General features: G+C 55.5%; 6 protein-coding genes across 20 annotated transcripts; 2 read left to right on the top strand and 4 right to left on the bottom strand.

Moving 5' to 3' along the window:
* Nucleotides 1-36: 36 nt before the first annotated feature.
* SRP68 (signal recognition particle 68) lies at nt 37-15,489 on the bottom strand. Of its 3 annotated transcripts, XM_050908502.1 has the most exons (17): nt 15,471-15,489; nt 15,336-15,425; nt 13,110-13,176; nt 12,437-12,550; nt 11,245-11,440; nt 10,362-10,444; nt 10,019-10,128; nt 9,562-9,644; nt 9,173-9,313; nt 5,752-5,850; nt 5,368-5,432; nt 4,897-5,056; nt 4,100-4,194; nt 3,728-3,857; nt 3,203-3,278; nt 1,706-1,758; nt 37-1,238 (listed from the first exon to the last, which is right to left on the bottom strand). In XM_050908502.1, exons 1-17 carry the CDS (start codon nt 15,487-15,489, stop codon nt 1,011-1,013), a joined length of 1,809 nt encoding a protein of 602 aa, XP_050764459.1. In that variant the 3' UTR covers nt 37-1,010. The 3 variants fall into 3 exon arrangements, with proteins under 3 accessions (XP_050764459.1, XP_050764458.1, XP_050764460.1); XM_050908501.1 differs by having other exon boundaries at nt 15,336-15,489; XM_050908503.1 differs by lacking the exon at nt 12,437-12,550 and having other exon boundaries at nt 15,336-15,489.
* Nucleotides 15,490-19,948: 4,459 nt separating this feature from the next.
* GALR2 (galanin receptor 2) lies at nt 19,949-22,499 on the top strand. Its single transcript, XM_050908603.1, has 2 exons — nt 19,949-20,304; nt 21,666-22,499. Exons 1-2 carry the CDS (start codon nt 19,964-19,966, stop codon nt 22,444-22,446), a joined length of 1,122 nt encoding a protein of 373 aa, XP_050764560.1. The 5' UTR covers nt 19,949-19,963; the 3' UTR covers nt 22,447-22,499.
* A 9,324-nt stretch (nt 22,500-31,823) lies between these two features.
* Nucleotides 31,824-55,624, bottom strand: EXOC7 (exocyst complex component 7). Of its 13 annotated transcripts, XM_050908291.1 has the most exons (22): nt 55,534-55,624; nt 54,666-54,731; nt 53,400-53,584; nt 52,610-52,715; nt 51,852-52,074; nt 50,392-50,559; nt 49,343-49,354; nt 44,239-44,331; nt 43,178-43,246; nt 41,674-41,819; nt 41,199-41,351; nt 40,396-40,494; nt 39,709-39,771; nt 39,320-39,386; nt 36,844-36,882; nt 35,728-35,793; nt 34,272-34,392; nt 33,750-33,845; nt 33,395-33,458; nt 32,807-32,848; nt 32,492-32,625; nt 31,824-32,078 (listed from the first exon to the last, which is right to left on the bottom strand). In XM_050908291.1, the coding sequence occupies exons 1-22, from the start codon at nt 55,591-55,593 to the stop codon at nt 31,976-31,978; spliced, it is 2,175 nt and encodes a 724-aa protein (XP_050764248.1). In that variant the 5' UTR covers nt 55,594-55,624; the 3' UTR covers nt 31,824-31,975. The 13 variants fall into 13 exon arrangements, 12 of the variants coding, with proteins under 12 accessions (XP_050764248.1, XP_050764250.1, XP_050764247.1 ...); XM_050908293.1 differs by lacking the exon at nt 49,343-49,354; XM_050908290.1 differs by lacking the exon at nt 36,844-36,882.
* A 10,769-nt stretch (nt 55,625-66,393) lies between these two features.
* FOXJ1 (forkhead box J1) lies at nt 66,394-74,115 on the bottom strand. The gene is made up of 4 exons (XM_050908434.1): nt 73,931-74,115; nt 72,379-72,432; nt 70,654-71,227; nt 66,394-67,897 (listed from the first exon to the last, which is right to left on the bottom strand). Exons 3-4 carry the CDS (start codon nt 71,182-71,184, stop codon nt 67,097-67,099), a joined length of 1,332 nt encoding a protein of 443 aa, XP_050764391.1. The 5' UTR covers nt 71,185-71,227; nt 72,379-72,432; nt 73,931-74,115; the 3' UTR covers nt 66,394-67,096.
* Nucleotides 74,116-76,581: 2,466 nt separating this feature from the next.
* On the bottom strand, nt 76,582-99,443 carry RNF157 (ring finger protein 157). The gene is made up of 19 exons (XM_050908395.1): nt 99,356-99,443; nt 93,566-93,684; nt 88,930-89,018; nt 88,227-88,373; nt 87,534-87,651; nt 87,353-87,419; nt 87,154-87,197; nt 86,705-86,752; nt 86,339-86,410; nt 85,635-85,794; nt 85,338-85,450; nt 84,744-84,982; nt 84,538-84,646; nt 84,229-84,340; nt 83,605-83,798; nt 83,385-83,450; nt 82,984-83,032; nt 81,329-81,439; nt 76,582-77,093 (listed from the first exon to the last, which is right to left on the bottom strand). The coding sequence occupies exons 1-19, from the start codon at nt 99,441-99,443 to the stop codon at nt 76,987-76,989; spliced, it is 2,052 nt and encodes a 683-aa protein (XP_050764352.1). The 3' UTR covers nt 76,582-76,986.
* A 4,352-nt stretch (nt 99,444-103,795) lies between these two features.
* On the top strand, nt 103,796-108,563 carry UBALD2 (UBA like domain containing 2). The gene is made up of 3 exons (XM_050908396.1): nt 103,796-103,949; nt 104,574-104,636; nt 108,214-108,563. The coding sequence occupies exons 1-3, from the start codon at nt 103,830-103,832 to the stop codon at nt 108,532-108,534; spliced, it is 504 nt and encodes a 167-aa protein (XP_050764353.1). The 5' UTR covers nt 103,796-103,829; the 3' UTR covers nt 108,535-108,563.
* Nucleotides 108,564-120,931: the final 12,368 nt, after the last annotated feature.

The following is a 120,931-nucleotide window of genomic DNA, read 5'->3' on the forward strand; positions in this document are numbered from 1 at the left end:
TGGGCGCTTTATTAAAAAAAAAAAAAAAAAGCTGTCTGGCATGACAGAGAAGATGTATCACTCAAGAACCGACTGGTCTCCTGTTGCTTATTCCTCATTTCAGGTGTATCTACTGACCGAGGATGAGGAAAAAAGCAACAAATGAGCTCCAGAAAAAGATCATCTTGTTTTCAGGCAAGGTTTAGAACAGAGACAAAACAAACATTGAGAGACCCAACTTCCCATGAAAAGCAAGTAGCTATTTCTAAAGCCACCCATGAAGCTAGTTTCCCAGGAAAAGCCTTGTAGGAATAGGTTCTATACTGTATTTAGGTATTTAACAAAACGTGTATCAATAAAGAAGGATCCTATTGGCCCAGAATACAAATTCAGGTTATACTCCACCGCAGCTGGGGGAACCATTAACATTTGGTAAGGTATTTGCCATCCTTATCGATAAGAGGCTCTGTTTTGTCATTTCTGAGTGTTACATTTTTAAAAAATAGAGACTTCTGGGAGTCAAAAGGGAAGGAGAAGTTAGCCCCCTTGGCTACTGTTTCATAGCCTTCGTGTAGGCAGCCTCACCTTGCTGGTTTAGTTCTGCATCTACTTTTGCCTCTGTTTCCCCATCACACCCAGATTTCTAGACCAAAATACCAAATTACAGTGTCAAATAATGGGGCGGAGGGAGGAATCGAATTGTACCTCTGCCCTGGTCCATGGCAAGTAGATGTGTACCGGCCCTGAACAGGCCACTGGTCACAAAGCAAGCTCCAACTTCTCCAAGCAGAATGGAATTTCTCTGTGCTCCAGATTATTTTCAGCTATTTATAGTGTACATATGTTTCTGAATAGATGTTTGTCTTTAATACACTGGGAGAGAATGTAAGTGCACAGACATATACACAGAACACAGGGAAGAAGATGGTAAAACTTCCCTCTTTTCCCAGGTGCAGATATTTGTGTCCTAGAACCTCTTGGAGCTTCTCCTTCAATACAGAATAAAACCTCTGTTCCTCAGGGGGTCCTGGTTAACTTTTGAATCCAAAGATGCCCTTTATATATCCTGTGAGACCACTCTTGGCCTTCTGCTCCACCTTGTCCTCCAGAGGTGGGAAAGCAACATGATTAAGGGCCAGGTCAAAGAACAAGGGTTTGCATGGAATGGGCTGGAAGCCCGGAGGGAAGTGCACGAGGCTGACTTGCTTGCTGACAAGAGAAGGATCCAGACAGAAAGTCTCAAACCGTTCCGAGAGTGGCTGAAAGAGACCAGTGCAGAAACACAAATTAAACACATGTCAAATCAAAGCTGACAAGGGTCAAACAAGCAAAGAGGATTAAGCAGCAACTGAGACAACAGAAGCTGAAGTTCCCTTGTGTGACATCTTGGGCCCTTGAAAATGATTCAGACCCCTGCCAAAGCATAGCTGCACTATCTCTGGAAAACCTTCCCATGTGCAGACAGAAAGCTAAATAAAAAAAAGAAGATGCCACACTAGAAGCTGCAAGCACCTGCCTGGCTCCTACCCAAGGAACCCCACTCTGTCAGCCACCTTCAGGACTTCCAGAAGGAAAACAAGCCCAATAAAATCACTTAATACACTACTCATGGCCAAACTCCAATCAGCATGACATTTCTTGAGTTGTAAGAGACACTCAGGTAACAGGTTAAAAGTCAAGTTCATTAAGAACACTACTGGAATTTGCCTGAGCTCTCAGCTCTTACCTTGCCATCCTTGACCTGAGATGGAGACTCAGTCTCATGAGTATCATTCGCATCTGCAAAATTGAAGAAAGAGTGGTAAGAATAACAGGCTAGATCTTGGCGTAAACTAAGACTGTCTCAGGAGTCAGCTGTCCTCTAAGCTTAGCTATGAACCCTGCTTTCTGGGATACGCAAGACAGTATTTTCAGGAGAATCAACTTGCTTTCTAGACTAAGAGGATCACACATACTCATCTACAGCCAACACAGCTCTCCAGTGATGGAGAGCTTCTCCTTCACACTGTCGTGAGAAGCTCCTGAAAGAAGCACAGATTTTGAGTTAAGCACAAAGCAGCAGATGATGAGAAGACCCCAGTGGGGTCTGTTAAAACGACATTAAGGCAATAAAAGACAAGGCAATCCATTACTTATCTTCCATTTCCAGCAGCAGGCACAGCAAAAACAGCAGCCCAAGAAACCAAAGTTCATCCATTCCCCCAAAGTTCCCCTAACCTGGTCGACACTGACAGAGAGCAGAACATCGCTGCTCTCCCCTTTCTCAGTCGTTCTCCAAGATAGGCAAAACTGGGATGAGTAAAGCCAACTTGTTTGCAGCAAAAAAATTAAATGCTAAACAGTGTTCTGTGCAGGTCACCAAAACAGGTACACATCCTCATGAAGTGTTTTCGCATCTCTGGGCAGGGAGCAAGATGCCAAATGTCTAGCTGTTCGTTGCCTAGCTGCACTACACACAGCTAGAAGCAGCCAGAACTGGGGGGAAAAAAAACGTTTTCTAGAGCCTACACAGACGTCCTGGTTTCGTCTGGGACAGAGTTAACTCTCTTCTTAGTAGCTGGTACAGGGCTGTGTTTTGGATTTAGTGTGAGAATAATGTTGATAACGCACTGATGTTTGAGTTGTTGCTAAGTAGCGCTTATCTTAAGCCAAGGACTTTCCAGTTTCCCATGCTCTGCCAGCAAGCAGGTGTGCAAGGAGCTGGGAGGGAGCACGGCCGGGGCAGCTGACCCGAACTAGCCAAAGGGGTATTCCATACCATGGAACGTCATGCCCAGTGTGGAAACGGGAGGGAGTTGGCCGGGAGGGGTGGATCGCAGCTCTGGCATCGGTCAGCAGGTGGTGAGCAATTGCATTGTGCATCACTTGACTTTTCTTGGGTGTTATTTCCTTTTTTGTTGTATTCCTTTTCATTACAATTATTATTATTATATTATTAGTATTATTCTTACTTAGTAAGGTATTTTATTTTACTTTAGTTATTAAACTGTTCTTATCTCAACCCACGAGTTTTACTTTTTTTTCCTCCTCCCCACCCCACTGGGAGGCAGGAGGGGGAGGCGGCTGCGTGGTGCTTCGTTGCTGGCTGGGGTCAAACCACGACAATAGATCACAGTAAAGCCGAAAAACATTTGGAACTTCAGAAATTAAATAAAAGGAACAAAATAGCTGCAAGGGCATTATTCAAGAAACATTAGAGCTCTAGCATAATTGTGCAACTCACCTAATATAGCTGCTGCTTGCAAGGAGTATTTCTCTGCATTGACTTGAGTGATCAGATCCTGAACATCAGGCAGCTCCTAGGTCATTAAAGAAAATCATTTGAGAGCCTGAAATGTGCCAGTTTAAGAGTCAGGGCAAAGGTAAAACCTGACAAAGTAAGAGCTAAGAAATTAAGTCCTAGCGTTGATAAGCCTTCCCAGAAAAGGAAAAGCTACAGTACAGTCCTTCAGGCACTACAGAAGTTGTGTAACAGAAAACACACATGTGAGGAAAAAGTGGTAAATTGTTATGGAGTTGTTACAGCAAGTCTGCCTCTCCTCTAAAGCAAGTGGCCAGTTGAAGTGTTTCCACGTCACTAGAAAGTCTCTACTATAATGTGTCAAGAAGTCACACTTGTATTACTCTTCTCCCTACTTGAGGATCAGTCTTGAATCGTAATGGCCTGGCACCTAATGGACAATAAATACCGGGACAGAGCTTTTTCATAAACTTCAGCTCCCTTCTACACACAGGATTGGGTTCCTACCTTCAAGCTGTTCGTATAAGCTCCAGCTCCTGACTGAACTTCACGGGCATATTTCAGCACCCTTTCGTATAAAACAAGAGCTTCACTCCATTTCTTTACCAGGACATAGGACTGTGCTATGAAGAAACACCTGCAACAGTAAAGAGTGGATCCTTGACATGTTTGTTATCCATAGCTTTTGCCAACTCAAATGACTGATAACAGGAGATATTATTAAGTAGCACTGGCCAGCTTCCCCTTAGCATCCAGTTGTCATTTCACAAAAGGGCAGAGGAAACTGTGTCAAAGTCCTGTACGTCACACAGAGCTTTGGAATAACAACCTTTGAAGATGTAACGCCTGCTAAAGAAAACCTGGCTGTTTCTCAGTCACCTGTAAGCTTTGTACACAAGTGTCTTCAATCCAATCTCTTTTTGGAAGTTCTTGTCCTCTTCTAGGCCAGGAAGCTGTGTCAGTTCCACGAGGTTCTGTGCAAAAGAGAGTCAGAGTAACAAATGCAGGCGTTGTTTTCCTCTGGAATCTGCTGGAGTAAGAGAAAGCTGCCCCTTTTAACAAGTCAACAGTACACTCCCATGGAAATAGTTTCCAGTTTTCTAATTATCAGTATGCTAACCTCGTGAAGGACACTCATTGAAACTTGTGCAAGTTTGCCCTCAGGACAGATTTCCTGACACAAACAGGAATTAGGACAAAGACTCCTCAGATTTCACATGAAGTAATTCTTTCATAAGGCATTTCCCTTTCCCATTCACAACTGCTTCAGCTACAGGCTCCCACAGTTAATAGAAAATTTATGCGAGAAATTGAGAAACTGCTTAAGAAGAACAAGTACATTTTAAGTATTTTTAGCTGCTACTTTCTCTGGGCAGCAGAAACTAAGGCAGCTATCAGGGTGCTGCATAAAACAGTCAGAAAAACTATTTTAAAACTGCATTAGTGTACAACCAAGGGCACCCATTCTAGCAGCACTTTCTGTTCACAACTAGAAGGGGATTTTTTTTGTAGTTTCATGTAGATCCTGAGCATCTTCAACAAGGTAACTGTAGGTACTCAGTTGCTCTTCAGACTTCACGAGCAGTTCAACTGCACTGCTATATTTTCTACAATAACCTTTTGTACCAAAGTTCTCCAGTTAGTATGAAGAACTAGATCTGTTTTCCCAGCATTACCTGCAAAATGATATCGTAAAGACGGATCAGGTCCTGAGGCCGTGGTGTGCGCTTGCCATCCTCCTCTGACCGCTGCTGCTGCAGCAGTGCCTTCTGCAGAGACTTTGCCATGCTCTCATTGCGCTTGATGGCTGTTGACAGCTTGATGTAAGTCAAATAACTAAAAAGATAAAATACCATTAGTAGACTGTCAGAGCTATTCAGACATTACTCTTTGTTCTGAACAAACTCCTCCCCCCAGTCTAAGCTGATATTAGTAGGGAAAAAAAACCATCTGAAAGGTCAATGTGAGAGTCTTAAGTAAAATGTTTTCAAAGCTGCATGAGTCAGATCCTTATCTATACAGTCATCCTTTGAGACCTGAGAGGCCCAGAACAAAAACCCCATAAACCAAAAACAAACAAGAATAAAATCTTGACATAAGAGCATGACTTCTTCACACTAGTACAGGCAGCAATGTTCGCCTATTACCTGTGTAAGTACTGGATGTTGGACACCTTCCCAGAATCATTTTCCAGAGAGTGTTCCCGCTGCTTCTGCGGAAATGAGGGACAAAACACTGTATGATTTACTTAAAACTGGCAGCCGAGGGAAGAAAACATCAGAAACAACTCAAGGTTTGGGTAAACCAGGGAAGTTATAACAGAATTCCAGGCAAAAGAATGAGGGCTTCTACACTGCTATTCACCCTCTCCAGTTCTGAAGAGAATAAAATCAAAGGTGATAGACTCTTTTGCAGCTTTTTATTAAAGAAATCCCAGCCACTTTTACTGTTAAGCAAGTTTAACAATAACAAATCAGTCCCAAAGAAACGCTATGTTGTTGAAAGTAGAAACACCTATGTTTGCTGCTTACCTGGTCTGGTTTCAGATCTTCCCGAACAGCCTGAATGGCATCTCTACACTCACTGAGTAAAGATTCAAACAAACGTTCCTTTGTCTCCTCATTTTCTGCCTAAGAGCAAAGGAAAGTTAAGACAGATATCTATTAGAAATTTTTGTATTTTGCATCCCATGATGCAAGAATTAACTGAGTTTCTCCCAAATTATGGCTTCACGATCCATGGGTAGCTAGAACTCCAATCTGTACCTGTCTGCAATATGTTCTAGGGGGCAAACTGCTAGAAATTGCGGGGAACATGGTCAGTGCTGAGAATTTAGCAGCACCGAAGGCCTAGCACACACGGCTCCGATCGCCTCATCTCTGCAACAGCTACCTTCCCAGCAACTCCCTTCCCTTCCAGGATGGCAGCCACATTGCTCCGAGAACAGCTGAGGTTGGACTGCACTGTGGGAAAGGCCCAGCAACAGAAGAAGAGCTGAGCGTTACTGAACTGGCAAACTACCAACGTAGACTGCTCTTGTTATGCTGATTTAACTTTTCTCATGTGGTAAGAACATGTAGATGATTATCTTTTCTACACTCCCACTCTAGTAATGCTCCCAGTGGCAATAATTTGCTTGTTTGAATCATTTTTTAAAGTAAGCCTGTATTTTAGTAGCAGGAGTGACTGAGTGCTTTTCTGCTGTCACCACAAGTTTTGTCAAAAAATGAAGCAGCTTTTGGCCTTCTGCCCCAAAGCCCAAATTTGAAAACAAGTTTTAAAAAACAAGTTGAAGCCTGATCTCTGCCTAATGGACTGGTAAATCATGTACCCAATTAAACAATGCACCCAAAACCAAACTCAACTTCCATTCAGGTGACTGAGAAGGTAACCAGATGGGGATCGCAAGACTCTTACTGATTGAGTAAGAAAAAACTGCCCAGAAACAAACCTCAACCTTAGCAATCAAAGGAGAGATTAAAGTGTGTCAGCACTGTGTTATACCACTTCCATGTCATGTAATAGCATAAGATGAACTTTGCTGCAACAAATTTGCAATTGTCCAAATGAATAAAAAAACTGTCTAAAAACATGCTCACTTGCTTATCTTCTGTAGAGCTCTACAGTCTCTGCTTCTCCTCTTCTCAGGTTTGCAAACCCATTAAGGAATGTTATTTTTACTCCCTCACAAAGCCTCAGGTGTCTTGACCTGAGATGAAGGCGGTTTTTTGGGTTTGGGTGTTTGGTTTTGTTTTTTTTTTTTAAGATTTGCTGCAAGAATTTTTAAGGTGGGACTAACTACTGAGAATAACCAGAGACGAGTCTGACAGCATTCTCAACCTCACCCAGAGGAGCACAGCAATTTCACTGTATGCACAAAAATGAAAACAGACATGGCCAGATCATCAGTCAAGCACAAACAGGGAAAGGGCTGGGCCGTGCAATGAAACAAAGGCTTTCCTTTCTAAGGTTAAGCTATGCATAAATACACATATGTTCTGATGTGGGAGATACCAGATCATAAAACTGAGATACAAGTGCTACGGCTGGTGATTCAAGCATCCTGATAGAACAGCACAGGGTCATCTTAAAGGGATCAAGGGAACCGATCCCACTGAACCCACTTCGGAAAGTCTAGGAGTGCTCACTTCTATTTTTTTCTTTGTTCTAAAACATTGTGTATCATCTCAGGAAAGTTATTACCACCCATTTTTGTTACAGTCCTAGTTACCAGAGATGACCACAGAATCCTTGAGGCAATACCAGATAGGAGCACACTTCCGTCGCTCTGCCCTTGAGCCTTCTCACTTCTACGTGGTTAGAGTCAACGGGCCCTTGAAGTCATGCACTCAAGTCTACAAAAGGGCTGACATAAGTAATTTTAAACTTGGATTCATATTTCAGTTTGGCTTATTTGTTCTGTTTCTCCCCTTACCAATAAGACTCTGAAGGCAATAGTATAATTGCGCTGAGAATCTCCATTTTTACACAACACACACATTTGTGTTTGCTTCTAATCAAACCCTGAAGAGCACTACTGTTATGTTAGGGTTTCAACTTAGTGAAGACTAGCAGAAAGGTGCCAAAGATCCCAGGAACCACAATGCATTTAGCTGAAGCTGGATGCCCATCACAGCTGACACAGCAACTGCAGAACTGCTTTCAAAAGGCCAAGTTTTAGCCCTCTGGGAATGTAAATACTGCTGCTGAGCTCTCACCATTACTAGTTGTGATCTGGTACCACAAAAATCCTCTGTTTATTCAGAGCTTCCAAGGAACACAAAGCAAGACGAAAACAAATTCAGATCGCTGTTCTACCGCAACTTTATGGAACAAAGAGGGCAACTAAACTGAAAAGGTCCAACTGCTAGGCCGGCAGCATGGAAATTAAATGAGGGAACATTGAACTCTAAGCTGCACTTCCACCTGCTGGCCATATTAATGTACTACCTACAAAAAAAAAATTCAGCAACATACAATTCATAACAAGACTGGTTAACACTGATGTTTCCTACTCAGCCATATCCTGTTTATTCTACTCACACTATCTTAACACTATCTCCTGCTCTTGCCTGCTTGCCTTATACCTCTGTAGGGTTTTCATTTTATCGTTTAAATTTCTATTTATCACCTTTACTCTCCTGGTGATAAATGGTTTCTGATGCTGCAAAAAGCCCATCTTTAGTGGCAACAATTGTTACTAAAGATCCTTTCACTGCCTTTTCAAACAGCAAAGGTGCTGTATGCAGCCACTGGGAAGCAGAATACACCATCTGGGCACCATTTCCAAGGAAAAAGCCCCATGTGGAAGACTTGGCTGCAATACTAAAGACATGCGTAGTATGTGCCACTGCAAGTGTTTCAGAACTGTGACATCCGAAATTGATTTACATCCTGACATTTAGCAATCCTCTTCCTGCTTTTGAGGATTTGCCTAAGTCAAGAAGAGAATACTATAAATCTCACAGCACCAGCTTCACTGGCAAATTGCTTTTTGTTGCTGAAAAAACATGATCGATACATATCTTTTTTCTTTTGGTTGCTCTGAAGTTGGAGCATTTGAGCAAGATACTTAAAGAAATTAGAACAGTAATTCAAAACCAGTTACTCTTAAAATTGTAACCTTCATTTCCAAGTGATTTACAAATAATAATGGTTATCACCCTGCCACTGAAAGGTAGTGCTTCTGGGCAGCACAGAGTGTTCCAAAAAGCAGTAACACTCAGAACAGATCTCTCAGACTACCACTTAGTAGATTGTGGGAGCTATCCCCAACTGACACTTCAGCTTTGGGTTACAGTCAATATTCCCACTGTTAGTTTTAGCCTTCCAACCTGAAATTTAACAAAAAGATTATTCAAAAGCTTTTAGTCCAGGTATCATGTATTATCTTGCACATTGAAGGAAAGAGGACAGTTAGAACACCGGCACCAGAGACGGCTTCTGGGTTACCTGAACAATTGCTGCTTCGTTGTCGGCCAGCCCCAGCAAGAAGATCCTCACTTTGTCTATCTTCACTGGAACAGTTCTTCCTCTCCACTCCACCTCGCTCATCGTGGCTGCCTGCTTTGCTCGAGTTTGGGTAATCAGCGCCTGTAGAGAACAGACTGAACTTATGAGCTTGAACTTTAAGGTATCCAAAATTGAACCTTTCAAACTCACATTAGACTTGACTATTTTGAAATCAAAGGGCTTTTTAGGAACGTGTGGTTTCCCATAGAGCCCAGGCTTCCTTGCTCTCCTCTGCTATATTTTGGCTCTTGAATGGTGTGCTGCAGCAATATTTAATGCTCAATAGTGTGATAATGAGTGTTTCAACCCGAAGCATGCAAATAAGTTACCTCCAGTTTTTCTGCAAGAAGACCTTCAGTGCCACCAGACCTCAGTCTCATCTGCATCAATTCATTCATAGCAGACTGGTCGCCTGAGAGAATTAACAAATCAAGATCACATTTCCATCTGAGTTCACAAATTATTTTAATATAGAAAAGCTAATCAATAGATTTTCTACTGGCAATTTTGGGACAAAGGGAATAAATTTGCAATTTCATTCTGACTTCATAAGCAAACCGCTGCAAACTGGTATTTTGTCTTTTTACACAAAACCACATGCATTGTTGCAAAATGAGTATATTTCTCCACTGCTAAACTGACCCAGAATGGGTGCAGAATTTGCCCAAAATATTATGGACTCACTGCAATGTCACTTACACCAGTATTTAACTATCAAGTCAATATTCCTTTCTTGTGAACAAGCCTTGCTCTTTGTTGGAGACTAGGTACCCCCCCTTTCCTTACCAATATTATAGGCACAGTAGCGAATGTTGGGTGAGATCTCTTCCACACGCTGGTTATACAGTACAGCTTGTTCTTCTGTGAAAGCATTGGCCAGTTTTTCATATATGGTCCTACAGCAAAGAATAAATGTTAACACTGCAGGATGTGTTGTTTTGTGAGGTGCTATCTTAAGGGAAGAGTTTGTATCTCTACTCTGGAGGATGCTATTTCTTCAGTAGTACCTCCCAGTTAAGTGCACAATTAACTAAAAAAATCACAGAGTTGCTGTATATACAGTATATAAACTTACTAGACTAATCCAGTACTATTTACTAAATGAAGCTGGTGAAGTGGGGGAACTCACTTGCATTTGTTGAAAGCCTCCATTGCTGCCTTCCACTCCTGGTGTTCAAAACGAAGCATTCCTGTGAGGTAAGCCATGTACGCCTGCAGACAGCGCAAGAGCAAGTTAATTTCCCCAAGATCAACAGCCTAGTTTGTACAACCTTTAGTATGAAGGCTGCTGCGACGCCTACAGTAAATGATTAAGCCTTGCCCTTTTCATCTGGTCTTCCCACAGAAGACAATTGATTTGGATTACGGCTTACTAGCTACCTACCTTTTTTTCTTTTAACTGACATTGCTACATTTCTAAGGAGATTAAAGCAAAGATGTTTCTTGCTTGTTATGCAATCAACATGGCCTGCTGATGCCACAAAACTCTTTTTTTGTTTTCCAGCAATAAGCTACAAAATAGCAGTTTTAATTAACTGAGTACTGCAGCCCCTTGTTCAAAGAGGCTGGTGTCACAACACAGCTGCTTTCTGTGTCCCAGGAACCGAAGCCGCAAGTCTTGTGTTCTAGGTGGCTACTTTAGGGCATTTAACAAATAGGTAACTCAACAGATAAGCATAGTTTCTTAGGCTGTGTTGCACCATCTTAGCCTCTCTCAATTCTTTTTACTTTTATTAAACGTACTGCTCTTCAAAGCAAGGACAATCATTTGATACACTTAATCAACTTCTAAACACCAGGTCCTCATCTTGGCTAGTGCCACTGGTTATTTCTGCAGTTCCAGCAGCTGCATTAACAGTAAGCCCAAGCTATTCAAAGGGCGACATTATGCAGTTTGAGAATCAGTCAATTTTCATTATCCGTTGCTAGATGAGAATAATGTCTTCACCCCAAATCCAAAGGTTTCTTGTTCAGCTTTTGCTGTAAAACAAGATCAAAGTATCAGTGGTTACCTGAGCTTCCAGCTTTGTTTTGGCATCCACTCGGTTACTTTCACACAGTCGCTCCAGCTCCTCAGCATGTTTCACAGCTTTGCGCAGGCGAGAAAGCAAGTGAAATCGTTTGCGAGGCTCTGTGTTTGCTTCCTGTTTCAGCTGCATGGCATAACTCCAGGCTCTCTCTGCATCCATCAGAATCAATAACAAATACCTACAGGGCAGAGGAAGATTAATGAAAAAAAATAATGACATTCAAACAAGTATTACCACATCACCACTAGTTCTTTGCCATGTGATCTGCAAAGTTTGGTGACAAAAATTCAGCTTGGTTAATAAGAGATAGATGCTTTTATTTCTTAACATTCTAAGCACACAAAGTCGTATTAATCCTAACTGTTTTCTACTGCATTTCTCACTACAGAAATGTAATTACCCAGCTGAGGAAGAGAATCTGGTATCATTCTGTAGCACCACAGACATTGCAAAGACAAGGGATTTATGATTTTAGGTCGCTCTTCAAACTGGTTCAATATAGGTAAACATGTCTGTTTTCCCATCAGCTAATGCTATAATGCTTCTGGCTTTTTAACAATACAGGTGAAGACAGCATCATGTTTTCTTTTCCCCACAAGAAAAGACAAGACAGCAGACATTTCAAGTGTTTCTAAAAGATGGGAAACGAGCCCAAGATCGTGGCTATTCTCCACATATTCTATCAGACAAGCATTCTGCCAAATTTTGAAAATCTAAGTAAAACTTGCAATCCAGTATTTCTGTTCAAAGGGAAGGGATTATGTCTCCAACCACAACCTTGCTGGCTACACCATTTACGTTATCAGCATTCACATGGCTACCTCGCAACAGATCTGAATGAGCATTTCCTCTTTAATATCAGAGTAAGTTACTGATTATGAAAAGAACCCATTTTAGCAACTATGAGGGAAGAGAACGAACTGGCTGTTGCTGCTCCCTCTTCTCCCACTTGTTCACATGATGAAGCAGGATCTGAGCAGTGCCTCTTCCCCCTGCACTGCAGCCTGAACTTTCATCTTTTATTAATATCAACAACACACATCTCTGAAAAGAAACCTTTCTGAGTATATTGTACAGAACAGTCTTCCACCACACCCACATGAAAATAAATTACTGGAATGAAAGAAACTATTCACTAGTATACTGAATGCTCAATTCCATCCGGCGACTGTACCTGTTGTCTGAGAGAATCTCTTCAGTTACTTTCTTCCCAGTGAACTTGTGCCTGTTCCCCATCTTGAAGTTGAGAGTTTTTCGGAGCCGCCTTAGCCTACGGGAGCAATAACCCCTAAAGAAAAGACGACCACAGTCAGTGGGAAGAACAACTTTGTTTCTGTTTACTGCTCTTTCCAACCACAAAAAGAGGACTAAAGGCTGTGACAGGCAACATTTTAACAACTAAGAACTCCTTATATGACATACCGTAAGAGGTAGTTCAGAAACTACCTGTAAACCACTGGTTAATAGAATACAAGAAAGGTAAGAAGACATGTAATAATTCCTGATCTTGAAAAATCAGAATGATGTTCTCCTTACTGACTACTTGCTTTATGTGTGTTTATTGAACACTCAGTTCTGGAAGAGTATAGTGATTATCAGTGAGGTGTTAACGAACAAGCTCTCAAAGGGCAACGGAGAAACAAGAGCCAGTCTGTATCCTCCTAAATGCAACAGTCACAGCACATTCCATCTAATGAAAAAAGCGTACATCACTTCACATGAAGCAATCTGTCAAGGGTTATTTACTTGGCAGATCGTTTTTGTTGCCTGCTACAGTGGGTTTACATTTTAAATGAAGTAAGCCAAGTCACACTAGTAACTCCAAGACATGCACAGTGTTTACTAACCTGTACCTCTGGAAGTCTCCGTGTCGTAAACCGTGCTGCTGCTGTGACTCCTTCACAATCTGAAGGACTGCGATTTGCGTTAAGGCAGATTGACAGTACAGTCTGTTACCAGTTCTTTGTTCTACCCCAAAATAACGGAAGGGAACTCTACAGGTTCCATTAAGCAAATGCACCTTGAACAGAGGGGAACCCAGAAACCTCCTAAAAATGTACAGCTGAGAGAACTGATGGTCCTAAAAGACCTCATGACTCCGCTGCTTACTTCAGAACTTTATGACTGTCATCAAGGCCAGCACTAAGACGTACCACAAGCACGTCCTCTTACAGACAACCACGAGAATCTTGCTGTTACTAGAGCTCATTTCAGGATAATAAGCTATGCCAACAGACATATCTAGGCTAATATAACTGACTGCCCTAGCTACGCTACACCGCCTCCCCAATCATACTTGTGACACAGTTTTGTTGGCAAAACTGAATTAGAGAGAAGCTTTCCTGCCCTTAAACGTCCCATCTCTCAGGAAAAGGACAGAAGTACACTGAGCAGAATCACTGCTGCCTTCCTGACACAGCTGCCACAAACAAACTGCCTTCTGAATACAGAGAACCTCATAAAAAGAGCTTTTGGGAAGTATTTGAGGGGCTTATTTTCTACTCAATTTTTCAACACATTTCTAGTCTTACTGCTTATTACTGTGACAAGTACTCCGTGACAGAACGCACTGGCCTGTGACTTGCGATAGCATCACTCCATGATTTCCATCCAGTCTCTCCATTCCTTAGCATATTTGCTGATTTCTGTGCATCCTGTACTTACTTTATTCACTTAGTTATGCTACCAAATAAAATCATGCTGTATTCTAGTAAATTTACTGATGTTATTCATTCAGTTTACAAGGCAGATTATTTTGTGAAATAAAATCTCCATCATAAACAAGAAATCTCTCTATGTATTTATATCCCAAAATTTCCCTTTTAAGTTTTACCAAGAAGCCTTAAAAAAAACCCCCACAAACCCAAAACCAGACTGTACAATGACCCCATCAAAAGAAACACTATTACTATAGCTAGAGAAAAAGAAACTACCAGACTTTTAAAATTTAAACCAGCAGATGTCTATTAAAGTGTTTTCTTGGAATTACACCTAAAAGAAAGTCTGTTTAGTTTAAGTATTAAAAACCTGCATCAACAGTTATTGCACTGAATTTGTTTGCATTTGTAGAACAAACAAGTCAAACTGCAATGTCTCAACATAGCACTCCTCGTCCTTGCTGTCTACCTAAGATTTTTTTTCAGACTGTCTTTTATCCCGTGCAGTTACTCACTGAATTCATATCCCCTATATGATCTACTTTATCATTGACTTAGGTATTCCTAACATTACCAGGGCAATTACTATGTCTCCATCTTACTCAACAGTTGCTAACTTTACAACACCTACCCTATGCTAAATGGAAAACTGCAACCTTACTTCACTTAGGTTTTCCTCTTACCCAGAAGATAAAACTCAGCTCTATCACAGCTGTGCAGCTGGACTAGTTTCACATGAAAGTTCCACATACAAAAATGCCACGAGCTTTACATGCCACATCAGATTTTAGAAGTGCTAAATCTGGAGGAGCCGGTTTGCCATCACAGCATACCTGTTAAGATTTATTTTATCCACTATTGCCCGCTTCAAGCATTAATATTACCGCCAAAAGATTACTGACAGCCCGCTCTTATCTAAAGCATGCAGCCTAGCGCAGAGTTCTGCTTTGAAGGCTGATGACAGCTGTCACGCGGTTCAGAAGGAGAAGCTGCAAAGGTAAAGAATAAATCCACAATTCAGAGATGCAAAGCCGACTCCCTCGTTTCATCCGAATCAAACCCTCACCGCCAAGGACGGCGCGGGTTAGCCCAGGCCGCCGCACCGACACGCTCACGCCAGCATCGCCCGGCACCTCCGGGGCCCCGACCCCAGGGCTCGCAGCCCGGCTCCCGCCTGAGGCACGGGTCAGCGCGGCCTGGGCGGACCCGCCGCCCTCAGCGCCGCCTCTGCACAGGGGCAGGGGAGTCTCCGCCACCCCGCCCGGCCCTCTCCCACGGGGAAACAGAGTCGGCCGTGCCCGTCCGCCCGGGGCCCGCGAGCCCCCGCGCTCCCCACAGCGGCCGCCACGTCCCCCCGCCGCCCACGGGGCCGGGCCTGCCACGTCCCCCCGCCGCCACCACCGCGGCGCAGGATGCTCTCCAGGCCCAGGCTGTCGCCGAGGCTACCGGCCTGCGGCCCCGCCGGCCTCTCATTCTCCTTGTTCTCCTCCGCGCCGCCACCGCCGCCTCCGCCGCCGCCACCTCCCGCTCCGCCGCGGCTGCCACCGGCGCCCTGCCGCTCCGCCGCCATCTTGTGCCCGGGCCGCCACCGCCGCGGTGCATCATGGGCTAGGGGAGGAGAGGGGCGCGCCGAGGCCATGGCGAGCGCGGCCAGCGCGGCCGCCGCGGGGGCAGACGGGATAGAGGAGGACCCGGGGCGGGGGGGGCTGGCTCCCAGGAGTGGGGATCCGGGGGAGCCCACCCGGGACTGGGGCTCACGCAGGATTTGGATACATCCTCCCCGGCTGGATCGGGCCCCCCTGCTCTTGCCCCCCTCATTCACCCCGGGGCTGACACCCCTCCAGCCCCCCCCGGATTGGGGCCCCCAGCCCCGTCCCCCTCCTCTGCCCCAGGGCTGAACCCCCCCAGCCCCCAAATCAGCCCCCAGGGTCAGCCCTCCCAGCCCTGTCCCCCTCCCCGTATCCCTGCTCAACCCCTGGCTAAAGGGCTGGCTCTGCCTGCTCAGCACCAGCCAGGCAGCTGAAACTCAGTGAAACCATGTCTTTCCCAGTAAAATAAGTGTGGTTTTGGGGCGTAGGTTTGGAGACCCTAATGAAAAGCTGCTCTGCAGGGCTGGCTTTTCACCTCCGTGAGCTGGCTGAACCGACCAGAGGAGGCTCGAGAGCAAATGGTGGCACCTTCATTAACCAAAGCATCCCAGGAAAGGACTGAGGACGTGTCCGTGGCTGCAGCCCCGGGAAGCTGGGAGTCCTTGCAAACCCAGACAGTGCCTGAGCGGAGATGGCTCATGCCAGGCTGCTGAGGGGCAAAGGTGGACATACCCACCCTGGTCCTCAAACACCCCCCAGGTGCCTGTTTCTGGGAGCAGGGACTTGTCGGGCACTGCGGGACCGGTCCCCGTGGGGCAATGCTGTACCTGGCTGGCGCAGGGCTGTCTGTGCTGCTGCGGCAGTCCCACGGGAGCCTCTCCTTCCCTTAGCACCTTCCGGGACACCCCCGAGCGTGCTGGTCTGGACAGCCCTTTAGGAGAGCGGGTTTGAACTCCCCCAGGCCAAGCACTAGCCAAAATCTCCCACCTCCAGACCCAGGACGTGTAGAGCAGCAGGGAGCACCTTTACCCCAGTCTGATTGTATACCTCGTAAAAGAAGAGACCCTCTGTTGTTATTGAAAAGCTGCAAACACACCTAAATCCAGGAGCACTTCCCTGCAGCCATTTAAAAGTATAAACCTGAGGGAAGCAGTTAAGACCAGGTCCTCTTGCACAAGGGGTTTAAATATTTGAACCAAGCTTAGAGATACCTCTTTAGGGACAAACACCAAACTGTTTCCTGAATACCTACTGTCCTAAATACTTATGCAAACATAGCCATTATAACCCTGAGCATTACAAGCTGCTCCATAGCTGTTCCCACTGGGCTCACCCCCACAGTCCTGTCTCCGCCAGCCCAGGGCTCTGCTTGCCTTTGGGGCCAGCGAGGCTGGCCGCGGTTTGCTCCTGCCATGCTACAGCAAGCAGCCATTTTTGCTCCTCTCCCCTTCAGAGGGTTCAGCTATGACCTCTTATTTCTGATTTCAAAGCTCTCCTTCCCTGTTGTGGACACAAAAGCTCAAAGGGGAAAAAGAAAACCCAAGTCCTCAAGCTGCAGCTTTCCATTGCAAATCTTTTAAGCTGTTTCTGTCTGTTCTGGGTTTCCACAGCATCTCTCTGGGATCCATTCCCTATCTAAACCAAACTGTGTTTCAGGATGATGCTTGAACCAAACAGAGACGTGTCAAATGAAGCATGTTTTACCAACAACAGCTCCTCTCTCATGGCTGTGGCGGTTCAGACGGACTTGGATGAGGTTGGCACTGCAGCACCCGCATTCAGATGCCCCAACGCAAACACGTGCATGTCGCGCACCAAGGGACCCGCTCCAATGGCAGAACAGCTGTCAGGTTTATCACAGGCACGTTTCTGCCATGCCGCCTTCCTCATATACTGGCACAAAGCTTTGCTGCTCCTCTGGAGTCTGTAAGCGGGAGGATAAAACTGTCAACTGCTGGCTCGGTGCGTGGGTTCCTGCTGCAGAGCTGCCTCTGCTCTTCCCCCAGGGCAGAGTGAGAGGAGGACAACACAAACCTGCAGCCCCGCATCAAGCAGAGCCTTCGTTGAGAGCCTTGCAGCGAGGTGGTGGGTCTGAGCTGCCTTTGGTGTCGCAGGGAGAGATGCGGAAAATAAATCCACTGAGGGTTACCGGCTCCAGAGACTCACACCATGCACGGACCATCCCTGTGCCACCAGCCCCTGCAGCCTGGGAGGGTTGGTAGCCTTACAATGTGCCTTTTGCTTTTACTTTTGGCCACCCTTGGAGGCCAGATCCCCAGCCTGCCAAACCTCTGCCCGAATAACCCATCTACATCTCAGGCCAGGAATTTATTTTGCAGTTTCTGGATGGGGAACCCTGCTACTGATCTTTGCATACAATGCTGCAGGTTGCGAGTTGCACTGGTGTTTGGGAAGAAACTGGGTGTTTTCCCGCGTCTTTTTTTGATAGTCTCGCTCTGCAGTGTGAGGGTAGACCTGGCCTCTCTGTGAGTTGACTGCAGCTCAAGGGAAGCCAAAGACAGCACCAGCGTCAATAAACCCAAATGCCAGTGCCCTACTGTGGGTGTTTGAGGGCACAGGGAGCTCGGGCAGCTCCCAAAGAGTGAAAGTTCCCTGGGGCTGGACTTTCCCCACGAGCTGGCCCTGCAACCTCCATGGCCGTGGCTGGGGATGCGGCGCAGCCCTCGCCGAGGGCAGGAGTGACTCCCCGAGAGCGTGCGGCCAGTCTGGGACCAGGAGGGAAGGCAGAGCTGCGCTGCTGTGTCTCGGCACCCGCTGCGCCCTGCGGGATGCCTGGCTTTCTGCGACGCTGCTCCCAATTGCCTGCTTTTCCCTGTGAGATAACGTCAGGACCAGAGCATCCTCACACCAAAGTGGTGTATTCGCTTCCCCACATACCTTGTCTGCGTTGCTGACCAGGAGACGGTTTGGTGGGGCTGCTTGTGGCTTGCCAAGGGTGAAAAGGGCTCTGTGTCCTGTGGCGGAGATATCACAGGGCTGTGACTGTCCCCAGACCTCCCAGCACTGCCGGCAGGCTTAGATCTGAATGTCCATTAAGACAACTGAGAAGCTGTGGAGCGGGTTAGTTATAGGAGTAATTGATAATCAAATATTTCTCCACAGGAACAAAGCAAGGCAGCCTGGGGGCCAGATGAAGCATCCTTGGAGAACTGATTGCACCGGCCAGTCCTGAGACTTCCATCTGTGAAGGCTCTAAAGGAACAAAACAGGCAATTTTGCAGGCAGGAAAAGAAGACAGATGGGAAAAAGATTTGTTCTTGTTCTCACTGCAGTGAATTACCCTGATCCCGCACTCCTGGGAAGAAATACAGATTCTCCTGCAAATCTGAGCTCACCTCTGGGGTTCTTTTGGTGCAAGGATTTAGCTGCGTGCTGGACAATTTGGACACATTTGCAGTCTGAGAGGACCCCATTCCTAAAAAAATACACCCCGCAGCACTGGGGGTTAGATGAGCCCTCTCCCAGTGACCGCTACAGGAGGGAGCGATGAGAAAAACCACCCGGACACCCCACTTTGGGTGTCCAGCTCCCTTTGGGATGCCCAGCCCGGCTACCCCAGCCCCTTTCCGGGGGGTCGCAGCACCGAAGGACGTTTTACCCCGCCGGACTTACTGCCCCCCCCCCCCGAGCAAACCGGCCCCGGCCCCGGCCCCGGCCCCTCTGCCCGGGGTGGGGGGGAGGCTTCCTGCGGCCGTCGCTCGGAGGGCCGGTATTTATCCCCGGGGGGAGCGGGAGCGGGGGCGGGCCGGGCTCCCCTGCCCGGGGCCGCGGCGGAGCGGGCTCGGGGCGCGATGCGCGGGGCCGGGCCGGGCAGGAGCCGCCGCCCCGGAGCCCCCCCGCTCCGCCGGCGGGAGGGAGAGCACCGAGCCGCGCCGCACCGCCGGAGCCGCACCGAGCGGCCGCGGGCTCCCAGCCCACCCGGAGGAGGTGAAGGGCGCCCGGCTCCCGGGTATCCCTCCCGCACCCCCTGCGCGCCCCGGCAGGTCCCCCCGCACACTCTTCGTGCACCCCTTTTCCCGGGCATCCCTCCCGCACCCCCTGCGCGCCCCGGCAGGTCCCCCCGCACACTCTCCGTGCACCCCTTTTCCCGGGCATCCCTCCCGCACCCCCTGCGCGCCCCGGCAGGTCCCGCTGCACACTCTCCGTGCACCCCTTTTCCCGTGCCTCCCCAGTACGCTCCCCTCTGCATTCTCCGTGCACCCTCTTTTCCTTTGCATCCCCGCTGCGCTCCCCAGTGTGCTCTCCGTGCACCCCCTTTCCCATGCATCCCTGGTGCGCTCCCCGCTGACCTCTCCGCGCACCCCTTTTCCCATGCAATCCCTGGTATACCCCCTCCTGCGCTCTCCGTGCACCCTCTCTGCGCGCCTCCCCAGTGCATTCTCCACGCACACTCCCCCCGTCCATCCCCGCTGCACGCTCCGTGCGCTCCCGGCCATGAACGGCTCGGCGGCGGGCTCCGAGGCGGGCTGGCAGCCCGAGTCGGTGATCATCCCGCTGGCATACCTCGTCATCTTCCTCGTGGGCACGGTGGGCAACTGCCTGGTCCTGGCCGTGCTGCTGCGCAATGGGCAGGCAAAGAACACCACCAACCTCTTCATCCTCAACCTGGGGGTGGCCGACCTCTGCTTCATCCTCTTCTGCGTCCCCTTCCAAGCCACCATCTACACCCTGGAGGGCTGGGTGTTTGGGCCCTTCATGTGCAAGGCCGTCCACTTCTTCATCTACCTCACCATGCATGCCAGCAGCTTCACCCTGGCCACCGTCTCCCTCGACAGGTAGGAAAGTGGATGGGGGGGCTCCCTGTACCCTAAAGCTCCCCCTTCTTTGGATCCCCCCTGGGCAGGAGAGGGGACAGAATCCCCTGGAGCCAAGCTGTGATTGCTGTGACCCCCAATTGCGTTCATGTGTGCAAGGAAATGCAACCACCGAGGATGGGGTCCAGCAGAGAGGGTTGGAATGGGACCCCTGTCCCCAGTGCCCAGCTGGAGAAAGCTTTCAGACCCCAAAGCTGTAGGACTGGGGTTTATCCGCAGGCTCTGGCAGCTGAAGGGGGGATAGAAAACCAGAAGAAACAAAGCTCAGTCCCTGCGCAGCCCCGGCTCTTCCTGGGATGCGTGGAGAGAGCTCCTACCCTCCCAACAGCGCACAGCAAAGCAGGCAAAGCTTGAGGAGGAGAAAGACACTGGGATGTTTGAGCTGGGACACTGCTTTTCCCACCCTCCCCTTTTATTAACAAAAAGCTCCTTTCTGTCCCATGCTGTCCCTTGTCCCAGTGACTGTCCTAGCCTGGCCCAGGGTGGGTTTTAGCTGGGAAGCTCTGTAAAAGGCAGCCTGTTGCTCCTGCCTGCGCTTTACCCCATGCTAGCTCAGTCCCTGCCTCTGCAAGGGCCGGTGAGTTACTAACCCTCAGCAAGCGAGAGGCCGGAGCTCCTGGTGCTGCTCTGCTCAGCGCCCGAAACCTGTGAGATGGGATGTGGCAAGTCCCCATGAAAGTCTTCTGGGAAAAGCTGCAGCAGTCCCAGAGCAGGGCTGGGGATGTGTCCTGCCATGCCGGCACGGCACCGCGCTGGCTGCCGGGACAGCCCTCCACAGCCCCCCAGGAGCTAAAACACAGCTAGGATCTGCCTCTTCTCCTGCATCCCACAGAGCTGGGAGGAACGGAGGTGTTGAGCAAGCAGGGCCTCGCACAAGCCCCCAGAGATCTGGGTGTAATTAAGGAACCAGCTAGTCGCAGAACTGAAAATGGGTGACGTGCTTTTGCATGTGCCAGCGTGAGCAACACCGTGTCTGGGGATCCTGGGGACTTGCTCCTGCCTTCATATCCTCACTGCTGCTATCGCTTGTGCCAGACAGAGTGATGCTCAAGTGAGGATCTGCTGGATTAGGGAGAGGGACGGAAGGGGACATCCCCATCTTCTCCACAAGCAGAGAGAGGGTGACAGGACAGGGGAGATGATCTTCCTCACCCCACTGTGCTGCACAGGGACCCTGAGAAGCCCCAGGGATTCAGTTGTGTGACTAATTGCCCTGGAAAGCTCAAATCCATCACTTTTGCCCTTTCTCCAATCTGCTCCTGGGCCGGCTCTCTGTGCCCTCCCCAGGACTGCAGTCGCGTCCCTCTCCCTTTCCCATGCAGGTATTTGGCCATACGATACCCCCTGCACTCGAGGGAGCTGAGGACGCCCAGGAACGCCCTCATGGCTATCTGCTTCATCTGGGGGCTTTCCTTCATCTTCTCGGGCCCTTACCTCAGCTACTACCAGGAGTTCCAGTTGGCCAACCTGACCGTCTGCCACCCCATCTGGGAGATCTCCCAGCGCAAGGTCATGGACATCTGCACCTTCATCTTCAGCTACATCATCCCAGTGCTGATCCTGAGCTTCACTTATGTGCGGACTATTCGCTACCTGTGGAGGTCCGTGGACCCTCTCCAAGACATGTCGGAGTGCAAGAAGGCCAAACGGAAGGTCACCAGAATGATCATCATTGTAGCCGTCCTGTTCTGCCTCTGTTGGCTGCCCCATCACCTGGTCATCCTCTGTGTCTGGTTCGGGTACTTCCCCCTCAATCATGCTACATACGTGCTCCGCATCCTCTCGCATCTCATCTCCTATGCCAACTCCTGCGTGAACCCCATCGTCTACGCCCTGGTCTCCAAACACTTCCGCAAGGGCTTCAAGAAGATCTTCATCTGCCTCTTGCACAAGAAAGCAGCCAACAAGGTGCACGTGGCCCAGGTGACGAACACCGTCAGCACACTGGAGGCAGAGCTCAGCGAGGTGACCCATATCAGCGAAGCCCTGCCTGGACACTCCTCCGTGCGCTGCAAGGTCCCAGCCCAGCCCTGGGGGGAGGCAGAGCTGGTGGGACATCAGCAGAAAGCAGATGGCTCCTTCATGACCTTCAATGTCACCTAGCAGAGCTTCTTCCCACCCCATGGCTTTGCAGTCTCCCACAGCATCACAGGCCTGGGGATGGGCTACGTTTTGGGTTGAAATGCATCAAATCGTACCCTTTTTCATTCAAATGCACCCAGATATCATAACTGTTAAAGCGATGCTGCTGACTACAGACTCAGCCAAGCAACCGACCGAGGATCCAAGGGCAGGATTTGCTTCCACCAAGCACTTGCTGAGGGCAGAGACATCAAACCCCCAAATCAACTCCCATGTGTAATCACCTGTTCTTCTGTCACGGACAGACTTACACCCTGTTGCATCTATGCCTGGAGCCTATTGAAAGCTCTGGTCCCTCCAACCAACATAGCATCTGGCTGGAGTTAGCAGGGTGCACTTTTAGGGACATTTGGGAAGTCTTGGTTCGTTTGTGTCCCGGTTCAGGAGCTGTGTCCCAGGGCAGCACTGGCCACAGCCACATGGGCACAAACCCGGCTCAGGTAGGAAAATCCAGGAGAGAAGCATAGAAATCAGGAGAGAAACCTTCCTGGCGCAGCCGGTGCTGGCTGGGCTTTCACATCTCCCTGGGGCTCGTGGCTCGGGGAGGTTTCCCCAAGATGGAGCACGGCTGGAAGCAGCATCTGTAGCTGAGACGAGCGCCGTAGCCCAAGTATGGGACTGCCGAGGGCACGGAGCACCACCCGCGCTGCTGACCATGGCTCATCCCTGCCATTTCGGTGCGTGCGAGGCTCTGCAGAGCATCCAGAGGTCACCAAGGACCGGTGGGGAGGGAGGCTGTTTGCCGGGGGAGCACAGCCGTGGCCCCACGGAGAGGTTGTGCTGCCAGGGGAAGCGGAGCAGGACATCAGCGGGTCAGCGCTGGGGGAGGATTTTAATGCTTTCAGGCAGCTTGGGCACAGCTCAGCATCTCAGCCCGGGCAAGATGCTTGTGGAGAAGAGCAAAGCAGAGCACTGGCACTGCTTTCCTGCAGCCACGGTGTGGGGCTGGACAGCCGGGGCTGTGCGAGTGCTGGGGGACCCCAGCCAGCCAGGGGAGCCTCAATAAAGCCCTCCATTCCGCATCCCATGTCCAGCTCCCTTGAGACACCCCACAGCCTGCAGCAGAGGAGAAGCAGGTGCTGGAGGGGTGGTGGGACCCACTGGCCCGAGGGAAACTGAGGGGAATGGAGGGTGGAGAACGTGGGTTACATCCGAGCACGTCCATTGAGGGGGAGGCCAGCGTGGCGCGAGGAATGGCACTGCGCTCCCCTTAATGCAGCCGTACCCGTGCACGAGAGGCTAACGTGACTCACGCACCCCTGCTCTTAACGCTGCAAAGGCTCCACGAGCAGCTGAGCCCTGTGACCGCCGGCAGCTGAGGGCTTTATTTAAAGACGCATCGTTTTCTGTACCAGAAGAGCATCACTGGAATAGGATCAATTAACTCTTTTGGAAACCCTGCGGCAGAGCACAGCCAGAGGAGGTGATGAAAGCGTATGGGAGCTGGGACGAGCTGTGCTGAGCATCTCTGCAATTCCCAGGTCTGTACCCCGACAGCACCAAGCACCCATGAAGATCAGGTCTCTATAAATTGCCATTACAGAGGGTGTAAGTCTGTCTGCACAGATTTCCCCTCCTTGTGAATCGCCATGGCAGAGCTCCGCAGGACCGGGACGTGTTGCAGGAGGCTATTTCTATTGGGGACCCTGGCTTTCCCTGGGGATCTGCTCCAGGGTCCGGGTCCTGATGCAGCCCTCCTCCACGCTGCACTGCCCTCCATCCATCCCCAGCACTTGGCCTCTCTTCCCGGGAAGCTTTTGGCTGTAAAACATTTGTCTTCCCCTGCTGAGTGTTATTATAACCAGATCTTCCTGTCCCCACGCAGAGGGCCATAAATCGGCCACTGCCTCATATCAATAACCGTTATATTTAGTCTAGCCCTGCTCACAGCGTAAGTCACAGAGAGCGAGTGTATAAACAGCTCCGTTACTTATATCTGCATTTATCTCCCCTGCTCAACCCTTTCCAGCCACACAAACACGTCTAAAAGCCTTATCTTCCTCCTGCCCTCATCCACCTCTGCTCAGAGACCTGCGGGATCTGGCTCCAATGGATCCACCCCCACACCGAGGAGTTCAGTCCCCTCTCCTGGACACAGGTATCACCTCGCCTTGGGGATGGAGATGATGTCCCACCATCTCTGCACTGCCCAAGGACAGGGGTCCCTGTGCCGGCATGGCTGGGGGTACAATGTCCCCTGTCCCTTCGTGCCATCACAGAGGAGACACCGACCCTGCTCCCCTCCTTCTCGCCCCCCCCCTGCCCCGACCTGTTTTCCCATCACACCAGGCTGCACCCGCATATCTCAACCCGAGATGCTGCAGGGCATCACAGAGCCAGTGCTGGGGCCACACCACAGAAAGCCCCACGGAGTCAGCTGCTCGCTTTCAAGCCCAGGTTGTTCCCCTTCACGCAGGGCTGAGTTCCCAGAAAGGACAGGACTTGCTCCTGAGTTCATCTTTTTATAGCATTCACAAGAAAATAAAAATAACTGGCTCACAGATGTACAAGCCAGCCAGCAAACTTCAATCCATGCATCGTGCCCCCGCGAGGGGCTCGAAATCCACCCAGAAAGAGCAAGCCTTTGTTCTGAGCCCTGCAGGGTGGGAAGGAACTGGGCTGGTACCCGGGTATCTCGTCTCACCGTGGGGTGAGAGCTGGGGTGTCAGGGGGAAGGACCTGAGAGGAGCAGCAACTCCCCGGGCTGTATTGGGGCTGCTGCTGCTCTTGCTACTGATGACCCAGCACACAGCACTCGGCCCCAGGGGACCCACGGGGAGCAGGGCCAGGCAGAGGGGGGCCGGCTGTGCCCCAGACTCCTCGCCCAGACCCAGGGAGGCTCCTGGTGCCACCCCTGAGCCGGTCGTGGGAAAACTGGGGCCAGAACATGGCCACCGACCTCTCAAACCCCCAGCGCCAAGCTGTCCCCAGGCTGGGGGACAACTCTGAGCAGCAAAACTGAGTCTCTGGGGACCCACTTCTCGCAGCCATGCTGGATCCTTCAGCAGCAGCGCGGCCACCACGAAACAGCCGAAGAAGAGGGAGACGGCTCTGACGGGCGGCTCTGACCCTGGGTGACAGCACTCAGGCTGAATCCCGCAGTCCCACCTTGGCGAAAGCAGGCTCACAACAACCAGGAGGAGAAAAGTGCCAAATTACTGTGGATTTTGTAAACTCAGTTTGTTTCCCAAGTATTTTGGCATTGCATGGGAAAGGAGGCTCAAAATAGCATTAGCAGCTTAGAGCCGTGACTATCAGCCGGAGGAGAAAAGGGGACGGGTCACCTCTTCAAAACAGCTCATCAAAACCATACACACTGCAGCAACATCGCCGCTCGCTGCTCCCCTCAGCTCGCACTTTGCCACAGGCGGCTGCTCGGTTTGCAGTTTTGGGTGTTTTTGAGTAGCCCCAACATTGCCATAACACCAGAACAGCAAGCACCCTGGGACACAGGCGCTCTCACCCCATTGCAAGGCTCACATCCAGCCCTGGCAGAAATGAGTTTAGAAATTAATAATAATAATAAAGAATCAATGGGGAAAAGGGGTAGGTTTTGCAAATCCCAGGGGTGGGGGTGCAGGCTGTGGGGCACTGGGCCAGCTTCGTGAACAAGCTGCCGACTGCTGCAGGTACAACACGGCTGGAGCATCCCATGGCCCATCTGTCATCCACATCTGACTGCGGCAGCCTGGAGGCCAGGAGAAGGTGCAAAGGACAAATAACTGTGTGCAAGAAAAAAAATAGCACCTATGCAACAGCCTGCCCATGGTGCCTCCCGCCCTAAATTACACAGGAGCCATCTCCTGCACAGCCCCAGGGGACACCCAGCCCTGGGCACCCTCCTAAGCACACCAGCCGTGCATCCACCACTGTAGCCCACGGTCTGCTGGCATCTTCCCAAGCAAGGGCAAGGTGAGAGGGCAAAATGAGAAGGAAGCAACGCGATAAGGAAGTAAAGCCTTCACCAAAGCTTGGCAGAGCCGGTCCCCCAAAGGAGAGACTTGGGAACTGTCTTTAGCTAGAGAGACACAAAAGCAGCGCTGTGATGCTGCAGTCGAACACACAGAATCAATGGGAGCGTGTATGTGGACATGCAAAAAAGCCCAGCAAAGAAACAACGAGCAATTTTTTTTAAGCATCACAAGGAATAATTTCCTGTGAACAAGGAGAGTGGTTTGCAGAGACTTCCAGCACATCCACTAATTACATTTAACACAACCCCCCAGAAAATTGACTTCACTGACTCATTGCCACCCGGCTCCCTCTCACGGGCGAGTGCCAGGCGGGCACTAACAGAGTTGGGAACTGCACTCTGGAGCCACAACAGGTCCCTGGGGGCTGAGACCCTGAGAGGGTCTGTAAGGCAGAGCTGGGGAGGACATCGCTGCCCTCCACCCGCAGACAGACATTTCCCCATGTGCCGCTCATGCCACGGCTCAGTGGGGTCCGGGCACCGAATGGGGATGGCTTAAGAGAACAGTAGAAAACCAACGTGTGGAGGAAGGAGTTTGGAAGCACAGCTCCAGTCTGTGCAAAGCTGTCCCCAGCCTTTCCAACAGCCTCCCAAGCCCGTGGCTGAGCCCTGCCCTACCCTATTAACTGCTCTAGAGCTGCCCAGCCACCCCCATGACTGCTCTGAAGATACATCCCAGGACACCCCTAATTTGGCTCCCAGCCCAAAGCATTGCTGTCCCCCCTCTCCCCAGGCTGTGAGCACCACCGACACGGGCTCATTTCTGGTCACTGTTCAGCAGCAAGACCCCAGAGGGTGACAGCAGGCTCGGGGCAGGCTCTGCACAGCACCTAGCCCGGGGGGCTGCACCTCACTCCTGCCTCCAGCACCCCCAAATCCCCTCCGACATGCCCCACGGCTCGCATGGCTGCTCTCACCCTCACGCAGGAGCAGCAAGGTGCTTTGCGATGATTAGGCAGCAAGGTCCGGGCTTTCACAGGTCTCTGCGGTGTGACACATCCAACCTGCCCTCCTCGTTTTATGGATCCTCACCCATCGCCTGGTACTTACTCATTTGCAGGCAGCGAGAGTGAAGGCTGGGCCAGCTGCCGGATCATTACTCCATTTACAGGATACTACAGAAATAGAGAAAAAAGCACCCTGCAACTTATCTGCCATTGCTCCCGCTCGTCTGAGGATGAAACCATCGCCCTCCCACCTGGCCCATGCCTTGATGAGCTCTTCGAGGGCAAGCACGAGGTTTTGCTGCCAACACAAAACCACAGTGGGAAGGGACTTTCCCCCTGAATAACGGGGCAGATCAAGCCCAGATGGAAAAGACAAGAACATCATGACCTGCTGCCACTCAGCACCCTCCCAGCTGAGCAGGGACGAGCTCCCGGTCTGTCCCCGTGGGAGGTTTTATTTTAAATGAACACCACTGCAAGTCCCCATGTTCCAGTTAGAGTTTAATAAAAGCAGATCGGTGGGCAGGGAGATGAGGAGCACTTGGCTGAAACCTCACGTTAGTGCGAGCTTTCCAGCACACGGATTTATGACTGGGGTTGAAGGAGTTGTTTGGTTTGTGGTTTTGTTTTGTTTTCAAACACTACTCTGTCAAATTTGCTCTCCAGTGTGATGAGGCAGCCAAGGTGGGGGGGGCAGCTGAGGCTTTTGAGCCTCCCACCCTCGTCTCTGCTGTACGCAGCTCCCAGCTGCAAACCGCACCAGTAGCAGCCCTGGGTGGCTGCAGGGACCCTGGAGCTGGTTCCCATCCCAGCAGGGTTTGACAAACTGCTTTTTCTACCCCAAAATAACAGTCAGTGCCAAGGAAGCCACGAGAGCAGGTAGCACACCCAGACTCTCGCACATCCCCCCAGCCTGGCCCACTGCAGCAAAAAAAACAGAGAAATGGGGCTCCAGCCCCAAAGCCCTGGGAATCAACATGTCCCCCAGCCTGTCCCTGTCTGTGTCGCGGGATTCACCAGCAGCCAGAGCAGGATGGGAGGCAAGGGGAGGGTGTTAAATCCTGTAGGAGCCTTGGAGAAAGCAAAGGGGAGGCAGAAGGGTCTCAGCCCCGGTGCTGTGGGGCAGCCCCGGGTCAGGTCCACGATCCCTTCCCATGGTCTGAGCATCACTCACAGCTCCGCGCTAAGCTCTTATCAGGGCGTGTGAAGTGCTCAACTGTGAGAGAGTCAGGGACAGCGCTGGCTGCTGTGATCGCTCTTAATTAACATGTTGCAAAGACATTCCTTACCATAAAAAGCCAAGGAGCACGCGGAGCCATTCCCCAGCGCTGCGCAGTGTCGGACATGACTCGGACACTTGAGGTCAGCCCGGAGGGGGCGAGCAGCTCCCCCAACTCCCACCCCAAGGAAGGGGTGGCACTGGCCGAAGCGTGCTGCTGCTCCCAAAGCAGGTCTGGCTGCCGCAGCGTCTGCTTGGCAAGGCTGAGAGCCCATCCACCTGCCCACGTTCATTCCCTCTGCAGCGGAGAGGCAGGCGGTGCGGGAGTCGGTTAGAGCCAGGGCGAGTGGGAGGCTGGATTTAGGAAACAGGGACTGGGTGGCTCTGCTTTCCCTTTAGCTCAGGGAAAACGAGGGTGTTGTTGGATGCCCACCTAAAAGCCATACACCTGGGAGCAGCAGAACCTACCTCTTCCCCTGGGTACTCACCACCTCCAGCTCCTCCTCGCTGCACGGCTGCCACCAAGCTAGGCTCTCAGCCCCCAGCAGCCTCTTACCCCCCCTCCTTCCTCCAGATGTGGCCAGGGCATCCCTGGGGTAGAAAACAACTCAGCCAACTTGTGGTGCTGGTAACGGAGAGACCAGGAGGGAACAGGACGTTTTGCATCTCATCTCTGACTGCATCTCCCCACCTGCGAGCTGAGCTGGACCAGCTCCTCACCAGCCCCAGACTGGTACAGCTTTCCTGGGGGAACGGGCTGACAGCAAAGCCCAGAAATGCCTCTTTCAGTGTAGGCCATGCAGAGGCATTCCCAGAGCCTCTGGAGAACGCGCTGTGGCCCCATCCGAGACCCCAAAGGATCTCATGTATTTTCTTTGGGCTCTAGTTAGCACAAGAGCATCAGCACAGGGAGGATACCAGCTCCCGCACACTAAAGCTCAGATGCTCCAGAAATGCTGCAAGCAAAGCTCCCCCCTTCCCTCCCCTGGCTTTGCCTGCAACCGTTGCAGGTGAATCGCCTCGCCCTGGGATCAGCTGCAATAAAACATGTTTTACAGACTCAGCCTGAGCACATCAACAAATTCCACCCACTCTCCTGGAGAAAGAAATTCAGATCAGACCGCTGCGGCGGCAGAAACAGATCCAGAAAGATGGAATCCAGCTCCTTCTGGTGAATGTCAGCACGCGTATCCAGCAGGCTCAACGCTGCACGTAATGCAAACCAGCAGCGCTTTGCTTTTGCTTAAAAACACTCTGTCCAGTGCCTGCCAGCCTTCAGAGGCTCTTGGAGCTGGCAGAAGAAAAAACAGCTAGCACTGAAGTCTCAGGTTTCCTCAAGCATTTGAGATCTGAAAGCAGGAGGGAAGGTCCCTGCAGGGAGGGCTCTCAGGTCGGTCCTGTGAGCCTGCATGGCCAGACACATGAAAAACAGCCAGGCAGGTGTGATGAGGATTTCAATCCACGCAGTGGTCCAGCTCTCGGCTGGACAAGCCCGTCAAACCTGCTGTTTTTCAGGCATTTGCTACACCACTGAGAGCAGGTAGTGTTTCAGACCATGCTCAGGTCCAGGCTAAGGAGGAGAAGGAGGAGATCAGGGGTTCAGAAAGCCCAGGAGCTACCCAAAAACCAGCTGTCTGTGGAGGCAGCAAGCAGCCCAGGCAAGCGGCTGGGTCTGCCACAGCAGGACCTGCACTCTCATCCAGGCTCTAACATCCAACTCCTGCGTGACATGGGGTGAGACGGGCCACCCCTCTGCCCTTCGCCTCTCTTATCCACTGGCACCGTAACTGCATCGGGCAGACCCTTCCCAGGATGGGCGACCCCGACTTCCCCAGGGGAACAGCCCACCTCGCGGATGTGACTCTCACCGCGCAGAGCGGCCTCCCCTGCTAGGAAAAGAAAAGGCAGGGTTGGTGGACGCACAACAGCCGAAGGGTTAAAATGCAGCTCTCCACCTTTCTGCCATCTGTTCTCGCTCCCTGTTTCACGCTGAGCTCTGCCTTGCCCTCTCCACCTCCTCGTGCTCTGTTTGCAGTGCCCCGGACAGCGACACAACAGCTCTGCCACTGCTCGTCTAATTAGACGCCAGCATACATTCACTCCTGTAAACACGGGCTCAGGTGAATAATGGATTTGCTCCAAATTGCAAAGTAGCAGCTATTGTGAGCGCTCCTAGCTCTATGGAAACCCTGTATTTCAAGTGTTACCATGGGCAAATAATGGAGAAGATCCCACAATAGAGCAAGCAGCAGGAGCGAGCGAGGTGGGAGCAGAGAGGTGCCTGGCCAGAGACCACAAAAACAACATACGTGCTCCAAAGCTCTGAAAGGCCTTGGTGCGAAGATGGCAGAGTCCAGCTCCTGTATCAAAGCCTGCCAGTACCACTCCAAGGCACACAGGAGAGTAGCACTTGTTCCTCACGTGATGCCCATGGGTTAAATGCAGGGAACAGACTTGGCTGCTTGCAGGAAAGAGACACATCAGATTTAACAAGACAGGAGACAAATTAAAACGGGGATGGGAAGAAGGTGCTCTGCAGAAATAAGTATGGGAACACTTCTACACATGCTCTGCCTCCGGTCAATGAGCAGCAGCAACCAGTCAGGACGCCATGGAGCTCCCTCTGGTTCTCACTGCTCTGTCACGACTCCAGCCTGCCATCACCCTGTCCACCATTGCCTCACGCAGGACAGAGAACCGCTACTGGGAAAGCTCCTGAAACCTCAGGCTAAAACATCCCCTGTACGTAACTAGACCGCAGGCCTGCCAGGCACCACCACGGCCAGACACCACCATACCACAGAATCGGCACCTCGCCCCATCACTGAACTAAATAACGGTTAAGAGTAACAACGTGAAAATCCTTTGGGATCCTACAGAACTGAGATTCCCAAAACCCATCAGGGAAGCAGGCAGCACCTTTCGGAGCTTATAGCCTCCTGCCCTTAACAGAAGGACTGTACCCACAAGGGGTTGGGGTTTTTGGGGGTTTTTTTGTTTCTTTTTTTGTTGGGTTTTGTTGTTTTTTTTTTTTTTTTTTTTTTTTTTTTACGCACTCCCCATGTCTGCTGCGCATCAAAGCATGAACATTTATACCCAGGCCTGAAGATGCGCAAACATAAGATCCCACACAGCAGTGCAGTGGGCATCTAGAGCCTTTGCTCAGGATCCACAGAAGGCGGCAAAGACAGCCAGGAGGTAGTGTTTCCACAGGTTTATAAATCTGATAAATACAAGTGTAACACTCTGCCCACCACAATGGGGCAGAGGAGAAGGGAAAGGAGTCCCAAAGGTTGCTGAGGGAGTGCTGACTTGTACTCGGCAGCTGGAGAGTACACGACAGCTGGAGATTTATGCTGATGTGTCAAACAGCTTCTCGATCATCTCCCCCACCTGGTCAACCTGGTATTTGATGTACTTCTCAGGGTTCTTGGTGAAGGGCACGTTGCCGTATCTGCAAAGGAAGACAACCCCTGAGTGACAAACGACTGGAACACAGCAAAGAGACCCACTGGCTCCTCTTCTGCCACAAATCAGCTCCACTCCAGCACGTCCCACTTGAATCTGACAGGGTATCTTGTAGGGAACAAGTGACCTGGTTACAACTGGTCTCCTGAGTTTTACATGAACAGCCCAGGGTGGCTCAGAGCTTTGTGCTAGCTAGAACACCTGCACTCCCCCTGACGAAGGAATCAGGGTGACAGCAGATGTTTGCCACTAGTAGAGTTCAGCTTGGGGATGTTTTAGTGTGCAAGGGAGAGAAGCTAAGACAGGACAGTAGAAAAGTGCCTCAGCTCAGGCTACTCTAGGCCCCAAAGACCTGAGTAAATCCAAAGAAGAGAGGACAGTGTTGCAAGAGGTCGTCACCTGTTCAAGAAGGCACCATAAGTCTCTTTCACAATGGTTTTCTGTGCCTGGCGGATTTTGTCCCGTTGCTCCATGTCTGGGATTGCCCAGGCCTTCTGGATCTTACATAGCTCCTCCAGCCCATCATTAAAACCCTGTCCAAAGTAAAACTCAGTGAGTGTCCTGTCTGCAATCGCGTCTCTATACCGAGTCTGATGTTCTTGCCCTCCTCTGCTGATCACCAACAGACAGGTCTCCTCCTTAGGCAGATCTTTGGTCTGACTGTCTGTCCCAATCAACTAGGGGATGTTCTTACGCCATCTAACACCGCCTTACCTTAAAGCGCTCCTTTATCATCTGCCTCTCCTTATCCTTGAGCTGCAACAAGGAGGGAAAGGATTTTATTTCATCTCCAGAAATAAATTTCCATCATCAGTGTTTGCCCACAACTCCCTATCCAACCTAAGTAATATCCTACCTACTTGGCTTGAATTCCCTCTCCTAAAGCAGGCAGAAGAGAAAGCTGCAGTGAGCAGCACACCCGACATTCAGCAACTGGCTTTCATTTGAAGTAGGTTTAACGAGGGTATTTTTCAGCCAGAACAGACATAAAAATAGACTTCTTTATGCTTCCAGCCCTTTCTAAGGGAAGGTCTCAGGGTTTTGCAAATCCAACATAGAAGCATCTGCTCAGGTGAAAATACAAGAATGGAGGCAGAGATTAAAAGACTTGTATGAATCTGGGGCAGGGGAGATTAGAAGGCAGCGCTGCTCACCATCTTGTCCCAGCCACAGTATTCACTCTGCAGAGCAATACTGGCATGAGATACAAAGAAGGTTTCTGGGAATTTTTTAATATGACAAAGGAAAAGACGTTTCCGGCAATTTCTATCATCTCAAAACCATCCTTGCCCATTCTCTCACCTTCACTCCTGGTTGAAAGACGGGCAGGTTTCTCTCCAAGATGTAATCTATCACCTTCAACCAGCTGCATGGAAAATGAGATAGGAAAGAGGCAAAGAGGAGTTACTCATGCCTCACCAGAACATCTTTGTCTTCCCTCATGACCCAAAGGCCACCCCAGATACTACACACCCCAAAACTTTCCACAGTGACCCCTTCCCAAGTTAGATTAATCACTTGGAAACCAAAATACTTGGCTTTGGTTTCAGAAAAGTTTCTGTTTTAGGCTGATCTCTCCCACTGCTCCAGCAGCACTGGCTCCCAAGGAGCTCCCAAACTGACAAAACTAAGGGAAGAGCAGAGGATGTCATCTGACCTGCGCTGGTAGGTCTGGATCTGCTGTTCAATGAGCTCCCGGTAAGACCTCTCAGCTGTCTTCTGTGTCACGGCTACCAACTGGATCAGCTCAGACCTGAAAGAACAGAAAACCTGAGGAAGCACCTGAGCCAGCTGCTCTCAGGGCTGCTAGCAGGATGGCAACATTTCAAGCCCCCATCAACAAGTTCTTTTCTGCCCTTTACAATAAAAGGGACCTTGAAATGCACAAACTGGGAGACAGAAGCTGCTCCAAGATACTTTCCAAAGCCATGTCCTCAGTCCTCCCAAGATCAAAGGATTCTCTACAACCTAAGGCATCTCTGATGCTTTTAGCTTCCACTCTCATGTAATGTGATGTTTATAATAGTGCAAAGCTTTCAAAAGGGCAGTTTCAAGAATGGAAGAAAGAGCAGAGATGAGACAGGCTGGCAAGTAAATGCACTCAATGCAGAGCTCTGCTCCAAAACCATGCTTAGAATCAGCCTGGACTTCAGGGAGATTTACCCAGATACACACTTACTTTTCCAGAGATTTCAGAATGTAGTTGTAGTTGTTGTGCAGAAATATGGCACTCAAAGCCGGGTCTTCATAAACCTTGGATTTACTAAGAAGGTTAAGCTGCAAGTTGCCCAGCACTTTGCCTTGAAGCGGGAAAAACAGAGAACAAAAAGTTTTGCACTGAAACTTCTCATTACTGACAATCCAAACCGAGCACTCTGTACTGTCGCTGTGGGCCCACAGCAAAGCGAACAGCACAGCCCCAACTGCATGTGCAGACAAGGCTACAATCATGTGTACTTAACAATCCTACAAGCCTGTCCTGGTTTTGGCTGGGATAGAGTTAATTTTCTTTTTAGTAGCTGGTACAGTGTTATGTTTTAGATTTAGTGTGAGAATGATGCTGATAACACGCTGATGTTTTAGTTGTTGCTAAGTAGCGCTTATCTTAAGCCAAGGACTTTCCAGTTTCCCATGCTCTGCCAGCAAGCAGGTGTGCAAGGAGCTGGGAGGGAGCACGGCCAGGGCAGCTGACCTGAACTAGCCAAAGGGGTATTCCATACCATGGAACGTCATGCCCAGTATAGAAACAGGGGGGAGTTGGCCAGGAGGGGCGGATCGCGGCTCTGGCATCAGTCAGCGGGTGGTGAGCAATTGCATTGTGCACCACTGTTTTTTTCTCCCCCCCCCCCCCCCTTTTTTTGTTATATTCATTTTCATTACTATTATTATTATATTTCATTATTACTATTGTTAGTATTATATTTTACTTTAATTATTAAACTGATCTTATCTCAACCCACGAGTTTTACTTTTTTTCCTTTCCTCCTCCTCACCCCACTGGGAGAGGGGAGGGGGAAGCGGCTGTGTGGTGCTTCGTTGCTGACTGGGGTTAAACCACAACAAAGCCTTACACACATCTTTCCTCAGCAAGTCACCAAAACCTCTCTGCGAACTAGTACCTTTGTTACAACTGGCAATACAGTTGCATTCCATGTTCAGACTAAGTCCCAGGACCAGCATGGGTGATCAGACACAGCCTGATCGTGACCCAGGCTCAGATCTCAAAGAAGCCAAGGGACCTGATCCCCATTGTAATAGATCATCATGAGATAGTACCGTGAACTCATCTCAGTATCTCACTGTTAAACACAGGATCGAGATTTTACAGACCCCCTTTGGCAGCTGGGAGCCTCTGTGGGGTTGAAGGTGCAAAGCACTCAGTGAGAATGGTTCGAGGCAACTGACAACAAAAGCTGTGCAGCACAGCGAGCTGCTGCACTGTGCTTTGTCCTGTCTAACTGTAACAGTCTGAAACTCCCAGTTTGACCCTTTTTTCCATCCCTTCCATCAGACTGCAGCTCAAACATGGAAAGATCACATGGAGTAAGAGACACAGCCTGTGCTCTTCACCCAAGAATGAGCTAAGTGAAGGACAGTCGATGGGGCAGAAATGGGAAGGTGTGCAGAGTACTCACAGATGTAGGTGCTCAGCAGCCGCCTGCTGAACTCTGAACTGTAACTGCTAGCTGAAGAGCTGGTCTCTGGAAAGGAAAGAGTCTTAGGCCAGTTAACATGCCACGGGGAAGGGAGGTATGTGTGGTCAGCCTGCCTCTATTCAAACAAGCCTCGTCCCTGTTGCTATGGAATTAGTGGTCGACAGTGAAATTAGCTCCCTGCTCCAGTGCCGACTGTCAGCAGCTTATCCAAGGTGAGGGTGGAAGAGCTCTGCACCCCTCGATCCTTGTATCTGCATCAAGTGCTGAGCACCCTGCCACAAATCTCTCCTTTCCTTCCCAGTGCTCAGAGGACATCCTCTCGATCAGAAATAGAGTCATTAAACACATCCTCCCCATCCTTCCCCCACCACCTGAAAAGGGTTTGTAAGCACTAGAAATTGGCAATCAGAGAACAAATGAGCTGGAGCTGTTAACAGCAGGCACACAACAGTAACCGAAACAAGCAGAAGGGCTCTGGAAAGTTTCAGCCATCCCCATGGTTGCTGATAGGGCCTGCCTGGCTCTGTATGAGGGACTGCGCCAGCATGGGAGCCTGCCCTTACAAGCAACGACTCCGGGCTGGCACATGTTCCTCTGTCTAAGCATAAGAGATGGCTTTCTGCCCTCAAGGGCTTGTGGGCATGGGTCCCACGGGACACGTGGGGTAGCTATCTCCTCCTCCCCGCCCCCCACCAGAGAGTTTGGCAGCTGGGCCTAGCTCGGGTGGTCCGAGTTCATAAGCACCCCATGGGAAAGGCCTCGAGGCTCCTGTTGCTGGGATTTGGACAATAAGGAGCCGAGCGCACATGGGATAAAGCATGATACCAGCTGGGCCAATTTGCTACCCGTGCCAAAGAGATTCAGTGCCATGAGAGTGTCTTTAGCCTGTTTCAGCTCATGTGGCATCCCTCATTGTCTGCTGGTGACAAGCCCTCCCTATTCTCTCCAGCCCACTGGCAAGAGTTACTTACCCTCCCCTTTTTCCCTTTTCAATTATGTGTTAATTTATTTACCACTCCTGGAGGATAAAGAATTAACATACATCACCAGAGTCCGAGGCAATATGAACAGGTACATGTGGGTAAGTCTGCTTACCTCTGGGATCTAAAGGAATATTGTATGTGTCCCCAAGAACTACAAAGATTAGGCAGAACAGAGAGAAAAGGGGAGGGAGGAGAGAGAAAAAGAAACGCAAAGTGCAAAAAGACAGGTTAGAGAACACCATCCCTTTGAGAACAAAGCAGATATTAACACAGAGCAGCCACAGACAGCTACACGGGAGAGCAGGCAGGAGTCCCTCCAAGGCCACAAACGGAGTGGAGATCACAGAGGAAAGGCAGAATCTAACCTCCTTCCCCTGCTAGAGACATTGTTTGTACTGTCATTGTTTGTATTTAGCAAGACACCTCATTCCAAATCAGTTCAAACCCTCTTTCAAGGCAAACGAAAGCTTTCCCTCATGCCAGCGGCAGTTTACTGGTCCTTGAAATGAACTGCACAGCCCATATAACCTTCCCAAGAACCTGAGCAAAGCCATCCCACTCTCATTCTCCACTTTAGCATCCCTGCATGGCTATACAAGGCCCTACAGAGCCATTCAGTGGGCAAGAGCAAGGGATTGGCATCACTGCATTTAACTGATCAACCTTGCTTTTGCTGCCACTTGAGGCAAACATCACAGAAAAAACTGCATGTATTTCCCACCTCTTGGGATCACTGTGGGCATTATCTAACCCAACTCCAGACACCCACACCTGAGCTAGCAACTGGAAGCTGTCATTAGAGAGGTACCCTTGGGGGCAAGTCACCATCCCAAAGCAGATGCCTCTGTTCGCAGAAGCAACTCCCCCCTTAAACTCCACTGACATAATCACCTCTGATCTGAGGACGTTTGGTCTAGGGTGATGTCAGGTCCACAGCCAGACGGGGACCACGTCGTCACTCAAAATGAGAGCATCCTGTGTGGGTGCCCCATGTTGGGCCAGGCCTAGCTTTTGGAGCAAGCGACAGAGCTGTTCTGCATGAGAACAACACTGGCAGAAAGCAGGGAGCATCTGGCCGCAGATGGTCCCTAAGGCCTGACTGCAGATGGAGAGAACAGGATTTACAATACTTGGATTGTGGGTCATCTCATGCATGGCTCTGAGGTACTACACGTCAGCCCAAGTTACCAGATCTGTTACAATTACATTGACTTCAAGCTTTAATAATTGAACAGACTGCAAAGAGGCATTTTTCTCAAGCTGTCTTTACACAGCAGGATCCCTCTATACCTCATGAGACAACCAGCCACAATTAAAAAGCAAATGGCTTGTGTGTCATGGACATGGTCACATTTTGTTATATGACCAATATAAAAAAATAAAAAAGCCTATGCTACCTTTTGAATCAGCTCCTATGACAGATCTCTAGTGCATGACAACATGTCAAGACTTTGAAACAACAGTGCTGACATCACCATTCAGGGAAGGACATGGGAAACAGTTGGTTTCTCCAAGGAAAAACTCAAACTACCTCTCTGGCCAAGGAGAGAGAGTCAAGGCCTGGGAGGCTCTGAGCACACTGAGCTTGCAAGTGAAGAAGGCACAAGGCAGTGGCTAGAGGAGATGTGGCAAGAAGCAGACACATCCTAGCTTGAGTTAATTTAGAACTGGCAGAATCTTCCAAGCAGGAATTGCAGATAAAAGTCTGGAGGCAGCTGTAAGCTTCCCTCTTCCTCTGCTCCTAATGGGCTCCCTAACCCTCTCCACACACCAGCTAGTGGCCTGTGCCTCCTCAGGTCCCTGCGCCCCCTGAATCTCCAGTTCTCCACCTCTCCAGCCTGCTCTATTCCAACCTACTTGAAAGCATGAGCTCTGCCAAGGCCGAGGGCTCACTAGAGAGCTGGAAGCTGCTGCTCGGCACAGAACCAAGAATCACGCTCTAGCTGATACGCAGCAGTGTCCCATTACATAAGGCAGCAGCTCTCAGCTTCAGATCTACGTATTTCTTTCTGGAATTAGTCTCTTCAGCATCCTGGAGAGCAGAGCTAAAACTTGTCTCTCTGTTAGGGCACGTGACACACAAATAGCTCAGGAGTCCCAGCTTGATCATGGCTAGATGCTGAGCAGAATATTCTTGCTGCTGCTGCTGTTATACTCTGACCAGAAGATGTGGCAGAGAAAGGCAGCAATTCATCAACACACAGCCTAACTAAAGCTAACTCAGCTGGACCAACCACCCTCACTCCAGTACAGTCACAGGGGACCAGCCCAGTGTCAGATTTGAAGCTAAATGACTAAGGCATCCTCTCTTGATACCACAGAGCACGTCAGCAATAAAGACCATCCCAAGAGTACCTGATAGGAGCAAGTGTGGAAGGCCAGCAGGGAAACTCTCTGCATCCCTTGGAGTTCTCCAGATAACCAACTACGTGGTCATGGCAGATCAGAGGACAAGACAAACCACAGGGTGAAGGACAGGAGGAGAACAAGCTCACAGTGCATGTTGAAGTTTGATCTTTTTAGGGAAGACGTCCAGACAATTTGGGGAAGGAACTGCATGCCCAACCAAGCCCCATGCATGTATGTACCTTGCGATGCCAGCATGGCACCCGCCGTCTCCTGGAAATCCAACAATTGCTGTAGGAAAAGGATGGCCTGGAAGCAAGGGAGGGAAGTTATGAGCAACTGACATTGCATCTCCTATGCTCTGCTATTAAGGATCATGAAGGACCACTTGTCCCCTCACACTTAAAAGCCTTCAAGAAACAAATCACTACACTCCTTTGAGTTGCTGGGTTTTACCCACACAGTCACATCATGGCTGAGCAAGGGTAACTAGCTAATCTCTCCACGGAAGCCAGTTAATTGCCCTTCCAATACCAAGACAGCTTAACTTAAGAAATTTCCCTACTGCTCATTTTAAAACCTCTTCAGAAGCTGTTTTTCACAAAGGATGGTTCAAATCATCATCACATACGTTGCTGGTGAGTTCATGAACTGTCCCATCTTTTGGCATGTTATATTCCTTGTCTGGATCATTCTAAGAAGGGAAGAGAGAGACATAAGGTAAGCATGTAAGGAAATTGAAGGCATCTACAATACAACTGCTGCTGCAAGTGAGCTGTAGGCTTGTTTATCCAGCCTCTCTCAACATCCTCAGACCCGGCTCTTGCAGTGCCATCTCCTGGTGCTCAGAAACCACAGCTCCTATGCACCGGCAGCTCAGAACCACAGGGGTTTGTTCAGCATGTGACCATCAAATGTTCAGCTCACCTACCGGGCAGTGCATTCACCAAGCCCACCTTACACAGGGACAGTTTAACATGAGTCCTCCAAAACTTTTCAAGTCAGCAATTTTCCTTTCTTTTTAAATAGGATTAAATTCTGAGATTGACTCGATATCAGCAGAGGCCTGGAAGCTCATGTCAAATTATTTGTAGTATGCTGTTAAGGGTCTTAGACAGAGGCCTCCTGTATTTGAAATCAGCACCAACCATTTGGTATTTGCAGCTGACCATCCAAAGTGATCCAGCAAGCTCCTACTTCAGAGTCAGAAACTACATGGTCTCACGGACAGCTGAAAGCTGAACTAGGAGTTCTGCTCAGAAAACCCCTCTTCCAAGCCTGCTGGTCTTGCCAGAGAGAACATTGAGGGGAATCCTACCTTAATGTTGTCTGCAAACTCTTCCAGTGCCTTCGCACCAGTGGTCTCCATGGAAGTGATCAACCCTGGCAGTTTGTTCTTAGTGCCTGCTGCAGTTCCCTGGAATAGTTCCATAACACATCAGAGACGGAAAACAAACAGTATCTGAACTTTCATCCAGCACCTACCCTTCTTGATCCCCCACCCCAGCATCTCATTCTCAATTCCCCATGTGCCAGGAGAATATTTACAGCACCATCAACAACACGTGAAATCCTGCATTCTTCTGCCAGCCAGAAAGGGAAGATCTTGTGACTCTAACAGTGACCAGGACTTGCTACCGCTCATGTTTCCTCTTACACAGTACCTGATACAGGAGGTTGGTGCATCACAGTCACCAGCTGGAAGCAGATGGAAAGGAGCCCTGCTAAACCTTGATGCCATAACTGATACCTGGAGAACCCTGTGGCACGGTCCAGGCAGGCTCTCCTCAGTGCAGCCCATCTTCCAGACGTCAGTGAGCACAGTCTAAACTAAGCTCAACAGTATCAGAGATGAAACACCTCAGAGGCCATGTATACAGCAGAATAATGTAGATGGTCCATCACCAGGTCATGACTTGAACTGAAAAGAACTGCTGCTGAGAGATGCTGAGTTGCTGGTTCACCATCACAGAAATGAGCACGCTGCATTTGTGTCACTTCCAGTCCACGCTGGAGGACAGAAGCAGCATGGCTTTGTTCAAAGCCACTGTGATAATCCCTTTCAAAAAGTTCTCCAGACAACCCACGCCACAGGACCCTCTCCAATCCCATCACACTTACCTGCAAGACCTGGTCAAATTCTGGCTTCATCTGCTTAAGATGCTTAAGGATGGGGAAGATGGTGAGCACAGCTGAATAGTCGTGTCGGATGATGGCTTTCCGGGCAGCTGAGACAATATTATCCCCCTCCATGATCAAGTTATCTAATGACTCCTGCAACAAAGCCAGAGTCAGAAGGAAGCAGCATGACTTTTGGCCAGGCAGCACAAGGGGCTCAAAGCGGGATACCCGTTAAGGATGCCAATTTAGCTGACGGGTCATTTGCGGTACCCCGTGAGTGACTCTGAGCACATGTTCTCCAGCATCTGTGCAGGCCCCGGTTCCCTAAACAGGTCCTGGAGGACAACCCTAGCAGTGGTGGTGCTCTTGGGCACCCACAGCAGGTGGTGGAATCCATATCCTCACAATGAAGAGGAAGGGAAAAAGACTTTGTGTGTATCCTTTACAAGAGAAGTCAAACAGAGGCTCAACTGACCTGGATGAGAGAATCAAAGGTCTTCTTCTGGTGGTGCTCCGGGACGATTTCTGTCAGGAGCTGGTATTCGCTCTGGGCTAGTTTGACAAAGGCACTAACGCAGTGAATGTACGCATCAATCTCGATATCGAAGACGTCATCCCTCCCTGTAAGGGCAAGATGGCTTTAAGAGAGAACGAAATTTGTACTGAGCTTCCAGCAGCTCTGCTCACTCCAAGGCCTTGGTGTACACAAGGAGCACAAGGTTCTTCTGGAAAAGGCGGTTCTGGCTTTGCACCCATCCTTGCATGAGAACAAGAGTCATCTTCTCACCAAACCTGCCCCCTGGGTTTGTGCATGGGAAGCTATGCATACCCTGCAGGAGGCATGCAAAGTCATCTGCAGTTCAGGAAACAAGCACATCAGGACACCAGCTCTTTCCGGCCTCATGACAGAAGGCAAGTTTGGAGCTCTTCTGGGATACAGACTAAATTTAATCAAGGGCTTGAACATAGAGTACTAAACTCAGGAAGGTCTGAGGTGAATTATTCAACATCTCTGCTTGTATTTTTAGAATTCTTTATCTCCATCCGTCATGCAGATGAAGAACTGCCATTTTGCATCAACATTTCTGGGAAATCAAGGCTGTCCTGGAAGGCAGCCTCTTCCCGCAGGCAGAAACAGAAGATAAAAAACAGGCAGATGAACATTTAAATCCTATGAAGCAGGAATATCAGCACAGCTAGGTGAGCTATCTGCCACACAATGCTGCATACAAATGCAAATATTTGAATTCTAGCATACAAATGTCTCAGACAAAGATCCATCAAAGAACCTACGTGGCAGGCATGAGAAGTGCCGGTATGATACAAGGGCCCACACCAACTCATGCCAACCACTAGCTGGATCTGTCAGCAGGACAGACACAAACAGACTCACACAATCCTGCATTACTCGGACCCCTGTAGTAACCACTACAAGACAGTAAGATTACACAGAGAGGCCTTCTCTAAGCTATGGCCTGCTGCTGCTCCTTCTCTCCTCCCAGCAACATTTGCAACTTTTGATAGGGAAAGAACCAATTCTTCCCTACACTGACAGGTCCCTCAGGCTGATCTTCTAAAAGTTATGGTCAGCAGGGGACACACAAACGTGAGGTGGTCTTACAGACTGCCTACAGTGGAGAGTGGCCCACTGTATTGCATGCCGCATGTGATCCCTTTCCTGTTTGCTTCACTTCAGCACCGAACAAGCCAGTAGCTACCTACAGGAAAGTGCCCCTCAGCATGGTGGCCACCAGTCTTTGGTTGGACAAAGTTGGGGTTCCCTGTTTGAGGGCTTGGGGTGTGTGTGATTAGTAGGAGTGAATTCTACTGAGAAGAGCCAGAGCTTCTTAGCCAGAGAAGGCCCATGCTCCAGGACTGCCCACGTAGATGAACAGCCACTGACTACAAAACTACTGTGAAACATGCTGAAAAGAAGGGATGTTAGCCAGCTTGTTATGAAGTGACAACATGGTACTTACCAGCAGCCGGCCCATGCTTGTCGCTCAGGGTATCGGAAAGGTGTTTAACTCGTAAATCATGCTCATGACCTAGTGAGATGTCAGCCGGCACAAACAGAAGGCGCAATTTATCCAGGGTGGTTACAGCATGGATGCTCACACTGGCTGGAAGCCACTTCAAGCTTGGCTTATTTGATCTGATGGACACTTTTTTCCCTACACAGTCCCAGGAACGCTACCTGACCAAATCCCTTTGTTGGGCTATGTAGTGGTAGCAACCCTTTGAAACCTGATGAGAAGTGTGAGTTAAGTCATTTGTTGGGCCACAGGAGTCCCTTGAACCTCCTGCCATAAGTTCTGAATGGGATAGCAGGCACTAGAAGTCCAATTTGTACTCACAACCATTACAAATCCAAACTCAAAGCCCATCTCCTGCTCAGCACAAGAATTTTTTCCCCCAAATGAGTGATATTCGTCACCATCTGGGATTTAGCAGACTACAATGTAGGTGCTGAAGAGATCTACTTTGGATGCATACATAGCAAGAGGCAGAAAGGTCTTACAGATGCTTTGAAGCAAGTGACCCCTTCTCCCTTACTTGGTACAACCTCTATGAGCAGAGGAGATCAGAATACAGAAGACGACCATTTAGGTAGGTCTCCATAGAGAAGATGTACAGGCACGATGCACTGAGCTAGCTGTGGTCTGACACTTCAGCATCAGGTTTGGAAAGGTCACTAGGAAACTGAATGTCTCAAAGTCCAGGCAAAAAGAAGAGAGAACAGAAACACCACAAGCAGATGTCATCAGAGAAGAGCTTCCATTAGCCAGGTGGCTATGGTGGGTCAACTGCTTTAAGGTAACATTCCTCTCCACCTGTACTCATGTTTACAGAGACTTTGAAATCCAGACACTAAATTCAGAAAAATAATTTGGCCCTCCAGCATCTCCTTGGTTCCCCAAGGATAGCTGTACCTATCCAATGCTGTCCACAAAGCACTAGGCTAATGGAAGTCCCACCTGGAAAAGCAAGGCTGATACACAGAGAAAGTCAAGGGTGAAGTAGCTAGAGCTGTGATTACCTTCCATAGGAATGAGGTTAGAGGCCCCCTTTTTCCCATCTAGACCATGCTGAGAGTACTGTTTCAGAAGGTTCTGAGCCTTACGGATCGTGCCTGTCACCAGAGCCAGAGAGAAGAGACAAGAAGACCTAGAAAATGAGTGAAAGAAAACAAACCCAGAACACCAGCCCTCCACCAGCAAGTCACCTGAGCCCAGCAAGAGGATGCTGGGCACCAATGAGCATGCTCAGTACAGGAACGTGAACCCCAAACTCACGTCCAAGTGTGCAGACACAACGGCATTTCCAGACCGTTTCCCTGCTTTGAGGGTGGGGGCATGAATTCCAGCCAGGGTTACAGAATCAGGGGGTGCTCAAATCAGTTTGGTGAGGTGGTACGGCTGGGTGAGAAAACATTATCAGAGAAGGGAAGCAACGAAGCACCCTTCCCTGTAATGAGTTTATTTAAGCCAGTACTCTGCATCCAAGCGTACAAGGTTTGTTGCTTTTCCTCAGCTGTGGAAGCAGGGCTTTGCAGTATGGACAATTCCTGTCCGGCAACATGTTGCCTGCTCCCCAGAGCCACAATCGCAGCTGCTTGGTTAGAGCTGCAGAAAGAGGTGCCTCTCCGAGGGGTATTTTCTGAGCATGCTCAACACAGACACATCAGGAGCCCCACAGCCAAGAGAAGGAATGATCTCTGGCGTTACAGGAAGCGATAAAAGGGTGACAACCTCTGGGCTCGAGAGAGCAATTGCAGCAGCAATTCCCATCACAGGAATCGCAGAATAATGGATGCTGCCCACCCATGTCTAACTCGCATTAAGTCACCCTAATCCCCAAGACACTTCTCTTCTAAGGAACTGCAAATCAATTAAAACCATGGAAAAAAAAATAACACTGGGTTAAAAGATTTATACTTAACACACACAAAAAAACAGACAGAACTGAACAAAAGCCAATGCTGGATATACAGCTAGAAAGCACAAAACAAAGCATTAATGTGACAACTGAAGACTAAGCACTGTTTCCACATTAAAAGGTTAGTCGTCATGCAACAAGCTACAATTATCACAAGCACATGGACACCCTCTCACAGCAGAGCTTTGCTGTTGCCTGCACAACAGCGAACAGAAAGTTTTGGGAAGGTAGAAGGAGTTTCTATAGGAGACCCAGATGAAACAGAACTGGGCTGAGTAAATGAAGAAGGATCCAAGAAATAAAAATGCTGCTGCCAAAATTAAGAATTGTTCTTCCACTTTAAAGTAATAAATACTTCAAACATGTAGAAAATCTCTACTTCCACCGGTAACTGTGAGACACAATGCAGCCTGGAAATGAGTGTCGGCTGCCCAAATGCTGAGGACCGCTATCCTGAGGGGAAGCCCAAGTATACGCCACTGCAGAACAGCATCCTGGCGTGCAGGACAGCTTCATCCCATAAAGGGGTATGCAGCAGGGGGAAGGAAACTTTGAGTCCCCCAGACAGCACATCTCTAATGGGGGAGAACAGGAGAGAGAAGTTCCCACTGAATTACCAAGCTGCCTTAACGTGGTGCACTTACTAAATAACAGAACATCGTTCCTAAAGCATAATGTTTCACTGGCAACATTTTTCTTCTACCAGTTCAGAGTGTTCTCAACCACTTAGTAAAGAAAAAAAATCATATCCATAAACCACATTCTTCTAGCAGGAAACTTCTCCCCTCTACACCCACACCGGGGAGGTGAGAAGACTTACACTCTTCCTGTGCTGGATGTATTTGCTCCTAGCTTCTGCCATATGATCAAATGAGAGGGCTATGCCTCTTCTTCCAAGCTTCCCAATGCTCTTCACACCCAACCCTTCCACTTTACTCTTAGCTACTTTCAGAAACCTTAAGCGCTTGGGCACAACAGCAAGCTCCTCTGAGCTGTAGCAAGCTCTGGAGATAGGCACTAAGCTCTTTCTTACTGCTGTTACCATTGCCCAGCTGATGTAGAGCAGCTCAACCCAGGTACTGTTCTTCTACCAGTTCTTTCATCTTTCCCACTTTCAAGCATCCAAGGGGAGCAGGGGCGGGGGAGAATAAAAAAAGAGGGTAAATTGGTGTGAAAACCAAGCAGACAGTACTACTGCTGCTGTCAATTCTCCATAGCCCACCTCTGACAGTTTCTTCTCAGATGAGAGCTGAAACGCCTCTGCTGCATTTTATTTGCATAAGCACAATTACCTGTGTTTACGCTGACACACATTGAGTGTTCAGTGTTCATGGGCATCACTTCAGTGCTGCTGTATCCCTCTTACTTAGCATTGTAATTAGGCTTTAATGGATTCTAGTGGAAGCCAAATGCTTTTGTTCTATGATTGTTTTCCCCTATTAGGCAGCTCGCAAACCAAATGGGACTGTGTTTCAGCTACTAATGAAAACATCACATTCAAGCTAGGCAGTGATCAATATGGGAAGCGGGAAGCAGAAACAGGCTCTTTATTCTGCCACACAAAGACTCCACAGTCTGCCTTCAGGTAGCACCTCACCCCTAGGTAAACTGGAGCATTAAGTAAACTGCAAAAGGGCTCCCCTATAGCTTGAAAAGAGCCCCCAAACCCCTCAAAAGTCAAAAAACACCTGAAACTTCTGCTCCTGTGGCCCAACTGTTAAATAAAGCGGCTTTTGGGCACACACAAGGCACAGTTTTCCAACTGCACATTGTTCTCCTGTTTCTCTCTTCCATTAGGTGGTTTTCTAACCAAGCAGAAGGGCAACACGTCCTCTTTTCTTAAGCACCAGCTGCAGGAGTCTGTATAAAACTGGCTAGAGCTCCCTGGCTTTTGCTTGTAGGCAGCCAGGCCGGATGCCCCTGCCGGCATCTTCTGGCCCTATCCTTCCCTGGCAGTGCACAGCTTCTGAGCTACCTGCTGCTCTCAAGCCAACAAAAGAGCACTGGGTCTACAGGCATCACAAAAGAAGTGATATTTTATGTGCATATGTTTGCAGCAGGATGATTTGGGAATCTGAATACACTTGCCCTCTGAGACAGACTGCTGACATTTCAAACAGCAAACTACTAAAAAAAAAAAAAAGCCCACAGATTGCTTCGTCAGTTCAACTTGACTTGGCAAGTTTCATTTAAGAGGAGACTTTAGAAGCATCTTTAGAAGGATTCTGCTTTAGAAGCACCTCCAGCAGTCAGATTTTCAACTGCATGCTGTAACAACAGGAGACGGTACAGGGTACATCAACAAATAAAACAATAACAGAGAGATGAAGACTCTCTGAAACAACACAGGGATATGGAGCATGTTCTCCAGAATCCAACATAGTACCTGGGAGAGGGGGAGAGGTCTCTGCCTTGTTACCCTGTCCCTAATACCTCACCTTCCCTTTAGCTGTAGCCTCTCTTGTGCTTTGCTTTGTGGGTAAACAAGTTATAGCACATCAGATTTAGTTTGTTATTTATCCCTTGCAACAGGTTAAAGTGTGCGTTGGGGTGTGCACTGGGATATTCTTCCTTAAGGACTAAGGAAATCAACTCACTTGTTGGAACTGTGAGAAAATCCCCTTGTCTGAAACCCAAATTGGCAGAACTTGACTTTACTTACTGAAGCAATAGCACAGAAAAAAAGTCCATAATTGATCCATAATTTGTCCATAATTTTTATGAAGTCCATAATTTGTCCACAATTGAACAAAGGCTAAAACCAGGGGAATCAAACAGCACCAGATTAATATCGCTGAGGGCTACTGTACCAGTGCAAAGAGGGCGTAAGACCTCCACCTCAAGAGCTGTCCTTGAAAGCTGATGGAACTGCAGAAAAACTGGTGAATCTCTGCACAAAGACTATTATTTTCCTGCATTTTTAATTTCACTTAAGTACAATTTAGCAGCCATAAGAGATGGCTGGTGTATGAGGTTTAACCACCCCTGTCCTTCAAGAGCTACAGTCTGGTTCTCTGTCCTTGTTCACAGAAGATTGGAGACAAATTAGCCACTATTTCTTCTTGAGATTAACAATACTCCAACAGATCATTTAAAATGCTCTTTCCTTCATATACCGTCAGCTCTGTACGTGCATTCAGACTGTGCTCTGTGCCTTCTACCTGGCCTATCTCAAACTCCAATTAAACTGAGCAAAAAGACGTGAAAATCTCCTGGCAAATCTACAGTCGAGACATTCATTATGACAAGTGATTTTGGATGCCCAAATGCATCCATTTTGGAGGAGCCCTGTTTGTAGGGAACAAATGTTTGTGCTCTCAAATGTGTGGGCTCCTTTCTGTACTCTCTATGTGAGCATCCAAGATCTGAGACTCGTTAAAAAAATCCTAGTGATTTTTTTTAATCTGCCCATGAAAAAAATCTCCTCCATCTCTGACTATTTACCTAGAGCATAGGGGAGACGCTACCCTTTGGCAGGCTGCTCAGAAACGTTTGCTGACCATGCTGACTTCACAGAGATCAAAGCCCAAGGATCTTTTCAGTGTCAGGTGATAACTGAGAACTGTGGACCAAATATGAAGCATCTGCAACTGGAGTTCCCCATGGCTCAACTACAGATCCCCATCTGGCATCTTTCCAGTAGAGAGCCACTGAACCACACAAAAATAATTTTTACCTCTTAAAATCATGCTGTTGGGCAAGAGCCACTGTTCAGGAGCTGAACACAAATGACTGCATCATGCTTAGGAGCAATTTTAAACACTGTTTTTCTGCCATCTGCAGCATAGCTAGTTCTCCTTAGCGGGAGGATATCATGCTCTACAGGTCTCCCAACACTGGGGCAAATTCTTATTCAAATAACTACCTGCCAAACTCCAGAGGAAAGCCAAGTCCAGGGTGAGACACCCCCCTCTCAGGTGGCTCTCTGCTGACAGGGGAAAATCCACTGAAATTCGCGTTCACCAACTGCAACTCGCACATCAGCTTTCAGGAACAGTTCCAGGGCACACCAGCAATGGCACAGATTGATTTTAAAAGACCAGAGGGGTGATCTCTGGATGCCACAGCCTTCCCCAGGCAGCCCTCCCTCTGTAAATATCCCAGGCACACCCTCTGCTGTAGCAAGAAGAGGCCCAGCAAAGCCTCTCCACACACAGAAGTGAAGAGAGCGAGCACCAGGGCCAGCACACATAGACACACATTACCTGGGATGAGGACTGCATTCACATCAGGATTATAAAAATAAACACAACACAATTAAAATGGATATTTCTTTTCTTCCCTTTCCCCATCCCATCCATTCCCAGTCCCTACCTACATTTCTTCATATTTTCCTGAACCCAGTAAGAGTATTTGGACAACACAGGAAAAAAATATTAGGGTGGGAGAGTATTGGCCAGGTAAACCCACAGAAATATGAACTTTTCTGACTTTCATCACTATTACAGAGGAGACAGAGTGCTGGGACACACAGAGGGACAGTATCACATGCTAGCTTTTGCTAGCCCTCCTTCTGGCCGTGCTCCCACTACATGGCACGTTTCAGAGACGGGAACTCCAGCTCTGCTCTCCGGTACACCGCAGTGACCAGCCTCACCAGCTGCAGAAAATGCAGCAAAACTCCATTATGAGAAGTGGAATAACCCACCAGCCACATTCATAGCTCTTCCAAAGACAGGCCGAGGCAAAACCTTTAACAGCCCTTCCAAAATTCAGACAACTTTGGATCTCATTTCTGTAGGCACCTACCTAGTCCCCATCTCAACTCCTGACCCGTTCTTGGTTTCCCAGCACAATAATAATTTGTTCATAACTAATGATTAAACTGATGTGTTTTATCAGATCCAAGTTTTCTATTTTTCTGTGGCACAGTCTATATTCCATATTCCAAGGCTGAGGACAGGTGTTCTCAGATCATATCCTTTTATAGCCCTCTCAGGTCTCTCTTTACTTATCTCCTTTATTAAGGCAATGGCCTTTTCTCTCCCTGTATAGAGAACCCCTCTCCTCCCTTTACATCACCCAGAGAACAGACCTGATGACTTGACAAACAGAGACAGAAAATGTCTGTAATCTCAGTGCTGAATCCAGGACAGAGAAGGGGTGCTTATCTCCAAAATCTCACCCCTCCTCCTGTCCTAAAAGCACATTTTAGGCAGAGAGGCTACCTCAGCAGTGAGAAGGCCTGCAGATATGTGTTCAATACTCAGGCAAGAGGATACACAGTACAGTGATACCCCTTTCAGGGACTCACCTGGTCTCTTGATTGGCTTTTTGGTGGGGGTGTCCTTCCTTTTGTTCTGAATGGCAGGGGAATACGGCACCCCCGTGGAGGAACTGTTCTTACGGAAATGGTCTTTCAGCCCCTTGATGGAGCGGTCGAGCTGGACAGAGCGGATTTGGAAGTAAACAGTCATGAAATCTAAGGAGACAAGGTAGAAACAAGATTATAAGCAAACAGGGACCACTATACGGTAAAACAAACCTTTCCTGAAACACTCTGTGCCACTAAGGGGACTTACTAGCATTGATGTGGGACCTCAAGTAAGTGTTTTTCCCTCCCAGAGCCTCTCCTATTTTCTTCAAAAACTTCTTCTTCTTTCCCCTGCAGTATTCATTCCAGCCCTCCCACCACATCAAGTCTGTGCACCGCTATCAACAGCACACCAGTTGTGGAACTGATGGGAGACCTTCGTGCAAGACATTGTCAATTCAAATGCTCAGTTTCTAACATGAGAGACTTTACACACTTCTCAGGATTTAGGGCACTCAGGAACTAAATGAGGTGTTCATCATTTGAAAGCAGAATACAAACTGACTAACAAAATATGCTATATATGCTTGAGTCACCTTTGATCATGGAAAAATTCTTAAGAAGCTTTTAAAGATGTTCGTCATATGTGGTAAGCACAGTAATGCCCACTCAGAAGTAAATCATTGAGGTGGGGGGCGATTCTAGTAGCTATATGTATGTGAAAGTACAGGTGTCCTGCAACAAGTCCACAAAGTTACTCGCTCCCAAAGGAAAAGTTAATAAAGGAATATAAAGCTGTAGGCAGATTTTGACACTGCAGAACAGGAAAGAAGAGACACGTACTGATTGAAGAAAGTCATCTGTGCTGCCTTCCCCCCACCCTTGGTCACATTTAATACAAAAAGTTCTGATCATAAATAGTTCCCAAATGGGAATAAGTGACCAGTGTCTTGCACATTTATAATACCTGAGCACTAGATAGTTGCAGCTCCATCAGAAGGCGTTACACGTGCAAGTTAAATGGATTTCTGCTATAGGACAGACTATGCATTAAGATAATTTGTGCTTTATTTACACAGCTCTTTCTCTCATCATATCCACCAGGAGATCATTCTGTTCAGCTGACAAACCAGCACTTCAGTCTCACTACAGACGCTGTAAAAAAAGCAGGATCTTACGGTGATTGAAAGGAGACTGAACTACTCACCTCAACGGTGCCACTAAGGCAGTCACTAGTTCTGCTAGCGCTGCTAGCTACCAACAGCAGTGTGACTCACGGCTTGTTAGCCACAGCAGCACCTCAGCAGAGGCTTCATGGCTGAAGGTGTGCGATCTACAAGCCAAGCTGTGCTACACACAATCCTCAACACCCTACTTTTGGTTTCAACCACGTGGTAAGTAGTTGGAGAGCACTAACCTGATACAGAACTACAAGGGAACAAACACACAACACTACCAACCTTGATTCCTGCCGTTTTCCACCAGCCAGCCAGAAATGCGGATGATATCATGCAGGACGCTCTCTGGGAGGTGCTCCAGAGACATCTCCTCCTGCGTCTCCATTTCATCGTCCCCACTGATCAGGTCCAGGATGAGGATGGGTGGGACCGGCTTGGTGTGTCGGGTCATCAAGCTGCGGAACTCTGATTCCAGGGACTCCTTGCCCCTCTCAAAGAGGGATTTCTGGCACAAAACAGCAGAAGGACAGAAGCAGCACAGGGCTTCTGTAATCAGTCACTCACAAGTATTTCTGCACAAGAATGTACTTTCTACAGCGTTTCTAACCACTGTCAAGTACCGCATGCTTCAAACTCCAACAACGCCTGTAACTAAGAGACTTTTAAAGCAAATTAAATTAAAAAATGCTTGGGAGTTGCTCAGTTTTCAAGTGGGATTTAAACAGATCTCCCATTCTGCTCAAGCAGATCAAGGACTGACAAGAGCTACTCACTGGGAGGTTCAATCAGCTTCACCACACGTGCAAGATATGCTTTCAGAAGTCCTACTGGCGCAATGCATAGAGAGCACAAAATGCCACAAGCAGAAATGCTGCTGAGCACAGACTTAAACAGGAGCCAAAACAGTCGTTTCTTCAGCTGTGCCCAAACACCTTCTTCACCAGGCACCAAGCCCGTCAGTCTCTCACAGCAAAAGGGCAAGCAGCAGGGCTACGTCTGTCCCTCTCACACCCATGCCAGGTTCCAGACCCATGACCTACCACACGGTTCAGCTCCGGGCTGTCTGGATTGTTGTCCTGGAAGTACTCCACTGCCTTCTGGATTTTGTCCATGCAATTCAAGTATTCCTCCAGCCTCCCAGTGGGGCTGAAAATAAAAGCAAAAATAAAAAGCAGTGCCCCAAGAAGCAAAGAAAGAAGATATCAAGAAAGCACCAGACCAAACTCAGGATAAAAATAACAAGGAAAATTGCAACTCCCTTTTCTTCAACTAGGAGGGATTCCCTTTTGTCTCCACTCAATGCCACAGCAGAATACCCAATCCACGCAGCAAGTGCAGAAGTATTGATGATTGAACAGCACACAACTCTAAGCCTTGCCTTCCTCTCCCAGTCAGGCCCTGATGGGAAGGTAGAGGAAGCTGCACATCCCACCCCAGAGAAGGGCCATCACAACACCCTTCCAGAGACTGAAAGCAGGCTCCAGTACAGTTCTGATTCATCCTGGATGCAGTGACAACATCAACAGGGCAGGAAGAACCTTTGGGAAGAGCGTGGAGGAAAGAAGAGAAGCCACCAATGCTCGTGAGATTCATACGGCAGCATGTCTGCAAAACCTGGAAGAGACACCAGTGCAGAGTCTGAGCAGACTTTGCCTGCTGGGGACTGCTGAAGGTCAAGTCAGGCAGCTTTATCGTGGACTGATGGTAGGGAAAGAGTGTGGGAAGGGTACAAGGAACATTATGATGAGTGTGTGGAGTCAGCTCCCCTACCTCTATCCCAAAAGTTCAATAGGATGAAGCTCCCCAGCAAGATCTAGCTGCTCAACTCACCCTTCCTTTATGATCTTCTCTGTGTCCTTAGCCACATGGTAGTAACTGATGACATGATCCAAGCAGGACAGGGTCTTCTCCACATTCTCCTGCAAGCGCTGCAGGTTCTCTGTCTGTTTATGGACAGGGATGATCGAGTTCTCCAGCTTCATCAAACGACTTTCAAAGGAGGAGAGGATAGAAACCTACACGCCAAGAGAGGAACAGAGAGCTGAGGACATCCTTCCACGTGGATCCATCCAGTAGGGTAGTAGTTAGAGCAGGGCAATCAGGGACCTTCAGCTCCCAGCTTCTCTTTTTGGACTCTGCTACTAACTTGCCATGGCTCCTTAGGCAGGCTGTTTAATCCCTCTATGTCCTAATTTCTATTAATAATCACAAAACAGATCATCTGCCATACAGAGATGGGCCAGTCTTGAATTAAATGTTTGTAAAGCGTGAAGATAATGTTCCAAGACAGTACTAAGGAGGAGCAAAATTTTATTTGACAGCAGAAAACAAATCCCCAGGAACTGCCTGGAAGTGCCCTAGGTAAAAAGGGCAACAAAAGCATAAGCCGGCAGCCACTTTGCTCCATACCACTAAGACCCAAACATGAGATGCACAACATGAAGGCACAGGACCAGTATAGTGAGAACGTTCTTAGACATTTGGTTTTTAAAAGGGACTGCGACATTGCTTCTGAAAGGTGGAAAACCTTAGTAAGCTCATAAAGGGTGCCTTAATGTCATCTTTTCTAGGCCAAAACGTAATTCTTTCAAGATTCACTCCTATGTTATGTTTTCCACGCTTCTGTGGCGGTCTCTACGACTTTCTTAAAGCACTGAGCCCAAAACCGGACATAGTATACTAGCTGAGGGCTTACAAGCAATTAGAGCACAATAATTACTTTCTACTTCTTAAACAGAACACTCCCCAAAATAAAACTCCAAACAAGACCTGACTTTATGAAGCAACAACATGACGCTGTTGCACAAACTAGTCTGGGGTCTATTAATACCTCTTCCCAAGAGAGAGGACAGACCGTAAAGAGATGAGGCCAACAGCTCATTTGAGCCCTCAGCTCCCCAGGAGAGAAGCTTAGGATTGAAACATTCATCAGTTTTCCCCTTTGCCCAGCCACTGAAGTGTAAAACAGACGCAGAGCAAGTGGTTCATTACTCTGCATTCCTCAGATGGGCACAAGGACAGCCTTGAAAATACATTCTCCTAAGAAAAAGTAAACCCAGGCCCAGCATTAGGGCTGAACTTCAAGGACCTCCTTACCATGTTCTTTGTAAGCTGATCACTCTTCTCAAGGCTCTCTTTGATAAAGGACAGAGTTTCTTCTTCCTGTCAGCAGGATGAAAAAATAGTCTTCAATTCTGAAAACTAAGCTTTAAACCTCTAAACATTACATGTAGGTTTTTACAAGTCCTGGTAAACACTGCAGCAAACCAAGTTTGGTCTGATGCTGAGGCCACATTTTCAGATGCCACCTCTTAACAGAAATCAGGGCAATTGACCCAAGGTGAGAGACACATAACATAATGAGTGAGGTTTCTATGGATTACTCGTTTCCCTTCGATACCACAAGCCCATGAGCCTTAGCACACTAAAGTCACAGCACAATATAAAATTAATACCTTTACCACAGAGGCCACACATTTCCCTGCCACAGCACAACACAGGTGTTGCACAGGCACCATCCAAATCCCACGCACAGCCGTGAACTCAAGCGGCCAACGCCAAGCAACCACCAAGGGCTGTTTTGAAGTCACCGAAGCCCAGAGATGGGGGGGGGGAAACAGCAGCCTGCAAGGGCTGGCCTCACAGGCTGGACCTGAGGACTTGAAGGGAGAGCCCCCAGAAGCTACCAGGCCCTAAGAGGGGGGCCCCAGGCCCGAAGTGGGTGGCAGAGATACCCCTTGACCCTGAAAACCAGGGCCCTAGGCCCTGAAGGGGACCTGGGGATGCTGCCAGGCCCGGGGCGGGGTGACCAGGCTCTTAGGGGGTCCCGGGACGCTCCCAGGCCCGGTGGGGACCTGCAGGCCAGCTCCCAGCCCCGTCTCCTAGGCAACGCGCTGGGGCTGCGGGCGCGGGCCCGGGCCCAGGGCCCGGCAGGGCCCGCAGCAGGTCCCTAGCCCAGTACCACCTGCTTAAGCTTGTCCTCGATCTCCCTCCTGCGGGCCGACACCTCCTCGGTGGGGATCATCCTGCCGCGGGGCACCGGGGCCGCGCTCCGCCGTTCAGTCCCACCGCAGGCACCCTCTTCCGCCCCCCCGTCACTGCCGCGGCGCCATCTTGGGAGCGGCAAGACTCACTGAGCATGCGCAACAAGGCCAGCCGCCATCTAGAGAGTGGCCTCCATTTCAGTAGGGGCCGGACAGGCACCAGCCGTGATGCGCATGCGCTGTTATCCCAGACGTTAACAGGCGCATGCGCACTGCCCTTCGTAACGGCCAGTTTGGGAGTGGCGGGCAGGCTCCGCAGCCATGTTGGGAGTGGTGTGGCGGGTCCCAGTGTGGCAGCCCCTTTCTGTCAGGGCAGGCCTGGCTCCCCAAGCCCGCCATCCCCACTGCGGCCTGGCCGAGCCGAACCCCTCCAACCCCAATATCAGCGACGTCCCCACAGGACACGGGGTCCTGAGGGAGGTCCAAAGCCCCCAGTTTTCCCCCCTGCCGAGCTGCTGGGGCAGCCAGGCGCAGCCCCACTCTGCTGCACACCTGGGGGGAAGAAACAACGTGTGGAGGCAGATTATAGGGGTTTGGGCCCAGGGAAATGAAATTATAGAAATCTGAATATGAATTATGGAAACATAGGCATTTGCAGACATGCAGGTCACTCTACTGCTGTCCTGCATCCATTTTCCAGAAGGGCAGGCTACCACCACGGGGAAGCTGCCATCTTCTCCCTGCTGCAGCATAGGTGGGGATGGCTGGGTTTATCACACACTGGGCAGTTACGAGGCTCTGCATCCTCATAAACCACGTCCAGCCTGGAGCAGGGAGCTGGTTTTATCAGTACAGACAGTCCCAGCCTCCCGCCGTCTTGTGCTGCTCTGAGGCAAGGCTCCTGCTGCGCAAAGGGACTGGCATGTTCCCATCCATCTTCCCCTTGTCAAACCACCCTGGGCTCTGGAAAGGCCCCGAAGGGCCTCTTTTGTTCCACAACTTCAGCGTGTTTCATAACCCACCTTATCACGCTGCAAGCAGCTGTGCCAGGGCTCTGGCTGCTGCGAGGGGCAATGCACAGCCAGGGCACTATGTTTTCTGTGGGTGACATTGCCCAGCCATAATTGCCTGCCCATGTTTTATGGGGACACCTGCTAGAGGGGATCTTGTCCTGTGGGTATAAGAGAGAAGATCCCTGTCTGGGGTCAGCGCCCAGCACCTCTTCTGCTTTTCCCCACTGGGCTGGTGTGATTGGGAAGGCTTTTTTCCCCCCGTACAGCAGAGCCATCTGTTTTTTTATAGGAATCCATGCTCTTTCTGCTAACACTCACCCCGTCATTTGAAAGAGCAGCCAGAGCCAAAAGGAAATCTTCCCTCGCTGAGCCTGGGGAAAAACTGTGTGTGCTCCCCTGAATAGTGCTGTATATCTCCTGAAAACGCAGCAAAAAGGCTCCCTCACCCCCTCATGGCCTGACTGAGCCCTCGGAGCAAAGAGAGGGAGCTGGGATAGAGGCACCCAGCCCACGTCCCAGCTGCCAGGTGGTGTGGTAAAGAGGGAATAAATGTACAGAAAGTCAGTCTGCCAATAAATCGTGTAAAAACTGCTGGAGTCTGTGCAAATGTGAGGTGCCACACTACATCCAAGGGGAGGCAGCAGAAAAAAACTGGCTTGCTGGTCAAATGCAAAGAGTCAAAGGAGCGGGGGTTATTTCTGGTAAAATGAAAAAGAAAGGGTAGAAACGCTGCAGTTTGAACGTGTGTTAAAATACAGTGCAAAAGGGTGCAAAGCACACCCGGGATCTCTAGGCTGTAAATACCCCCCCACAGCTCACTGCTGGCTGTTTCTCCAGTGGTGGGTGCAGCCGGTGAAACGGCAGCTCTGAGACAATCCCAGTCCCGCCGGAGTGCCGCGGCCGCGCCGCTCTTCCCGCCCTGCAAACCGCCAGCCGCAGGGTCCCTGCAGGCCCAGGAGGCATCGCTTTCCGCGCCAAAGCTGCCGCGGCCGATGAAAAGCGAACGTGGTGACTCAGCAGCAGCCACAGAGGAATGCTGAGTCGCCCTTTGCTTCCCCCTCCATGAGATGGAACAGGGAGAAAAAGCCCCAGAGAAGGGCTTTTCATCCAAGCGGCTGTGTTCGCTATCAGCATGGGCACAGAAGGCAGAAAATGCAGCCAACACGGCTGAATAAGGATTGCATCCTCAGTGCCATGTTCAGTTGGGGCTTTGGTGCACTAACAAGAGAGCTAACGAGTCCCTTTTGCAACATTTGCCAAGCAAAGCTGGTTCCAGTGCTCCAAAATCCAAGACACGGGATCAGATCGGAGCCCAGAACCTTGGACGTGTGGAGGCCATGGGGTACAACAACGTCATGGCCCTGTTGTTCAGCAACGGGAGTTTTCGCCGCCACAGGCATGAGGAAGTGGCTCCTGCTCACAGGGACGTGACAGTCGCTTCTCTCTGAGGACGAGGTGTTCAGGGTATTGGTCACCCAAAAAGCTGCAGAAAAGAGAATTGACCTGATTTGCAGGTGGGGAAACTGAGGCAGAGAGGAGCTTTGCTTTGCCTGCTCAGGGCTTGGCTCCGAGTCACTGGAAAGACCCACATATACCCAAATCCACATTTCTATTGGCTGCCTTTATGGTGGTGAAGGTCATTGCACAAAAGGTGTAATCTTGACAAGATTCGGATAAATTCAATTAATAGTAGCTCTCAAAGCAGGGACTTTTTGTCCCTTGCATTGTGGCTCAGTACTGCTCACCCCAGGAACAGTTCCTGCTTAAAAAATAGTCATTTTATTGCAAAAAATGAATTATGCCTGCCCTTGCCTCCCACCGGTGCGGTTAATCCTGCTCCTCCACGGAGGGGACAGTGGGGACGCGATGGGGCAGCGGCGCTTCCCAAGCCGCGGGAGCCGCCTGCGAGGCACGCAGCGTGCGGCGGCGAGGGCAAAACAAGATTAATACAGCCAGGAGCCTCCGAAAGGGCTTTGCATTTGATGTGGGAGAGGAGAGAGATCAGAGTATGGAGGAGCCAGGATTAACATAAAATTACAAAACTTTCATTATGGGCTGAAGGGCCGTCCTGGGCTGCGTGCCCCCGTGGTGTGACCCGCCGGTGCCCTGGGCTGCGAGAACGCGTGGGAACACCATCGCCGGTGGCACTGCCCTCGCCTCCTCCCCAGATGCAGCCTATTCTGTCTCCCCTTAGGTCAGCCGGATAGAAAAGGCGATTAATCTTTAGTCAGATTAATCTTCAGCCAGAAAAACCAGGAGCTCTGAGCTGGCTGAGAAGTCCCCAACTTTCCCTTCCAGGTGGGGTTAAAAGGGGAGAGCCCCTGAAACAGGGAACGAGCATGCACAGACAGAGCACGGGATGTACCCAGGCACGTGCCCTGGCTGTTACCCTGCCCATGAACTTGAAGGGATGAGACATGAACCAAATCCACCAAAGGACTTTGCCTTCCTGGTACCATCTCCAAGCCCCACCGGCTTCGCTGTGATCCTGACGTGGGTCTAGAGCATCGCGATGTGCTGTAGGGATGCGCAGTGCTCCCGGAAAACCAGGTGCATGTGGGACAAGGGGTGGCATTTGGGCTCCTGCAGCTTCCCAGTCCTTCCCCTGTGGCACTGAGAAGGACCACGCCAGTATCGCTGCTCCAGGGAAAGGATGCGGCAAGGCAGCAGTCGCACTGAAACAGGACCCAAGCAGTTGCCTAACAGGGAATCCCTCAACGACCCTCTGCTCCTTGCAGGAAGGGGGTTCATGGGGATCAGCCCCTTGAAGGCTGGCCCCAAATGTTCCCCCAAGCCCTCATCCATCGCAGATACAAGCTGTGCTCTCCCTCCCTCCGGCTTTATTTGCGGAGGGAATTAAGGTCCTGCTGGGAAAACCTCCCCTGTGCTCTGATAACTGCCTGCATAGCCAGCTCTAAATGGCTTTTTGTAAATGAATGACCAGGATTAACGAGGTTCCCCTCGTCACTGTTTACTTAGCGCTCCGCCAGAGTGGGGGGAACAAGGCAGAGACCCCCTCCTCCAGCCGAGCCCCTTCAGCCACCAAGGAGGCTGGCACATACTGGGGACCAACATGGTGCCACCCAGCATGTGGCCAAGCCCTTCCTCTCCTCCCTAGAGCAAGAGCTGAGGTTCCCAGCTGCGTTTGGGATGGGTGGGATGTGTGTGCATGCACCAGGAGTGTTGGTCCTGGGGACAGAGGAACTACAGGGCACCGTATTTCGTGAGCTGGGGGCCGGGCTGGGGACAATGCTCATTTTCTCTCTACACCATGTTGCTGGGGAAGGAAGGGGGGTGTTTGCCATGCGGGTCGGTGTCGGGCGCGCGTCCCCCCACATGACGGGAACAGGGAGGCCATGCAGGGCTGCAGCTGGCCCCATCCCCTCTGCAGGAATGCGCTCGGTGACCCCAGGGCCGGCAAGGAGCCGCCCAGCGAGGCCATGGGGTCTGCCGAGGGGTGCAGGTCCAATGAGTCCCATGCGGAGAGGACCCTCCTCCGCCATCCCTCTCATCCCTCTCTGGTCCTGCCTTCGCCTGCTGCACTCCCGGGGGCTGGAGCCACCGCAGCCGCCTTGCCACTGCACAGCTCCGACCTTTGGATGTTTGCACATTCCTGCCTGTTAATGTGTCTCCTAACGAAAAGCCGCCAGGGTGGAGCGTTACACCCCCCAGCACCTGCAGGTCTGCTCGTCCCGTTCCCCAGCTGGGAATTGGCACTGAACCCGTGCCGGGTGGGAGCATGCACTCCCCACAGGAGCAAAACCAAATCCCTGGCTCACGCTCAGCCAGCGATGCCTCTGCTAGGAGCAATGAGCATCCCACCCCTTGACACCAGTGAGCCCAAAATGCCTATGGAGCTCCCAGGGCAGATGGCAGCCGCCTCTCCCAGCCAGGCACAGGCAAAAGGAGCGCCGTTTCAGAGCGGAGCTGCACTTCTCTCGGCTGCCAGGCTGGCACGCCGCCTGCCAGCGCGACGCCAGGCCAAATTCTTTGCGATTTCTAGGTCAACACTCGCCTCTCGTAATGCCCCCAAGCCCTCCTGCTGCCTGCGCCGGCCTCCAGCCCAGCGGTCCCTGTGCGCAGGATGGGAGCATCCCAGGGGATCCGCACCCGACGTCCCCACGCCACTCAGCCTGGCTGGCCCCATCTGTAACCCCCAGATATTTGGGGCTTATGCCCACGTTGCCGCGAATTGGGCCGTTCCCCAAATGCACCTGCTTGCCCTTGTGCTGCCTTTGCTGCCCAGCTCTGCCCACAACAGCACCCATGGGTGAGCTGTATCTGCAGGGTGCAGAGCCTGCAGCCTGCCCCTGCTTGCACCTTTTTTTGGAGGGTTTAAGGCCTATCCCCTGGAGTCAGACACCAAAGGAGGGTGTTTGCTTTGGATTTCTAAAGTGAGTTTCTCACTGTCCTGATGGCAGTGAAAAAAAAAATCTTAGGACATGGGATGGCCCTAACGCTCCAAACCTGGAAATAAATCACCTGAAAAAACAGCCTTTGTAAAGAAATCCCTGTGGCCCCGGTGCTTGTTTGCAAACCAGCCAAGTTTCGACCTCAACGTGACGTGGTTTCCCAAAGAAGGAGGCGATGCTGGCACTGCTCCAGTGGCTCAGCCCCTCCACTGCGGGGGCTGGATGCGTCCCCCCTCCCCTGCCCGCGGGGGGCCACTTTCCATGGCATGGGCTGGCCTGGAGGATCAGGAGCCCTGCGGGGCTGCAGCTCCCTACCCGGGCACGCGTCAGGAGGATGGCGGGGAGGAGGAGGAGAAGGAGGAGGAGGAAGGGGCAGCATGCCGAGCGTCTCCTCGTGACGGCATTTACGCAGGGGCTGTTGCATTGTGGCTTGGGCGAGCGGCCGCCAGCACTCCCCCCGCCGCAGGGCAAGCCCCGGCCTGCCGGCGCATTGTGCTAGCCGTGCCGCCGGGAACAGCCACTGGCAACGGCCCACTGACCCGTCCCGGGGCTGCCTGGGGCGCGGAGGGAGGCAGGCGTTGGAGGGGAGCTTTGCTGGATGGGTTCCCCAGTGCCAGAGGGTGCACCCTCAATGCATGGCCCAAAAACATGACTGAAAACACGAGGGTGCAGGCATGCTCCAAAAGTGCTGCCCAGATAATCCGGTTCTGGTCCACATCAGACCACCGCCTCGTTCTGCCTCGGTTTCCCCATCAGGATGCTGTAAGCTGTCCTAGCTATGCGAATGCCACAGGTCCCACTGGGCTCTGCTGGCAGTGCAAGGTCACTGCTGGAAAAGCAGAAAAGGGGCTTTGCCCCCTCTGTTTTCAGAGCCACCTTTCCCAAAGCCCCTGTGACCCCCAGAAAGGTGTTTGCATCCAGCCTGATCCCTCCAGGCAGAGACATCGGGGTCCAGCCCTGGGGCCCATCACAGCCTGTCTGGGGTTTGCTATGGCACCTCCATCCCCTCAGATATAAAACCCTCTAAAAATCAGTGTCGCAGGGGCAGGGAGTCCCCTGACCGGCCCCAAGCTCTGCCCCTCATTGCAGGGCTGGGGCCAGGCTGCCCCAATGCCATCCCCATCCCCGTCCCCCCCAGGGACCTGCTGTACCAAGGATGGAGCTTCCATGAGATTTCTCATCCATGTGAACTCCTGGATGCACGTTTGGGAACCTCTTTTTTCCCAAACTTTGGAGGTTCATTCATTGCTATGCAAGGCGAGTCCATTCCCTACCCTCCTCCATCCTGTCTCCCCCTTCTCCCCCCTCACCGTTCTGGCCATCCCAGCCTGGGATGTTAAAATGAGCTGAATTTTTCACGAGGGGGGGGAATAAAAAAATAAAAAAAAGAAAAATCTGGGGGTGGAGGGAGAACCCATGAGCTGTGACCTCCTCCAAACGCACAGCACCAAATCCACACAAGGAAAACAAAAGGCAGTGAGATTAGCATTTCCAAACAGAGCAGAGATGGCCCCAATCTTTGAGCTGTTTATTCTAGGCGTTGATTTTCAATATTTAGGATGATTAGCAAGTGAAAGCCGGCTGTTGCCAGAATGGCTTCGTGCCAGCCCCGCACTCAATGGAGGGGAAAGAAAGACACGGCAAGAAAAGGAGAGAAAAGAAGGGCTTATGTGTATATTTTTTTCCCCCCTCTGTGAACGGGAGATTGGTTTGAGGTGTCAATGTTTGCCCATCAGGGAGGGATGATGGATGAGGGGACGGCTGGGGGAATAGCAGAAATAAATAATAAAGGAATAATTGCCATGTGCTTAATAACCGGCTGGGGAAGGACCTGGCTGGGGCTGAGAAGGCTGAGTTTGAAGGGAGTTTTTGGAGCTGGGTGCTTCCCAGACCTGCTTTGCTGGGTGTTGGCGGTGGGATGCCCCAAAATGCAGCCGACTCTGGGCTGCAGTGGTCTGGGTTTTCATTGCATGATGCTTTGCCCACACATAGAGCAGGGGGGACACCGCCAGCTCAGGGCTCCCCAACCCATCACCGCCCCTGTGCTGGGCGAGCCGGGGCAGCCCGCAGGGCTGGACCAGCCCCAGCCCCAGGCTGCAACCCCGCTGCCACCGGCAAGCCCGGGCAGGCCGGGCGCTGCCGGGTCCCGACCTCCTTCCTGGCACCGTGCTTCGCCCCAAGCAGGCACGGGCTTTGTGCAGGCAGCAGTGTGGTGTCCTGCCTGCCTCCGCGCCCACGAGGAGCGATGCTCCCACCCCATAGCACTCCTACTTGTGCACCTCCTGGCTGCTGCTTAAAAAATAAGCCCCCCCCCCCCCCCCCCAACCATCTCATTGAAAGAAAAAAAAAATTCACATCCAAGTTGGTTTTGTTGCTTTCAGAAGCTGAACAAAACGAGGTTGTTTCAGGCCTCGCCTGGTGCCTCCTTTATATTCACCCTTTCTCACTTTAAAACCCTCGACTGGCTCCAGCAGGCTGGAATATTTTTTCCTGGCAAGGTCGTTTTTTTCAGTCCCCTGGCAGGGCGGGGGTGCTGGGGGCTCCTCTTTTTCCAGGAGTTTTAAAAACAGAAACTACATGGTTGTGCTGCGCAAAACAAAATAAGCAAGTGGACTGAGGGATGAGGGGGCTGCCAGCTTTTTGCAGCCCTGCCAGTGCCACCACTACCAGGAGGAAGCGGAGAGCGGCTCTCCCAGTGCTACCAATGGGGAGCTGAGAGGAGGAGAAGCCAGGACAGGGACTTCCTTACTGCCTTTTGGGGTTCATGGTCCCCAGTGTCCCCAAGCTGAAAGAAGACCCCAGATCTGCCTCCAAAATTCCCCCCAGACACATCAAAGCTGTCCCCCACAGGGATAACCCTGCCTCATCCCAAGGGCCACATCCTGCCCTCCCAGCACGAAGCACACACAAGCAGTGAGCCCAGCCCTTATTTTGGGTTGAGATTGGCCGGATTGGGAGCAGCTGTGATCACTGCAGAGCAAATGGGCAGCCCTGAGACTGACTGCTGGAGTGCCTGGTGCCGATGGGATCCAGTAGATCACCGAGTAGGTGGTAGGGTGCTCCTCATGTGCTGGGGAGACGGGAAGGGCTGTGTCCCCGGTGCAAGAGGGATGGGACATCCTGGAGTGGGTCCATCTGAAGCACCAAGCTGGACGAGCCTCAGGCAGGGTCTGGAGGGGGAATCTCTGTCCCTGGAGATGCTCACACGTGACGGAGGGGCTGGGCAGCCACCGAGCGGGGGTCAAACCACCCTTTTCCAGAGTCCCCTTCCAGCTCCCTTCTTCCACCATCCCAAGTGGTAGCACTGCCCCGCACCTATGGGCACAGCGAGGTACCCACAGCCTGGCCCCGGCCAGCCTTGCACCCAGCCCCGCACCCCTGTGCCAACCTGCCCTCCCCACGGGGCTCCCCGAACCTGCTGCCCCCCAGACCCGCTGCCCCCCGCCCTGCCTACGCCGGCTGGGCTGGCAGCTGAGTGTACGCTGCTTTTCTTCCCTGCCTTAGCAGAGCCCAACTGCTCCTCAACGTAATTAGCCTTGCGAGGGCTTGGCTATTCCTGCGGCTTCTGTGCAGCTCGTCTCGCCGCCCTGTACCCAGGAGGGCTCCGAAGCCACTTGTGTTTCTCAGGGCATCTACAGGGCCGGGTGGGAACATGGCCCAAGCAGAGGGATAGTCCGGGGCGCTTACACCATGTCACCCCCATGAGCTCCCTGTAGGAGCAGGCGAGGATGCTCCAGGGGTTGGGAGCAGCTCCCAGGACTTGGGACACTGGGCACAGCTACCCTTGTGCCACACAGGCGGTGTGTAACTATTGCCACGCAGGTGGTGATTTGTGCCTCAGTTTCCCCACGGGGAATTGCTGTGTGGCCACAGAGCGGGGTGATAGCACCCATGTACTGGGGCTGAGTGTACAGCCAGGGCTGGGCTGGTGAGATGTCCCCTACCTCCAGGGGAGAGGGTCAGACAGAGCCAGGCGGTGCTGGAGGGAAACAAGGAGGCAGAAGGGTTTTTTCTTCTCAATTTTTTTTTTAATTTGTAAATAACTTTTCATGAAAAAGGTTAAATTGCACACGTATCTCTGCAGTTCTTCAACATCAGTATAGAGGCCCCAAAACAGGAAAATATAACAAAAACAACAAATAAAAAGAAGTATCACCAATACAGATATAAACATCTACACCGACCCCCAAAGCCCCCCAGAGACACAGCCCTTGCTCCCCGGCCCTGGGACACCATCCCCAGCCATGCAGTAGCATCCTAGGGGACTTCGGGTGCTGGCAGCTGGGCAAAGCAGCAGCCCCAGCCCCAGCTCTGCTGCTTCCATGAGCTGAAGATGTTGGTTCTCAGCCTGCCCCACGCTTTACCGAGGGGATGTGGGACTTGCGCTCCCGACTCCATGGCTCCAACCCTCTCCCCAAATTTGGGTGCAAATTACTCCAAGGGTAATTTATCTATTTTTTAAGGCTTGTTTATTGATTCTTACACTACAACTATACTCTCGCTAAATTATATTGCTCACATTAAAGGTCCTAAGTGCTTTTGTAACCAAAAAAGAAACTCTTTACAATTTTCCGTTTTTCGGCAAGTCTAAGACACACCACTAAAACTACAGCTTCTACTTACTCCTACCTAATGGCTACTCTACCTCTAAATAACCTACAGCAAAGGAGAGGTGAAGAATCCAGTTCTCAAGAGCTTCAAGTCAAGTTTCAGCAGAGTTTGGCCCCGCTCCCGAAATGTTTCTGAGCTACTTTGCAGAGACCCTGCCACACTCTCACTGCACACCGAGCCAAAGGGCCAAAGCTTCACTTTGTGTCAATCCCAGCGGCTCTCCCAGCTGATGAGCTGCTCCCAGCTGGATGGGACTTCATCTCCGCTGCCGTCCCCAGGGCCCGTTGCACGCACAGTCTTTGGCCTGAGCTCCTGGATGGAGCCTGAATGTGGATTTCTTTCCTCCTCAGTCCCACCTGGGAGCATTTGATGTGGAGTGACCCCATCGCCACCAGCTGATGGCCATGCCATGGTGTTGGCTCCCACAAAAGCGCATCCTTAATCGGGGTCCTGCGTTGCCCTGGCAGCCGCTCGGAGCGTGATGGACGAGCAAAAGAAGTAGAGAGCAACAGTCTTGGACCAAAAAAAAATGGAGAGGGGCTATGTCAGCTGGTGAAAGACAGAGAGGGTTTATGGTGGTCTAGACCCTTCAGCAACCACAGTGAGGATTTTGGATACAAAAAATACAAAAGCCAATTCTGGGAGCGCCCCGGTCCCTGCTGCTGCTCTCCTGCTAGGGCCGATTCCTGGATCCTTAACAAAACCTGTTGCTGCAGGAATCCTACCTTGCATGGTCTTGGTTTACAGAACAATGAACACAAGCCTTTAAACAGTGAAAATATAAAACAACTCCCAAACTGCATTTCCCCTATCCCCCCACTATTAAGAAATTCTAGTGCTAAAAATATAGGTTTCTTTGAATATATAATATATAATAGATTATATAAAAACATCTAAAGAGGCAGACTTGCTGAATTTATAAACCTTTTCTTCTTCCCTAGGCACAAGTCAGGAGGGAGGTTGAACTCAGAGAATCCAGAAGGGACCTCTATTTGCTTGCTAGCTAATTATCACACTATATCTACCAACTACCCTAGACAGAAAAAGGAAAGAGAGAGAGAAATGGAGAGATGAAGGGGTGAGGAAATTGCACTTAGTCTATCGAGTCCTAAGCCACCAGGAATCTCATGTCTTGGATGGGATTTAGCAGGTGCTCTCCTTTAGCCCTGAAGGAACATATGCCGTGTCCATTTCCACGGAAAAAAAAAATATGATAATTCACATTTCTTCCTTTAAAAGTAAAAAAATAAGTAGTGTTATATTTCTTCTCTTGAGGAGACTCATGGACTAGAGACTTCTGATGTGTCCTTTAAAGATATATCAAGCAGTTCCTGTGGTGGTGTTTTTTTCTCCCCCCGGTGTTTCTGTGAATAATCTTACAATGAAGCTGGTAAAAATCATTGTGGATGTCTGTCTGTCTCTAGAAAATCTTGTCCCTTGTAAGTCCCAGCAGCATGGGGGGAGCATCCTACTAAAGTCTGTGTGGGCTTTGAATGGTGACTGGCCTTTTATAAGAGGGACGCCAGACTGCTCCAGTCGCTCACATCTGCTGGCAAAGAGGTGTCGTTGAGTTCAAACAACTGCTCCATGTTGACGGAGTTGGAGAGGTAATCGTTTGTCCCTTCGTCCCAGGGATGCTGCAGGAAAGAAGTGGCCATGAAGGTTTCGTCAAAGTCCAGGTTGTTCTGGTTAGATTCAGTGAGGACCTGCTCCTGCCCTGGGGGACAGTCAATGTGGTGCCCATGTACCGTCAAGTCCAGGTCGCGTGTTATGGGGCTGATTGGAGGCGTGAGCTCCAGATCCCCAAAAGTAGAGAAGTCTCCGTTCAGGTTGGTGTCGAAGATGGCTTCCCAGTCAAAGTCACCTTTCAGCGATCCCAGCTCGGTCTGCTCTTCCTGGGTCAGCAAGGGAGAGTTGGAAAGCCGAGACGCCTTGGCCGTTCGCTTGGGCGGGTTCTGCTTGCGCTTGTGCCCTGCTTTGCCATCTGCTGGATTCCAGTTCTGGTCGCCGGTGACTTCTTCAAACTCTTTCAGCAGCTGCTGCGACTCCACGTTGACATTGAGGACATTATTGGAGGTGCAAGCCAAAGCGGCCGGGCTGGCGACGCACTGTGCTTCTTGCTGGGCTCTTTTGGTGAAGGCCGGGTGGATCTGCACTGGGGGCATCCTCCGCTTTTTGAAGGCACCGTTCTTGAGCCGGTCAGCGTATTGGGGGTCAAGCTTCCAAAATCCACCTTTGCCTGGCTCACCCTTCTCCCGGGGCACCTTGATGAAGCACTTGTTCAAGGAGAGGTTGTGCCGGATGGAGTTCTAGACCCAAAAGAGAAAAAAAACAAGGCTGAATGCTTGTCTGCTGCCACAGCACCTACCTGCATGGGGAGGCTGGTGGAAAAGCATGTTTTCAGCAAGGACCTTTGGGAAAAAGAAAGCAGAAACGGTAACGTCAAGACCTCCCGGGCTATATGCCCAGCAGAAGCTCCCCTGCCCCAAGTCACCAGCAGAGTTTTCTTGCCTCCTGTCTAATCCAGCCAGAGGTGGAAGGAGCCAAGGGATTCAAGCTAGGACTTGCCAACCAACAGGAAGCTTTTGGGCAACTCTCCTTGGCTGTAAATTGGGACCATGGGGCCTTGGATCATGCAGAGCACTGGGAGAAACAGGCCAGACTTGCTCTAGGCATGGAGCTAAGCTGGAGGAGGTTGGGTCTTCCTTCGTGGCTAAGGAGGAAGAGCAGGGTCTTTACACCGATGTGGCCGCAGCCCCATTACAAGTGGCAACACATGACAGCACCGTGGGGGACGGCATCATCAGGGCTCTCCTTCAATCCCCCAGTTCATCTGTGCCTATTGCTCATGTTGAGGGGAAAATATTTGGCTAAAATATAAGCACCGTGCCTCCCCACGGCCAGGCTGACACAAACCAGACGGGCAAAACCAGAGAGACACGTGGGCTGTTCCACCGCAGCCCTGTGTGTCCCCAGAGGTGCCTCCTGGCCCAGGGAAGCTCGGTGTGAAATCACTGCATCTTCATCAGCCACTGCTCAAATAAGCTGAGGAGGGGGGAAAAAAAAAAAGGAAAAAAAGAAAAAGAGGAGTTTCTGCTCCCGTCGAGCTGTTCTGAAACCCTGAATGTGCCTGGAGTGATGTGAATAATCAAAAAGGAAACTCAGTTATTGGGTAAATAACCCAGCATTGGACTCCACAAAGCCAAGACTGTATTAAGAGATTGGATATGGTAGAGGGTTGGGTTTTTTTTAATGTTGCCTGGATATCTTTATGCTTATTCATCCATAATCCGTAGTGCCGAATTGGAAAAACAAGGCTTGAATGCTTAGAGCTGTTGAAAAACACGCGCGCACACACACACACGCACAACAAAACCCTCCTCTGGGCTGAAGCTCCTTGGGTGTGTTGGCTCCTCTCCAAAGCACTCAGCTCCCACAGGAATATATCCATCTCCCCCCGGAGTATGGGTGGCATGACCTTTCCAGGCTGTCTTCACGTACGGGAATTGGGATAGGGGATGAGAACACAGCCTCGAAAAGAAAGAAAGAAAGAAAGAAAGAAAAAAAAAAAAGGAAGAAAGAAAGAAGAAAAAAAAAAAGAGAAAGGAGGGAAAAAAAAGAAAAAAAAAAGAAAAGAAAGAAGCAGCAGGAACACAGATATCCCTGCAAACAATCCAGGCTGTGGTAACTTCAAATTTACAGTTTAATGAAATTTTATGAGGGTCAGAGACTTGCAAGCTGAATTCTCTGCTCCCCATCTCCCCTCCCGATCCCAAACTTCATTCAGCCTGGGCTGAATAACTGGGCTGCCCTCCGTTATTACCCGGTCGGTTAACATATTTATCATTCCTGCCTGCAACAATCCTGTGAACCCCCTGCATCTCTGCGGAGAGGGATTGAAAACCTTCTTTCTTTTTTTAATAAAAACATTTAATTAAAAATGTGGTGATTATCCAGCCGTGAGTTTGCAGTAGAAAGTCAACACGCTGGCACACAGCTCCTCCTCCCAAATGGCTCCCGTAGGTCCCCCCAGCACAGGGGAGGCTGGGGGACCCAGGTGGCCCTGGAGAGGGACCGGGGAGTTCCCTTCCCAGTGATCGGCCTCAAGAGTCACTGGAGACCCACCTGCCTGGGGGGAAGGTGGGCAACGCCTGGGCAGGGGGTTTGCAGCCGTTTTGCCCAGTCCTGCCTGGGTGAGCACCGCTGCCGGCATCGCTGGCACGCTGCAGATTTGGGCTGGGAATAACCCGAGTGGAGGGACGAGCCACCCAGGTCCCTCCTGCCCTGCCACATCCTAGAAAGCCTCACGTGCCAGAGGTCCCCTCGCGTGACGGAGGAAGGCAGCGAGCCAAGGTGGCTGGGAAAAGCCCCTGTGCTTCAGGCTGTCCCCAAAGCTGATGAGCCTGGGGGCTGTTCCCTACCCCCCGGGGACACGCTCGTGCTAGCTGGGAACAGCAGCCCTATTTGACCTCTCTCGGGCTTCCCTCTGAGGCCTCACCAATACGTCACAGTGATGGAGTCTCCTCCGCCTGTCCAAGGGGACAGGAGACCTGCCTTCTGCCCTGCTTGGAAAGCATCAGCATTTCTGCTCTGAACCTCCCCAACGAGGGATTTGTCCAACAAGCGGCATGTCCCTGGGTGTCCTCTCCATCCCTCTCCTACCCTGGTCCTCAGCACCTAGTGATACTCAACCTGGCAATTTGATGTGTGCTCAGCCCTGAGGGACTCGGGACCCCACGAGAGCTCCAGAAAAGTGGAGCCTGGGACAGAGACACCTTCGCCCCGGAGCCAAGAGGAGCCGCAGGGACCAGCAGCCCAATGGATACCTTGCTGCTCCCAAAATGGCCCTGGGCTCTCCTCCATAATGGCTCCTTCCCTCCACCGTCCTCGTGGCATTTCTGCACACCCAAGCTCTTTCCCGTTACAGCCCTTCCCCACCAGCTGCCGGTGCCGCTCTCCTCCCAGTGGGATCCAGCATCCCCGCAGGACCTTGCCTTGCATGGTGAAGGCTGTGGAAAGCCCTGTGGGGAGAGGGGACAAGGCAAGAGGTCTCCAAATCTCCTACCTGCCAGGTGGGATCCGCATGTCGGAAGTAGCAGAAGTTGTCGGTAATCCACTTGTAGATGGCGGAGAGGGTGATTTTGGGCTTCTTGCTGGCTTCCATCGCCATGCAGATGAGGGTGGCATACGAGTAGGGCGGCTTGACGTGTGGGTTGATCTTGTAGTCGATGTCCTCTGCGAGCTGAGGGTGCATGGCCACGGCGTGGTGCGCCGTCCTTGAGGTGGAGGAGGAGATGGGCTTGCAGGGAGTGTGGGGCATGCCCATGCACGCCGGGTCGGCAGCCAGGGGCGAGCACGGGGCGGCAAAGCTGGGGATCCTGTGACAGTCGTGGGGGTCTGGGCCGCTGGGGCAACAGGAGGACTTGCCCATGCTGGCATTGATGATTGAGAAGTCCTGCAGCCACATGAGGCTGGTCAGGCTGTCATCCAGGTCATCCGAGTCCCCCATGCCGCCTTCCTGCCCTCTGTCCTTTCCTGGCTGCAGGCGGCTCAGCCACCCCTCAGCCATGCCTTGTTGCATCGGCAGCTCTTGCATTCACGGGGCGCACGTGAAGGGGAAGGAGGGGACGGGGCAGATCCTGCAATAACAACAGGGAGAGGGTTGAGGGTCCCTGAGGTGCAGCCGCTCTCTAGCACCCGGGCAGGGCTGGGCCTGGGTGCTCCTGATGCCGCTGGGCGAGACCCGTCCCTGGGGTGCTGCGCACCGGAGCCGCAACACCTCCCCCGGGGTGCTTTAGCAGCCCTGAACCTCGGAGAAATTCCCTCAAAACCCCACACCCCACTATCACCCAAACCCCGGTGGGCTGGCGCTGCCCAGCAAGCCTTTGGCTGAAGAAAGAATTAAAAAAAAAAAAAAAAAAAACAACAAAAAAACCCACACAACAAAAAACCCCTCAAACAACCAAAATCCAGCCCTGCCATCCCTCAAAGTGAGGATGTTTCTCCCACCCGCCGCTAGCAGGACAAAATCTCAGGATCCAACACCTCGACAAAATATCTTAAAGTTCCCCTCCCGCTACCAACTTCCCTCGGTTTCATGCTATTTCTGCTCCTCCCTTCACCTGGTACCCCTAAAAAAACCCGGGGGGGGGTGCGCGGACCCACCCCAAGCACACCCTCACTCAGAGTTAGCCGGCGGATTCAGGCTTCGGTTATTCCCGGGCTGGGGATGCGGCGTCTGACTTCGCTGCTGGGCTGTAAACCCGAAATCCCGTGGTTTTAGGGGAGGAGAGAGCCCCCCGAGGCCGGCCGGGGACGAGGAGCCCTGCACCGGCTGCGCCGGGGCGGCTGGGGCTGGGGGTTCCACTGTTTGAATGACGCCGTGCTCAACAGTCGCGGGGCGGGGGCGGGGGGGGGGGAGTGGAACCACCCGCCCCGCTCCCACCAAACAGGCTTTTTCCCCCCAAAATAAGGCTCAGGGCAGCGACAGCTTGTTCAAATGCTTGGTCCCCAGTGTCACCACCCAGCCTCTGCAAACTCCTGTGCCTGCAGTAAGGGAGATCCCAGAAATGCTCCCTACAGTGGGCGGGGGGGGGCGGGAATAAAAAAAGAATAAAAATAAAAATAACAATAAACAGCCCTCCGTGCAAACCTACCGCCCCTGACGGCCGGCTTCCCCCGAGCCGCCCGGCCGAGCCCTCAGCGGTGCTGTCCCGCGGGCCCGTCCCACCGCCCTCCCCAGCGAGCCCACCGCTCCCCGCTGCTTTCGGCCACCGCCGCCGTCCCTTACCCCGTCCCGGCGACGTCCCCCAACTTCCAAAGTTCACGAGAGAGCAAGAAGCTTCTGGAAAAACAGGAGGAAGGGAGAAAAAAAAAAAAAAAAAAAAAAGAGAAAAAAAAAAAAAAAAGGCTCAAACCAGCCCAAAAGCCCCGGCCCTGGGGCTGGCGGGGGGGATCTGTGCTCTCCCCGCTCCGGGAGAGCGGGGACCCGCGCGGTGCCAGGCCCTGCCCGCCGAGCCGCCGTGATTTGCCGGCCGCCCGGGGGCTGCCATTAAGTAGCTGCTCCGAAAGGCTTCACGCGTTGCCACGGCGACGCTCCGCCCCGTAAACAGCTTCCGGCCCTGCCATTGGTCCTCGCGTTGCCATGGGGAGCTGGAGGGTACCTGCCAGTTTTGGCTGAGACTCGGCCATTTAGGGACAGACCCCGGGATGGGGACGGGGATGCCGGAGGGGTTGGGGATGGGCAGGGTTGTGGTACCCAGGGATGCTGCGGGGAGGACGCGGGACCCCGCCGTACCCCCCACCCGGCGCCAAATCCAGCACCAGCAGCACCAGCAAACCCAAAACCCGTGTCCTGCCCCCCCCCGGGGGTTGGCACAGGGGCAGCCTCAGCCCTTTTCCTCCTCCCTGTGCCCCCATCCCGCTTCTGACCCCTGAGGAGCCCACGGCAATGAGGGCAAAGCTGAAGGGGGGGCTAGCAGACCCCCAGATTAAAGGGTGGGGTCTACCTTTATTTAATTAAAAGGATTACAGCCATATGCTTCTATAAGAAACCCCTGACCCCCTCACTGCCAGCCCAAGGGCTTTAACAGAGACCAGTGAGGGAACCCACCTCCCCGACCAAGGGGGCTGAGAGCAGCCATGAAACCCGAGTGAAGCCCCACAATGCAAGGCCTGCCCTTTGGGGGAGTGGGGGGCTTCGGGGTGACTTGGGGAGGTTTAAATGCCAAGCACTCCTCCTGCACTTGCCCCACAGGGGAAGGGCATTTGAGAGCAAAGGGCAGGTGAGTGGCCAGACCCGCTCTCGAGGGTCACTGCTGCCTGAAGTGGTGTGTACAATAAGGGATTTTCCTGCCAGGATCCCCAGGGATTTGGGCGAGACAAGCTGAGGGGGTCAAACCCTCTCCCTGGCACACAGGCAGGTGCCCCTTTGCTCATGCCCGTCCCCAGTGGCCACAGGCCAGGAGGTGGCGAGTGCTGGGACCAGGCGTGGAGGAGGCAGCTCCCACGGGAGCGGAAATTTCTGTTTCACTTTTCAGTGGACTGATATCCAGAAAACAACCCCAAACATCAGTTTTCTGCCCTTCTAACAAGTCAGCTCCCTTGGGAGCGGGATCTGCCCCTGCAAAAATGCACCCAAAGGCTGTGAGAGCTCAAGGGCTTTCCTGAGCAGCCTGGGGCAAAGCACTTCAGGCCTCAATACTCCCATCCCCATCCTCCCCCTTCGCAGGATCTGGCTGTCTGCGAGCCCTCTCCCTGCAGCTGCAAGGTGCTTCCCCCCCCCACGCATCAGCCCCCTCCATTAAAACCAAATTATAATCCCCCCTTACAGCTCTCCTCACCTTCAAGGCATCAGCTCCCTGCACGAGTTTTCTTCCGCAGCACTGGAGGGATTTCTCCTGCACAAGCACTCAGCTCCTTAGTGCTCCTCTTCTCCTCCAGGAAAAGTCCCCTCTGGGTGTCCTCATCCATCCCAGCAGTGCCGGGGGCCACAGAGCCTGTGCCATCTCCCCCACCACCTGCACCCCACACCAGGAAGATGCTGCTACCCCAGGCCAGACTCTTCCTGCAAAGGTTTTGTTTGCATTCACACCTTCTCCATCCCAGCAGGGCTCGGAGGAGGCAGAATTTAGGATGGTTGGGTAATGCAGGTTGGAAGGGACCTTGGGAAGTGTTTTAGGAGATTTGAAGCAGCTGGGCTGGTTTTAGGGAGGTGCCTGGGTGATGGGTGGGTGGATGCTCCCAGCCAAAAAGGATTTCCACCCACTAAGCCCCCAAGACCCCAACTGCCCTTGCCTTGTAACTATGAAAGGACTCTGGACACTTTGTCGACATAAGATACCCTTTATTAAACATACTCTTAAAATCCAAAACATGCTCAAAGCAAAGTCATAAGCAGCAATCTGGTTTCCTTCCTTAAATCCCTGACAGGTGGGTCGCTGGAACAAGGGGCTGCCCTGTGAGACAAGGGGCTGTTGCCTTTCACCCCATGCTGCCGGCACTGGCAGCTCCTGCCCACCCCTCGTCCCTTCTGGGTGGCCGAGGACGGCGCTGGTGTCACCCACGCCCAAATCCCATCTCTCCTGTACCATGGCAGAGGATGCTCATTTCTTTGCTCGCACCACGGCAGCAGCACGCTGCTCGGCCGCAGCGTCCTCCCGGCTCCTCTCCATTGCCATGCGCTTGCCGGCAGCCGTGGTCCCTCCGAGTGAGCAGCAGGCGCCTGCACGCAGTCACCCCAGTCTGCAGCCACCCCGGGAGCTTGCCTGGCTGCTCCTGCAGCCTTGGGGGGACACAGCTCAGAGCAGCCAGAAAACCCTCCCAGTCACCTCCTGGGACCCTCCTGAGCAAGGACGTGCCTTTTCTGCCTTGACCTGCTGGCAGCCACAAGCACCATTGCAGCCCTACGCTGTGGTGCCCGACCAGGCCTGGAGAGCTCTCGTTGTCCCCTTCAAAACCGTGAGGGCTGGGCTTTGGTAGATGAACCACCCTTGGAGCATCAGGTCAATTTTCCCTCCCCTGCTCACACCGGAGGGTGGGGGAACAGCCAGCCTCCTGCGGCCCCCCTGGTTTTCTCAGCTCAGCATGACAGTGAACCCCCAAAGCTCTCCCTGTGCTTGGCGCAGCACTGCTGGCTCCTCAGGGCCGGGACATCGAAACCTGTGGGTTGCCCCACCGTGGCAGTGTGTCCCGGAGCGGGGCACAAGGCTTGTCCCCTGCTGCTCCAGGCCTTTCTGTTGTTAGCAGCTCCCATCCCATGGGATGGCAGTTTGGAGATGTCACCCCCCATCAAGTGCCCAGCCCCAGGTTCCCAGGGAGAAATTTGGGAGCTATTGAGCCGATGGAAGGCACGGCGGGGTGGAGGGATCTCAGAGGACAGAGCAGTGGGGTGGCCCCGACCCCCCACTCCGGCAGGACCCACACCGGGGCCACAGAGCGAGCAGCTACTGCAGCCCCGGCTGTGACCCAGGTGAAGAAAACACCCCCGGCCCCAAAAAGGGCTTCATTCCCCTTTAGGAGCCATGGCCATCAGCACATCCCGTGCTCCACCGCGGGGACGGGCGGTGGGGACCTGTTCCCTGCACGGACCCCGCAGCCACTGCGGGACATTGCTTTCACTGCACGAACGTCTCTGTCCTAACATAGCTCTGAAACATGTTTTTCTCCTGCAAGGAGGAGGCCACCTTTGCTATCACCTATGCGTCAGGGGGTCTCCCCCGGCTCGTGCTGCTGAGAAAACCAAGTAGGGGAAAATGGGGGGCTCAGCCTCCCGGCCCGGGCTTGCCCAAACAGCTCCAGAGCTCACTAGATTGGGATGCTGGGTCCGATGTTCCTCAAAGTGGCTTCCGACTGCCCCTGATGCTCTCCGGGGTGGAGCCTGGTACGGCCCCATCAGGTCCCCAAGGTCTGTGGCTGCATCCCTATCCCACTGGTGTCCCTGTGTGCCTGTCCCCTGGAGCAAAACCCGCTTATGCTGTCAGCCTGGCGCTGGCCAGAGGGATGGGGATGGAGGGGTGGGGATGGAGGGGTGGGGAGCAGCTCCCGCACCCTCATCCACCCCCTGCTACAAAGTGCGATGGAGAGCGCAGGACGGGTGGGACAGGGGGTGACACTTTTGGCACTTGTTCCACAGAGAGGGCACAGCCCCGAGCCCCGAGCTCGCAGCGGGGCGGAAGACAGTGAGGTTAAATTAGTGATGCCCCAGGGGCTGGTGACCAGGGGGGGTACGAGGTCCCCTGCCCACCCCTGCCACCCCGCTCTATCCCCTGGGGAAAAGCAACCTTGCGGGCCCGGCCCAAGAGCCCACGTGCTGCCCAGGAGGAGAGCGGAGGGAGGGGGAGCTGGAGGGGCACCATCACCGCCAGTGCATTAATGGGGACATCCCAGGGCATAGGGACATCCCACGGCATGGCAGGGGCATGGACCAGCAAACTTGGGGGGGCGGGGCGGCCCCCCATGAACATCACCGGCTCATGCACCAAGGATGCCAATGCCAACACTCGTCCTTAACCCGCACCCCTGGGCACCCTCCTCCCATCGTCTCCCTCCAGCCACATCCCAGGGCCCCCTTTGTGGGGTGACCCTGTCCCATCTGCTCCGCATGCCGGAGGAGAGGAGCCCAGGGGTGTGAGATGGCCGGGGACAGAAGGGGATCCCAGCCCATCCCCATTGGGGCTGGAGGATGGGAAGGTGCTGATGGGGGGCTCCGAAGTGACGTGGCTCTTGGCCCCCCTCTGCACAGGGCGGGCTGGGGAGGAAAAGTCGAGGTTACCATCTTTTCTTTCGAAAATCAGTCCTGCTACAGCCAAGGGGTGGAGGTGGCGATGCCCACGGTGCCCGGACACCAGAGTCCCTCCGGGCAGGCAGGGGGGTGCACACCCCCGCTGAGGCTGAGCCCTCACACGGGCAGGACGGCCGCTGCCTGCTCCAGGTCTCGAGCGCCGGGAGGGCGGCGGGGCCAGGGTGCCTGCTGCAGCCGCACGTTGTTGTTGGCTGCCTCTGGGCCTGGGGGGAGAAAACGGGGGGTTAGGGGTTCCCAAAGCCTGCCAGCGCACTCGGCTCATCTTTCCATGGGGGATGCAATTTAGTCTCCCCAAATAACACCCACCTCCCCAGCCCCGCTTTGGGTTTTGGCTGCAACGAGGGCTGGTGAGTGCCTGCACTTACCTCTCTGGGCCAGGGGAGTCCCTTAAACCCCCGATTTCTTGGGAATGCCGAGGGGCAAACGGGAAGCACCGCGCACCGTGGCCGGATTTTAATAACCCAAATGGAAGGGGGCTGCCTCTGCCCCCCCCATCCCAGTGAGAGGACACATGCAGATGCCCTGTGGGGGCTGCAGGTTAGGCACTAAGGGATGTCACCCGTGGCCAGGACAGCAAGGGGACTGCCAGCAATGCCGGGGCGAGGGGCGCGAACCCAGTGCTAACCCCCCCCAGGTGATGGGGCGCGAGGCAGGCGCAGGCTTTGGGGGTCTCATACCTATTCCTCAATGTTAATGGGGCAGGAGTCCGGCACGGCGGCTGCGTGGCAGGAAAGACCAGAAGGCACACGGTGAAGGCGGGAGCGGAGGCGGCGCGGGGGCATGCACACGAGCGAGCAAACGGGGTGACTGGGGGGGGGCTGTGGGGGCTCGCTGCCTGCGAACGGGTCTGGGACGAGGACGGGGAGCCGCCGCCGGGCACAGTGTGAGGGGGCCGTCATGCGTGGTGCCCCCCGGGGGTTTCGTGCCAAGGAGAACTGAGGCGTGGGCATGCTTGCGGCATGGGGGGAGCCGGGTCCCTGCACACCTCCTCTCCGGCTGCAGGCTCCTGGTTCAGGCAGCAGCCTCCAGCTGGGGCAGGGTGACGGGCAGAGCTTGGGACCTGCCTGCCCGTGGCTTGCGTCCCGCCACCCAAACAATCAGAGGCTACGTGGTGCCCTTAGGAAGAGGGTGCACCCCTAAAGCAGGGCGGCTGCTCCCACCAGCGAGGTTAAGCCCCATGCCCAGGTGTGGGGGCAGCTCTGAGCCCAGGGGACCACACAAGGGCACCCCAAGGCCAAGGGCAAGTGCTGAGGCTTCCTCAGAGAGGGAGCAACAAAAGCCCACTGCCTGCTGATTTATGGGAGGTGACAGCTGCCATTTCAACTGGCTTTTCATGGTGAGCTTAGGCGGAGAGCAAGGCTTGTTAAGTCTGCGGATCCCAGAGGGAATGAAGAATTAAACAGGACCACACATACACACACACCTATACACACGCACACCGAAATCCCATTAAGAGCTTGATACTACATAAGTCACTGCAGTGCTCTAGGGCAGAGACCCAGCTCAGCTCAGCGCACCCTTGGGAGGCTGCCGAGGAGCGGGGCTGGGGCCAGCAGGACACGCTCCAGCCCCACAGCAGGGACCTGGCCCTCTGCCCACCCGCCTCTTCTCCCTTTGGGCTGCAGGAGGGGGCTCCCCCCCGCCGTTAGCAGCCGCCAGACCTGCGTTGCACAGACCGGCTCCCAAAGAGCGTTGTGGCGAAACTGAACCGGCTCGCCCGGCCCGCTGCGATATCGCTTACAGCTCAGATCATCCGCGGGTTTAAACCAGCAAAAGCCCTCGGGGGATTTCAGGTCTTCTGCCACAGCAGCTCCCCAACCCTCCCCACCTTGCTGCCAGACTTTTCGGCAGGCGCCTTCCCCCGACTTCTCTTTCCAACGCCACCCTGTCCCTGGCAGAGGCTGTGGCCGTGGCCAGAGGATGCTCTGAGCCCTGGGGACAGCCCCTGCAACCCGCTGCACACCCCGGGGCTCGTTGGGATCCCCTTGAAGACACTGGTCTGAGGGTTTTATTTAAGCCTTGTGTCTTAAAATCCCCAGGATGTGGCCTTCCAACTCCTCCTGAAGCCCTTTCCCACCACATTGAAATCTGCAGAGATTTCACAACAGCGCTGGGGATGAGCAAACCTTTCCACTTTGAGGAACCATGTCCCGTGCCTTCATCCATTACAGAGAGGGCAAAAAACAACCCATGGGTCTGATCACGGCAAAGCCTCCCCATGAGAGAAATTGGGGGAGGAATAATAACAACAATATAATCTCTGGTCAAGGGGATTTTCTTTTAAGCTTTCAAGAAAACAGCACCTGGCCCCAAAGTAAAAGTCCACCCTGTTCTTGCCGGCCCTGTGGATGCGGTTACATCCAGACCTGCAAGAAACCTCTGCCAAAAAGGACTTTTTCAGTGCATGCAAACCAGCCCTGCGATTGCAATCCAGCACCACCAGAATTAAATCGTGCCTCAAATCGTCTCCGTCGCAAAGCGGCCAAGTCCTGATAGCGGGTGGCTGCTGATGGGGAGCAGACGGGGCCGGGGAAGGAAGGAGCTGCCCTGAGTCTAATGAACAAAACTAATGTTGCAAAACACCGATTGCAACCAGGAAACAACCAACCGGCCGTTACAGCCCGTGGGCAGCTGCTCCCCTTCACCGCCCCAGCCCCCCAAGCTCTTCCCAGCACCCCGGGACACCCCAGGGCCATCCTTCTCCAACCCCTTTAGGGCAGAGCTCTGCATCCCTGGAGTTATTCCCTCCGGCTCCTCTGCCATCCCCGGGAGACCACGGGCAGCCCCGAAGCCCCCATTCTGCACCTCCACTGCCCCCGCCGCCAGCCTCCCGCTTTTCCCAGCAAATGCCAAGGCCGGATCGCCCCTCACATGCGGGCGGCAGCGCGGCTCCCTGCCGAGGGCTCCAAGCAGCGCAGCCGCCGGACGCGCAGACAGACGTGGTGGCCAAAGGATGGAGACTGCATCCTTGGCTGGGCTCAGCCCAGGGGCCAGATTCTGCACCCCAGCCCAGGCGAGGAACAAGGCTGTTGCAGACCTCACAGCAGAGCAAGAATTTGACCCCGTGCCAGGGCCGTTTGGGCTGCAAAGCTCCCCCTTCCTCATCCTTCCCCCCGGCACAACCAAGAGGGACATGGTCAGGGATGGCTTTGGCCGGTGCCGCAGCCGGGGGATGTTTTGCCAGGACCCCCAGCAAAGACAGGGGTGCTGCTGGGACCCCCCCAGCTCCCTCCCCAGCCCCGCTGGGCCAGCGGGGCTCAACCAGCTGCTGCCAGATGGCGGTGGAGGGGACACAGGGCATTTGTGGCAGGCGCCTGTTCCTCCCCAAGAGCCTTAGCCGTGTTTCTCCAGCGCAGAAACCACCAGGAACAGGTGAGGCAGCAGGAGAGGAAGCTTTCCTGGAGGAAAAGGGGGGAAGAAAGGATTTCCCCTTCCTCCAGTGGGTTTCACCCACCTTCCTGGCTCTCCAGCACCCGCTACGGGTCTGGGACCTGCCACAAATCTAGCTGAAGGAGCAAGGCAGGGGCAGAGTTGCTTTCAGCTTGTCCACAAATGTATTGATGGAGACCTAGACCCTCAGAGGGCTTCATCTTGGCTTTTTGCCCCGTTTCCCCCATCCCAGGCTGACAAAGAGGAGCCTGCAGCGCTGGGCAGGGTCCCCAGCCCACTGCCGCCTTGGCCTGCACAGGGACCGGGGGTCACCAATACATTTGTCACCTTTGGGCAACTCTGGGCAGGGAGGGGACACAAGCGTGGGTTGAGAAAACCGTGTTGGCACAGAGCGAACATGAACTTTCACGCGGACAGAGGAGCCTAGGAGGAAGAAGAGGAAAAAAAAGGATGGAGAGAGGGTGGGAGGAAACAGAAGTGGAAGGAGGATGGGAGAGAAAGTGTGAAGAAATGGGAAAAAGGGATGAAATTTGGGGCCCTGCAGAAGGACAGCCTGACCTGATGTGCCCCATCTCCCCAGCCTTGGAGGAAGAGGAGGGGGAGGCAGGCAGCCCCTGCAGTAAGGCTGGACTGGCTGCAGATAACATCCCAACCCAAAATACTGCTGCACCCAACACGAGCCTGGACCAGGCTACAGTCGTGCCACACAACCGCCTTCACAGGGAGGGCTGGTGCCCCCCGGGGTGCCGGCAGCCCCCTGGCCAAGGGACAAAGCATCCCAGCAAAGCAAGTCTGCAAGCCCCCGGGGACGTCCCAGTGGGGACAGGTCACCCTGACCTATGGCTGCTGGGTGGTGACATGCCTGGTGCTCAGCCCTGCGGCAGGACGGGTGGTGGGGTGCAGCGAGGACAAGATGGTGGGGATAGCGGTGGTGGGGATGATGGTGATGGTGGTGGGAGAGGGATGGAGGCAAAGGGCTGGGGTGATGCAGGGAAGAGTGGAACTGTCCCCCCCACCCCAAGTTCATGTTCAGCAGACGGCCACTCACCAGGTAAGCAGGCCTCAGAGCACAGTTTATTGTCCAGCGCTTTCACGTGTGCGATGCCCAAGTCATTGTTATTGTCACACCTCAGACCGAGGAAAACGCCTGTCCTCGGGCCTGGAAGGGAGTTAAGGCAGTTAACGCCGCGGCTTGGCGCTGGGGCTTGCCCTTGCCTTTTTAGCGGTGGGGTGTGGGATTTCTGGGTCTTTTCCTCTCCCCTCCCCACCCTCTTTCAAAAAAAAAAAAAAAAAAGATAAAAATGATGCATCTAGATGGGAGTGGGTGAAGAGTGGACAATAACGCCTGGGCACGGTCCGAGCTGCTCTTTTCCTTGCACTGGCCGCATCGGAGGGCAGCAAAACAGTGACGATGCGGCGATGGGCATGGGCACGCGTGAACCTGCTCCCCCACCGCCTGCCTGGGGTTCAACCAAACCTTCCCCCCGGCACAGCCAACGGTCCCCGGTCGGTAGAGCCGGGCCATGGTGGCACCCGTCACCTCCCGCCGGAGCCTCTCCGGCACCATCAGCGCGTGTGCAAGAGCCGCGGGGATGCCAGGAGGAGGCAGCAACTGGATGCGTGGGGCAAAAGAAGCCGTAGCCAAGCTTTGCAGGGGGGATGGAGGCTTTCGGGGCTGAGGGAGGTAACCCTGCTTCTTAGCATCACCTGTACGAGAGATCAGCCCCCAGATTCTTACCTGCATCCATCAGATGCAGGAGACTAAACCTCGGGAGGGATGTTCCCAAATAAGCCAGTAGCCCCACTGAGAACGGGTGCAGGACCGTGTCCTAAGGAGAAAGGCCGTCCTGCTCCCGGAGTTGTTGGGATGCCCGTGGATGTCCACCACAGCCCCTGGTTGCTCCCCAGTTGTCATATTTGAGTCTCCCCATCAGCAAGAGCTGCCCCGCAGGGCAGAGGCCACGTTTTGGGGACGGGTGTTCCTGCTTTCCAGCTCGGCTGAGTGTCCAGGTTGGATGGGGGAACAGTTTTGGCACATTTTTGCTAACCAGAGACTTGCAAATGTGGGAGGGGGCACACTGGGGGCCTCCCCGTCGCCCAAAAGAAATCCAAGGCAGCTGGTGGCCGATGGCAGAGGGGTGACCACGTCTTTCCTTGGCTATTTGAGCGCAAGGGAGGAGGCGAGAGGAGCCCTCGATGCGCGTGTGTTGGCTTGTGAAAGCACATTGAGGATAGGCCAAAAAAAATTAGGAAAGCATCCCAAAGGGAACAGTTTTGCAGCCCCTTCCTACAGGAACCAGCCCAGACAGGGGTCCCTAAGGGGGAGACTTTCAGAGGTGTGAGGAAAGACCTTGGTGAGGGGGAAAACACAGAGAAGCCTCTTTCCCAGTTGGCCCATTGGAAATGCCGTCGGCTCCTGCATGCCAGCCGTCACCTGCTCCGTGCCCCGCACCGCGCTCACCGGAGTCCCCGTGGCCAGCTGGCTTCCCCCCACCCACTGGTGTTCAACCCACCCGCGTGGGTGGCCCCGCTGTGACGGATGCTTTCCCAGCCCTGGTGCTCACGGAGTCACCCAGGGCTCTCCCCGACGGCAGCCAGCAGGCAGGGGAGCTGGGGACAGCACAGCATCTGCCACTCGCTCGGCTGCCCACCGGTGACAGCGAACTGAAAGCGAGGGGACAACAACAACCCGGGGCCTTTTACCATCTTCCTGCGTGGGAGAGGCGTCCTCATCCTCCAGCACGTCGTTGCCCTGCGGCACAGGCGAGAGGCAGCGAGCGTTAGCAGCCCCACAGCGTCCCGGCACCGTGCCGGGGACTGTCACCGGGTCCCTTTGGGGGAACATCCCTGGCCCCGGGCGTTTCCATGGACCAGGAAGATGATCCTGGACAGGGGACAGCGCCACTGCCCATCCATCCCCATGGCAGCCCCGCAGGGACATGGATGCCTGGGCAGCCCCTTCCCCAGCCCAGCCCCAGGGGAATGCGATGCCAGCTGCCCAGCTTCCCCCTCCACGGGCACCCGGAGCTGGGCACAACCGGGGTTCCCCTGCCGTGCCGGCTGGCACCACGGCTCCCAGCCCCGTGTGGGGTGGTTACAGTTACCTCGGCATCACGCTCCTCGGCCGAGATGCTGACGAAGTTTATATCCGGGGACTCCACAGGTGTCAACTGCGGGAAGAAGGTGGGAAAGATGGAAGGGAAAAAAAACCAACCCAAAACAAAGAGTCTGGTGCCGGTGGGTTTGGAGGAGAAGTTACATCCCATGGGGAAACTCTCGAACCTGGGGGCAATGGGCACCATCAACAACCCCCCCAGCCCCTACCTCTCCGTCAGAGGCTGTGGCGCTGGCAGCCGCGGGCGAGGGGAGCGTGTCCCCCTCCTCCTCCTCCTCCTCCGTGCCGGGAGCGACGTAGGAGCCGGACATGGAGGACACTGTGTCGGTGCTGAGCTGCGAGTGCTGGCTCTGGGAGGAGGCCATGGACATGACGGACTGAGCCAGGCTGCTGCTGACGGGCTCTGGGGGAGAGCGGGGGCTGAGCGGGGCCACTGGACCCCCCCAGCCCACCAGTGCGAGTCATGGCACAGCACCAGCTAAGTGAAAAGAGGGCTAATGAGGAGAAGTGGGGCACGGAGCAAGGACCCGCTGCATGCCACGGAGGCGTGATGGCTGGAAAGCTGCCAGCAGTGGATCCCCGGGGCTTGCAGCCCCCTATATCTCTGGGTCTATCGGGTGATGAAGCGGGGGCAATCGGTGCCCCCACGCCCCCATCTCCAGGTCTACGGGTGACGAAGCAGAGGTGACACCCTGCGGCTTCATGCAATGTCCACGGCAGGGTAGGAAAGGGCCATGCAAACCCACTCCACATCCCCCCGCAGCGGGACGGACCCAAGACCACGATGCCGCTCTCCTGCCTTGCCAACACCTGCGAGCCCCGCCGTGCCGTACCTTCTGGGGACGAGATGGTGGAGGAGAGGGGGGTCCCGGTGCACGAGGACTGGTCGATGGCTCCTGATGACGACAGGGTGAGGTTTTCGCTCTCCGGTGTCGCACCGCATTCCTGGAAGAAGAGCACGTGGGGAGGACAGGATGGGGATACTCGGCATGGATGGATCTGTCTCCCCTGGGCATCCTTATGGATGAAGGAAGAGACAGGAGGGGCAAACCCCAGCCAGACCCTCTGGTCCCAAGCCTCCCCCAAACCTGCCACCCCCCAGTGCCTCGGCTCATCACCAACACGTTTCAGAGAGTCCTCACCTCCTCGCACCGAGCAGGGGATCTCCTCCTGGAGACCCTCAGCTCCGACTCGGTGCACGACTTCTCGTCCTCCTCTTCGGGCAGGATGGAGGAGTTCTGCGAGACGGACCTGCCCGGAGGGGGCAAAGCAGAGGGCTTCACCCCTGCCCGCAGCCCCCAGACCCCCCTGAACCCCACTGGACCCCTGTGCCAACCCCGGTACTCACTTGGAGAGGCTCTTCTTCAGCTTGAGCCCCGGGGGGCCGCAGTCAGGGAGGCGTTCGAGGGGCGAGAGCGCCCGCAGGGGGGGCAGGGGGCCATCGCTGCCGTAGGAGGGCAGGGTCCCCGCACCCGGGGGGTCCCCCAGTGCACGCAGCGGCAGGGCGGCCGGCGAGGGCGTCAGCGGCCCATTGAGGGCCTCCAGCAGCGACACCACCTCGTAGCCCGGGGGGATGTTCTCCGAGGACTGGGGAGAGCGGGGAGACAGGGTGAGAGTCCCCCCCCCCAGGCCATTTCGCTGCCCCCACCCCTGCTCCCAGCAGGATCGGGATGCCCTGGGGAGAAGCCAAAACCCAGAGAACGGACAAACTACCTGCACAAATGAAAGCTCCAAATCCGCCGTCTTTCCACCCAACCAAAAGCCCTTTTTTTGCAACATCAAACTTGCATTTTTTTTGCAAGATCAATTTTCATTAAATAAATAAACCCTGGCCCCGGGAAGCACGTGCATCCCCAAACCTCCCTGGCCCAGCCCCAGCCGGGTGGAGGGGACCAGGGTCCCACAGCCCCCCTGGGTGGGCTGGGCTCAGCCGGGCACTGACCGAGTGCTCCTCGGAGTCGGAGGTCTGCGAGGCGATGATGGGGTTGAAGCTGGTGGGCGAGAGGGGACCCAGCTTTTTCCTCATGGCTCGGATTTGAAGCAAGGCTCGGAAAGCTGCAGCAGTAGGGATGAAGGGCGGGGTGAAACCTGGGTGCCAAAAGGAGACACCCCCCCCCCCCCCAAAATACCACCCCGTTTCCCAGGAGGGGCATCCCCGCACTGCACAGCATCGCTGCACGTGGGGCTGGAGGGACCCAAAAACCTGAGGATGGGAGATGCCAGCCCCCCCGGCCCTTACGCAGCCTGCAGATGGGGCAGTTGTTGGCCTGGTAGCGCAGGGTGTCGGCGCAGGTGTTGCAGAGGCAGAGGTGGCGGCAGGGCAGGATGAGGGTGTCACGGACGTCCGAGAGGCAGACGACGCACTCGGCGCTGTTATCGCTCACCTCGTCCTCGGCCACCTGCCCCGCGGGAGAGATGGGAACTGCTCAGCCTCAGGGTCCCCAGCCCGCGTGGCGCGAGGGTGGGTGCCCTAAAATAGCGGCTGGGTGCCCCAAGAGCTCGCTGTGGGGTCCTGCCTGTGCCCCTGGGCTGCCTGCTCTTGAAATACAACCCTGGGACCTTATCCCTCCCCTCCTGGAGGCTGGGAGATGGGGCCAGAGGCATCAGGCACCTCACAGAGGGATGCATCCTTCACTCCAACTTTTACATATATACAGAGCAGAGCATGAGGCATATCCCACGCTTCGAGCCCCATGATCCCCTCCTAAGCCAGCAAGATCCAGCCACCACCCTCCCAAGGGACCACAAAGGATGGGGAAAAAGGCTCAATCCTTCAGCTTTCTGCCTCCAGCAGCTTCAAGGCCAACACAAAACACCCGCACCGCCCCGGGCAGCTCTATGCCATGCTGCAACGTCTCGCCCCGTGTGTGTTTCAGCTGCTGGACCTGTGCTAGGGGAAGGGGCGAGGGGACAAGGGAAGGGCTGCGGGATGGAGGCACGTACCTTGGAGTCCTGCGTATTGTACTTGTTCTCGATGCCGTAGATCTCCTGCAGAAGGTAGCTCACACCGTCCACCTGTAACCCCGTGGGGAAGGGGTGAGGAGCAGAGACATAGCCCCCCCAGCTGCCACAGCTCTCAGCCCCCTGCTCAGGCCAGCCCTCCTTGCCCCAACATCTGCGGTTTCTCTTTGCATCGATGCACTTGAAATTGCCGGTGGTCCCCAAGCTCCCTGGGAGGCAGGAGCAGGGCAGGAGCAGGCTGCTGCCCACCCAGGGGTTTGCTGCTCCCCGAAAGCCCCTTGCCGCCTTCCCCCCAGGGGTGTGCAGGCCGGTAGCTGTCACCGCCCGCGGGGACACCCAGACACTCACCACTTGCTTCTGCTTGAGGGGCTTCACACAGAAGGTGCCGTCACTGTGCTGGAGGGAGGAGAGCACACGGATAGGCACCGGGGCTGAGCACCCCAGGGACCGCCATGCTTGAGCACCCACCCACCCCGTAGCTGTCGCCGCTCCCAACCAGCCCATTTTGCAGCAATTCTGTTTCTTCCCGACACCCCGGTACCAGGCAGGTGTGGGATATCACACACATCACAAGGCTGGAGACTCGTTGGAGCAAGAAAGATGGAGTTGAGACCAAATGCCTCAAAAGTGGGTGCTTAAAATCAAGGATTTGGGGGATATTCCCAGAATTTCAGAAGCAGCCCCAAAATAGCCCTAGCCCAGCAGCACCATCCCGAGCCCCGTGGGGTTCCTCCAGGCTCTTGCACCCAGTGGGCAAGGGGCCAGGAGGCAGAGGACAGCCCCAGCTTGGCACCTACCTTCTCAAAGGTGGCCAGCAGCACGTGGCAGTGCCCGGTGTGCTCTGCAAGACACAAAGGGACGGGCAGGGCTCAGGGGGTGGGCAGGGCCATGGCGGCAGCAAGGAGAAACAGGAGGCTCTGCCTGGTTGATGCAAGGGCTGGCACCGTGGTGCCAGCAACTGGGCAAGCCCAACCCAGCAAGGAACCCCCTCCTCACCCTCTCCTTCATCCACCACTGCATGCACCACCATGGGGTACACCTCTCGGTCCAGGTCGAAGCCCAGCTGGAGAGAGACAGGAGGAGAGGCTTGGTGAGATGGAGCAGCGATGGAGGCTTCAGCCCGCATCCGTAACTGTACCCGACCCCGCAGTCGATGCCGCAGGTCAGTGGGACCCACCTCCTCCTCGCTCCACTCGGAGGGGTCGACGGTGTGGGAGGGCACGCAGAACTGCTGGCACACCCCCCGCTTGTAGTGCACTGTCTCTGACTGCAGGCTGTTGTCCCTGGGGATATAGCTGTCCCATGGAGAGAGGACAGAGTCAGGGGCACTGCGGGTGTCCCCGCGCTCCTCCCAGTCCCTCGGCTCACGGGGATGCCGAGAAGATGGGAGAGAGGGGGGTCACTCCTCCTCTCCCCTCCTGGATACCTCCTGGGGCTGAGGCAAGAAGTCCTAAAAAGAACTAAAAATAATGCACAGGGCTAAAATAGCCCCGGGGCAGCCAGCGTGGGACAGGAGGGGACAGGGACAAACCCGCAGCCAACCTGGCGGGGACCAGGAGGGGCAATGATTTCTCCTGGTCTCAGCTCTGACCTGGAGGTAACAAGAGGGAGCAGGACGGGACAGGGAAGGAGGTGGCGGGGGCTGGCAGGGACCTGGCGGTGGCACCCGGGGGAGGCAAGGAGCCCACCTCCATCCTCAGCGCTGCCAGCAGCTGCCTCGTGCCCCGAGGAGGGGAGATGCTCCAGGGAGGAGAGGCTCCACGTCCATCAGCAGAGCCCCACACCCTGGCCAAGAGGACGCACCAGGCTTGGGGGGACACAGGCCAGGCTGGGGGCGGGGGGGAACACACGCCAGGCTGGGGCTCCTCACCTCGCCACCCCGTTGTGAAACTCCTCGCTCGCCTGGTAGTAGATGGTTATGGCCACGCGGGCGTCTGTGTCGAAGGTGAACTCCACGTTGTAGTGCACCTTGGCTTTGCTGACTTCTTCCCCCGGGGTCTTCACCTCCTCTGAGCACCTGGGGAGCACAGAGGGTCCGGGAGATGGGCACCCCTCGGGGGCGGCTCAGGGTGTCCCAGGGCTGATTCCCTGGCCTGAGGCTGCCCTCGACACTGATAGCCCCAAAAGGGGCTGCCCCCCTCCATCAGGGGAAACTGAGGCACGCCAGGAGGGCCTGGCATGCCCAAGGTCATGCCTGCAGCCTGAGCAGTGCCGCAGACAGATTTCAGCCGTAATCCCAAACCTCCCGTCCCGGCCGCAATCCCCGGCCTCCCTCCAACAAAGCCTTTGGAAGGTGGGGGAGGAAGAAAAAGCAAAGCACTTCAAAGGCAGCACTAAGCTCCCTTAATCCTGTGGTGGAGCCAGCGCAGCCAGTGCCTGCATGCGGGAAGCTCACCAGTGCCAGGAGGGGAAGAGGCACATTTGGACAGCAATGGCTCATCCCCTCTATCCGCCCGTGCTGAGATGAGAGCATCCCCGTGCTCAGCATCCCCTGGGAGCATCCAGCCGGACCCTTCTCTCCCCATGGCTCATGGCGGGCTGCCGAGCCCCGCGTTCCCCGCCGCAGGACTCACTTGACGAGGCGCAGGGTGTCCTTGCGGATGTTGATTAAGCTCCTGAGGGTCTTCACGGGTTCCTGAGGAGGTGGAGCAGCGTAAGGGAACTAGGACGAGAGAGACACTGGTGAAGGCAGATGCACGTGGAGGGCTTACAGCAGCCACGGACCTTGTCCCCGGACCCCCCAGTGACCCAGCCCCAACCCGACACCCTGTATGCAGGGACCCAGGGTGGCCTGCACATCCTGATGGGTGCTGAGCACCCGCAGCTCCCACTGGAACTTGGGTACCAAGCATGATGACAGGGACATCCCTCTGCAAAAAGCAAGCCCAAAACCCCTTGCAGGGGACAGTTTCACTGGGGGGGGCACGCAGAGAGGGGCTGTTCCTTGTCCCTTCGGCTGGAGGGCGAGGGGGATGCAGGGCACAGGGCAGGCGGGCGGCTGCTGATGTATTTTTAGGGTGCTGATGCAGCGTGGAACTGCTGGATGAGGCTGGGCAGGGGGAGGCCTGAGCTCCCTCCCTGCCCACCAGCCAAGGAACAGACATAAACCTCCCTGTTTTCTCCCAAGGATGGGTGGGATTTGGGTGGCAGGGTCTCTGCCAGTCCCGTGCCCGGAGCGGGGAGCTGACGGGGCAGCTGGGCAGGACCAGGCGGGCAGCAGCACTATGAGGGAAAGGTGCCGAGCCATCCTCCAAGGTGACCTTGTCCTTCCTGGTCCTTCCTGTCCACCTGCAGCCACCACAGGGGCTACAGGGGAGAGGGGACACCCTCTCCTCGGCACTGCAGTCACCCAAGGGAGACCAAGGGCACCAGGGAAGGGATGTGGGACCCATCTCCCCCCTCTCCACCTCCCAGGTAGGTTGAGCCCCAGGAAGGGATCAGCCCCCACGGGGGGATGACACAAACACGTGTTGGAGAGACAGAGGCTTACACCGGGATTAATGCCTGGCTCGTTGGCGAGCTGTCACCGCGTGCCAGGGGACAGCCAGAGCCAGGAGGGCGTCAGCTGCCATCGGGGATGGCAGATGCTCACAAGAGCCAAAGGGCTCAATTGCTACCTTGGGAGAGGGAATAGGTAACCAAGCCAGGCTGCCCGAGTCCCTTCATCCCCCCGCGCTGCCCCCAGCCCGGATGGGGGGACCTGGGGACAGCGAGGCACTCGCTGCACCCCGATACCAAGGGGACGAGACTGAATTGCAGATGGCACTTGGGGATGCCCCGTGGGGAGCCAGGTGCCCATTTCCCGTGTCCCTGGCGCCCTCGCGTGGGAAAGCCATCGTCACCTTCCCCGTCCCCAAAGCCATCGTCACCTTCCCCATCCCCAAAGCCCTGCAGAGCGGGACGGACGGGGCTGCACAACCGCCCTGGCTGGGGACCCACGCAGGCCTCAGCTGGATGAGACACGACAGGCAGCTCGCAGGACCAGGCAGCGCAGGCAGAGGCCTGCCCCATCCCTCCTCTGCCAGCCAGGCATCACCCCCCCTCGGTGTCCCACGGCTCTGGTCCCACTGGTGGCATCGAAAGGCAGGTTAAAGCCTGGGCTGGACCCAGCACGGCTGATGGCACGGGGCGCTTTGAAGATGAATCCACGGCACCTTGGCACTGCCACCCCCTCCCTCCCCTCCAGGAGGGGAAAAGGGTGGCTGAGTCATTAATCTGCTGTTAATGAGCTTTTTAACGAGTCACAAGCACTAAACTGGCACCTGCAGAATCGTCCGTTGCAGCTGGAAGGGAGCAAGTGAGAAAAGGCCTCCGGGCTGGCGCTGAGCCATGTCATGACATGCCATGCCATGTCACGATACCTCCTCTGCTATTCAAATTAATGAAGCAATCCAATCTTGCTCATTTGCACCTTGCCCAGCCAAGCCATATCCAAACCGGCCTGTGGTAAGCAGCAGAGCTCCCCCCAGCAGGGACAGCACCCGTGAGTGCAAGCCCCCTCCCACCACAGCACCCAGGGGTGGGTGATGGAGGAGGAAAGGGGCAGCCGGGTCCCCCGGGCACAGCCCTGTGGGGGCCGTTGGGCTGGGCAGGATGGGGAAGCACCGCAGGCAAATTTCTTGCTGCAGAAACCGCTTTGCTGTCACGGTTGGGCTCTTTCACACCCACATCTGGGCTCTTTCTTGGGGGGGTTGGGGTTTTTTTTGAATGAAATTTTGCAAGCCGGATTTGCACATCAGAAAGGGGTTGTTTAAAGGACTTTTTGCATCTCCTCAATTTAAATCAAGCTGAAAAACAACAGAAAAACACCTCACTGCAACCGTTACCCATTTAAAAACGCTGTCCATGCATCTACAGTGACATTTGGTCCAGGCCACCCTCTGTTAAAGTGAAAAAAAAAAAAAAAAAAACCTCAAAAGTCTTTCTTGGGGTTTTTCTACAAGCCGACCCAGGCAGGTTTGCGTGGGCAGGGAAACCCAGCAGCACATTGCAACAGTCCCCGGCTTCCCTGGAACGCCCCATACTCTCTGGGTGCTGCAAGCAGCTTCTCCCCTCCTTGGCCCCTGCAGGTGTCCCAGCATGGTGGCAGCTACTTAAACCTGCAACGCCCTTCCCAGCCCCTTGGGAACCAGTCCCGAGCTGGAAAATCCAGATTATCCCGTATCCATGGAGGGGAGCGTCTGCACAGCCTCTGGGTGCTCTGCACAGCCCCGTTGCAGCAGCACTGTTAATAGCTCAGCCAAGGCGCTCGGCTCAGAGAGGACTTGGGACACAATTTTTTCAAGACCTCCTGGCCCTTGACACCCAAGGAACCCAAAATTAATCCCCCACCAAAAAGCACTGGCCATCTCCCATGTTTCCAGCCCAGCCAGGGCTCTCACAGCACGCCAGAACGCGACAGCATCACAGCCAAGAAGCATCAGGACAGGTCTTGGAGGTGGCATCAGAGATGTCCAAACAGTGTCTGGACACAGGCTTGGACCAGAAACAACACGGGTCCTCCCCAACCCCTCCCTGAGCCCCCAAAACTGGCCTGACCCAAAAGCCCAGCCGCAAAATGCCCCCCGCTCCCCAGGGAGATGGGACCTCGGTCAGAGCTCTGCAGCCCAGGGCCATCAGTAATTAAGCTGGAGCAATGCAATTTAGTTTGCAACGCTATATTAATTCTTTCTGCTGTTTCCAAGCTGTTCCTTTACCTTCCCTGCTGCTTCTGCTGTCGGGGCGTCTGACTCGGGAACTGCTCGCTGGGCAGTTTAGAGGCTTTTACTGTAATCAAGAGGATTTCTCAGCGCTCGCTGCTGGAGAGAGAACCCGAGTGCTGACTTTTCATTTTCTGAGGAAGCACAGAGGATGGAGAGAAAGGCACTGGCTTTGCCCACCCAACGCTCACGGATTTTGGGGGGTGCTCCGGCCCTTGGCTCTACCGGGATCCTCATGCTGGCACAGCCCGGGGCCGGGTGCTTCCCCGCTGCAGGACCGTACGATGCTGCCAAAATGCTGCCAAAGCTGATTTCAAGGAGGAGACACAAACCGGGATGGCAGCAGCCTCGCCAGCCCAAGACAGAGCACGCAGCGTTTGAGAGCTGGGCCACTAGCACCAGGCAAATTTATCTCGACTCAATAGAAAAGCTTTGGTGCCTTTTAATTCCTCACCTTGAATTTTTTTTAATACTTGATGCCCCCCACTGCTCCGGCTGATGCTGGTGAGCCGCCCCGCTGAGATGCGCCCGGAGGAGCGGGGGACATTCGCCCCCGCAGCCAAAACCCACCGTGGGGACGGCCCCGCTCTCATTTCCTCCCTTTCCAAAGGCAGCGAGCAGAAGAAACATCTCCAGGGTCGCAGGGTCCAGGGACCTCCCCTGCAGCCGGGTTTCCCCATGCCCCAGGAGCAGCTGGAGCCAGCAGCACCCAGCACCGCGAAACCCATCGGTGCTGCCCACAGCCCCCACCAACCCCCCCCCCCCCTTTTTTTTTTTCCCCCCTTCTCTTTTTTGCTAGAGCTTGGGGAATACTTTTTCCAGCTCCTGTCCATGCTACTCTGCCCCGCACCACGCCAGCACCGCTCCTAGCATGTCCCCCACCCCATGCCATCTGGGCTGGGAGATGGCTCCTGGCTGAGCTAGGAAAGGCAAGAGGGAAAGCAGCTTTTGGAGAGGGAGCAAGAAAAGAAGTTGGGCTAAATCAGCCCATTACCCCTCACCATCTCCTTCACCAGCTGATGTTTTTAAGGCGGTGGGTTTGTGCGTGCAAGCAGCCCTTGCGGGTCGGAAGATACGTGCAGGTCCGATGACCCGCAACACGGGTACTGCAGAGAGCAGCACCCAAAGGCAGAGGTCATGCAATCGCCCAGTCCATTCCCAACCACCCGCAAACCTATTCACCCCTTGCAACTCCAGTCTGGCAGCGAGGCGAGAGATATAGCAATAACAGCATGTTGCTGTGGAGCGCATGGATGCGAGCAGACAGGCTGAGAGGAGACCCGGGTCAGTCTCCGATGGAGGACAGGCTGCAGCAAGAAGCCAACCCTTGTATTAGACATCAGAGAATCCACTCGGGCCACCCCGGGCGTGCTTGGCTGGCTCTGCCCTTGGGGGGTGACAGCCAGCAGCCTCATACCATGCACCCCCATGACAGAGTCACTACTGTTTTGGGAAGGGGCATGCCCAGGCCCCGTGTCCCCCCCCAGCCCCATGTCACCCCGGTGCCCACCACCACAGGCCGGTTCCCCAGGAAGTTGAGGTCGCTGTTCTCGCCGAAGAGGTAACCCTCGGGGTGCGTGGAGTCGAACTTCTCACCGCCCATGATGAAGTGGTTGGCAAAGTAGCTCCCTGGAAAGAAAGCACAGAGACCGCCTGAGCGGAGGGGGAAGACGGGGCTTCAGCCAGGCGACGGAGCAGCACGAAGCCACCGAATCGATGGCTCAGAGGTGGCTTCGTCCCCACGGTCACCTTGCTGGGAGCCTTTCAGGTTGAGCTCATGTGCTGCCAGCCCCCAAGCAGGCAGAGGCGAAGGGGGAGCTGGCCAAGAAGCGATCCTTCCTGGCTGCCTTCTGCCTGCCTGTCTTGCCCTCCTTTCTCCTGCCTGCACCCGCTGCTGCCAGCAATCCTGACCCTGCCCAGCCGCTGCGGTGGCCGAAGTCCGGGCAGACAGAGCCGGGATGGGGAGAGGCCGGTGCAGGGGTCCAGCCCCACAGCAGTGCCCGGCTCGGGGGGCTGCTCCATCCAGCGGGATTTAATGGGAGCAGATTCACACCCCAGGGCTTTGGCTGTGTCCCTCCCCGAGCACAGAGCCTGCTCCCCTTTCCCTGCCCGGGAAATCCCTGAGAGCCCCAGCCTGGCCTAAGCTGCCCAAGGTCACCCCGACCTTCAACCATCCCCACGCTGGCAGGAGCAGCCAAATCCTGGTCTGCAAGCAGGAAGGGGAGATGGTTCCCGGTGCGGCAGAGCCGGAGAGCAGCGCTAATCCTTTGCATAAACACCAGCTAATTTCCCAAGGAGGCAGGAGAGGCAGCGGTCACAGCCTGTCCTGCCAGAGCACCAAAAGCCCTGGGAGCTCCAGGGCAGCCGGCCTGGCTCCTACACCCCCACGGACGCTGCCGGGAAGGGGCAGCACAGACCAGGCACGCAGCCCTCAAAACGGGCAGGGTGGCTCCTGCCCAAAGCCCGGCATCACGGACCTCGTGTGCCATTCAAGGCAGCGTGTCTGCAGCCAGACATCTGCCTGGGTTTGCTGCAGCCGCGGCCAGGAAGGTGGGCAAAGCACAACTGAACTGAGTTCTGTCAGTTCTCAGCCTGCAGCCTTCCCTAGGAAGGGCTCACCTGCAGGAGGGAAGATTTTGGGGGGCTGTAGACCCCCCAGGTTGTCAGCAACCCTTCCAGAAAGTGCCCCACATGGCCCTGATGAACATCGGGCAATGACCGGTGTCCCTTCTTCCCTCGCAGGGTAAAGCACGGAGCCAAAACACTGGCACGTCCCGTCCCCCAAGCTGGGAGCAGCCCCCAGGCCAGGCACTTCTCAACTACAAGAGAGATTTTCCTCCCAGCCCAGCCAGGAGCCGACTGGTGCCTGCTCCTTGTCTGCGAGATCCGGGGACAGGAAGGTCAGGACTTCTCCTTGAGGTGGGAAAAGGAAGGGAAAGGGGGAGGCCAACAGGGATGGCGAGGGGCGAGCAGAAGCACCAGGAGTCAGGAGAGGCAACAGATGGAGGACAGACACGGCGCCCTGCATCTTGCCGGCCACGGGAATGCGGTCTGGCTTGCAACAGACCCAAACCCAACAGCACAGAGCCATCCACAGCCCCCCCCCCCCCCAATTAAACCTTTGGGGTCCGCAGATAAAGGACCTCAAGCCTGGGCTGCAGCTCTGCTTGTGGGGACTGAAGTCAGAGCTTGCAGTTGGCTTCCAGCAGATGCAGCGGCTGCCCAGGACTGGATCAGGCTTTAATACTGCCTTTAAAAATCAAAACCGAGCCCAAAGCTCACAGGGGAGGAGGAGAGGGGATCTAACGGCGGGGCAGGGGGGATGACCGGGGCCATACAGCTTTACCCGAAGGCTCCACCACGCAGGGATGCCCGGATGCCGCGCGCCCGTTAGGAAACGTCAACCGTCAATTATTGATGCCTGCTGCTTTCTGGTCCCATTTTCCACGTACATAATTTATAGGCAGCTCCCTGGGGAAGGACGCGGCCATGTGAAAAAGAAAAAAAAAACAAAACAACCCAAGAGCAAAGGGCCTTCAGAGCTGCCTGCAGCAGCATGGCTGGGGGAGAACAGGGCTGTCCGGAACTTTTCCTGGCACCGACGTGGGGTGAGAGCAGGAGATGGAAAAAAATTATATTTAAACCTGCAGAAAAGCTACCCCAGCACTGGGGAAAAGCTGGAAAATGGAGCACAGGCTCTCTGTGATGGCCCCAGCCGTGGTTTGGTGGGTGCTGGGGGCTCCCATAGGCTGGCAGAGCAGGTGAGGACCATGCTGCCGTCACCCAGTCTCCCTGCCAGGGGTTGGGATCACCCCTGGGTGCTGCAGGCTCCCAGCACACCCCGTGCATGGCCCAGGGGCTTCAGCTCCCCCTTTGCAGCAGACCGCACTGGCCCCGTGCTCCCTCCCAGGGAAGGTCCTCCAAAAACCTTGCCGTTAAACAAGAGCCTTGAGTCACGCCGGGCTCTGCCAGAGGAACACCAGCACGGGAAAGCCCGGGGCATCGGCAGGAGCGTTCCAGCCCCGCCGGGTGCCGGTGACCCCATGGGCAATGCCAGGTGGCAGAGGAGGGAAGCACCTTTCCAGCCACAGCCACCTTATTATTGGCTAATTATAAATCCTTAACCAGCGCCTACCCCCAGGGAAGGAAAGCCCGTCAAGGATGGTCACATCACTGAGGCAAAGCCAGGCTTTAATGAGATCTTAAACTTCAGAGGCCCGGTGAGCGTGCGGGAAGGGCTGAACGGAGCAGCTGCTGGAAAGGAGGAATAAACCAAAATTGCCTGAGGTTCCTGGCAAACAAAGCGTGCCCTCCATGCCTGCCGGCACCAGCATGCGGGACAGATCCGGCCCCAGACGGTGCCAATGATGCTGTCAGACCCTTTTCTCCTTGAGGGCCAGGGATGCCACCTTGCCAAGATGCCCTCAGACAGGCAAGGACCCCGTGGGCGCAGACCCTGGTGCGTGCTGTGGCCATGCCCGTGGCTCTGGCACGTGGTGGCACACGTCCTGCATCTTCCCGTGAGCCATCGCTGCCCTGCTGGGGTCTGGCTCGGCTCTGGTAATGCAGCCTCTGGCTCTTGAACGTCAGAGCCTGGATGTTTCGGCAGGGTCACAGCCCCGCTCTCCAAAGTGGCTAAAATAGAAAAGCTCATTTTCAGCCCATCCGCACGCTCCCGGTGAGGGAAGCGCTGGGTTTTGCACAGCCTCTTGACAGCCCAGCCGGATGGCCGTGGCATGGTGCTGGCACAGGGATGCCCCACGGCAGCGAGTGCCAGCACAGGGTGCTGCAATGGGCACGGCACCGCCTGGGTGAGGCCCAGGCCGGTTAAAAGGCGCTGGGTGCTTCTGCCTGGGGCGTCCCATCGCCGCCCGGTGAGCTGGCGTGCTGCGGCTTATTTAATTCAGCGCTCTAAAGCGGGCAGCCAGAGCCAGCGGCAGCCAGAGGCAAAGCCAAACCCTGGCTGCAACGCTGCTGCGTCAGCCCTCGGAGCCCCCCGGGCTGCTCCCTGTGCCATGGCAGTGCCACCACCTTGCGGTTGTGCCCCTGGGACTGGGGGTGCCACTGCCTGGTTAACCCCTTCGCTCCTGTTCCCAGCCAGGGCCCCGCTCACGGTCCCCCCTCCCGCATGCCTCAGGGGAACTCGGTGCCGGCCTCAGCCAGGGACAGGGGCTGAAAGCCGGGGACTTGCCCCAACAGCCATCCCACTAGCCAGGCAGCGGGCTCCATAAACAGCCCTCGCTTGCTCTCCCTCCCATCGCCTTTGCCAGGTGAGATTAGAGCCACTGAAGTAAGTCCCAGCCTTTACTTCAAAATACTGGCTTAACTAATCCCATTTGCACCCTGCCTGGAGGGGATGGGACCCCCAGGATGGGAAGGGGAGATGCTTGATTGGGACAAGACGTGGCTGTCCTATTCCCACAGGCTGCACCAGCCATCCTGAGCGAGCCTGCAGCGGAACAGCCAAAACCATGTCTGCGGAGAGAGGGAAATGCCCCGGGGTCCCACGAGACCCCCACCAGGGCCACTCCAAAACCAGTGGCTGTTTCCAGGCAGCATTCGAGGCGAGAGAAGCGCTGCCGCCACAGAGGAATCAGCTCCTCTGCCCAGCATGCCCTCCCCTGCCTCCCTCTCAGCTGCCGGCAGCGCTGAAGGCAAATCCCCTCTCGGATTAAAAGCAAGCCAGCCGTAATCTCCCACAGTCACCAGCCTGCCCTCGTCCCAGTGCAGATGGCCATGTCACCTGGGCACCTCCTGCCCCTCTCCCCGAGGACCCCAGGCAGCACCGGGACCATCCCCCTCAGCTCTGCCCAGGCCCCACCGGTGGGACCAGCCTGGCTGAGCACATCTGAAAGCCCCGGTTTCTCCCTGAAAGCCAGAGTCAAGCATCAGCCTGGTGTCCTCTGCCAGCTGAGATGAGTTTGGAAGTGCTCAGCTGGGTGTACTTGCTCCCCCAGAGCAGGGCACAGGACTGGCACCCTCCACCCCTTCGTGCCTTGATATTTTGAGAGCCCCTACATAAGAAGCAGTCCCAAGACAAAAACCCTTAATGCACGGAGCCGCAGCCCCTGCAGAGAGCAAACCCACAGATGGGGTGGTCCAGCTTCTGCTGGGATCAAGGTGACAAAGGCCTTGAAACCACATAAAAGGGGGAGCTGGGGGAGCCCCGCGGGAGGACGAGCTGACGAGGATTGGCCATCTCGACCCCCACAGCACCCCAGTTAACCCCCACCACCACAGATGTGCCAGCCAGCTGTGCAACCGATTTTAGATTAAAATTCTTAAAAAAAGCCAAGCACAGCTTTTCAGGACAAGAGTAGGGTTTGTATCAGCTGTAATTCTTCCTAAGGAGGTCTTTATTTGTAATTAGCAAGTAATTTGTCACAGCGCTAACGATCCAAGCATTTACCTTATCCTATTAACTACCAAAATAGTTACCTATTAATAATATTCAGTGCCACAAGGATTCTGTGGCAATCCCCACGCACACACACAGTGCTCCCGGGCATCATCCGCTGATAGCGGTATTTTTGCGGCTCTGAAGCGCTACCCACGCAAGGACCGGACTGCATCACCCCTCCCCACCGCGACCCCCACATGGCCCCCCCCGGACACCCACTCAGCCCGGTCCTTTGCAGGGAAAACCAAGGCACAGAGGGGAGGGACGGATTTTCCAAGGTCACGCACAAGGTTTGAGACAGGGCCGGCTTCAGGAGCGGGAGAGACATCACCGCCGAGCCTCGAGGAAGGGCGAGGAGCCGGGGAAGGCGAAGTCTCCCCCATGGCAGAGGCTGGGGTGCTGCTATGGGGCAGGGCCCTGGGAAGGAGGGATTCCCTCCAATCCCTCCCACCCCAGCCTCCCTCATCCTCCCGGGAATTTAAACCCAGGCTTTTCCCGAGCAGCCAGCACCGCAGCGACCGACTATAAAAAGAGCTCCAGCCTTCCCAGCCTGGCGCCGTGGACCACGGGTACAAATAAAAATAATATCATAAAGTCGCATCGACTCGGCCAAGTTTGGGAGCCGGCTTTGGCTGGCAAAGGGGCAGCCGGAGAGGGGGCACCCCGCGGGCAGACCCAGAGGTGACCCCATCCCTGCCGTGCCGCACAGACCCAGGGTGCCCAGCACCAGACCTAGATTTTTAGGGTGCCCCTCCCAGCTGCGTGCGGTCAGGGTTTGCTTTGGGGTGCACAGGGGCATCCCCGACCGCAGCAAGGTCGTGCCCGGTTCCTCGCCCAGCTCGCTCCCCTCCCCCGCCCCAGCGGCGACACCGGGACGCGGGATCCCCCCCCGGGGCTCACCGGATTTCGGGGGGTATCTGTAGACCGAATTAGCGGGGATATCCACTTCCTCCACCCCTGCGTTTTGCCGGCTGGTCAGAGCCCCCATGGCCGGGCCGGGGCTCAGCGGGCGGGATGCGGCGGGATGCCCTCCCGCCCGGGACCGGGGCTGGCGGCGGCGGCCCCCGCCCGCAGCATCCTCCGCTCTGCGCCGCGCCCGGCACCGCCTCCGCGCTAGCGCCGGGGCTGCGCCAATGCGGGGCTGGGCCGGGGCGGGGCGGGGCGGGGCGGGGCGGGGCGGGCCGGGCCGGGCCGGGCCGGGCCGGGCCGGGCCGGGCCTCGCCTCCCCCGCCCCGCCCCGCCCCGCCCCGCCGCGGCACGGCTCGGGGATGCCGCGGGGCTGGGGGAGAAGGGAGGAAGGCACTGCCCCTGTCTCCGGGATCACCCAGCCCCGGTGTCCCCCACCCGCACAGCAGGACCCCCCCTCAGGTGCCACTTACCTTGCCCACCCCAGTATCACCCTGCTCCCACCCTCGCCCCCAGCCCCACCAGCTGGGTGACACTGAGCAGCAACCCCACCCCAGGGACCCCCAGCCCAGGGACAGCCTGGATCCCCCAGGCTGGCTCAGAGCCCCTCTGTCCCTGTACCCCCCCCCCCCCCCCAGCTGCTGGGGTGTCCCCTGAGAGACGACCAAGCCCCCCGCTTTTCCCTGGCACAGGGGGGAGGAGATGGAGCAGCCGTTGGCACAGGGGCTGAGCCCCTCCAGCACCAACCCAGGGCTGCACGGTGCTGGGGCGGGGGGCAGAAGAAAAGCCCCCCCAGCGCACACCTCCATCTTCTCCATCCTGCCTTCCCAGCTCTGCTCTGCACCCGGAGCAGCTGCATCTGCCAGGCATAGCCTCTGGAGGCAGGGAGCTGCCTGTCTGCTCCGGTGCACTCCAATGCACCCCCAGATTCCCCCAGTTGCCCAGCATTAAGCTACTGGGAAGCACTGGGCACCTTCGCATTTTGCCCTTGGAGATGAAGGTGAAGGATGGACCCTTCGACCGCTCGCTTAAAAACCCTGGGTGATTAATTAGTCCCGCAGTGCAAGTTAGTGGAGCATCACATGATTTTGATTTGAGTTGATAACAAGAGTGCTATAAATATCAAACGGGAGATGTACAGAGAGGCAGATCAGCCACCCCGATGTCCTCGGCTACTCAGCGACGACGAGCAAAGGCCGTCCCGGGGGCTCCCCCCTTCACACCCTCCCTGCAGAGGGACACACGCATCTCCCTCCCCAATTGCTTTCTACCCACACAGCCCCAAGAGCGACTGAGAAAAGCCAAACCAAAGAGCAGCCGCCACCATAGCAAGCCCGGGGGGCAGCTTTGTACCCTGTTTGTCAGCCTGCCACCGTCACACCGGGACCCGCAGCCCCGACAGTGACACTGTGTCCGCACCGCTGGATGTCACACCCGGGCTGGGTGCCTACAGGAGCGTTGGCCGAAGAGGAGCCGAGGGCGATATCAACGCCAGGAGCCTGCTCCAGCTCTCGGTGCTGGCACTCAGCCGGGAGCCCTGAGATCCCAGGGGCTGATCGCTGCTCACCCCAACACACGTTTCGGGAAGCCTGTTCTGCACATGGATCATTTAAAAATCTAGCGCAGCCTAGCACTGCTGAGCCGCCGGCGCAGCCCCGCTCCTCTGCCTCGCTCCAGCCAGCGACAGCAGCGAGAAACGCGAGCCTGGGAGAGAGAGCCAGCACATTTCATTACCGGCACACAACAGACTGCAGGGTTTTAGTGCAGATAATAATTCAAAGTTATCCCCGTGCAGATCCATAACCCAGCAGTCATTACACACAGAGCTGCTGCGTGCATGCACGGCTTGCGGGTTTCTTTTTTTTCAGCGGTGTATTACTGCAGCAGAGGATTTTGTAGGACAGTGCCGCAGTGGAGCGCGGGAGCGCAGGCAGGAGCTGGGTGACGATACGGCTTCGAGGGCAGGTTCCCTCCCAAGCCTGCCCAGCCGCATCCGTGCCGGACCCCAGCACACGTAAAGCCAGGACAAACCCCAGCGGGGCTGACCCGGCACGGCCGTGGGGAGGGGGAATCCAATGCACAGAGAAAAAGCAATGTTTAACCCCAAAATGCACCTGCTGCTGGGCAAGATGCAAGTCTGAAGCGCTCGTGCTGCCCGGCCATGGCATTTGGTGCGTGCGTTTGGCAGGGAAAGGGGATCCTGCTCCTGCCTCCTTGTGCCAAGAGGGAAACTGAGGCACGGGAGGGCACAGCAGTTTGCTCGAAGGATAAACAGGAGAGCGAGCGGCTCTCCCACAGCAGCAAACGTTTGTCCATATACCCAGTGTTCCCAGTCCACTCCCAGTTCCTCCAGCAGTCACTGGCACACACTGCAGAGCCAACAACCCACCCCTGGGCTGCCTCTGACCCCAGCTCTGCGCAGCTCTGCAGGCTGGCAGCGGCTGGGGAGGGAATGGGCCCTTCATTAGCGGGTGCTGAGGCCCTAACGAGGGCTGCCCCACCATTAGCCCCCCAGGCTGTTTCCCCAAGGAGCTACTGGCCGGGAGGGTGCAGCAGGGTGCTGGGAGCCCACACCCTGCCCGGAAGGGTGACCCCACACCCCCACGGGTCTCAGTGGGGTGGCAGGGCAGCATGCCTGACGGCAGGATGGAAGAGCAGGATCAGGTCAGGGAAGGGCGATGGTGAATCCTGCCCTCGCTGCAAATCCTGCCCCAAAAAGGGGCTTTTCCGCCCGCTGGTTGCCGCGGTGGGAAAAGCCGAGGTGTTTGCAGCAGTCTTGTGGCTCTGCAGCCAGGCTAGGCACAGAGTTTCATTTCAAAGGACTGAAGGTCCTGCCTGCTTTTCCAAATGTCACTAATGCTGTGTTTTACCACGGCCTCGGATGCCCATTGCCTGTGTGAGCCCCGCTGGGCTGTGAGCGAGGGCTCACGAGCAGCGTTTCCCTGGGTTTTACAGGCAGGCACTACCCGAGGCCGGTTGCTCGCAGCTTTGCTAACTCAGCTAGAAGCCGTGCTGTGCACACAAGTGGGTGTTTTTGGCAAGCAGGAGGTCCTGAGCGCTCTCCAGGGCTGCGTGTAAAGGGGCTGCGTGCTGGAGGCAGGTGGGTTCGGGATCCCGGCTTCTGGAATTGCTCTTCTCACACCTCCACCTGCCTCGGTGTTGGTTTTGCCCCAGGAGGATGAAGCTGCCAAAACCTCGGCTGGGCAAGCGGGACCCTCCGTACCCATTGCTGCATGCCGGTGAGTGGGATCCCTCCTGAACACCTTGGGGCGATACCCAGCCCGGGGAAACCACACACTGTCATTGCTTCTCCGTCACACCGCTGCCTGCTGGACCCCACTTCCATGGGACCATTGGGACTTTGCAGAAGTCCCACACGAGCCCTTGCACACCGGCTGCTGGGGGTAACCGGCCGTGGATGCTGCTTCCAGTTTCCATCCCTCCACCTCTTCTTTCCCTCTCGCTCGGCCGGCTTGTCACCACCGCCACATCCAAACCTCCAACGGCTCTTTTCAGCTTAGTCTATTTTCACGCCATCCATTTGTGAAGTCCCTGGTTTATTAATTTGGGTTTTAAACGCCACTTTTCCCTTTATAATTAAACGCTTCCAGGCATGCATCGCACTGGTCCCGCTCGGTCCCTGAACCTGGCGGGGGGGACACGCGTCGGGGGGGGGGACACACACGACCTCGCTCGCCCTTGCAAGCTGCAGCTGAAGCTCGGAGTCACCAGGACTTTAAACATCCTATTACAAAAAAAAACCCCAAAGCCCAAACCCGGGAGCTCTGCCTGAACCCCTGGGCCCCTCCTGCCGAGGCCTTCCTATGGGAGGGGCACGTGGGTGAACTCAGGCCGGGTCCCCCCTCCTGCCCCCCCCCCCCCGGCCTCAGACGGGGCTCCCTGTCCTGGGGGCAACTGGGGTCCCGGGGGGGGCAGCAGGGAGAGCCCTGCTCGGGGGGAAAGCTCTGCTGGGGGTGTGGGGAAGCCCCCCTGGAGCGGCCCCCCCAGCCCCGAGGTGCCCTCAGGGTAGCGGAGCTCCCCCCCCCGCACCTCTCAATGAACCTCCTCAATGAACGTGACGTCACCAACGTCTTCCGAAAAAAAACTCGCAACGCACCCAATCAGCGCTCGGGCCGCTCCTTCTACCGGCCGCCCCGCCCTCCCCGGGGTTCAACGACCAATAAAAGTGCCGCCTGCAGCCAAAACACAAGCGTCGACCAATGGGAAGGCGGCGGGGCGGGGCGCGGCGCCGGGGCAGCTGGAAGATTCGAACCGAACGCCCGTCGGGGCGGGCGGCGCGGCGGTGGCCAATCAGGGCGCGGGGGCGGGGCCTCCCTCTGTGTGTGTGTGCGCGCCCCCCCCCTCCCCGTTCCCCCCCCCCCTCCGCCGCCCCCCGGTGTCGGCGCGGTGCGGGGCGGCGGGCGCGCTCCGGGCAGCCAGGGCGGCGCTCGGCGGGGCCGCCCCCGCCATGTCGGTGAACATGGAGGAGCTGCGGCACCAGGTGATGATCAACCAGTTCGTGCTGGCGGCCGGTTGCGCCGCCGACCAGGCCAAGCAGCTGCTGCAGGCGGCCCACTGGCAGTTCGAGGTACGGGCCGGGTACACCACCCCCCCCCCCCCAAACCGGGACACCCCGCCCCCCCTCCCCAAACCGGGACACCCCAAACCGGGAGCCCCCGCCATCCCCCTGCCCGCAGAGCCACGGGGCGGAAGGGGGGGGGGGAAGGCCGGCCCAGCCGCGGCCCACGGACACGCGTGGTCGGGCCGCTGCCCCCCCCCCAGCACCCACGCGGGGGGAGGGGGGGGGAACCGGCTCCGAGCTCCCCCGGGTCTATTTATACCCGGGCCGTAACCCGAGCTGCGGCCCAGCGCCCGAAGCCGCGGGGCGCCCCCCCCTCATCCCGAGCTGGGGGCGGGGGGGCCGCGGGGGGGCCCGCTGGGGGGGACCCTGTGTAAACAAGAGGGGTGGGCTGTAGCCCCCGCGTGGGGAGCCCCTTCATGAGGGGGACACACGATCCCGAGTGGGTCAGGTGAAGGGCAGCACCAGGCTCCCCCTGCCTTAGGCCTGGCGGGGGGCAGCACCCACGGATGCCCCCTGGGGTGGTCCTGCGGGGGTGGGGGGGAGCGGGGGGCTGTGGGGCGGGCGGGGGGGGCCATGTTTTCCTTCCCCCTTTGTCTCGGGTGGGCTGGGGCTGACAGCTTGTCCCCACAGACGGCCCTGAGCGCCTTCTTCCAGGAGACCAACATTCCCAGCAGCCACCACCCCCCACAGATGGTAAGTGGGACTCACCCCCCCCCCCGCACCCCTACCCCCACCCCAACCCCCCCCATCCCCAAAACCACCTTTAAACCCACCCCAGCAGCTACCAACCACCCCCAAACCCCCCACCTACAAACACCACCCAGCTCAGGGCACCCCAAACCCCCCCCCCCGAGGGGTCTGCAGCCCCCCCCCCCCCCCAGGGCCACGGAGCTGTCAGGTCCCCTGCCAGCCATATTGCTCTGCGCCCGGAGGAACACGCAGCCGGCGAATGTAAACACGAGCTAAAATGTCTGCCAGGAAATAGTTTGTCTCCGCGAGCATCGTGCTGGAAGTTGGGCTCCCCGGGCCGGGGGCCACTGCCGCCCCCCCCCCCCTTCCCCAAACGCCGCTTGACCTTGGCTGAGGGCACGTCCCCTTGGCCGAGGGGAGGAAGTTATTCCCCTCCGGGTGGTTTTTGTTGTGTTTCTTGGGGGTTTTTTCATCTCTCTTTTTTTTTTTTTTTCCTGTTGAGGGAACTAAACGGTGCCGCGCACGGGGGAAGGAGCGGATTTGGGCTAAGCCGATTTCTTTTTTCCCCCCCCCCTTTTCTCATGCCGTCAGGAAATCGCCAGCCAGCCCGGCATCGCCGGCAGCAAGCGCTCTCTCTCGGAGAAAGTAATTTTGCCGGCCGGCTCCCGCTTAAACCCCTTTTATTTTAATTCCTCCTCCCCCTGCGCATTTTCTCGCCGCCTCGGGGAGCTTGCAAAGGGTCATCCCGCGGAAAACCCTCTGTCCCGGTGGGAGAGGGGAACGGGAGAGCAGGCGGGAGCTGCCGGCCGGATCCAGGCCTCGCCGTGTTTTCACACCAAAAGCCTCGTCGGGGTGATTCCTGTCGGGCGGCTGCCGGAAGCGGGATGCAAAGCAGCTCTGATGAAACCCATCCCGCTCCCCGTCCCTGCGCTCCCCTGGGGCCGAGCGGGACCAACCTCCCACCCCAAGAACGACGGCCACCCCATCGGCTCCCACCCAGCCCGGCACGGAGGGTCTGGAGCCGGACAGCTCTCCCCCTCCCCACTGTGTTTTCCTAACACCATGTGCTCCACGTGGTGACAAAATACCTTTCACCCTCTCCCCGAATACTCCCGCCTCGCATTTTTGGCATTTTTTTGCTGCTATCCCCCCCCTCTGCCCCCAGCATCCTGATTTCTGCAGCTTAAAATGCCCCGCACGGCTCAGGGCAGGGGGTGAGACAAGGGGTTTTACGGTCGCGGTTTCTATTTCTTTTTCAAGCGGCGGAGAACAAAGCTGTGAGTGCAGCAGTGTTACGGCGTGGGGCTGCACGTCGCCTTCACCCTCGCGGAGAGGAGGCTCCCCGCACCCCGCAAAACCCGCACGGGTCCGGGCTGCGGGGAAGGGGCTCACCGGAGCCGTTTGGTATGTCGGTGCGGCAGCTCACGGTGGGACCGACCCTCTGACAGCCAAGCAGCTCCTGAGCAAAAAGTGTTGGAGGAGGAAGGCAATAATTACATGGCAGTTCTTCTTATTTTTTTTTTTTAAAATTAATGTTTTAAATTAATCTGGCAAACACCACCCCAGAAGCTCGGAGCTGTGTCCCTCCTCCAGCATCGCGTCCAACCTCAGTCCAGGGCTGGTGGTTGGCACGTGTGTGTGTGTGTGTATGGCTGCGGTGGTGTTTGTTTTTTTCAAAACACAGTCACTCGAAGTTTTTTGATTTCTTTTTTTTTTTTTTTTTTTTTTTTTTTTTTGCAACAAGTATCTTTTCAGATACTGCCAAATTTATAGGCTATTTAAAAAAAAAAAAAGCTGGCTTACCACCGCTTTGAGGTGAGCCCTGAAATGAGTTCTCCCAAAGTCTGTGGGCGGCAAGGGAGGAATGTCCCCGGCTCGCCACGAACCCGTTCAGTGCCAAGCTGGCTGTGATGGCATTTTTGGGGTGCACCAGCTCCACATGCTGATGGGAGCTCATCCATCCCACTGCCAGCACGGGTCTGCTGCTTCCCCCAGGCCGGGAGAGGCGGGGGGAGCACCCCATCTTTGAACAGCTCTGGCTGGGACCCCCCTGGCCAGGGTTTGGCCGCAGCAAGGGGGAGTGGGGAGCACCTGCAGCACGCCTGGCCGCTCCTCTGACCCCGGTGATCACTAAGAGTAGCCAGGATGGGGATGAGAAGGAACCTATAAGAGGGATTTGGGTGTTTGTGTGTGCTGGGGAACAGCTGGGGCAAATCCCGGGATAAACCCTGGGAAGGGGGAGATGCAGCAGCTGTTCCCCATCAGAAGCATCTCCCCGATCCCCCATTGCTAAAGGCAGCAGACGCTGCCCTGGCCCCTTGGCACTGCTTGACGTCCCTGCAAGCAGTGAGCTGTGCCGCTCAGCTGTGCCCCGGGCTCCGGCGGGAGCTGCGGCTCCACAAGGGTGACAGGGATTTGGGACGGATTTAACCCAGAAGGGTGAAGCCCCCCGTGCATGTACCACCTCCATGTCCACGCATCCCCTCCCAGCACATCCCCCCTGCCCCGCGCATGCACCCCATGCACATACCCCTTCCCTGTGCGTGCATCCTCGTGGGAATTTCGATCTGGGGGTCCAGTGGGGGAGAAGTACCCCCAAGACCGTTCCCCCCTGGGACAAAGCGCCGCTATTTCTAACCCCACGGCGCACGCGTTCAGAGCAGCCTGTGGCACAACGCTGCTCCCTGCCAGCGACCCTCCTCTGGAGATAAAAAAAAAAAGGGGCAGGGGCCCACCCTATTTTGCACCGCTGGGGTGAAGTTGTTCCCCCCCCCCCGGCACATCCCCTTTGCGGGGCTTTAGCATGCTCTCGGACTCAGGGTGTAGCAAGTGCTTTGCTGAACTGGGGGCCCCGGGCACCGCCAGCCCCTGAGCCCCAGCGCGGGGCCAGGTTCCCTCCACCATGGGATTTTCCTCCGCTGGTGAGATTGGCTGTGAAAAGGGCCGGATCCGTCACCGGGCGGGCAGGAGGAAGGCAGGGTGCTAAATTTAGCCGGGTACACAGAAGGCAGGGGCCGTACCAGGAACTGCACAGGGCCCGGCTGCTGCCTCGTGTCCCGGGGGGCCCTGCCTGCCTTTCGCTCTCTCTGCCCTAACGGGGTGCAAAGCGGGGGGGGGAAGTCAGGGAACTGGGTGAAGGAGGGTCCTGCGGGGCCAAGTGGGACCCCAACACCCTCCCCACCCATCATGCTGGACCCCACTGCATCAGCTCCATCCCTGCTGCTCCCCTCCATGGGGCAGCTGGCATCAGAGCAGCGTCCCCCTCCCCAAACCTGCGTCACCCCAGGGCTTTGAGCACCCTGGATGGTCCAAAATGTCCTTCCCAGGCTGGGCTGGAGACCCTCCCCAGGCAGCCCCCACACCTTTAGGGGAGCCACCCAGACCCTTGGGGTTGCACAACAGCACTGGATACCCCAATACCAGCCAGACCCGGGCTCTGAGCATCCCCTGGGGCTGGGGGGTTCTTGGGTGCGGGATGCAGTCAGGATCCCCCAGTGATGGGTCCGGCTCTTGCGGGTGGCTTGGGACCCCAAAAGCATCCATGACCGATCTGACGCCCACCCTCTCCTCTCCCCTGCAGATGTGCACCCCCAGCAACACGCCGGCCACGCCGCCCAACTTCCCAGACGCTCTGGCTATGTTCTCCAAGCTGCGGACCTCCGAGAGCCTGCAGAGCAGCAACAGCCCCATCACCTCCATGGCCTGCTCCCCTCCGGGGAGCTTCAGCCCTTTCTGGGCCTCCTCGCCCCCCAGCCACCAGCCCGCCTGGCTGCCCCCCTCCTCGCCCACCGCCCACGGCCTCCACCACCACCTGCACCACCCGCAGCCCGCCTGGCCCCCCGCCCCACCGCCCGCCGCCCCCCCACAGAAAGCCATGGCCACCATGGACGGCCAGAGATAAGACTGGGTTGGCGGGGGGGGGGAAATCGGGGTGGGGTGGGGGGCAGGGGGGTCCAGGCCAGGGCGTTAGGAGCAGGGGCTCCCCAAGAAACGCACTGGAATCATTTTCTAGGTTTTATTATTTTTAGAGGGGGGGACACGCTGCTGGGGAGGGCACCGGCCCACAAGAGCCTCTGCAAGAGTCGCTAGCTGGTCTTTTCTCCCCCCATTTTTTTTTTTTTTTAAATATATAACTATAATATATAAATATATCTAATTATATAAATCCAGAGAGAAGGAGCAGCAGCATGGAGGTGGCTGCCGGGTGTGGGGGGGGTTCCCTATGGCTTCCTCCCCCCCCCCCCCCAGCATCCCTGCAACAGGGCAGGAGAGGGAAGGGGGGGATAACAAAAAATAAATGTATGGAGGCGGCTGTCGGCACCCCGGATCATGGCCACAGGGGCACGGAGCTGCTGGCCCCAAACCCCCTGGCCGTGGATTTCCCGGACGCTTGTTGTGGTGCCCAGAGTGAACGTGCCTCTCCTCTGGCTTCCGAAGTTCAGCCTGGCTTCTTGCACAGACCCCCCCGGACACCCCCCCCACCCCGTCCTCCCTCCCTCAGCACCCCCAGGGCCTAGGGGGATTTATCAAGGTGATGCCCTCCCTGTCCCTGCGACCGCTGTTCATGGCCCTTCCCCAGGGAGGGGGGAGCTGGGGGGTTTTTTAGTTTTCAAATCAATCTTGCTTAAAAAAAAAAACAAAACAAAAAAACACCAAACCAAAAAAAGAAAAAAAAGAAAAAAACAACAAAAAACAGGTTGAAGGTTTTTTATTAATTTAAAAATAATAAAAAAAAAATTAAAAAAATCACTTTTTTAACACCAGCTGTCCCTGCCTTTTCTCTTTGCTGGGAGGACATCCCTGGCAGGGCACTGAGAATGGGGGTGAGCCCCCCATGCCGCAGCGTCACCAGTGGGGACGGGCCCCCCCAGGAGCTGCTGGCAGCCCTGGGAAGCTGCACCGAGTTGCATGCGCTGCCTGCAGAAGCCATCGCTGCTGTCCCCAAAGAGGGGGGCAGAGGGGAGACCCCAGAGCCGTGGGGGTGCCGTGCCAGCACAGTGAGGACCCCCGTGTGCCGGAGTGCAGCCAAACCCCCATCTTGCACCCTCACAAAATACTGCAGCTTGCAAACCCTGCCGGCAGCCCGTTCCCTGCGAGTCCCATCGCCGTGTGATGAGCCCCCCAGGCCTCAGCACCGTAGGGACGCCCAGTCCCACCTGCCATACTCGAGGGCTGCCAGGCTTTTAGGCAAACCCTGTGCTGGGGGTGATGCCTTCTGAGTGTCCCCCACTGCAGATGAGCCACCAGCCCGAGGACATGGGGGCTCACTGGCCCCGGACCTCCTCCCCCACAGGACAGGCAGAGCCTGGGCACTGCTCAGCCCTGGGCCCCAACCTCTCAAGCCGCTCACTGTGCCACCACCCTTCTAATATCTTCCAACGACACGCCAGTCCCTAGTTTAGTGCTTAAATATCCAAACTAAATTAAAATGGAATAAAAACACAGCCCCGATTGCCACACTGCTCACGCAACAAGCAATTGGGGTAAAAACCCCCCAAAATGGGAATGCTGCAGCTCCGGAGGTGCCAGCAAGGGCTGGGGGGCTCAAGGCACAGCAACAAAGCATCCCCCAGGGGATGGGGAGACCCCAGGAATGGGGAGACCCCCAGCACGGCACAACCTCCAAGGAAAAAAGAATAAAAGCCCCCAGCTGGGGCTACTCACCCACCCCAGTGGCACAGGCAGCACCCAAGAAGGGACATGGAGCTGGGTGCTCAGGTTTATGGGGGGGTGGGGGGTATTTATAGGGTGCAGCTGGGTCCCAGCAGCAGCAAATGGGGCAGGGGGTGGGAGAGGGGCTGACCCCTTTGGTGCTGACCCCAGCTGGGCCATATCCTGCAAATGCAATTAGTCCCGGGGGGGGGGGGGGGCATGGATGGTTTTGAGCCCATCGAGACCTGACCTCACCCATGGGGTGCAGGATGGTCCTTTGCTGGCTCTACTCTGGTGCCTACTGGTTTGCTCTAAGTGCTCCCAGTTATCCCACTAGCAGGCAGCACTGGGGGGACCCCTCATCCTGCTGGACCCACCTAGGCACCCCCAAAGCAGGTTTTTAGCACCCATTTTTCCCCTGAAAAACCAGACCCACCAGGGAAAACATCCCCGGGGGGTGGATCCCTGGGGACTAAGGTGCCTGGGGACCACAGCAGGGTGGGCAGGGACAGGGTCTGCCACTGGGGGGGAGAGGTTTGGGGGGTCCCCCCCCCAATTTGGGGAGAAGAACCACCAGGAGAGCAGGATTTCCATGGGGCAACCCCCAGGGACACACCATGGGGGGAGTGAGGGGTGATGCCTGCGTGCCCCCAGGCTGCCTCTGGGGTTTCCCTTGGGGTTACTCACCCCGAGAGGTGCCACCGGCTTTGTGTCCGTCCCCCCCCATGTCATTGCATGTGTGCATGGGGGAGCTGGGGCTGTCCCCAGCGCAGGACAGCCCTGGCTCCCTATGCACACAGCCACGTGTCCCCAGCCATGACACCCCCATGTCCCCTCCACGCTGCTTCCAGGGACTGCGGTTTCCCTACCCGGTACTTCTCCACTCATGATACAATTTGTGTTCGGTCTCAGCACGCAGTGGGGCTTTCTCCCATCTGACAGTGAGGGGATGGGTGGCAGAATGGGGCTGGGGAAAAGCAGCCCCAAGCCATGGGGGTGGCATAAGGGAAAGGAGGGGACCTGTCCCCCAAGGTTGGGGGCAGAGAAGGGGTTATGGTGCTGTGCTCCAGAGGTGGGAAGCATCAGCTGCCTTGAGCCAGGCAGCAGTGGGGCTGGTGCCTTCCTCTTTCCATCGATGGCAGCGTTGGAAGAGGGACAAGGGGGTAATAAAGGGGGTTTCTCCACCAGGAGATAAGGAAAACAGCTCGCTGATGCTCATCCCTCGGGATAAGCGACAGCAAACCAGCAGGCTTGGGGTGGGATTTGCTTTTGGCATTAAGCCATGTCCTGCTGCCGCCCTTCCCACTGAGGTCCCCATTTCCCACCGCCTTCAGCAGCAACTGAGCATCATCATCCTCCTACTGCACCGCCCAGCTCCCCCAGACCCCCTTTGGGGCCACAAGCTCCCCTGGCAGGGGCCATCGGGGCCAAACGGGGCTCGCAGAGGCCAGGGGGTGTCAGGGGGAGCACGGCAGCACGGGGCCGGCACAGACCCTGGGAGGGGGTTGGCCAGGGGCTGTTTTCAGCTCCTCCGGCAACACGTGGCCGGAGGATGAGTGATGCTGCCGACCCCTCCTTGTGCATGATGGGAAGATCCCGACCCAGGGCCACCCCACTCAGGCCACACAGGCTCTTGGCTGCCCATCGCCCTTTATTGCTGCTGGCCGGAGCCACTTGCTCGCCTGCTTGGCGGCCGGCGTGATGGGGGTTTGGCCAGGGGCCCCCAGTCCGACCCAGCTGCCAGGGTGCTGGATCCATCCCGCGGGGGCTGGAGGGGCGGGAGAAGCCCCGGTGCCCGGGAGAGGTGGCCGTGGGACGAAGCTGGCCTGTGCTCCGGCGAGGCGGCAGTGCCTGGGGCGAGGGGCAGGGGTTAGCCCCCCTGCAGCCCACGGGGCAGGCACTGGCTGTGGGCAGCTCTGCCAGCCCAGGACGGGGCAGGCAGCAGGGGCACCTGCCCGGCCAGAGACACCCAGAAACGGGGTCCTGGCCCCCACCCTGAAGCAGACAGGCTGTTGACCCACACTGGCCAGGCCTGCCCCCTCACATCACCCCACCTCGCTCCGGCTTCAACACGGGGACCGGTTGCCCCATCCACCAGTCCTCCCCCTCCATCCTGCTTCCGCCCCTCCCCACCCCAGACCCCAGACCCCATCCCACCCTGCCTGGCTGTGGGCACAGACCCCTGCTCGCCCCCACCCACTGGGAGACAGCAGGGTGCCCTCTCCCCCACCCCGGTGCTCTGACAGGGCCTTACCCGGCTGGCTGAGCGAGGAACCGGCAGTCTGAGGCCGCGAGAGCAGGCGGCTGGAGTCCCGGGCATCCCATTGCCTTGGGGACAGCTTGGGCTTGTCCCTCGGGAAGCCTGGCAGGAGAGACCAGAGGGAGCTGGGGTGGTGGGAGCCAGGGGGAACACGAGTGGGGGAAAACCTGGCACCCCGTGGGCGCCCTGCCCACCCCACTGTCCCCTTCACACCCGCCAGATCCCGTCCCCAAGCATGCCCTGGCCGTACCCTCCTTGCCCACGAGCACAGGCAGCTGCCCGTCCCGCCGGCCCCTGTAGATGTGGCCATCCTGGCCCAACAGCTCCATCTCGTCGTGCTGGGAAGGAGAGAGCGGGCTGGCTGAAACACAGGGCCGAATTCAGCATCCCCAAGCAACCCTCCCACACTCAGTTCTGCCTGGGGAAACTGAGGCATAGATCCCCCCCGGATGCTCAGCATCACCCTCCCAGCCTCAGTCACCCCCGCCGTATCCCTACCTTCGTCATCCCTACCTTGATGGGGAGCAGGGTGGGGGGCTGGATCGGCCGTGGGGCGCTGGGTGGGAAGGGCTGGAGGCGCGGGCAGCGCTGCAGCGGGTGGGTGAGGGTGTGCCGGCCCCCGCAGTGCCGTGGCACGCTGGGGTACCCACACTCGGCCGCCCGCTCCCTGTGGGACGGGGCACAGGGATGCTCAGCACCCAGCAGCGTGGCACCCCGTGCTTCACCCTACTACACCAGAGAGGGGGCCAGGGGGGTGCTCCCCGGTGGGGTATGTCCCTCCCGGCTCCCCTCCGACTGCTGCAGGAGACCCACGCCCGTCTAGCCGTGCTGGATCTGCTCTTTCCCCACGGCCCCGGTGAGACGGCCATGGCCATGGCAGGTCCCTGCACCCTACACAGGGGACACCAGGAGGCAGGAGCTGGGCTGTCCCAGCTGCAGTGCTTAATTTTGGCGACTCGTTTCACAGGAGGCACCCGACTTCCTACCAAGCCTGAGGTCAGGCTGAGACCAGACACAATGCATCACATGTGGCTTCAGTGCCATTGAGACAGAGACCTGGGCTAGACGGGGCAGCGCAGGGGGGGGCTGTAAAACCCCACAGACCCGGGGCAAGCACAGCTGACCCACCGCGGCACACCTCTGCTCCCCTGCCCTGCCCAGGCCCCCCCGAACCCCTCTGCCCCCACCCAGGGAAGAGCTCTCCCTCGCCAGGGCAGGGCCACCTTGCACCCCAGGGACCGGGGATGGGTCCACGTGTCCCCTACCTGTGGCTGTACTGCTGTGTTTGCTCCAGCTCGAGGACGGTATGGGGGTGCCCAGTGAGGCGGGGGGGCAGCGGCGGCATGGACGGGATGGCCACGATGTGCCTGGGGAGGGCAGGAGCCATGGGTGGGTGACAGGGGTCAAACAACCCACCCTGGCTCAGGGCAGCACCCCAAAACCCACAGGTTCGTACCCCACAGCATCCCCCTGCCCGCTGCCCCCCGGGGAGAGGTCCCTGTCCCCCTGCTGATGGGCATGGCTGTAGAGGCGGCTTGGCAGGGTCGGACCCCCCCAGGCAGACACCCTAACCCCCGTGCCTGGCACAGCGGGGCACCGCCAGCACCCATCTTCCCCCATCCCACCCACTCAGCCCCCTGATGCACCGGTGCTGGGTGCTACTCACGGGCCAGGCACCAGCATGCTGAGGGGCCGGTCGCAGGACACACAGTGGAAATGGGCCAGCAGCTGCCTTGGGGGGGGGAGAAAAGGGCTGGGTGAGCTCCTGGGGGGGGACACGCAGCCCTGCCTGCATGCAGGCAGGCAGCTCGCAGGCAGCAGCAAGGTGCTGGGCACTTTGCTGTAGTGAGTTATGGCGTTTATGGGGGGAACGGCAGGGTTTTGAACCTGGTTTATACCCCACCACCCCAGCAAGGTCCCAGCCCGCTGGCTGGTTACAAAATAAAAGGGGTACGATGGGGGAGAGCGGTTGTTTGTGGGCTCCCACCTGGGAAAAAGCTCCACCTCATATTAGGCACCGGAGAATCCGCAGAGGGGAGCGCCCAAAAACTACCACCGCCATGGGAACTACTCCCACGGGCACCCACAGCACCCCAGTCCCATGGGAACTGGTGGGTGCTGGCAAGGACAAAATGGGGGGGTTTCCTGTACCTGTTGCTGGGGTGGGATGCTCCCAGCCTGGCAGCAAATGCTAGGCCTGGGGGATGCAGGATTCCCACATCTTTTAGGATGAGCTTTGTCACGGCTGCCCCAAGGACCGGGACACGCTCGCCTCAGCCCCACTGGCACCTCTGAAACCCGGCAGCTGCCCGTGGCTGCCCAGGGCAGGCAGGGATGCAAGATGAAGGGCACAGGCGCCCATGCCTGCCATCCGAACCAGCCCTCGCACCCGTTTCATGGCTTCGTCAGCGCTAATTACCCCTCTGCGCCTTGCCAGGAGGGCAGGTCACAACCCAGCTCCGCGGCGCCACGTGTTGCACCCCTGCCCGGGGGGATGAGCCGCCATCCCCCACCCTTGCTCCAGAAAGCCTTTGCACCCACACCCCAGTTTTGGTTCGGGAGGGTTCCATCCTGGAGGTGCCCCCTCCTCATGCCTCCTTTCATGTTGGAAATCTGCTACTGGTGGGAGGAGAAGGCACAGCTACTTCGTCAGCATCCCCACGGTTCGCTGGCTAAATTGGTCCAATGCCAGGGTACCACGTGGGCACCAGCTGTGATAGCCGGAGGGAACGGGGCGAGCGCTGTCCCCGAAGCCATCCCCGTCCCCATCACACTCACTTCTTAATCCCAGCCGCATCATCAGCCTCCGTTGGCGGCGCCTTCTCCTTCAGCTGCTCCAGGATGCTCTTCCAGTGCTTCTCCAGCTGCTGCCGGAAAGGCCCCAGCTCCAGGCGGTCCAGCTGCGGACGGACGCACAGCCTCAGCCAGCTGCCCCGGGATGGGACATCGCGGTCCCCAGGGAAAAGCCAGGAGGGGGGGGATCCTCAGACAGATGCTGCCTTAGGCTGCCAAGCCTCGAAGGAGCCAGTTTTGCGCAGCAGGGACGAGCCACCCCTCACCTTGGAGTCCATCTCTTCACTGAGCTGTTGCTGGACCTGGTGCCAGCCCTGCTCCTGGCCCGTCACCCGGCTCAGCATCTCCTGGATCAACTCATTCAGCCGCTCCATGCTTGCGTCAAACTGGGTGCGACTGACTTTGCCGGCCAGGGCGGTTTTGTCTGCTTTCTAGCAACAGGGAAAGGCAGGAGGGTGGTGGGGAAAGGACGGAGGTGCGATGGGCAGGGCCAGCTCGTGTCGGGAGGAGAGGGAGAAGCGGCTACGTGGCCCCGCTCACCCCATCACCCCTGTGGGGTTGGTCCCATCAGCCAAAGGGATCCCAGGGGAGACAGAGGGACCTGGCGAGAGACCCGCAGCCAGTCTGGAAATTCTCCCTCCCCCCAGCCCCCATGAGCACCCAAGGGACAAGAGGTGTTTGTCACCCTGCCCGGGACCCCCTTGGCACCAGGGTCTCTCGAGGCCATACCACATCGATTCCCAGCACCAGGTCCTCCTTGTCCGCTTTCTCCTTCTCCAGCCTCTCCAGGGACTGGAACAGAGCCTTCCAACACAGAAAGCATCCCATGACACCGCAGCAAGGGTCGGAGCTGCCTCCCGGCCAGCCGAGCACCCCTTGCTCCCCCTCCTCCCCAAAAACCTCTGGGAAAGGTAGTTTGAACCTCCACAGGGCTGCGAGCAGGTTGGCAGGGGGACAAATCCCTTGTGGTCCCCAGCCTGGGGTCTGCCTGGAAGATGCTCTGACCCCGCGGGGGTTTCAGCCGCCTACCTCGATATCTTTCTGCTTCTGGTGACGGTCATCCAGGAGGTTCCCCGTGACGGAGCTGAGCTTCTCGTAGTCCCCTTGCACCTGCACGATGGTGGCCTGGATGCGCTTCAGCAGCTCCTCGTCCTGCTTCAGGGAGGAAGACAGCAAGGCAGTGCCGTGCAAGGGGGGGCTGGCTGCCCCGCGGGGACAGACCCGGGTTACTCGGCCGGTGGCCGTGGGCTATCAGTGCCAGCAGGACATGTGCACCAAGGCTTGAATTTCCTTCCATGCTGCTGACTTGTACAAGCCAATTCAGGGGGGAGCGAGGGGCTCCCCCGTGTTACAATGAAGCACAACCAGCCGGGGGGGTCCCGGCAACCCCCTCGCAAGCCCCCCATGCCAGCATCTTCCTACCTGGCTCCTCCTTGGCAGCTGCCTCACCACCTTGCTCACCGCCTGCTGCGACATGAAGGAGTCTACCAGCTCCTGGAGCTTCTCATAGCGCTGGAGGAGCTGCCCCACCTGCATGCTGGTGTCCGTGCTGCAGATGGGGCACGCTGCCTGTGCCTCTGCCTGCTCCTGCCCCACGCTCTCCACCGTCGCCCTCAGCTCGTCCAGCTGCAGGAAGGGGAGAAGGAATCAGCTCCGAGATGGGACGGATGCAGCCAACAAGCCCGGATGCCGTGGAGGCTCGATGGCCCCAGCTAGCCAGGGGATGTGGCCAGGACCCCCACCAGGACCACCCTGCCGAGCCGGCGGGCAGTGGGAGCGCTCCCCCCGGACCTCACCTGCTCCTGCAGCTGGTCGGCCGTCTTGGTCACCAACTGCTCCAGCGTGGCCTTGGTCATCTCCTGCTGCTCTCCCAGCTCCTTCAGCTCCCGCTTTATCTCCTGTAGCGTGGACCTGGCCAGCGAGACAGGGGCACGGGCAGGCTTAGCCTCCATGGGGCCACTTGCAGGGTGTTCCTCGCCCCCCAGACTGGGATCGTCCCAGTGCCCCCAGTCTCCCTTGCAGCCCCGTGGGGTAGGAAACCCTCTCCCGTCCTTTTACCCCAGTTGCAGGGTGATTTGGTTGCTGCCATCCACTTTCCAGTCGGCTCCAGCCACCCCCAGCTTTCCAAGGGCATCCTCCAGCTGCCTGATCTGGGAACAGCAGTGGTGGCAGAGTCAGGGCACAGCTCTCTGTGTCATCCCAGCATGGGGGCCCTTCAGCTGCCCCCACCCTGCCCAAACCCCCCCGCCGCATCCCTGCAGCCCCCTCAGTGACTGCCACCAGCTCACCTTCCCCTTCTCACCCTGCAGGTCGCTGGCCAGGCCCTGCAGGGAGGACACCCGGCCCCGGAGGTCGGCCAGGACGCTGGCGATGCTCTCCTGGTCTAGAGGGACATGGTCCAAGGGGACACGCTGTCGGTGAGGGGGTCTCACCCTCCCGGGCCAGGCTCTGAGCACAATGAGCCCCTGACCCAGGGTGTCCCCAAGCCAAACACCCCCCTGCCAGCCCCCCCAGGGCTCCCACCTCCCTCCGGGAAGAGCAGGCGCAGCTTCTCAAGCTCAGTGTGGTCTGACTTGGTGGCTTCCAGCTGGGCCACCTGCTCCTTCAGAGCGGCATAGAGGTGGCCAAGCTGCCCGATCTGGCGGAGAGCCTCCACCGTCTCCACGTAGCGGCCAGAGGCACTGCTGGAGCCCGAGGACCCCCAGGGCATGGCCGGCTCTTGTGAAGGGGACGTGGCCCTGGGATCGGCGTCGAGGGGGATCTCGAACCCCTGGGCTGTCGGCGAGAGGGTCCCCGCTGCTGGGTGGCCTGCCCGGGCAAGCTGTGTGCTAGGCAAAGCCTTGCCTCCCTCCTTGGGGCTTGTGGCATCCATCTGTGTCCCCAGAGCACTGGGGGTGGCTTCAGCGGGGACTTTCTCAGTGCCAGGAAGGCTGGGCTCCATGCGAGGGGGGCTTGGCTGAACCCCTGCTCCTCCTCCTTGGGTCCCTGAAGGTGCTGGCTGCATCCCCGGGATGGAGGTATGGGTGCTGGGTGTCCCTGGCTGCATCCCTGAGGTGGTGGCCTGGGTGCCAGGGAACCCTGGCTGCATCCCTGGGGTGGTGGTCTGGGTGCCAAGGGATACTGGCTTCATCCCCGGGGTGGTGGTCTGGGTGCCAAGGGATACTGGCTGCATCCCCGGGGTGGTGGTCTGGGTGCCAAGGGATACTGGCTGCATCCCCGGGGTGGTCTGGGTGCCGGGGGATCCTGGCTGCGTCCCCAGGGTGGTCTGGGTGCCGGGGGATCCTGGCTGCGTCCCCAGGGTGGTCTGGGTGCTGGGAGATCCTGGCTGCGTCCCTGGGGTGGTGGTCTGGGTGCCGGGGGATCCTGGCTGTGTCCCTGGGGTGGTGGTCTTGGTGTGAGGGGACCCTGGCTGTGTCCCCGCGGTGGTGGCACTGGCATCAGAAGTCCTCATCCGATCTGAGGGAGCGCCTGCCCACTTCTCAGGGGTCACCGGTGCTCTCTGCATCCCTGCTTGCGTCCCCAGGGAGCCAAGCTGCGTCCCTGGACTCTCCTTGCTGGTTCCTTTGCTGGTCCTGGGTGCAGGCTGTGTCCCTGGTCCCTTCGGCCCCAGTGCTGAGCTTGCCCCACGTGGGGTGTCCGCATCCGAAGTGAGGGGCTCAGCAGGGGCAGACCGGCCCCCACTGCCCTCCTGGGAAGAGGAGGCAAAGGGGAGCAGGTTTATAGGCAGAAGTGCAGCAGCAAGGACAGACCCAGGGCCCCCTGCCCTGTCCCCAGCCCCTGTCCCCAAACCCCCAGCTCATGGGGCCAAAGTCACGTACCCCACAAGAGCCCAAAGGCAAAGTGCCCACCCCATGGAGACCCTCCAAGCTCCCGCAGCCACAGTTGCCCAGCCCCTCCCCAGCCCCCTTAGCCCTTTGGTTGCCTCCGTGCCTGCGGAGTCGTTTTAGCAGCCGATCCAGGGGATCAGCGAACACCCTACTGATACCACCTGATAAAACAGCAAGGCATTCTTTCCTCTAGCAATGGGATTCAGATCCCCAGACCTGCTGGACCAGACCCGCTTCCCAGCCCAATGGGCTGCGCCTGCGTTTCAGGAGCAGCAGCCCCAGGTGGGATTTGGAAACCATCTCATGGTGCAAAATGCCAGGGTTTGCCCCAAAACGTCCCTCTGCTGTCCCTGCCTCCCACCCACCAGCCCCAGAGAGACCGGGAGCACAGGGAGCCGTGGTCCTGCCCAACGTCGAGCAAGGACATGGGCTGTGCAGTCACCCCGAGGGTTTTGGGTGCTCGCTTGCCCCATGGAGGAGCTGTTGTGGGCTGTCAGTGGTGCAGACGATGGAGGAGGTCTGTCTGTTAGGCCAGCCAAGGAGCTGCCCTGGCTCTGCCCATGCCAGGTCCTGCCTCCCAGCGGGATGCGCAGGGAAGAGAAGTCCTGAGCAAACCTCCGCAGAGGCCCCGGGGCGTGCAGCGGCTGGAGGCGCTGGGGGCTGCGGTCCCGCTCCCGCAGCCGGGTTGCCCCAGCACTCACCACCGACAGACCTCGTCCTCCTCCTCCTCCTCCTCCTCCTCCTGCTTTGCTGCCCACCAGGCAATCCTCCAGCACCTCCCAGCGCACCATGTTGCTCACCTCCTCTGGGGCCGGGTAGAGGCTCAGCCTTTCCTTCAGCCTTTTCTGGGGAAGGAAGGGATCAAGGAGTCAGCCCGGCCATGTAGCCGGGGGTGGCGTGGGACCCACAGGAGCGCTGACCCCCCCAGCATCGCTGCCCAGCGCTGCTGGGGACCATGCCCTGATACGGAGGGACTGGGTGCACTGGTCCCCTGGGGATGCAGCCGCCTCCTGTCCTGGAGCAGGATCCGGGCATGCTTGCGGCCGTACCACATCACTGTCCAACGTCATCTGGTCGCGGAGGCCCGGCAGCCGGCCGGCAGCGTCCTGGAAGTTCCCCTGGAGTGGGGCGAGGAGAGGGACAGCAGTCAGGACACAGGAGCAGGATTTAAAAGGAGCATCGGCAAATTAACTTGGGCACAAGACAGAGGGACGCTGGGCAGGGCTGTGCCTGGGGGCTGTGGCTGTATTGCACGGGTAGATCTTTATCTCTCCTCCTTCCCAGCACCCATGTTTCTTTTTTTATGGCTGTTTAGTTAAAAAATGCCTTAGCATCGCTTTGGTTGATGCATGCGGTTATGTCTTTAGCACCAGCCTGACCGCAGGCAGCGGTGCCCGTTTCTGCCCTCCCCGGGCAGCGCTGGCAGGCAGAGGGTGGGGGGCTCCAGGTGGGCTGGGCTGAGCTCCCCCGCTCCCCCCCTTGGGACACCCTTCCTACTCTTCCCTCCTGGTACCCTTCATGCTGGGTGACACCCAGGGCTGTGGGGCAGGGGCTGGGGCGGCAGGGTGATGGGGAGAGGGGCAGGGAGGGGGTGAGGGCCCAGCTCCCTCCCGGGAGCACCGGCGGCAGCTCACCAAGCCAAGCACCTCCTGGATCGCCTGGATGTCCTCTCCCATGCGGGACTGTGCCGCCTTCATCCCGCCGATCTCCTCGAGGAGATCCTGGGAGAGAGCCATGGCCTAGGAGAGGGGGTGGCGGGGGTGAGC

This window comes from Gymnogyps californianus, chromosome 19 (assembly GCF_018139145.2).
Source record: "Gymnogyps californianus isolate 813 chromosome 19, ASM1813914v2, whole genome shotgun sequence".
In the NCBI taxonomy this organism is placed as follows: Eukaryota; Metazoa; Chordata; class Aves; order Accipitriformes; family Cathartidae; genus Gymnogyps; species Gymnogyps californianus.

Coding starts and splice junctions, on each gene's coding strand:
- EXOC7 (XM_050908291.1), bottom strand. CDS start 55,593: ATGATCCCCACCGAGGAGGTGTCGGCCCGCAGGAGGGAGATCGAGGAC. Junction 54,732..55,533: donor TCGAGGACAAGCTTAAGCAG/GTGGTACTGGGC, acceptor TCCTGCTGACAG/GAAGAAGAAACTCTGTCCTT. Junction 50,560..51,851: donor GGAAAACGGCAGGAATCAAG/GTTGGTAGTGTT, acceptor TTGTCTCCTTAG/ATTTCATGACTGTTTACTTC.
- UBALD2 (XM_050908396.1), top strand. CDS start 103,830: ATGTCGGTGAACATGGAGGAGCTGCGGCACCAGGTGATGATCAACCAG. Junction 103,950..104,573: donor CGGCCCACTGGCAGTTCGAG/GTACGGGCCGGG, acceptor TTGTCCCCACAG/ACGGCCCTGAGCGCCTTCTT. Junction 104,637..108,213: donor GCCACCACCCCCCACAGATG/GTAAGTGGGACT, acceptor TCTCCCCTGCAG/ATGTGCACCCCCAGCAACAC.
- GALR2 (XM_050908603.1), top strand. CDS start 19,964: ATGAACGGCTCGGCGGCGGGCTCCGAGGCGGGCTGGCAGCCCGAGTCG. Junction 20,305..21,665: donor GCCACCGTCTCCCTCGACAG/GTAGGAAAGTGG, acceptor TTTCCCATGCAG/GTATTTGGCCATACGATACC.
- FOXJ1 (XM_050908434.1), bottom strand. CDS start 71,184: ATGCAAGAGCTGCCGATGCAACAAGGCATGGCTGAGGGGTGGCTGAGC. Junction 67,898..70,653: donor ATGCGGATCCCACCTGGCAG/GTAGGAGATTTG, acceptor TTTTGGGTCTAG/AACTCCATCCGGCACAACCT.
- SRP68 (XM_050908501.1), bottom strand. CDS start 15,489: ATGGCGGCGGAGCGGCAGGGCGCCGGTGGCAGCCGCGGCGGAGCGGGA. Junction 5,433..5,751: donor AAGATCTGAAACCAGACCAG/GTAAGCAGCAAA, acceptor TCATTTCCGCAG/AAGCAGCGGGAACACTCTCT. Junction 1,239..1,705: donor CTCAGGTCAAGGATGGCAAG/GTAAGAGCTGAG, acceptor GGTCTCTTTCAG/CCACTCTCGGAACGGTTTGA.
- RNF157 (XM_050908395.1), bottom strand. CDS start 99,443: ATGGGGGCTCTGACCAGCCGGCAAAACGCAGGGGTGGAGGAAGTGGAT. Junction 88,374..88,929: donor GACACCCTGCGCCTCGTCAA/GTGAGTCCTGCG, acceptor TGTGCTCCCCAG/GTGCTCAGAGGAGGTGAAGA. Junction 87,652..88,226: donor TTTCACAACGGGGTGGCGAG/GTGAGGAGCCCC, acceptor TCCATGGGACAG/CTATATCCCCAGGGACAACA.